At 45.3% G+C, this 138,239-nt stretch overlaps 1 protein-coding gene across 3 annotated transcripts; it reads left to right on the forward strand.

Moving 5' to 3' along the window:
- Nucleotides 1-38,318: 38,318 nt before the first annotated feature.
- On the forward strand, nucleotides 38,319-121,332 carry LOC8052080 (ADP-ribose glycohydrolase ARH3). 3 transcript variants are annotated; one of them, XM_040501615.2, is made up of 11 exons: nucleotides 38,319-38,364; nucleotides 39,903-39,969; nucleotides 64,023-64,082; nucleotides 64,425-64,490; nucleotides 70,346-70,411; nucleotides 77,124-77,329; nucleotides 83,229-83,340; nucleotides 88,118-88,334; nucleotides 91,120-91,292; nucleotides 94,530-94,710; nucleotides 120,761-121,332. In XM_040501615.2, exons 3-11 carry the CDS (start codon nucleotides 64,045-64,047, stop codon nucleotides 120,944-120,946), a joined length of 1,245 nt encoding a protein of 414 aa, XP_040357549.1. In that variant the 5' UTR covers nucleotides 38,319-38,364; nucleotides 39,903-39,969; nucleotides 64,023-64,044; the 3' UTR covers nucleotides 120,947-121,332. The 3 variants fall into 3 exon arrangements, with proteins under 3 accessions (XP_040357549.1, XP_029825085.2, XP_040357548.1); XM_029969225.2 differs by lacking the exon at nucleotides 38,319-38,364 and having other exon boundaries at nucleotides 39,909-39,969; nucleotides 94,530-94,701; XM_040501614.1 differs by lacking the exon at nucleotides 38,319-38,364 and having other exon boundaries at nucleotides 39,909-39,969; nucleotides 64,428-64,490.
- Nucleotides 121,333-138,239: the final 16,907 nt, after the last annotated feature.

Below are 138,239 nucleotides of genomic sequence, written 5' to 3' on the forward strand. Positions count from 1 at the left end.
AAATTGAATAGCAGTGGGTCGCCCCCACGGTGAAAAGCCGAGCCACAATAGGGTTCATGCGTCTAGGTAGACTTGTGCGGCACTCATTACAAGAAATCAAATTACTTGTGATCGATTACTTTTTGGAGTAATTTTATAATAATTGGATAACATACATCAGGAACTAATCACAACACTCATTACTTATGGAAGGATTCAAATTACCTGTAACGATTACGATTTTCCCCTACAGTTTCTAACAGTGCCGCCCTTAGTTTATACAAGATAGCCCTACCGAGAAATCCTCGAACCAAATCTCCGACATACGGGTGGTTTAACGAAGTTGGTGCATTAAGATGATAAATAGCTCATAATTCGGTGATTTTAATTTAATAATGGACTGTACAAAGGACCCCTTCTCGATCCGGCAAAAAAACGCTGTCGTTATGAAAGTTTAAAGTAATCGGAAAAGTAGCAGTTACCTTTTCTTGTAACGACCAATTTCCTTTCGTATCGAGTAATCTAATTGAATATTTTTTAAGCAACAGTGATTGCAATTGTAATCGATTACTTTTTTTTTTAGTAAAGTGTGCAAGTTTGAGTCAGGACATTTCGGTGTAGGAAGTTTTGTTGCGGACTTTTTGGTATATATCCTTTTTAAATCATGGTTATATTTTGATTATCTGCCAACCTGCAGCAAATAGTTTATTATTTACACTAATTATACTTAGAGGCAATAACGACTTTCATCATTGCCTCTACAAAAAAAATATTTGCTATGTTTATTAATTGAAAGACTTAAGAGATTAGACTTTGCTTACTTGTTCCCGCTCGCCACTTTATTGCTAGTATAGGTGGGACTTTTTTATGTTATTGTTTTGCCTTACCTAACCTTAGCGATCCCTGTTATGTCCTTCTATTGCATCAATGTCTATCGCTAGGAGACCACGATGAAGTTTTGCAAATTGTGTCCATTATTGAGTCTTTCATAATGACCGCCTTCACAACTGTATTCATATATCTATCCGCGCACCAAAATGACTTCGCATGTAATATTTTTTTTTTATCAGAAACGCAATTAATTTTATTTTATAAGACACATTTTATATGTCTTATATATTTTTTTTTCACGATGAGCAAAATCAGACAGATCTGCAATCGCTATCGATACATCTTGTATATTTTATGCATCAAGATATTAAAATATACCAAGGTTCGCAATGTCAGCTGAAGGTTCAACTATTCATTTTCCAACGCATATCGTGTTTACACCGAAATGTTCCTGCACCGAAACGTCCATATACTCAAACGTCCGTACACCGAGACTTCCATGCACCGAAAAGTTCGCAATGGAAAGTCTTACACCGAATCGTCCTACCCCGCAACGTCCCACATCGAGATGTCCGGATCCCAGAGTTCATATCGTTGCACTCTGGAAGCTGGGAATTACAAATTGTCACTCAGATACGAAAAAAAAAAAAAAAAAAAAGATTATTCGTAAGCTTTTGGTTTAAATAGATCTTTTTTTTTTTCACTTCGAAGGTTTGTTTATTATTTGCACAATCTACACACCCGTACAAGTCCATTGAGAGCATGTCATTCGATATAGACGCTTTGCAGCAGCTGTGCGTGGACGCCGCCATAACTGACCTTCAGTTTTTGTTTCCTCTTATTCCGTTTATTTCAGTTTATCATTACCATAGCAGTCCAGGTTATTGCCACATTAGATTCAACTGCGTCCTTTTCTAAAGCATCGGCTTTTGTAGAGGATCGTCAACTACCGTTTCAGTTGCTCGGCATTTCGGTAAGACAAGAGAAGGTCAGCAATGGCGGCTGTAATTTGGCGCGTGTGTAAAGCGTCTATATATATATTTTTCTTTTTTTAATTCCCGCGCTCCAGTTTTGTTGGCGGCTGGCACATGATTTGCGCCGGATTTGACCGGGCAGTGTAGCGAATTTCGCCGATCGGTTCTGCGGACTCTCCGTGACGAGACCAACTTTCACTGCGCCTCGGCGACGGCCCGATCGAGCTCAACGGGGTTGGCCAGAGCGGCGAGGAGGACGCCTGGCAGTGCGGTGGCGCTGGCTCACGGGGCAGCAGAACCTGCTATGCTGTTGGCGGGGCCGCGCTCGCCTGGCACCGACCGGCACGGATGTGACCTCCCCTTGGGCCAACTTTCACTCTTGCTCTCAACAAAAACATAAATTAAAAAAAGACGTCGTTTTTTTTCCCCCTTCTTTTCGTTCTTCCCGGCGGAAAGAGGGAAAAGCACGCCGAAAACGACCCAAGAAATCGCAACCGGAAGACTGTCTGTTGACGTGCGCGCGATAGCTCCGAGCTCATTGTTGTTGTGGCCGGGGGTAGGGAGGGATGGACGCGGCGGCGTCGGGCCCTCCAGGGCACGCGCTAACAAGCAGCGCGGCCGACCAGCAGCGACACGCCAGCGCGTGACCCCTCGTCAATGAGAGAGTCCGCAGTTGAGTGAACCCGCCGCGAGCGAGCTTCGGGAGCGCTCGGCGCGACGCGGCTTCGCTGGACCAGCCAAAGGCACCCGCTGGCTACTTGGTCGAGTGCACCAGAGTCACTTCTCTTGTTCAGGCGGATGAAGGGGTCGACGCCTTTCATCGCGCCTTGTCTCATCGGAACTCTTGATGGACCCAAAGTTTGTCCAATCCGAGATTCGGAACCGAATCTCGGGATTGGCCAAATTCAAGTTTTGCACAAGTTCGGCATAAATTCGGCAAGAAATGCTGAGTTGCCAGACTGGTGAACCGAGTTTAATTTTTCTGACAAAAAGGCTTTCCAGATGCTCGGTAGAGAATTAAAATATGACAAATTTATAAATATACTCACCTAGTAATAGCTCAAAAAAGCGTTATTACTATTGGACAATCATTTAAGTTATGTTACAGCGTTTTGTTGCAAAATTACGGTGGCCCTTTCAAAAGACGGTCACGCAGGTAAACGAGTTTAGTTTGTGTTACATAATTTCATCGGAGCCAGTGTAGTCGCACTTTCTCTGTGTCGCGAGCAATGAATCAGACAACCCCGGTCATGAATTACACTAGATCCAACTGGGGCAGGAAATCAAACCCAAAGTGCTTGCATGAAAACAATGTTTCACGGCCGCTATTTCCTGTTGTTTCGTCGATATCAATACCCAGATGGAATCAAAAATCGCGCCACGCAGTGCACTCTGGGAACTAGTTGGCCACTCAGTTTCGGTTTCGACTGAGCAGATTCATCTCGTGCTATCACGCCGCGACCGAACGCGCTGCTTGCGTTTTCGATTATCTGACTTTTTTTACGAATGTACAATACACTCATTCTCGAGCAATACAAAAACGAAGACCGGGGCACTTTCCTTGGTTCCCGAAACACCGGATATTGTGCGTGCGAATGCAAAAGTAGTAAGACGTGGCTTAGTCCCCTCACCCCACGAGTGCATCTTTGAGCTCGTGTCAGTAATCCCGTCTAGTATCAGTGAACTACAAGTGAAATTCGGTCACCTGGAGCATTACACGTATTTTGTTTGCCAAACGTCCGCTTCTTGTTACTTCATTGGGCGAAAAGCAAGCCGCATCCTCACAGGAGTATCAAAGTTGAGCCCAGCGTTAACGCATGAACTTTTAAGGAAACGCAATAAATTCGACCTCACTACTGCACCAAAGTTACTATAATGTCTTCCTCGTGTCATCATATATCTCCCACTCAAGTTTTATGCTGATAGAAGATTAAGTTTTCGCAAACGCTGAGATCGGCTAGCTACAACGGAGGCCCTAACAAGCGTCCCCTACTCCTCGCTAAGCCTTTTTGGACGAGCTTTTACTGACGCCCAAGATCTGTACCTCAACGTTGTGTCTGAAATTATATCGGCATACTCAGGCAGGAAGAAAGCAATCACATAATAAATATTATGGCCATTAGCAACCGTCAAATGCACCTTGAATAATTTCGTTCGTTTTGGCGCACCGCATAGGGGTTCATGCCCGTCCGGCGTACTTCTGGCGAATGGTGCGACATTTTTCACACAAGTGCTCGACTTTTGCTTTCTTAAAACTGTTTGTATGTGCGAATGTGCCTATATGATTGCAGGATAACTTTACGCGCATACGCGATGTTGAATATTAGTGAAATGCAAGTGGGTGGGGCCCTTCGCTTCGTGCAGTGCTGCGGGTCTGTACAGATAAGAGATAAGAGGTGTGTTATAATTGAGCTTTTCAATGGCGCCTCCGAGTTTTACCTCGCGTACACAGGCGTATTAAGAAAACAGTAATTGCAAAAAGTAATATTTCGTCTATGGAGGCACGAAACAAACAAACTTCCTGATCAACAACACTAATGTAAAGGCGCGAGCTCGATGTATGCATACTTATTGGTTGCTACAGCTTGTTAATTCGTACACAAGCAAGATCCCCGAGCTTCGCAGCGTCAAGATTCCCAGCACTGGCTCGCCCACATACCTCGAAACGCTAACAGAAAGGCTCAAGTACAAAAATACAACAAGCATGTATTAAAACAAGCTATACGTCTCGGGCTTGTGCTAAAGCTTCGAGGTCTGGCCGTTTAGGTTAGTTTAGAGACCACAAATGACGCTCTCGGGATTAGAAAACATGAGATAACGGCCGTTAATTGTCCACGCTCTCCGTATAATCTCTTGTCGACGTGTCGATCGAAACCGAAACCATGCCACTCTCCTCCCTGGCCAACTAGTTCCCAGAGTGCAACGCGCGCCGTGTTGCATGCAGGGCTTTATGGAAGTAGTCTATTGCGCCTTGCACAGAACACGACACCAATTTCCTCCTTGATCTTCGGTTCTTTAGATGAAGCATTCAACGGCCATACTCCCAGAAGCGACAAACGCCCAGTACAAAGTAATTTGCTGTGTGAAAGTTCAAACAGCGGGAAGTTAGTCTGCCCCAAGGGGAGCCAAGGGGACACAACACCGAAATGCACTGCCCGGCCATACCCAAAGCGGCCGCGTTGAAGGGAAGACGACAGCAGTGCGGTCGCTTCTTTCGCCACTGGCTGTGACCGCGCTCACAAGGCGCACCCCTCCATCCACTCCACGGCCCCTATTCTAGTATCCCGTACTAGTAACTGACGACGTAGGAAACATCGCCCATCACCCAGAACCTCCATCTCCTGGAAGCGGAAAGGAAAAGAAGCATCTATATGAAGCTACATCATTTCCTTCGTTCTTTAAGTAAGCGAGTAAGGAAACCTTAGATGAAAGGAGCCAATCTAAGTATAAGGCAGGCACGTGGCCAGGATTTTGTTTCGGGGAGGGCCCGCATATGACAAAATGCTGTATGAGGCGGAGGGGGGAAAGGAGGGTCCCAGCAAAATGGAAGATTTCGGGGGGAGGGGGGGGGGGGGGGGGGGGGCGGGCCTTTGGACATCTGTGCTTTGAATGAAGCGTGGCGACCTGTTCAAGGAGCAGCTTCGCACACGACACACGAAACACAGATGTCCCGGTGGCTCCTCACGTAACGTAAGAAATCGTAAGCACACGCCCTTGTGTGAACTGACCCTTACAGTGTTAATGCATAAATAAGTAAATACGTGTATAAAAGCAACGAGAGACCTAAGTATTTCGAGCTGCCTACACGGATTATGTAGTCAACACTCTCAGAACTTCTAACAAACGTACTTTTTGAAGTAATTTGAGAGGCACATAAGATTAAAATAAGCAGAGCACAGAAAACAAGCGAAACACAATTATTGCACTGTAATCCACCTGATTTTAACAGGGAACCGACTGCCGTGTGACGACCAACTGCTGCAGACTGCTCTTCGGTAACTGAGCACCATCCAACACAAAATTTCACCGTAACTGGGTGATTTCAGATAAGATCGACCAAAGGGTGGCTGTTCGACATTTTTAAATCAACTGATGTTTTTATATGCCATTGTCTAGTGTCTGGTATAAACGGATTCACACTTAGTTTTGACTAGAAAAATAATTTGGAGACAGGAAAAATCGTAAGGCATGGAGAGGTGGACAGTCGCAATAACGCGCACTGATGGAGGGGGCGCGTTTGAAAGTGAATCACTAAAACAATAAAATTATGATAATTTTAATACTTTTTAGACACAAACTATGGGTACAGCTTGCTTGTAATATAAAGTATTAATATTTATTTAAAATTTATTAATTTTTCTAAAAATTGCCAAACATGCCTGCTCGAACGACAAATGGCAAACTTTGGAGGTCTGTATCTCATGAAATAATTTAATCATTATTATATAATTTTCAGCTAGTATTCTACTAATATATGGCTATTATTTAAAAAATAAATTAGGTATCTGAGTGATACATTAGTTACGATATATTTAGGCAAACACGGGAAAAAAAATCAAACAAAGAAAAATTCCGATACAAATAAAAAAAAACACCAACATCGATTTTTCTTTTTAAATTTGGGTACCCTGTTATCCTCTATTTCGGCATTAATTTATATTAAAGACATGTTGCATCATTTTATTGATAAAGAAGAAACAACTCCCCAAAGTAGGGTCCTTTTTCAAAGCCTACACCTAGCAGTGTCCTATACAAGAAGTGACTCTGAGTTCCAGTTTCATGAAAATTACAGAAATATTTTATATATTTTTATTCAGATGAGGTCATTGATAAATAGAGCAATCGGTCACACAGTAAAAGGGAGGAGAAACTATATACAGAATATTACATAAGCGTAGAAAATGGTATCATATTAGAGACTAATGATTCGAGAAAAGATAATGCAGTGTGAAGTTTTACATTTACGTATATTTTACATTTAGAATAAAAGAAGTAAATTTACTTCCACGCACAAAAATAAAGATATAATACTAAAATTGTTTAGGTTGGCTATATATTTCCGATTACAAACAATTTCAGGTGAGGGATGCCATTGTGCCTGACTTGAGCAGCTTCGATGCTCGGTGTATGAATGAATCGTGGCAAGCCGATATATTTTATCCTGCTCAAGGATAACATTTTGTGATTTTTTTATTGTGATCAGATACAAATTATTAGCAACCACCAACTAAAACAGTAGGTTGTATACCCCGTGAAGAAAAGTGTAATAAATAAGATGTCCCTGCATTCAAAATGAGCAGTCCTTGGGAAATCAAATTCGGCACCTTACGCTTAGGTTTTCCTCGCTGTACCCATTTAATAAATTTGCTTCCAAGCAGATCCGACTGTCCGTGCTACATATACGCACACATGTACAAATTACTCAAAAAAGGTAGTTAAGTTACTGAGTATCAACGCCAAAAGTAATTGGAGTAGAGTAGAAATTATGCATCTGTAATAGTAATTGAGTAAACCACTAGCTACTGTAAAAAATTAGCGAGTTACTTCGAAGTTACTTCCGAAGTTACTTTTTTATATTTTTGTGGTAGGAAAATAAACAACAGTTTTCATTAATGAAAAACTTTGTGAGCCTATAATAAATGCAGTCATTTTATGGCTTGCGTTTTCACCAAAATAGTTTATTCGCCCGCAGAAGCAATTGACTTTCAAAGTTCTCGTTAGGAGAGTTTTCCCCTTTTCCTCCTAAAGATGGAACGGCAGCGTTAAATTTGAGAAACAGGCTCTGCATGGTCGGGTAAGCGAGTGTCGGCGTTTTAGGTGTCCACGAGGAAACATGTGACGTTTGCCCCGGCTAGAGGGTCTTTTATTACAAATACTCCTCCTTTTTGCTTTTTTTTTTTTTTTAGATAAGTTGAGATTGTTATGTCTGGCCCCTCTTTATTCCCACGACGTTCGGAGAGTAGGCTGAGCGAGTGCACCTGACCGCCAAGGGCTCAAGTCTCGCGCCACGACGATGAGATCATCCTGACGACTGCGCGTTTTGTTGCAAAGCTAGTGCTACGCTACTAAAAAAAAAATGTTTTGGTTTAACAGAAGATGAAACGAAGTATTTTTCGCCGCTGACGCCGGGTTCAACAAAAGGATCTCCCATGACTCGCATTCCTCGCCGGCGACTACGGTATCTTGATTCTTGACGCGCCTGACACGCCTGACAAATAAATCGTTTGCAACAGAGCCCTGGCGTGGAAGGTCGGAAGGCAGCGACGGATTACGTGAACAAGCATCGGCGCTCGTACAGTTGCAGCTGGAAGAGGGAACGTGCTCCCATGAACGGATTATCAGTGTCTACGTTTGTGCGCGGGGGAGTCCGGCTTTGCAAGGGAGTATCCGCTGACGACGAGGCGACCATGGGAACAGGCGCCCATCTGCGAGATCATTCCAGTGGCTCCTTCCGTAGAACCCCCAAACCGCTTGAGGCAGAACTCACTAAAGGGAGACAACTTGAAAACAACAGCATGCCCTCGGGCTGTACCTATCTTTGCTTGCACGGTTGCAGCTGGAGACGCGGCGCCTGCGTGCATTACCGGATTAGGCCAATACCTAATCTTAATTAGGTATTGGCCTAATCCTAGGCCGATACCTAGGCCTAATCAATAATAGGCCTAATCAATAATTATCTTCCTTCGTTCGTGCGCGTCGGTGTTATGTTTTGGCTGCTTGTCGCCAGCTTGAGGTGTTCTGGAATGCCACTTCATCTGCCGGCGCTAGATTTCGAAAGTAGTTAGTAATTTGAGTAGAAGTTACCTGAAAAACGTAGTCAAGTTAAACTACTAATTACCCAAATAAAGTTGTAATTAAAAGTTACCAAGTTACTCGGAAAAGTAGTTAAACTACAGTAGTTTGAGTAGAGTAGTTGAACTACGTCCAAGTCTGCATATACGTCACAGGTCCCTTCTGTTGACGACTTGCTGAACCGCCACACGTGCCAAGACTGAATGCCAGGGTAGGCGCGCACCGTCAGCCACTCTTCTTTTTTCTTTTTTGTTCACGATACCGAACAACCCCATTTTCGTCCAGATACACAAGATGCACGCGTTTCAGTTTCTTTGATAGAACGCTCACCATTGTCCTGGCCGTCTGAATGGCGCTTATTGAACGTTTCAGGTTCTTCAGCGTGGCCTGGTGCTTCACGAGCCCGCCAACTCCGTCAGATGCGTTTTTCCCATGTCCAGATGCAGAAAATAACTACTGGGCTTGTGGGCAATCGTCCTTCGCAAACTCGTGAAGCTGGTAGCGATTCTTGAAATTACTGGGCGGCCCCGTCACTTACGTACGTCACGTACGAGTATACCGAAACGTTGTCTTTAACCCACTTCTTCACATTTTCTAGAGCCAAGCAAGCGTGAGCGGCGTCGTGACACAGGTCCTCACTGATAATGGCAAAGCTGTTTGTAGATTTTCTTGCCGTCACTACACATGTAAATATCGAAACTTGTTTTTTTTTTTCCAGTGGTATGCTAACACTTCGTCAGGAAGCACGCACGATGATCCAGTTTTCAGCAAAGTCAAAATGAAAGACAATGCTCGAGCGTTGCATGGACTATTTCTAATCGTAGATCGCTTTACCTTGCGTTTGCCGGATATGGTTGTGAAATACTCAACTTCCAACCGTCACTTGGATGACTTTTAGGAAAGTCTCAGGTTCCAATATTTTTTTCACAAGGTCGCCGGACTCCCATGTTGCAAGCACAATCTCTTCATCCTCTGGGATATCAAGTTCCTGGAGTGTAAGAGACTGGCCTTTTGGGCAGTGATCACAGTCTCCATGAAGGCACAGTCCTGTTGCTGGGTCGCACAGAAAGGCCGAGTTCATTTCACCAGTGTTGAATGTTCAGCCTGTAACGTTCTCTAGAGCGGCAATACAAAGGTAATAATTGGCGCAGCGCACACAAACGCACACCTCCTGGTGTGGAATACATTGGACCCATCTAGGGCGCAACGAATAAAATTTCGTTAGCCCAACGCCGGAATCAGGATGCTTGTCTTTGTATATACGGAAGGCCTCTCGGATTGAGTGTGTCATGAAGCGCTTTGGCACGAACGTTTCCTCTCCGTTGAGTATGCCATACTCAACTTTGGCGCGAACATTGTAGCTCGTCTTTCGTGAAGTACTCTAGGGAAGCAGACACGTTCTCAGGGCTCACCTTGCACCTCGAGTAAGGATCTGACTCATACCACACGCAATGATTTTCCGTGAGTTTTCAGGATTTACTGATGAGGTAGTATCGGGGAAAATGAAATACGAGCAGAGGAGCGCGTGGCTCGCGGTACAGGCTGCGCCGCCTGGAAGGGAGCCGAGGAGCGAGGGTGCGTGGCCTACTCCGACGTATTCACGCCCCTCCCTCTGCGCTCCCCAAGCTTCAGCAGTGCGCCTCTTATACCCTAGTTACACGGCCGCTTTGAACTGTCGTTGAGTTCAATCACAGTTATCGGCCCCAACTGTGATTGAACTGAACTGAACTGAGATGGTGCTACACGGCTCTCTAGAACCCAGTTGAAGCTAAAACGAAACTAGTTATTGTGCCTCGTGATCACTCTAATTGTTAAAGTAATATACTCGGAGAAACATATTTTATTTACAATAAGTATATCGTACATTATGTTCAATACCTTGTTGCTTCTTAGCGGCGTTTACATCAGTACCCAAGCAGATTCAGGGCTAAGTTGCGCATATTTTATGCTAGGTGGAGCTAGCTACCACCCGCTACGATGGGTGCACCCATTACTATCTATCCATTCACACAGCGGGCCCCGCCGCCATCTTCGCTTGTTTGGTGGCTTGCCGACTAGACGGGATCGTTTTAGCGGCAGCTCGGACGCCTAAATCTGTTCCTTCCCGGATATTTTGCTGCTACGATTCTTTTTAGACGCCTCCCCCTGCATTCCGAAACAGTAAGTGCCTCGGAAACGATGGTCGGCGGCACCGGTCCCGCGGACAGGCGCCATTTTACCTCAGTTGGGGAAGTCCGTTCAGTTGAACTGAGGTAGGGGAGCTCAGTTGAACTCAACTGTCATTAGCGGCTCGATGACAGTTGGCGCCGCCATGTAACTCCGGCCGATCGCGATTGAGTCAACTGTCGTTGACTCAATAGCAGTTGAAAGCGCCCGTGTAACTAGGGTATTAGTGCGCTGAAAGCTATCACCGCTATCTTTGCTGGCTCAGCGCGTGCGGTGCAAAGAAGCTCGCCGCATTCGCCTAGCAGGCAAAGATAGCGGTGACAGCTTTCAGCGCACTGAGAGGCGCACTGCCGAAGCTGGGGGAGCGCCAATCGAGGGGCGTGAACACATCGAAGTAGGCCACGCACCCGCGCCCCTAGGTTCAGTACCAGGCGGCGCAGCTTGTACCGCGAGCCACGCCCACGCGCTCCTCTGTTCGCATTTCATTTTTCCCTGATAGTACATTGAGGCCTGTGGAATCATCTTTTGAACCTCAATCTTCGTCAGTGTTGACGGCAGGAGCGTAAGCAGTTGACAACGTTCCCGGAGAGAGGTGGCGGTTTCAAAGGCCTACCGAAAGTTGTCCACCCACTCAGACCCCGATGGTGCGTCTCTGTCGAATGCAATACGTAGCCTTGAGCGTATATTCTTGACAGCAACCTGCTCCAGTTCTGTCTGCTTTCTTTTTACATAGGCAGGCCTGTCCCGACTTCTTACGGCGCTTGGTTGTCTAAGCGGCGACACATATGTAGGTAGCATGCTGCGATTTAGATCTTCGATTGCTTCTTCGCTTGCACAAACATGTCAGAGCACAGCTCTGAGCTTCGCATCGAGATCTCCTTAGTGATGTACATGAAGCAATGGTAGCACAGGTAGTCCGTCGCACTCACTTTGGTGGAACAGTCAAGTGGAAGAATTTGTTTCAACGAGTGTAGGTTCAACTCGCCAACACTTTGAAAATTCCGCTGCTTTGGTATAGTCTTTTTGTGCTTGCAAAAATAATGTGCACAAAACACTCGTTCGGACCTCCAGGACGTCTTCATAACGTACACATAAATAATAGGAATTAAACCCAAACTGATGGCATATAATTGTCAAGTAAAAAAACTGCTGTAGAGGGTGCACAAGTGACAAGTCCGAGGCTGAGGAGCTCACTCACTCCAAGCGTACATTTGAAAAGAGGTCACAACTGAGGCAGTCAGCAAAGCTTGATCCACGTCAAAGGAAGAAAGAGGAAAGTCTCCAGAAAGAAAATACTTGTCAGCGGCCTTCGAAAAAGACTTTCCGGAATTGCACAGTCGTCCCTATCGACGCGCTGATATGAAAGCACCCTATAGCTTCTACCACGTGGTTCATGACACAGCCTGAGCCACGTCGGCGACCGGTTTGCGAGGGGTTGGCGGTGGGATTACGTTGATGGTCACTCGGATTAGCCCTTGCTGTCCTAGGCTACCTCCTGCAGTGCCTTACCACCGGCTGGTGTCAACAGCGGAAACATACACACTGTCTACGTCTTATCTTGACTACGCGCCTGAAATCCTTCCAGGCGGGCATACTCAATATCAGGAAGCGTAATGAGAAATGCCCGTGGAGTTGAACTATGAGAAAATTCGGAGCCCGCAATTGGCCGCTATTAAGCACATGACAACCCTTTACTACGGTGCGGATACGCCAGGCAAATGTCGATATCGTCGCCGTTGTGTCAGTACGCCGTCGCGCACTGCAGTTCCCCGGTGGGGGAGGGGGAGGGGGGGGGGGGGGTCTTACCACGTTAACATGGCGACAGCGTTTACACTCTATTGTATTTACGCGAGGCTCGAGTATTTGGGAATTCCGCTGTCGGTTGGTGTGCCCCTTTGTGCCTGATATTATCGCCCGTGACACCAGCGAGTGAGATGGCGACAGCCATGACTGCTCAGTAAACAGGCGGCGGCGGCTATATTTTGCTGGTTGAAGCGAACCCCCTTGTCCTTGACAGCGAGCGGGGAAATGCGAAAAAAGATTGTATCGGCCGTTTTGCAAAAACTAGCGACGAATGTCGCCTGCGGTTTCCGGCAACTATTGCGCCATACTCGAGAGCTTAGCGAGGAAATGATTTTTGGTAGCCACAGAACACTATCACGCAGAAAGGGAAGGCTTGAATATGCTTTTGTTCGGGATATTAATCAGGGATATATATATGAGAGAGAGAGAGAGATGGAGGTAGAGGGGAAGAGAGAAGAGCATCTAGTGTCGGAGGAGAATAAAGTAAACGAAGTTCCTAGTGGCCGATGGCTGCATGAACTTTTCTCGGATCACTAGTCTGTAATATGATACCTCTTTGTACACAGCAGTTTCTCCTCAATTTTGGTGTGTGAACGATTTAGATAGTTATCAATGGCCTCATCTGAATAAAAATATATAAAAGATATGTGTTGATTTCATGAAACTGGAATTCAGAGTCACTACTTGTATAGGACACTGCTAAGTGTAGGCTTTGAAAAAGGACCCTACTTTGGGGAGTTGTTTCTTCTTTCACAGTGCAATGATGCAACATGTTTTTAATAGAAATGAATGCCGAAATACAGTATAACAGGCTACCCAAATTTAAAAAAGATCGAAGGTGGTGTTTTTTTTTTGTTTGTTTTTTCTTCTTTTTTTTAAATTTGCATCGGAATTTTTCTTTGCTTGATTTTTTCCCCATGTTTGCCTAAATATATCCCAACTATTGTATCACTCAGATACCTCATTTATTTTTTATAAAATAACCATATATTAGTAGAATACTATGTGCAAAGCATATAATAATGATTAAATTATTTCATGAGATAAAGACCTCCAAAGTTTGCCTTTTGTCGTTCGAGCAGGCATGTTTGGCAATTTTTAGAAAAATAAATAAATTTTAAATAAATATTATCACTTTATATTACGAGCAAGCTGTACTTGTAGTTTGCGTCTAAAAATATTAAAATTCTCCTAATTTTATCGTTTTAGTTATTCACTCTATGCACTCCATCAGTGCGCGTTAATGCAACTGTCCACCTCTTCATGCCTTACAATTTTTCCTGTCCCCAAATATGTTTTTTGGTCAAAACTAAGTTTGGATTCACTCATACCAGACACTAGACAATAAAATATAAAAACATCAGTTGATTTAATATAGTCCAAAAACGTCGTATTGGCAACTTTTCTCAAAAATATTTCGTATAATAAATCGCGTTAGAATTATTTATCAGAGAATGAGTGTGTTCCCAGGTATCTATTAAAAAAATAAGAGGCGCCAATTTTGAATTAGTGTTTTTTGCGAGTAAGTTGATTTACTGACAAAACAGTCAAACTAAATCAGATTTCAAGCTTTTATAGCTGCCATACAAACATTATATTTTCTATTTCTATTACCTTATAAAACACTGCAATAGCAAGCTAGAAAAAAATCAGCCAAATAAAAGGTGTTTTTTTTTTAGAAAATCAACCTCCAATTTGCAAAAATTTTGAAATAGTCCTTGATTTACGAGATTATAGTGCCCTTTCTTTTTTACACACAACATTAAACTTGATGTCAACAGAAAGAGTATACTCTCAGCTTTCTGAAAATACTAAATATGTTACAATATCTCAAATAGGTCATACGGAAGAGCTGGTCAAACTTTGACAAATGTTGTCAAAGGGACACACTTTGACAATATTTAAAATAAAAGTCAAGATAAATAATCACAATAAAATTATTGACCATAAATAATCGCTATTCTGAGAGTGGCCGAAAAAAGTTACATTGCACTACCGAAAAAAGGCAAAAAGTTGAAAGGAGTGAAACATGACACCTCCGACAGGCGAGAGAAAGGTCAGTTTGCGCCTCGGCTGCTTAAAATGTCCAAAACTCGAGAACGAAAAATCCCCCGAACTTGCGGTTTGCACACCCTGTCACAAAAGGGTTTTCCCCAAAACTTATATTTCTTTTTTATCAAAATTAAAATTCGACCCCAAATCTGTGCCTGAGTTGAGATGGAACCGCCCATATATATCTTTGTACGTTATTATTATATTTAATGACTCTGCTGGAGGACACCACAGCACGAGGAAGAAGTTTTAACTAAAACTCATTGGTAGTCAGCCGTCTCGTCTAATCTCTCCTGTTTTCTCTCTACGATTCTTCCCTAAGTTCAGGTTGATTTTTTTTTTTTTTTTCAAGCATGTATTATTGGGGAAAAATGAAATGCGAACAGAGGAGCGCGTGGCTCGCGGTACAGGCTGCGCCGCCTGGAAGTGAACCTAGGGGCGAGGGTGCGTGGCCTACTTAGATGTGTTCACGCCCCTCGATTGGCGCTCCCCCAGCTTCGGCAGTGCTCCTCTCAGTGCGCTGAAAGCTGTCACCGCTATCTTTGCCTGCTCGGCGAGTGCGGCGAGCTTCTTTGCACCGCACGCGCTGAGCCAGCAAAGATAGTGGTGATAGCTTTCAGCGCACGAAGAGGCGCACTGCTGAAGCTTGGAGAGCGCAGAGGGAGAGGCGCGAACACGTCGGAGTAGTCCACGCACCCTCGCTCCTAGGCTCACTTCCAGGCGGCACAGCCTGTACCGCGAGCCACGCGCTCCTCTGTTCGAATTTCATTTTTCCCCGATAGTACCAACACGCTCAACTCATCACCGTTACATATTTATCAACACCCATTAGAATTGGAGAGACTAGGGCGCCTCGATGTCCTTCTGTTTAGGGTGATGTCATTCTTGGCACTACCCTATTCATTCTGACAGCACGTGATCTCACGGAAACTATCGCCGAGAACAAAATGCCACCGTAGAACAATTAACGCAAAGGGCACGTGCAGGGGGACGCTTTTCACGCGCTCCAGAATAAAAACGAAAATCGAGCGGTCGGAACCAAATCATTCGATTTTGTCACCCTATGCCAAGCGCACATGAAGGGACCATAGGACAGACATTTCCAGGCAAAAAAAGCGCGCGAAAATTTTTAATTTATACGCTTGTTCAGCCTTTATTTATATTACTGTCAACTGTTCAATCAAATCATTTTCATCCGTTTGGGGTGATATGCAAGCATATTGCATTGCGATCATCTCCTGATTCTGACCCCTCTTTGTCTCCGCATCCCTGCAAGACGACGACAGATGTTGACTAACCTTGAGTCTTCAGTTTTCCTTTACGCTTTATTTATTATACTTTGCAGTAAACACAATATAAATGCATATAGCTTTAGGCTGACTTTTGTTTAGAAAGTACATTAAAAAAAAAAACAGAAAAACTCGTGATTTCGTTTTTATAATAAGGATTTGCAAAAAAAAAAAAAAAAAAAAGCCCAATTTAGCGCTGTTATCTCAACGCCCATGTCGAATGTAGCAAGGTTCAGTGGAAATCAAGCAGTTAAAATATTTGGCTAAGTACTTCAAGTATGTCTAGCCGTAAACATTGATTCACCGCAGGTTCCAAGAGAAAGCGTAGTTCCTCAAGGATATCGCCGGTTCGCTACTTCGGAGAGAGATTCTGTCGAAGTCGCAAACTTTATCCCTTATCTCAACAACCGGGTCGAATTCTGCAAAGTTCCCGGGCAAACATGTAGTACACCTATTTGAGTACACACTCCAATGGTTGTAGGCCGCATACGTCGAACCCTGCAGGTTCCTAGTGGAGACGCACTTTCTAAAAAAACTGGTAGGTTTCCTCCTTCGGAACGAGACTCTAAGTAGCCGCATTCAGCGCCTCTTATCTCAACAGCCAGGACGAATTTCCTAAAGTTCCCGGGGAACCATGTAGTAAAACCAATTGAGTAGATGGTTAAATAATTTTGAGCCATATAGGTTGCACGCTGCAGGTTCCTGGTGGAGGAGCCCTTTCCCCAAATACTCGAGGGTTCGCTTTTTAGGAACGTGATTCTATCGAAATAGCCACATTCAGTGCTTCTTATCTCAACAGCCAGGGCGTATCTGGCAAAGTTCCCCGGGAATCGTGTAGTCTACGTCATGGGTTAGCTGTTCGAAGAAAAATGAGAGGCCTACGTTGTTTTCTTCGAGTTCCCTGCGGATGCGCAGTTGCTCAAAAAAATGTGTGGTCGGATAGCCCCAGGCAAGATCTAGTCAAGGAGGCCAACTTCATCGCCTCCTATTTCGGCATCCAGGTCGTATCTCGTGAAGTTCCCTAGGAAAACTGTAGTCCACCCCATCAGGTAGGTATTCAACGAAATAATAGACGTTTAGGCTCTTTTCTACAGGTTCCCTACGAAGGCGCAGTTGCCCAAAAAAAGCGCGGTCGGTTTGCCCCAGGCGAGATTTAGTCAGAGAGGGCAAATTCAGCACCTTCTATTTCGGCATCCAGGTTGTATCTCGTAAAGTTCCCCGGAATTCCCGCAGTCCACCTTATGGATAGGCATTCAAAAAAATATTAGATGTCTAGGTTGTTTTCTACGGGTTCCCCACGAGGGCGCAGTTTCACCAAAAAGGCGTGGTCGCTTTGCCCCAGGCGAGATTTAGTCAGGGGCCAAATTCAGCGCATCCTATTTCGGCATCCAGGTCGTATCTCGCAAAGTTCCCCGGGAATATCGTAGTCCACCTCACGAGGTATGGATTTAATAAAATATTAAACGTCTAGGTTGTTTTCTGCGGGTTCCCTGCGAAGGCGCAGTTGAACAAAAACGCACCGTTCAAACCATCGGTAAGAAAACCTGTCGCAGCAGCCTAACTTATCATGGGTTATCTTGACGAAGAGGTGGAACCCTCTTCAAGTACGTATTCAATTTAGCCCGAGTGGTGTACGTCATTTCCTGCAGGATCCCTGCAAAGCCCCATTTTCCCTAAAAAACGCCCCGTTGCGACCATCGAAAAGAGAATCCGTTGAAGCGGTTCATATCAGGGCCGTTCATCGCAGCAACGAGGTCGGATTTGTCTATTTTTTTTTTATCATTTAATAAAATTAGTAAAGTGCATAATTTTGTTTTCCGAACGTTCCATCGAAGACACACTTCGCCAAAACAGGCACAGTTCACTATTTTGGATATAATTTTGTTAAAGTAGCAAACTTCACCACTTCTTATTCTTATAACCGAGTCGCATCTCACGTATTTACTAATAAATCTTCAAATACAGTGACATAAGTGAATATTAATTCACAAGAACGCTAACCCTTTTTTTCGGCCTTCGAGAAAGTAATTAACACTTCTGTCGCCTAACGAAAGCTTGTGACCCTTGCGAGGAGGTTAGAGCTTTTTTGCATCTTGCGTATCTTGCGTGTAATTAAATTTTGTGCCCGACAAGCATTCTAGAACTGAGCAAATTCACCAAATATTGTGATCGCAAAAAAAATTGTTTCCATAAATACAAACGCGAAAATGTAAAGTGGTCTTTCCTGCAACATGATGAATACTGCAGGGAAGATACATATGCAGGGCGGAGATTTAATTAAATTACCTCGCTAAGAACCTCAGATAATTAAGTTATACGTGATATGTTTCAGATTTTCATTAGCACACACTTTCTAGTACATATACCTCAGGGAACTTATGAAAATTCAAAATTTATCTGAGATAAATTTACAAGAATTGGCTAGAGAAACTGAAATTTCCTTAGGGTTTAGTGTGAGAAATTATGTTTTTACCCTTGGAACCCAGAGAAGCAATTCTATGGGATTAACATTTCTCGTGGCCGTATCATGTTCATTGATCTTAATAGTTCCAAGGAAGCTTTGCATTATTCAATTTGGATCAGGTAGATTGTGTTGAAATTTGGACGATTTCCCCCAAATGCCGAGAGATGGCGGAAGTGGTTCTTGTCCCAAATGTTGGGAATGGGTTCGGGGCCTATGATCCGACACTATCTCGGCCACAGTGCATTTACGGAACCCTAGTTATAATAAACGAGGTCTGGATCTGGATCAACATCTGGTATGGCGTTGCTACTTTCACTCGATGCAGTCAGCGAACGACACTGTTAGCGCGAACGCGGCGTCGGCGATTTCCAGCATGGGGGATATACATACCAAACGAATCTAAAAATCAAGAGCGGCGACAAGAACTACGCAGTAACACTGGATCAGTAACTCGCAGTGCATGTACGATCAAAATAAGTTGAAGGCCACGTAATCTATTCCGATTTTAAATAAGTAAGTACCGCTTTATTCTTTCTGCCCTGAGCGAAGCTGCTTGTTCTACGTTCAAAATATCACCCGCGCGCTCGATATCTTTGAGAACAAGTGCTCGATAAAAGCTGCCCGGCAGAGAAAACAATACGAATAGAGGCCTTTCATAGCCCACGGACTTTATTCTCTACGTTTTGAAGGTTTTTATCCGCTCATGCACGACGGGATGATTTTCATATAGTGACAGGACTGGCATATTATCAATATGCAAGCGTCACCGGAATGCTGGCGAGCCTTGAATACACTCAATATTTGTTTCGATTGTAATTTTGCTTCGAGTCGTCGCTTGTTTCTACACATCTGCTGCGGAACACCTGTTTGGGACTGAAATGTAGAGAAGTTAAACATCGTTCACTGATGAAGAAAAATGCGCTAACTAAAGCAATTACACTTTTACAGTGTTAATCAAGGTACATGTTATTCGGTACGACCCAAATAACCAAAGTGTTCCGTGTTATTTTCTGGCGAAGAGACAAACTGCACGCGCGTTTTCCCATAGGAATGCACAGGAGCACCGCAAAAGTAGAGTGGTTGCTGTCTGCTTCAATTTGCGTCACGGAAGTCGCATAGGCACTAGCGCCAGTTGAACCTCTAGCGTATACACTCTAAAAAATGCCCGTGCGTTAATGTCACAACCCAGACTGCGTTTTTTCGTCTAAACATATGTTTTGGCATCGTCATTCGCTGAGCTGCCTCCGTAAGTTGCGGTGATTGGCTCTCCGAGTGTTGTGCGGGAAAGCAGACGCACGGGCTGTTTTTAGAGTGCATTATAATAACTCTATGGATTGGCCCTTATTTATCACGTGGTGCTTGCGCGATTTCGGAAGCTTCCTATGGCCTTTAAAAGTAACTTACTCATCTTTGTTTGAAGTATAACAAAAAAAAAACTAAGATTAATAAGAAACTTTTAGAGCCCGAAGGAAACTCCCGAAAAAGCGCAAGTAGACGCGATCATAGGGTTATTACAATAAACGCTAGAGGCTCAGGTGGCGCTAGTGTGCTGTTGGATTTTGGAGCACAGCTAGCAGTCAGAAATTGACTACCGGTAATGCATTTCTATAGGAAAAAGCGAGTGCATTTTCTCTCTGCGCTCGATTATAAGAGCAAATATCACGAATGATTTGTACGTACTAGGCCCATTGTAACATTTCTCAGTCACGCAGACAAAATAATTGGTCAGTTACAGCATTTTTATTTGAAATTTGTGGCATGAAAAACGGTGTTAAAACCGCTTCGTACGTGTATTTATGTGCACTGTTGGACACTGTTAGCGCGAACACGGCGTCGACGCCTTCCAGCATGGGGGATATACGTGCCAAACGATCGAAGGACATGCGGAAAACCAAGAGAGACGGCAAGAACTAGGCAGTAACACTGGATAAGTAACTCATTGTGCACGCAGACGATCAAAATAAATTGAAAGCCACGTAAAATAGTCATATTTGCAAGAAATAAGTACTGCTTTATTCTTTCTGCTCATGAATGTGTGCGAAGATGCTTGTTCTGGGTTCAAATGATCACCCGCACGCTCCAAATCTTCGCAAATAGGGGGAGCCAGGGAGCAGGTGCCCGATAAAAACTGCCCGGCATAGAAAATAATAAAAAAGACACACCTTTCGTAGCTCATATGCTTTATTTTTTGCGTTCGAATGTTTCTTTAACCGATCGTAAAGGTGCACGACGGAGTCATTTTCATCCAATGACAGGACGGGCATATTAGCAATATATAAGCACCACCGAAATACTAGCAAACCTTGAACACACTCTACATTCCTTTCGATCGTTAGTTTGCTGAGGATCGTCGCTCGTTCTCGAATACCTTCCTTGAAACACATGTTTGGGCCTGAAATAGAGCGAAGTTTAACATCGTTCAGTGGTAAAGAAAAATGCTGTAACTAAAGCAATTACACTTTCACAATACGCTCCGTGCGGGAACTATACGGGGCGCTTTGAAAAACGCGCGCAGCGCCGCCAGCGGAGGAGCTGGCGTTCGACAGTGAGGCGCGTTCAGCAGCCTGCGGCGCCTTTTCTCATGCCAAGCTGTGGCCGCGGAAGCGCGCACGGACGAAACTTTTGCTTTTTGAGCCGATACGTTGAGGGTGACATTGCATTAGTGCTGGGGCAGAAAGGCATTTAGCTGTTCTCCACTTCTTGTATATCGAGTTTGAGTCGTTATTAGGGGTAATTTCTCTAGTTGCGGCCAAAAAAGGAGTTGGAGCGATTTTCAGAAAAGCAAGACGGCCGCCACGATAACTGCTCTGAGTGGGAAATTTATTTCGCTCGTCAATGTAAACGTAGGACTGCTGGAACGATGATATTTGGAGGCGAGTGAGATGTGCACTAAGTTTGTGCACGAAATGTGCCAAGTTTTATTAAGACAGCAGGTGTGAAAGTTATGTTTCTAACGAATAAAGAAATAAAGCTGCACTGGATATCCAATATTGGACCCAAAATGTTGTGTTATTCGCGACTCCAGCAAAACGGTCGCCGCCAAGCGGGAAAACCGGGAACCAGTCGGTCCAGGTCGCTCCGCGCCCCGCCGCGTCTCTGATGGCTTTCGCGGACACGTGCTTTCGGCGCGGGAGCGAGCAATGTAATTTGACGAAGGTCCGAAAATTTCTGAAGTTTGCCTGAGTGTTCATTAGTGTGGTGAAGCCTCAATAGATTGTTTCTTTCCATCACGTGTTTGAAAGCCCGTTTACTCCACAACACACGGTCGCGTGCTTTCAATTTTTTGGATGGGGAGGAATCACGGAAAAACGTTTTGATTTCTCGTCTGTCTCTAATCACATTCAAAGGGACGACTGCTTGGTAACTGATAAATGGTTTCTTTATAAGGATGTAGAAGAGTGGAGTGAGGTCGACGGACGAAGTGTTTCACTGGAGGGAACACCAATGTTGCAGTCAAGTGAATGGGAAGGTTCGATAGCTGCTTTCCTTGAGTTTGGTTGTGCTCGATTAGCATCAAGTTAATTTGAGCCAGTAACGCCGGCCGGTGCGTTGGCTATTCATCTTGGCGGCTTTTCGCCGAAAAAGACCACGTTAAGGGAGTTGGGCTAATTTCGCAATTACTTGATTCAGAAAACCTGCTCGCTGCGTATGATTAATGAGGGAAATTATCTGCTTTCAAAAGGTGGGGGACGCGTCTCGCAAAGTTAGAAGCTGTCACGTCATTAAGATATATCGCGCCTCCAATATTTATATTATAACCCCTGTCGAAGCCAGCAGCAATATACGTCTACATTGCTCAGGTTGACCGGCCACAAAAGATACTCATTTTATCCGTTCAGGATTCGAAGTCAAGTTCAATGCAGAGAGGTCTGAGTGAATCTCCGATGAAGACTCTCCTCAGTTTGTCCGCATTCGTCTCCGTCCTACCGGCTAGAACCGTGTGGCTACGTTTAAGTAGTATCTCTCTGTTTGTCAAATATACTTTTATTCAGCAGTTCACATAATAGTTAGTTAACTAAGTTCATATTTCAACCCGAAGAATATACTAATATCGCTTTAGTGGGACCATATAGTACGTAATATGATACATAATCCGCATATTCGTTAAAATGACTTGTCGATTGTTACTAAAACCTGAATTGAAATACGAGTATCAGCTGCTTAGTGAAGCGCCAGCGAGTTGAAATGCTCCTTGGCTCAAGAAGCGCTTGCTTAATTTTTGTAATTTTCCTGCAGCATGTGTTCTTGACCGAGCACACGACTGGAGCTGTTTCTTGAAACGCGGACAGGCACAAAAGCTCAATTTGCGGACAGATAAGTCGCATGGTCGAGGCATGCGAGTTAGCTAAAAATTACTCTCGGTGGAACAATTTTGTAGCCCTCGCCGCTTTCCTTAGATGATCAAAACTAATTAGAGTCTATTACCGTTTCACCGGAGCCCATAGTTTCGGTTTTGATCGAAGTCTCCGAAACAAAAGTTTGACATAAAAAAAAAAAAAAAACACCGGAAAAACAAAGCTATGCTCGGCAAGTTTATGCGCACCGGCTACACTTAACTGTCTCAGTTCAAATACCCATAAAATTGGGCATTCAACAAAAGAAAATTTGTTAAATTGAATGCGCCACCCATTCAGGCGGCCCGGCCGAGCCGACGCGACCTGGACTCAGCCGCCATGTTTGTTTGGTGGTGGCGCCCCCTATAGGTCGCTGGAGTCGCGAATAGCGGGCTGTGCAAAGTGCAGATTTGGGCACACAGGTGCTTGGACTTGACAGTAACATGACACAGCACTTATTATACCAAAAAGAGGTGGCATAGCGAAACCAGGTGGAAATTTGGTTTGGGCGGCGCAACTCAATGGGAACCGGTTTTGACCATGAAAGGGCTGTCAAGAGAATACCACTGGTCTTGGGAAGTGGAGACTTTACAGGTAGGAAGGGACTAGTGGACTGTACTTCCAATTGAAACAGGTTTACGAAAGGTGGTTCCAAAGCCGAGAAAACAAAGTTGTCGGCCAACACACGGTTTGGCCGTCAAGGGCTTTTGCGGTTCGCTGTTGTGTAATAACCTGTTGTGCGAGGTGCTGATTTTCGGCGCACAGGTACTTTGGCATGACCGTAACTTGACGCAACACTTATTACACCAAAAAGAGTTGGCATAGCGAAACCAGGTGGAAATTTAGTCTGGGCGGCGTAACTAAATGGGAACTGGTTTTGACCGTCAAAGGCTGTCAAGATAATACCACTCATCGTGGGAGGTGCACACTTTACAGGTAGGAAGGGACCAGTGCGACGGTACTTCCAGTTCGAACCACTTTGCGATAGGTGGTTATAAGGCCGAGAAAAAAAATTGCTGTCTACAGAACTCGGGGTGTCAGCGTTTCCACATCCAAAAAGGAGGCTGATCAAGAACGAAAGCACACCACATAAACTTCCATACTCAAACGTCGATTCTCCAGTCATTCCGAGTTTCATTGTTGCTTTCTTTAGATTCATATGTGTCACTTTCTTTCTTTTTTTTTTTTTTTTTTTTTACAGTTCGAATCTTTCTTTGTGAAGTACAGATTATGTGCCACACTTGTCCGGAAATATCATCGACACGTACGATGGGGACAAAACTTCTTTGGAGCGCATTCCTCCAACGAAATTGGCACTGCATACCCGCGAGTGTGGGATGGCATTTCAGTTCGTCCCATCGGCGCTAACACATGTAGGCGTTACTGGTACGAAAACAAGCGCAGAGCGCAAAGTGGCACTGTATAATATGTCAGCCGTACCCACACAGTGGCAGACATGATCGGGAGACCAAATTTTTCGCGTCGTACGGCACGGGTCCATCGTTGTCGCTGTCCCAGAAAACATCGGCGAGGTGAAAAACTGTGAAACGTTGTCCCCACGAGATACGACGCATAACCATTGAAGCACTTAATGACGCAGCACAGGCTGCTGCGTTCATGCTGTGTACCCAGCGCAACCGCACCGCTCCGACTTCAATGCGTACCAACGTACGCAGCGTGGTTTCGGTTTCGTTTTCTCTGGGGTTCTCACTGCCTACCTTCGGTACCGGCCGCGCGGCGGCGCGCAAGTCGCGTCGCACGAAGTGTATACCAATAAAGGTACATACTATCCGGTACAACCGAAATGACAAAAGTTATTCATGTTATTTTCCGGCGAAGAGACATAATTCACGCGCATTGTTCCATAGGAATACACAGGGAGGCTGGAAATGTAGACTGCATGCTGTCTGCTTCAATTTGCAACCGGAAGTCCCGTAGACACTAGCGCCAGCTGAGCCTCTAGCGTTTGTTGTAATACTTTATGGACGTGATAGACCTGTGCGCCTGTCAGGTGACGGCGGCGGCGCCCCAAAGCAGACGAACTTGTGCGGCGGCGGCGACGGCGACGTGGAGAAATGCGCTGAAGCGGCGCCGCACAACGCTCAGCGTGCGGCGGCGGCGTGATTTTGCGGCGGTGGCGCTCGGGCCTACCACGTGACCAGCGGCCGCTCCCGCGGACTCCAACTACAAATTCGTTTTGCGCCATATAGCTCTAATTTTTGTTTTTTTCGTTGTAAATTCGTTTTATAATATTCTTTTTTTTATCTAGACTGTTTAAAAAAAAAAAGTTTTTTTTTTCCTTTGTATGTGTCCTTTAAAGATTAATAAAGCTTGGACTTGGGTTTGGGCTAATTGGTTGTACAATGATAGACGTGCTGCGCTGCGAAGTTCTACAGAACAAACGCGTGACTAAAAATTGAAAGGAAAAGGATGAATTACATTGAGATGAGGAGAAACACAACGAGCACGAATGGGCGCAAACTAAAAACCGTTTATTCTTTTCTTTTTTCTCCTTTTCAATGCATGAATTTCTCCATGCGGGAGTTTGGAAAAGAACGAAAGCCATGAAATAATGATAAATGTCTTCATGAAGATGTGTGGACTTTCGATTTTTCTGGGTTTTTTTTTCCTTTTCTGATAAACGTTCGGTTTTTGTGGTGTGAGAGGGGACCTTGAAGCTGGTGCTGGTGTCCGCCTCGTTATGCTGTGTAGTGTCTCAGCAGTTCAATTTCCTTTTCGTTCAGTGCAATGGATGGATCACTGACGCACGTGCCGTGCTTCCCTGATGCCATGTGGAAGGCTTCTATGATTTCGCGCTTGTTTCTATTTTTCGATCTGTCATGGACAGATCGAATATACGAACAATAATGCCGTTTCAGTTGGCATTTAGAAACAAACTAATTTTTTTGTTAGCTAAAAAAAAGTGTTATAAGGCAGACGAATATTTGTTTTATTTTGTCGTCTGCTATCCGTTCACGTATGTCTGCTGGGCGAGGACGACGCGTAGGGAGGACCTAACATGTTATACAAACAGTCAAATACAAAATGCCCCCCTCCCCCCCCCCCCCCCCCCCCCCCCCTCGAGGGGCATTATTACGGTATTACAAAAAAAAAACGTTTTTTTTTTTATTTCAGAAATAAATTATGCATTGCCAAACGCTGATTTTCCACCCAAATGCAGTGCGAGAGGTCCGAACCCGATGCCAAAGTTTGAGCACTAACCCTTATCTTATTAAAAGTTATGAGTGATTTCCTTACATTATAATTGGGAATCTGACTGCAGACCGAGCTCTCTATTACATGGAGCTCCATGGCGAAAGTTACCGAAGGCGGGCGAAAATGGGTCCCATGTTCCCACTGAAACTTTCGGAAAATCACTTATAACTTTTGCATAAGATAACGGTTAGTGCTGAAACACTGGCATCTGGTTCGGACCTTTAGCGCTATAATATGTCGCAGAATGAGCGTTCCGCGGTGCATAGTTCATTTTTTCAACTAAAAACCAAAAAAAAAAAAACACTTGTTTTTTTTTGTGTGCGTTTTTTTTTTTTTCAGAGACACGTTCAGTTTTTGGGAAAAGAGAACTGTTTTTTTCTTTTTTTTGGCCCGGGTAAGTAAACTCTGCATTGCAGAAAGCTCAAATGCCATGTGAAGGTGATAGTGGTTGGAAAGAACGCGGAAGTCTGAGACAGGACGTTACCTGGATCAAAAGATAATTGAGAAAGACGAAAATTTTCTCTGAGGCGACGTGCACCTAAGCCTAACATCGCCCAAACAAAAAGTAACACTTAGGGCTCCTGTAATATTTTAGTAAAAAATAAATAACTTGTCAGCAAGAATTAAAACAATATTATCTTTCTTCCTGACAAGTGTTTTTCACTCCTATAAATCCCAGAAGCGTTCACACTGTCAGTTCTTGTTTTGTCGATATTTGGCTTAGGTAGACGTCGACTCAAACAAAATTCGTGTTTCTCAATATTTTCTTTTAGACAGGGAAGGTTACGTTTTCAAGTTTTCGCGTCTGTCAATTCTAACCGCTAGCGTCTCATTCTCACTGAGTTTGAGCTTTCTGCGATGCATAGTTTATTTACCCGGGCTGAAAATCACGGGCCTCTTCTCTCGGAAACTTTCTTAGTTTGCTCGCTAGTGGCATTGTTCGAACCTTGGGAGCTACAGGCCTATACTTCTGTTTTATAAGTGGTGCATTCACTAGATTCTGACAAAGTAGCGCCAAGCTCCCAGTATGGTCGCCATTTTGGTTCATGGTGTGAGCAGTTTATCCTTGACTTCTCTATTCTGGTGAGCTGATTGGAAATCGGGGTAACCGGTTCTTTATAAAGCAAGTTCTTGTATCCTGAGATTTTGTTATTCACACACCAGCTTTCCAGAGTCCTGCTGGTGCCACTTTTAAGTTGTGCTTTGTTATGAGTCGACGTCCAGCCTGGTCTCTCGGGTAGCATGGCCATCTCGCTGGCGTCCAACCTTTCTCGCGAACATCGTCCCAGCCAGACAGTCGGGAAACAGATTGGGGAAACTTAACAGGACAGAAAACTAGTTTATTTACATGGGTATATCGTTTAGCATGTTGGCAAAAGGAGCGCGCCGAATGGGCAGCCGAACAGGTCCTTATATAATAAAATCGGGGTTCTGGAGCTGCCGTGCCATTGGTTGGTTAACGCCGCATTCCAAAGTTGGCCTCGACGTCAGCCTCCTCCTCTCGGCCCCGATGTTCGGTCGTTGTTCTTCTCCGAATTGAGGGCGACTAGTAGGCGATTGTCTTGCATGCGGTAGACGCAGACACAACAGACTGCCCATCTGTTCAGGGTGGGATTCTGTCTGGCGTTCCCGTGGAATGCAGACGCCTCCGTGGAATGCAGACGCCGTAGACAGAACACACCGACGGCCACGTCGGTTCTGATGCCCTTGAGCCGAGGCCCGAGAGAAACGCTTCTCCGGTTTCGGTCGAACGTACAAAAAGGGTTCGGATCGCACGCCAACCGTCTCGACGTTCGCTTGGTCGTCGTCCGCACCAGAATGCAAGCTCAATCCTCACAAACACAGGGAGATGGAGACGGGTCATAACAGCTTCTTCCCGTTCCCCTCCCCCGCCTGGAGAGCTTCTTCCGGCTCATGAAAGACCCCGGGGGGGGAAGGGGGGGGGGGGGGGAGGGGGGCAAGTCGGGTCGTTCCCAAGCAGGACCAAACGTTTGGCGGATCCTACGGCGCGTCGAAAAAGTGGCATCACCCCATCGGCCCCGGCAAATCACGACTTCACGTGGACGCACGCGACACCGTAATGAGCCAATGCCTGATAGAATTCGACTTTTTTTCCGACGCGCCATTTTGCAGTCATTGATAATTTGGATGCAGCTGCCTAGGTGTAGGTATGCCGCTCTACTAAAAAGTGGTAACGGCAGGCCACTAGAAATTGCTGAACCGATGGTGCAAGTGCATTCGGCTACAGGGCGAATATATCGAGAAAGTTGTCATATATACCTACCTCTAAGTTGCCGGTATCGGCAGCAAAAAAGCGAGGTTTAAAAAAAACACCCCTCAAGCAAAACTCATAATGCCCTGTGCATTATGTATACAATGAATATTGCATACATTAAATTGCATTTTTTTCCCTCTGTGTGAACGTTGCTCTAGTTACACAATATACTAAACAAACACTTCACACAACAGTAGAATACACGACAAGGTCTTTTCTACCCCTGTGTTATCAATAGAGTGACGTAAATCTGCATACCTATTTTACAGCAGTTTTATCTTTTTAACTCTACATTAAGGCGGAAGACGTGCTGACTTCGCTCAAACTGACGGACGTTGAAAAAGTTAACTACGATGCCGTGATGCGAGCATTCGCGAAAAACTTCCTACTGCGCACGAACGTTATCTACGAACGGGCCAAGTTCCACAGGCATAAACAAGGGGTAAACGAAACTGCTGACGACTTTATCGAGGACTTCTACAAGATGACAGAGACGTGCGACTACAGGAACTAGAAAGAAGAGCTAATAAGAAATAAACTCGTTGTGGGACTCAACAATGTCATGTTGAGTGAAAAACATTAGCTCAATGCAGACCTGACATTATAGAAACCGCCAGCTCCACGGCGAGCAATTCAGAGACAGTGAAGCAGCAGCTAAAGAAACTGCGACCACTAGCGCAGTAAAGCGCGACCTTCGGCGAGGTCCACATTTCTGCGTGGCGCTTGAAAAGCAACAAGAAGCAACCAATTCCCAGCCGTGAACTGTACCAATGAGTTCTCTGTCCATGCAACTGGCGCGGCTCTACTACTCGTTCACAATCACGCGCCAAGTGGCCAGCAGCTGACAACATTGGCAATGGGTATGGCAAGAAAGGACATTTTACGTCACTCTGCCTGCCAGCGAAAAAGAACCACTCGAATACGCAAAGCCATGTTGCAATCGAGGCCCGTATGGAAATCTTATATCTGGGGCATATCTGGTCATATCAAACATTATATGATTATATACGGCCTATATACAGCCTTGTCTGACGTCTATACAGTCTTATCTGGAGTATATACAGCCTTATCTGGCGAATATAAAGTATTATCTGGAATATATACAGCCTAATCTGGCGTATATACAAACTTATCTGGCATATATACAGTCTTATCTGGTGTATATATAGCTTTATCTGGTGTATATACAGCTTTATCTGGCGGCCGGTTTTCAATATATTAAAAAGTTAAAAAAAAGTTTAAAAAATTTCTTTGTTGGCAAACTGTGAATGACTCATTGTTCGCGAGCTAAATATTAGCACAAATAATCCAAAACTTCAGCTTTGGCAAGCTTAAGTTTGAGATTATTTGTGCTAATTTTCACGAGGATTTCAATATAGCTTGATTATTTCAAAATATTGACATTGCGACCGAGTAGACAATTTGCTAAATCCCCCAAGCGCCTCGGCCGGTACTCGAGGAATCATGGGGACGGTTTTTCTTCAACTGCCTAGTGATTGAAAGTTTCGACCAATTCTATGGTTACACAGTTTTGAGTGTAATTCGGAGTTACCCTGAACACGTGTCGTATAGAACCCACGTACCTGTCATACAACTTTTAAAATGTCCCGCCAATGTCAGTACTGCGCATTCCGTCCAATTTTCAACCTGGATGAGCTGCTGACGTGTCGCTTACATTATTATCATTCTCGTACAGCTTCAAAGACGCTGATATTAAGTTAGAAACGCTAAAAATGCTATAAACAGCTCCGCTGAATCCGAGATAAATCCCGGTTTTGGTTGTTGTGATTTCTCGGCTTTTAAGTATGTCCTGTTAAAACAACAATTACGAGAATGATAATATTGTAAGAGATTTTGGCGCCTCAGCCTGGTTGAAGGTTGGACAGAATGCACAGTATCATAAACGCTGCCATTGACGAGAAATTTAAAAGTGATATGACAGGTCCTTGAGCCCCATGGGACGCTTGTTCAGGGTGACTACGATTTACACTCGAAACTACAATGCAATTGGTCAAAACTAGCGATCTCTAGGGAGCTGAAGCTCGAGTGTGGGCCGGGGCACTTGGGAGAATTGTAGACAATAAAAAGATATAAAGTGCTGATTTCAGGCTTGTGTCCTTTAGATATGCCTGGCCAGATCTGGAATTTCCTTACTTAGCCAGATCTGGGATTTCCATACCTGGCCAGGGATATCAGGCTATAGCTGGCAGGTTATATGTGGGCAATTGTTTTTCTATGGCCATATCTGAAATCTTTAGATCTGACAGGACATAAATTTTTTGTAAGGGGGAGGTCTACTCTGCTTGTAGATCCCTAAAGTTGAAGGCGCTGCTGGCAAGTGCAGACTAAATTCCCTTGATAAAATTCACGCTTACAGCCTGGTTCAAGGCCGGTTCAGACACTTGCGTTTGAGTGCGTTTGACTGCGTTGCGTCGAGAACCGAAAGCGAGTCACCGGCACATCTGTGCATCGTATGAAGCGTGGACTCCAATTCAAGGAATCATCATGGCACGCGATATAAGCAGCAGGGATGTCCTGGTTTCTCGCTGCCGCAACGCAGTCAAACGCAGTCAAACGCAACTGTCTGAACCAGGCTTTACAGCTAATCCGCTGCCGCCGAAGCGGAATCGGCCGTGGCAATGCACAGTGGACGCTACGCCCGGCGGCCGAATTCTTGCTGATTCGCCCGCTGATTCGCAAGTGTGAACCAGGCCTACAAGTACCGCCAACCATTGATGTGGAAACGCGCAAGACACGCGCCAAGAGCGGGTGCTCCGCTGTCATTCGGTTCCAAGGGCCGCCCATTTCAGTGCTGCGCCGACAACTGCTTCCAAGGGCCGTTCGAGACACGGGCCTCGTGCACTGGCGCATTTTACGGTACTGACAAGACACACGCAAACACATCGAAGGGCTTTAGTCCATACAGATAAAGAGGGATCGGTGACCGAGTGAGCTAGCGCACACCAGCTCGGAGCACGTGGAGTGAAAGCTCGCGCTGCAGAATCCAGGGATCCCAGGTTCAATCCCAACCCCTGCCCGTTTCGATCTGGATAAGCATCGTTACGTGCGGTACCGGCTAAATACTCCAGGCTAGCGGCTGTACTGCACTGGTTATATTGCTCGTCTACAACTGAGAGACAAGTCGCCAGTTGAGACAGACTAACTTCAGGCAGTATAAACACACACAAACACACAAATGAAGCACGCATGCCAAAGTATCTTTGACAAGATTGCTGTCTCTCGGTGCTTTTGAAGTAAGCACGAGCTATTGTAAGCCTGTCAAACATGCATTGGAGCGCCTGATTCATTTGTTTGAGGCGTGTCGGTGTTGTTTGTTTCTATTAGTAGCCCTCGTTGGACTTCGGCATGAGCATAGCGATCCTGCAACTGCCCAGAGCGGCAGTACAACTGGGAGCTCGCGCTATTACTTCGAAACATGCCCTATTATAATCATCATCGTAAACTTTAATATTCAAAAAGTGAAAGGACCTTGCGGTCCCTGGTCGGTGCCCTTAGTACTGCAGGGCTCGGTTGGCCGCCCAGATCCGGCGGGCTCGCTCAACCAGTCGCTGCTGGTCACCGAGCTTTGTGCCGGATAGGGCCGCCTCCCAGAAGGAAAAGGTGGGGGAAGGAAGGGGGGTGATACCCTCACTGGGGGTGCGGGGGGGGGGGGAGGGAGGGGGGTTGAGGAGAATTATTTTTTTCAGATGGAGTGGTATACACGTTGGTACAACCTGTACCATAGAGCAGTACAACGTGGCCGCAGTCGGTAAAGCCTGGGAAACGTTGCGCCATTCATTGTTGTGGAAATGCTCGAGACACGTGCCGCGCGCCACTTCTGGGAAGAACATGGCGTCTGAAATCTAGCTCAGTGCTCCGCTGTGCCGCCATGATCTTCCCAAGGGCTGCACGTGGCACGTGCCTCTTGCATCGACGCACCTTGCGCTAACTTTTAGAACATGAAGGGGCTTTAGCGGTAGGCAGCGGTAACGATCTTCTAAAGGCCCATAAAAGTTGTGTTTGAGAGCGTTTGTGTGTGCTTGACTGCGTTGCAGCTGCGAAAAACCAGGAGATCCCTGCTACGTATGTCGCCTGCCAAGATACTCTTCCACGCTTCATACGAAGCATAGATGTGCAGGTAACTAACTCGCTTCCGTTTCTTGACGCAGCGCAGTCAAATGCACTAAAACGCAACTGTGTGTATGGGCATTTAAACACCCTATTATGCAAAACATTAGTTCTTAAAGGGGCCCACCAACAATTTTTTTGTCCGGTTTGAAGTTCGCGCTGAAACGGAGCTCCATGAAAGCACCGGTTCAGACACTTGCGTTTGAGTGCGTTTGACTGCGTTGCGTCGAGAACCGAAAGCGAGTCACCGGCACATCTGTGCTTCGTGTGAAGCGTGCAATCCAATTCAAAGAATCATCTTAGCACGCGATATAAGTAGCAGGGATGTCCTGGTTTCTCGCTGCCGCAACGCAGTCAAACGCAGTCAAACGCAACTGTCTGAACCAGGCTTTACTGTTCGTCAGAATCTAGTTTCGGCAGAGCTTGCAGGCATCGATATTTCCCCTGTGTCATCAAGGAGCACGACTGCTTTCACTGATGTAACGCATGAAACCAAAATATTCGTTTGTATGTAGCTATGTTTTTATTTGTTCTCGTAAAAACATGTGCCACAGAGAGGCATGTAGCCCGTACAATAAATGCCGAAGGGGCCCGTATAGGGTGTGATAGTAATAATACAGTGCGATATAATGTGGGACATTGATAATGTACTGTGAGGCATCACGAAGGAGGGGTTTAAAGGGATACTACAACAAAATTTCGGCGCTCATTTTTTGGTCTGTATGTGTTCAAAGGAGCAGTATCATATCGAACATACCAATATCTTGTTAAAAAGGTCTTGAAAATGAATCTCAAAACGAATTAAACGATTAGCAAATAGCACCTGGTGGATGAACGCCTCGCTTGTCTGGGAACCTTGACAGCTAGTGACGGTAAGTGTCTCGCCTCCGGCCACGACGAGAGAAGAGGGGAAGGAGGAACTCCCCTCTTCCCGAGAATGCCTTTTGTGTGTCGCCAGAAGTCGCTATTGTCCCCCTACAAGATTATAGAAGATTAACCCGTCACTCAAAATTCGTACAAAGCGGCCGCTTCGGGGCTGAAACAACTAGGCCATCCTCTCAACGTCAGCCTCGCCGTAGCCAGCCGTAGCTTTGCTCGTCCCGAGACGAACTACGTCACGATTGCGTTGAATGTCACATGGTCTCCGCTGGGCCTTCTCCGAGCGCTTGCCAGAGTGGGCCGCTTATAACGAAAAATACAGCTACCAGGCTGAACACACAAACGTGCGATTGTCATTTGCGGATATTGTGGATCGTATTCAACCTGTTTTTGAACACGACGGGAATATTTCAAATTTCGTTGATGTATCCCTTTAAGTTGATCGCAGGTGTGTGGCAGCTTCGCGACAAAGTTGGGGAACCTCGGGTCGGTCACTAATGGGCACGTTAGTTATTCTTCTTTGCCAACGTTCAAAAAGTGACAACCAACGGAGCCATCAATTGTAATTTTGTTGTGGTTATGTTTAGACAGCGGGAAGTTAGTCAGCCCCGAGGGCGTCTGGTGTCTTCGTTGGAGATGAAAGCCAGTACAGTATACCGCTGCTTGTCTGACGTCTTTAACGTTCATCACGCAATAGGGATACACGACAGCACGCCGGTAAGATGTTCATCCAGATTGAAATGGAGAGAGACGGGAGATTGAATGTACGACCAGTGAGCTTTACAGCGCGAGCTTTCGCTACTCTTGCTACCGATCCCCGAGCAACCGGACATCGCGGTCGAATTTCAGCTCGAGAGAAAAGCAGCAACAATAAGAAAATCTCCTGTTTGAGCCATTTAGTACTTGTTTCGCCATCTTGTTTAACACGTTGGAAATAAAATTAACGGGGTGTTTTTATTTGCACAAATACGCAAATACAACATTATTTCGTTTTCTCGTCTTGGCCTTAAAATTAAGATTAGAGGCACCCCTAGTGCGTACGGCCAAGTGTTTTGTCCCGTTTGTCTTCTAAATAATTGTATTTTCAAAAATGCCTCAAAACGTGCTCAAAACAGTCAAAACGGTAATATTTCTCGATTTTATTAAAAATCTCCAGGCGCACTAAAGGAAAAATCTAAGGGCCGTACAACCTTCATTACGTCTTCATAATTAACCTCCAAAAGAATGAATACTCTTGTGCATTCCTGAAACTCAGGTTTGTGTAGCGAAATTCGCCCATTGAGTGACGAGCGGTTGAATCCCCCTTAATAACAGAATAAACTCGCCTTAGTTTTTTTCCTTTCTAAATAATGGCAGTAGCCAAAAAAAAAAAAAAAAAAAAAAATCGGGAATTATAAGTTTTGCTCATCCGCTCAAGTCAGAGCCAGGACAAGCGGCCACGTGGTTTGGTGCCTATCCTATGCCGCCAAGTGCGCAAAGTTCGAAGTCCGGTTTTCATGTTCCGCCACCAGCTTCAGTTTCAAATAACGTTTTCACGCCTCACTGGTATTCACGAAATCAGGTTTAGAAAAGTTCGGGTGTGATATTTAGACTGCGCGAAGTTGGTCAGGCAATTAAATGAGACGACGAGTGCCCCGGATGTGCTGGAATATTTGCCAGCGCAGTGACGTGTAACAATAGATCAGTAATTGTGATTGCCAGCCCGGGGTGGTCATTAACGTGCATTACGAAGTAGTGATCCTACGAACGCACTTAACGATACTCATCCAGTTCGAAACGGCCAGGGGCAGGCAGGTGGTTGAGGTTCAGAAAAACCTTGAAGTGAGCTGGCAAACTGTCCCCCTACCCCCTTGCCAGGGATGGGCAAAGTACATGCAAATATGTATCGAAATACAAATACAAAATACTTCGTCAAAAATGTATTTAATTACAAATCTAATTACATTTCCTAAAAAGTATTTAAGTACAGGACACAAATACAACCAAATGTATTTGGTCTACTCCAAATACTTTTCCAAATACATTCTTCAAAATTTGCGTCAGCGACTTCAGGCCACCTGCAACGGGTTTCCGCGGGTACCTCATTTTAATTTTGCATCGCACACTCGGGAGTTAGTGTGCGAGGCTCTAGTAACGTAATAGAAATATAATCACAAAAACAAATTTTAATCAGCTTGGACATAATAGGTGAAAGGAATACAGAGCTTTCAGTAGTTTTTTTGTCGATGACATCTTGGTATAGACCAACGAAGAACCGAGACGACCAAGACGCGCAGCACTAGCTAGAGAATTTTGTATTGTTGCAACTAGCACCAGTTACGAAAATCTGGACGACCCGCGCATTTAGAATGTTCCAGGCAAAAATATGGATGGAAATCAGGCCGGAAAGCATCACAAGCTGTCACAGGCACTTATTTAGCCAGTTTGCCTGTGAACGTCGATTTCGTCACTATTCTTGTCCTGGACTAGCACCGTAATCACAAAGTCACTAAACGCTTGTGCTTGATTGAGAGACACTGCTTTCGGTGCAGAAAGTTGTTTTCTTCCTGCTCTGGACAGTGACAATAAATTTGAGGGATGTATTCGCGCCCACAAAATTGTATTTAATTACAATTGTATTTGAAATACCCACGTTTTAGTATTTAAATACACACGTCAAATACATTACCCAATTTGTAATTAAATACAAATGCAAAATACATAAAGTATTTTAAATACGTATTTCAAATACTTGTATTTGAAATACTGCCCATCCCTGCCCCTTGCACGCTGGTAGTAATCCGATCGAACGCCGCCCGAGTGACGCTGGCATATAGTAAGTTTAGTTTGTAAATGATGCAAAATCCTGAAACTGGGAATGAAATTGGAAAGAAAAAGTGTAAGAAGACAGAAAAAAGGGGACAGGACAACGTTTCAAATTCAACTCAGCTGAGTTTGACTGTTTGAGACGTTCTCCTGTCCCCTTTTTTCTTTCTTCTTGCACTATTTCTTGCGAATTTCATTCCCAGTCTCGGGATTTTGCATCATGATCAACATACACCAGCTCGCCTGCACCTTGACCATTTTTTTGTTTGTAATTGCTTTGGAGGTTTATTTTCTGGGGCGGAAGAAACGCCGAGCAAAAAGCACAGAAGCTGACGCAACTTGAGGTCGAGGAGCGTTCTACCATACCAGTGGCGTCGGAAGAGGAAAAACGGGGGGGGGGGGGGGGGGGGGAGCTTCAGTTTCTCCCCCCCCCCCCCACCCTCCCACATATTTCGAACTGTTAAAGAAAACAATACGGGGAAAGAGGGCATGGTCCAGCTTATTTTAATCTGAAATTATTTATGCATATGTATAGCTACTGTCGCTCTTAACTGCATAAAAGATCGCGTAGATGGTCATTGTTAAGGCCGGTTCTCACATGCAGCGAAGCGCTGATGTAACGCTGCTCAAGTGCCGTCAGGTACTTTCGTATGCCATGAGTAACAGTTTCGACGGTGCGATACAAAGCTGGTGAACGCTCCCGTCTGCACGTGCTTAGCACGAGGTCAGCGCTATGCTTGTTGCGCTCCGCTGCATGTGTGAACAGGCCTTTAGAAACTCGTTGTCAGGAGGCACTACTCGTCACATGCTTGGTGGCTCGAAAGTTCAAAGCTATGTCTTTTCGACCTAAATAACTGCGCCATTGGTAAAAAATAATCAATAAATAAACATAACAATAAATGCAAAAATAAGAAGAGAAAAAAAAAAAAAAACTATCAAGAACCCGCCGGAAGTGTTGTATTCTTGCATATTCAGAAGCCCAGAACTATGAAACAAGTTTCTCCTACCGAAATGTGTACAGGTCAAAAGAAACACGTCCCAAGAACGTAAAATAAGAAAAAAAATTTTATGACGCGCTGAACTTGAACAATTTTAGAAATCTTCCCCCATGAGTTAATTTATTCCTCAACGTGAAAAAAACAATAAATACATTATTTTGTATTCTACAGATGGTAATGATATGTACTGTCTCTGGTGTTAATTTAAATGCGATACCCTAAACAATCTAGGCGAAAAAAATTACCAAGTTTAGGGTATAATTGTCCGTAGGTACATGTTTGGATATTTGTTCGAAACTCAGTCTTGAACAACAATAATCATATCTTAAGATGACACTCACCTAGGCTATATATAGATCATTCTTAAAAAGTTTAACATCTCTGCCATAAATAGCTTCGGCTATAGCGCGCTTCAAATATGACACAAACGACAATTGTCAAAAACCCGTCGTCCTTCCTCGCTCCTTCGGGAATCTATTTTTCTAAAACCAAGCATGCCAGATGATTGAAATAAACGGCATTGTCTTTCGCAAGGAATGCGGCACCCCATGTAAAATTGCGAAAAAAAAAAAAAAATTACGAATGTACCCAAATGTACCTCACTGCTTGAATCCAAATGAATCCACCCGCCGGTCTTTCGAAGTTCGACGAACTTCGAACTTTTACCCTAAAAGTGCGAAGGTCGTCGAACTTTTGACTTTTCAGGAATCGAGAGTTCGACAGTTTTCGAATTCTTTAGACGAATAAGTTCGAAAGTTCGAAAATTATCGAACTTCTTAGCGTAGAAAGTCGAAAGTTCGAAAAGCTTCGACCTTTTCAGTGCAAGAAGCACAAGAAGGTCGAAAGTTCGAAAATCATCGAATTTTTCGGTCTATCAAGTTGGAAAGTTCGACAAGCATCGAATTCTGCAGCGTAATAAGGTAGAAAATTCGAAAAGCGTCGAACTTCATAGTTTAATAAATTTCGAAAATTCGACTTCCGTCGAATTTCTCGATATGGAAAGTTCGAAATGCAAAATCTTTCGAACCTTCCGAACCGCTTTATTCGATCATCGAACTTCGAATCGAAAAAAGCTCGCGGCATCCCTGAGCAAAAGCGTGTTATACTCCGCGACAACTTTTCTTGGCAATGCAGTGGAAGGTACGTCCCGCGTCCACGCAGGCTCTCCTCCTCCCCCATTTCCGGGGAGAGGAGGAGAATAGTCACAACAAAAGCAACACCGAAACCGAAACCATAACAGTCTGGAACAAGAGCCGTCAGCTCCCCTCCCCCTTTCCACCCACCCGTAGCTTTATAGTTGTCCCGGTGGCGCTGGTGGCGCCATCCGTATTCGCACCGCGCATTTCTTCCGCGGGTCTGTGCGAGAAGTTGTCGAAGTGTCAGAGGCCAGATTCTCAAAGCGAACTTACGACGAAAAAAATGCGTACGACAAATTTGAGAGAAAATCCGTATTCTCGAAACGAAATTGTCGTAACTTTTGCGCAGGTTACGACAAAATCCTACGACAGCTCCGAAGCTGTCTTACGCACTTTCTACGATCAAATTAACATGGCCGACAACGTCGCTCAGTTGCTCGGTCGCGACGACCCAACGGACATTTATTTTTCTGCCTGCTCTTCTTGTGCGTCCCGACTTCAAGCAGCAAGAAAAAAATGAAGAAGTACTTGAAACCGACCACGACGAACATGAACGCTGGATCCAGACACCCGGAAAAGGCAACAAAGGCGACGATCCCACCGACCAAGCGAGCTCGACAGAATATATAGGCCTAGCAGGCACTCCGACCCGTTCCGGCGCAGCATTGCTCAGACGGTCCTTGGCCAAGACCGTCTGCCCACGACCGGCTGGCTTGCTGAATGGAATATGCCCGCGCGACCCTTGTGGACCCTCCCCGTATGAATAGTTTGATAGCTGAACTAAATTTCAGAGGTCAACCGATTCCCCTTATCATCTCGATCACCTTGTTTTCCGAGGCAACGGTGACGAAAGCTGTCGTCGAAAAGGGACTCCTCGATTCTATCTCCCTGTTTTGTGTGATATAGAGCTCAAATAAACGCCGTATGGATTACCTTCGCAACACGGTATGTACACTTTGTTATCAGTATGCCATTTTTAACTGTCGAGCTGTATCAGTTTGTGGGAGCTACGCGATGCCGGTCCAACCTTTCTTTGCCGAGTGTCACGTCAGTATCGAGTTGCAATCGTAGAAGATCGGTCCCGAAGCGCTTACCGAAACGCAGTCTGAATCCAGCACTTCGATGAAACGCACGCGTCCGCTCAGAGTGTGAACAGGTATTTGCGTGACTCTTGCTGACACTCTCGTAGTTCAAACGTATCTTTTTTAACGTCGGCTCACTCCTGCATTTCCGAGCACGCGAGAAACGCCGCGGCGGTTTGTTTCCTTCTACGTCGCTTTGCAAACGACTGGCACGGGGCTTTTACCAACGATGACAGTCGTGTTGACTTCGTAGCGATCGAGTTTGTAGCAGTCAACGAAGCGTTTAAATCCTGTTAGCGTCGATATACCACTGCACGGACACGAACCCCAGACAACCGGTGGTGGAAAGGTCGCCCGCGTTTATGAGAATCAGCTTGAACACTACACATTTACACACAGACAGGACAGGACATACACGGAGCTGTCTATCAACGAGTGGTTAGCCTGTGTTTGTTATTAAAAATCCACGTGCTCCGAACTATGCCTAGCTCTCTAATTGGTTGTTCGTTTTGCCGAAGACGCCGTTGCCATAGCAACAGCACCGGAAGTCATCGTTTCTCCGTAAGAGGTCGTAACTTTCCTCCTCTCACTTAAGAACGCGTTTGTGAATACCGTTCTCGCCTCATCTTACGATGATCGTAACTTTACGAACTTCGTAGCTAAGTTGTCGTAGGTAAGAGGTTCTTTATGAATCTGGCCTCAGAACTGTCAAGTCGGTCGTGCTTATTCCAGAGAACCGAATCTGTGGAAGATTTTATTGTTTTTGGTAAGCTGCAACATTCTTTTGCAACGTTACGTAGGTGAATAGAGCGGTGGCTTTTCCGTAGATGTGAACATATCAAAATAAGGCCCTCGCGAAAGTTGTAGCGAGTAAAGTTTAACCGTTCAATATCATACCGGGTCGTTGTGTTGCTTGCGTAGCGGTTTCGGTTGTCGCAGTGACGCACTGGATGCGCGTGTGTGCACGCTTATTTGGTTCCGTATATTGATGGTCTTTTAATGTTATCGGTATATATTTATGAATTGGAGAAGCACTTTGTGGAGTTGCGACCTGGCGTTGTCTAAGCAGCCTGAACGCACTTTGGAATTTGCGCGAATTTTCCGTTTTCAGCGTTTCAGCACGTATTTCTCGAGTTTAGGCTATTTCAGATAGTCGTTTCCGTACACAACTGAAAGTTCACAGACCTACTCTTGCGATCGCCTACTCGTAACAAAGGACAAGCGGTTTCGTGCAATTCCGAAACTACTGACCGCTTTGACACGTGCCGTGCGCATGGGGCGTTGCTGCCATAAAGTTATTATAATGTACGCTAGAGGTTCAAGTGACGCTAGTGTGCTGCCGCAAATTGAAGCAGACAGCAACGAGTCGAAAATTGACTTGCTGTAATGCATTTCTGTGGGAAAAAGTGAGTGAGTTTTTCTCCCTGTGCTCAATCATAAGAGCAAATATCCCTAATAATTCGTACGTATTAGGTAGTTTGGAACATTTCTCGTGTCAAGCTGACAAAATAATTGGTCAGTTATGGCGTTTTTCTTTCAAATTCATTACATTAAAAACGGTGCTAAAACAGCTTCGTACGTGTATTTATGTGCACTGTCGGACACTGTTAGCGTGAACACGACGCCGGTGTTTTTCAGCATGAGGGATATACGTGTCAAACGAACGAAGGACATCTGGAAACCGAGAAAGACGGCAAGAACTACGCAGTAACTCTGGATCAATAAATACTAGGGCTGGGTGATTGATCGATTAAGGCTTTAATCGCGATCAAACTTTTTAACCGGTTAATCGGTTTTTTAATCAGTACTCAAAAAGAAGTCCACTGGACGCACGCATGGCTCTATCCTGGACGACCTGCCCAAATTAGGGGTGACTCATGCCCCCCCCCCCCCCCCCCCTCCCCCCTTAAAGAAAACACTGTGGGTGTGTATCCCGTAGTTCTGTCCCGAGTGGTGTTCCGTTCCCAGCCAGGTGCTATGAGCAAGGTTCAATTCTCGTATCGGGAAGCGTCAGGTGTTTGAGGATATACATTACAGTTCTGCTGAGCCCAGATGTTGAGCCAGACGAACAAGCCGGGGCCGCAATTGATGAGGCTTCAGGTGTTCAGGATCTATTACACATCCTGCCCAGGCAAGACAAACAAGCAGAAAAACAAGCTGGGAAGCTGACAACGCCATTGACGCCATGGTTACTTGTTCCAGTATTCGGCCTGAAAGATAGACGAGTTCACACTGGAAAGTTTGGGCTTTACGTAAGCTCCAGCGGTGAAGTTTTTTAACTCGAAGGAAGTCCACTGCATCATCTTCAAAAAGCCGTTTTCATACAGTGGAAGCGTAAGTTCGCTTCAGTATCATTTACGAGCGAAGCACCCATGCACGCCGCTGCAGCAAGGACCATCCGCCAAAACGCAGACAACAATCAACGGCTTCTCCATCGAGGTTTCTTTCTCTGAAAAAAGGAGAAATCATCGCCCACGCCCTGACTTCTAGACTTCCTGTGGGAGAATGTGGACAAACTTTGTCTTCGGAGCTGGAACAAAAATTTGTGAGCCTTTGGATCGTTGAACTACATATGTATCCTCAATTCTAAATATCCTTTGCGCCATGTAACAGAGAGTAAAATAAGTCTTCAAAGGCAAGAGGAGTTGTTGCATTCTTCTTAATATATTATTTATAAAAATGAATGCAACCTATTAATCAATTAATTAATCGATTAAAGGGTGGCGATTAATCGGGTTAAAATTTTTAATCGACGCCCAGCCCTAGTAAATACCCGTGCATGTACGATCAAAATAAATTGAAGGCCACATAACATATTCGGATTTTAAATAAGTAGGTACCGCTTTATTCTTTCTGCTTTGTGCGAAGTTGTACGTTCAAAATATCACCCGCACGCTCGAAATCTTTGAGAACGAGTGCCCGATAAACGCTGCCCGGCGGAGTAAACAATACGAAGAGTCGCCTTTCATACCGCCCATACTTATTCTTTACGTTTTGAGTGTTTTTATCCGCTCATGCACGACGGGGTTGTTTTCATATAATGGCAGGACTGGCATATTATCAATATATAAGCGTCAGCGGAATGCTGGCGAACCCTGAACACACTCTATATTCTTTTCGATTGTAATTTTGCTTTGAATCATTGCTTGTTTTTACATACCCGCTGCAGAACACACGTTTGGGTCTGAAATGTAGTGAAGTTAAACATCGCTCGCTGATGAAGAAAAATGCACTAACTAAAGCAATTACACTTTTAGAATGTTAATCAAGGTGCATACTACTCGGTACGACCCAAACAACCAAAGTGTTCAGTGTTATTTTCCGGTGAAAAGACAAAATGCACGCGCGTTTTCCCATAGGAATGCACAGGAGCACCGCAAAAGGAGACTGTTTGCTGTCTGCTTCAATTTGCGTCACGGAAGTCGCATAGACACTAGCGCCAGTTGAACCTCTAACGTACATTACAATAACTCTATGGTTGCTGCTACCGGTATCAGAGGGCCCGCCGGAGTTCTTCTGTGTGCATTCATAGTGCAAAGGAATTCGAACAACAGAGTGCACGCTGGTGCTGTATAAAATGCGGCTGAACCCTTTTAATCGGGCGGCGGGGTGCATGTTGTCCAAGTCTATATCACATGAGCGAATCGACGTTTTAGCGAATAACGGGGGCGTGTGTTAACCCCCCCCCGCGCTGCGCTTATGCTGCTCCGCAGTGGCAGTCTGCGGCGGCTCATTACAGAAATGTTTACCCACTTGGCCCACCCGTAAACGCCTTCTCGCTAAAGTGTCATTCGGTGAAACGTCGGCGTTCGCTAAAACGTAATTCGACCAAGTGAGTGTCTCGCGTCTAGCCAAAGCTCTTATTTTAACAATAAAATAATTTCCAATCTAAAAAAATAAAACTAAATAATTTAGGTCAAGTTTTTTAACAGTTCTAAATTCGGAATTAATGGAGCATGGCAAAAAATGTTGTATCTCTGCAAAGCAAAAATATTTATTTACTCGTGCTTTGCACAAGTAAATGTGTAATTGAGGGTTTGTTGCACGTCACATGTGTAACCGAAAAGTTACAATCCGTGTGCCAGCTCTGTCTCTTTGCAACCCGGTACTTGCACTCTGTCTGCCCTATGGATTGAAAGGAAAGGAATAACAAGACTTTATTCTTCCCTCGACTTGTGACCTCCGCTTCCCTATGTTTATTTTTTATGTCACTGCCTTTAAAGCCTAGCAAATCGGCATCGCCTTGGGCAACTGCAGTCTGAGGGTGGTGTTGTAGTACAGTGTACTAGAATACGGGGTATTGTTGGGGCCTGAGCAGCTCAGGTGAAGCACGTGGTATTGTGGAATCACCACAGATGGCACTGGCGCATCACTAGTAGGGTTGCTTGTGTGTGCCACGATAGGCGCATTGCAAACTGTTGTGAATGCCTGATGTACAATTTGCCAAACTCGGTGGGCCGCGGCGACTTTCTATCATCTTGACGACTGCAGTGCTATGATTGCTGTCTACACATGCAGCCTCACGGGCTCCCATTGCCGAGCTGTACCGGTCCCAACACTACCCTGTATTCTGGTACAGTGTAACTGCAGAGTACTTGGAGACTGCGGAACCTCCTGCTCGAAGTTGGTAGTACTGCTCCATCGAGAGTATTGCGACTGTTGCATTTTCTTTGCCCCTGGCTACATCGGCGCCACCCTCGCCTTTTTGGTAAAGCCCCTTCACGCATTTGTGTTTGCAAGTAGTGTCAAATGTGCCACTGCACAAGGCGAATGCCTCGTGCGGCTCTTGGAAGCGAATGGCAGCGGAGCACTTGCTCGTGACACGTCTTGCACATTCCCACAACAGTGTCTGGCTATACTTGTAAGAAATGACAAGCGTGAATTTTATCCAGGGGCTTTACCTTTTGGTGCACAATGCCTCTTTTGAACTGGCAGCATCCCTGTGGAAGCACAAAGATATGAGAATTGTTGTGCTGATAACGTGTAAGCTACGGTGCCAGTAGATTATTGTAGGATGGTGCCCATTCTAAACGAAAATAGGAGGAAACGACTTAGTGGAAGCTTTCAGTACAATCGAAACTCCTCCGGTTTCATGATTAGTTAAAGCCAGTGGCATAGCCAGGAAATGTTTTCATGGGTTGGTTTTTTTTGCTCACACCGTTCAAAATGCAAAAAAGGAAAATAAATTGCACGAACACAATTTTAGTTACTGTTCCTGTTTTTTAGAAGACAAAATTCAACCTTTTCTTGCCACATCTCGTTGGTTGAATCTTTAAAAAGGGAAACTTTAATGGTGAACAACAAAAACACGCAATCATAAAATATAATAATGGGCTTTGAACAAAAAAGTCCAGACAGGCCGACAAAATATTATGGTGCGTACACTTCTTTGTGGAATACTCGGGTATCCAATGACTAAAAAAATGAAAGCCGTTTACAACTCCCTGTAACGCCGAATTAGAGCGCAGCTCTTGAGGAGGAGGAGGGAAGGGTACTGAGGAGAGGGTATACTCCTTACTTCCTCATCCTGCCTGCTACTCCTCCCTCCGAGCGGTGTCGCCGTCTCCTCATGGGGGTCACGTGACCCCTGTGAGGTCACGTGACGATGACGTCACCAGTGACATCACTGCTGACGTCATAGTGGCGTCATCAGTGACGATGCCGATGACGTCATCAGTGACGTCACTGATGACATCATCAGTGGTGATGACGATGAGCATGCCGATGACATCATCAGTGACGATGCCAATGACGTCATCAGTGACGATGCCGATTATGTCATCAGTGACGATGGTGATGCCGAAGATGTCATCAGTGACGTCACGCGTCCCATAATGCACCGCGCGGTTACGCCGACGCCACTCAAGCCGGAAACGGGCGCCTAAAAGCTGCGCTCTAAAACTACAGAAGAGTGCCAGAGAATAGTGAAGTTTAGAATATATTAAACATAAAAACTGCAATGCACACCGGAGCAATGAGCAAGTGAAGCGTCACGCTCATTGTTCCTGCGCGGATTGCATTTTTCAGAAATGGTCATGCTTTGGGCTCTTTCCGTTCTTCGATGTTATTTTACGAGAAAGCGGCAGAAGAAATGACCAGTTTCTATCATTTTGTGGGGTCTAAATATTTAGTGGAAGCCACCGTCAATCGATAGAAAGAAGCAAGAGGACACTTTCGGGGCTGACTTGGATATTCTGGTGAATGTTAGAAACGCAACCCCTAGCGAGCGCTCCTGGGATGTTGAAGATCTCAGGTATGACTTAAGTCTTTCGAGTCTCGAGAACGAACATTCTGTTTCAGCGGTGCTAACGGGCATGGTGGCCAGGATTTGCAGCAGGCAGTTTACATTAGGATACCCTCCGGGCAAAGGCAAGTTGCCTGTACTGTAAGACTCGCTAAGCGGTGCGGTCCTTCCACATCTGTGTCCAAACCAGAACTTCCCCAGGCAGTTATTTAACGAAACGAATGCTACGCACAGGCTGGAGATATGCTCGAAGTCGAGGCTTGCGACATAAGAGACCGAAGTCATTGGCCACATCACTCTTGCCTAGGGAGGACGATGCTGCAAGACGTGAATGTGCAGACTCTGTTGGAGACCTTGATGACACATTGAAGTTGTAGGTCAATAATCATTATTGAAAAAAAGCATCAAGCGGCAGCTTCAATATTGAACTTGTTACTTTCACGACTCGCGTGCTGAATGGAAGGCTGTAAACATTACCCACTGCAGTGATTAAAGAAGTCTACTAGGTATGCTTTGAAACCAAGTAACAGTGAGCATTCCAAAGTTGCTTCCACAGTGCATATGCTGCCACTTTTCTCTGTCTCTTCATACCTGCGAGGTCTCCCGTATTACTTGGGAGACTCCTGAATTTTGACCAATTTGTATGGTTGAACGATTAACAGGAAAATCTTCCGGAAAACACTAATTCCCCTCCCCCCTTCCTCACACTTGAGGGTATTTTTGCCGTCGCAACAAACGGCTGCAATGATGGCGAGGCCCAGCCGCATCTCGCTAGCATTAGCAGTGGAATATAAATGTAATAAATTTGTCTTTATGTAAATTTGTTGTCAATATTTATTTTTAAAAAATCGTCCTTCCCTTTGCACCTTTCCCTCGATTCTCTGGATTTTGCTTCTCCTAACTTTGCAAACATGCATTTTTTCAAACGTTTATTTATTAAAAAACTTATAAAAAGAAAAAAAAAAAAATTTTAACAGTCTGGTTGGGACATGCGTGTCAAAAAATTAATTTTATGCAAAAAAAAAAAATATATATATAATTAGAGCAATATTGATGGTGCGAGACGAGATTTATAGCGAGTTAGTTTCACGGCACGCGTGCCCCCTTGCAGCGTGGAGCGGGTTCGTTTCAGCTGCCACTCCACAAGTGGTTGCACTCTTCATTCGAGTTAGTTTCAGCGCTGGCACCCCACGGATGCATGCACTCGCTGCACCGAGAAAGTCGGGGGTGTGCCGAAATGCAATTCCGTCATTACTCGCTCCGACAAAAAGCGGGAGCAGACGACAAGGGTCCGTTTGCTACGATGTGTCGCGGAACCGAAAGGAAAAAAAAAGTAGATTTTCTGATAGAAATTGCGTCCTGCAGGCAATGCAATTAAACGCGAGCTTGAATTGTGAGCGTCTGCTATTTCATGGAGGAAGCAATTGACAAACCAAGCTTTATTTGCAGGTTTTAAGCCGCTCTGTTGCCGTACAGACGCTGAAATATACCATGTAAAGAAATGCTCAGAACAAACGCATCAGCGCCCCTGAGATGTTCATCACCATCCATGTGCGAGTGAAAAATTGAACATTTGACGACAAAACTCCCCCAGCAGAAACCTGTGACTGCCCAATAAGCATCAGAGAAAACTAAACATAATGACTTTACCCGAGGCTTTGGCAACGTCATGATGTTTAACATTTATCTACGTCAGCTGTCTTGACTTGTCGTATTTTATTTGAGAAAGCTCTCGTTCTCGACGCTCTCACCAAGGCTAAAATCTGATCCAACTGTAACGACGATTTAAGTCAAAAGTCCCACGAAAAGTTTTGTTGGATACTGCAACAGACTAGTTTTAAGCTCTACCCTTTCAGTGGTTCATGCAAAATACCATGCTCAAACGGATCAAGCTTCTGCTTGGACAGCATCATCAGTTTTTTCCAGTGTAAGTGGTTATAAAGAGATCGCAACCAGCTGCTTTGTAGACAGCTGGTTGCGGAAATTTACGCCGTCTGTAACTATCTCTATGACAGCCGAGTTGCTTGAAGTCATCGCAAATAAAATCTACAGATTGCAGCGACCAACTTTAGTAGATAAACGTTGGTAGCGACTGCACTCTTGCATTCCCACCCATCACTCTGAACAGAAAGGCGCTATAGACCATTCCATTTAGCGCTCTCTGGGTGGCACCATTTTGTTCGACCGCAGCGCCCTCTCCACACATCTGGGAAGTTCGGCGGGGTAAAACGAGAGAGAGGGCACGCGCCCGACTCCGCTAGCAGACGACAAACCGGGAGGTTGCCGTTCTCCATCTTTGGGCTGTATCGGCGGGCTCTACCGAACATCGAATTCTCGCTCGTGGCTGCCGTTATGAAGTGGTTTGCGTTCTTAGAATAGTTTTGGCTACTCCAAAATTAACCTATAGCTCTCTGTTGTTCTATTTTGCTAAATGATCAACTAGCATATCTTTTTTCCATTACTTAAATAGCAGTTGAGTCAGCCGGCAGTACTACCCTCAACTACTGCTTGTATTGCGGCAGGAGAGCACGTTTTATTTATTATTTCAGACTTCCACTCATGGTTGCTAAAGGCCTACACCAGTACAAACTTTTGTATAGTAAAAAAGGTACAGCAACCGGATTATCTTTTCGCCAAAGAGACCGGCCAATCTGACATAGTTTTCCCTATTTTTGTTTTTTATTTGCACGCAGGTAACAGCGCAATTGGACCCTGTGAGTCTTTTTATCTAGCATAGTATTACACAATAACTGGCATACCAAAATCCGTGCATCTGCGCTTGAAAGTTCCAAAATGACGCGATTTTAAACAGAGTTTGCACGCCAGCCGGACGCTAGCTACAGCCCACTCGGAGGAGCGGACGACACGCGGGGTGAGAGGGGGGTGCATTTTTTTTTCCTCTTTTACCCTCTCTGCTATGACCCTAATGGAACGGTCTATAGTTTTGGTTAAAGGTTGGTACCTTGTCTACAACATAGATGGTGGCAGCATCAGTCTTCTGCACTCAGTTTATTTGGCGTGTTCGCTTCAGTCCAGTTCTCCGTGTAACGCTCTGACGTCAAAGACTTCGCACTCAGAATTAAAAAAAAAAAATCTCACCATCAGTATTGCTCTAAAAAAAATTTTTTTTTTGCATCAAATTAATTTTTTTACATACATGTCCCAAACCAGACTGTTTAAAAAAAATATTTTTTTCTTCTCAGTCTTTTTTTTAAGGGGGCTGTTTTTTCTTTTACATTTTGGTTGGTGTACTACAAAAAATTAAGGAGTGCAGGCTAGTAAACTCTCAAAAAGTAGAAAAACAAAACGGAAACAAGAGAAAAAAAAAACGCTGAGCTGTTTGTCATTTTGTTGTCCTGTTTTCATTGTAGGGTTTGCTGCCCTGAAATTGTCGTCGAGTCCTTCAGACTCAAAGGGTATACACGAACTCATCTCTGTTACGTCACGCCGCGGTGGTGGCACGTCGGACGCACTTCCGGTCCGGGGCTGTGGGCGGAAGTGCCCATGTGAGACATGTATTCCTGCGTTGTTTTGAAAGGAACCAGAAAAAAACCTGCCTTCTCGTCAAAATGCTGCGACTGGGGCTATACCAAAAGTGTCGAGAAAGATTTGAAGGTCAGTTTTTATGCGCTCGGTTCGACCGAGAACGCGGATATGTGCCATGGAAAAGGAAATCCAGATGCCGTCGGACCACGATTGCTTGGGCGGGAAGCATTTTGGTTTGAATTCACGGATACTTATGGTCATCAAATTTATTTGTTTTGTTCCAAAATGAGCGCCGCAAAAATCGTCAAGTTTTACGGACCACCTGCGGACTATGTTCAGTGCGTCGTCAAGTTCAAACGGCCGCCTGATCGTTCGAACTGTCGTCTGCTCTTTCAAACGTTTCTGCTTGCCGTCTGCTCTTTGAGAGGACACCGGCCCGTAGACCAAACGTGGGCCCGGTACTTGCGATAAGAAGTAAGTGCAGGCCTCAAAAGACTTAAGTTTGAAGGTTGGTAAGCAGGCTGGGACGTAAACAGTAAATACAAGGACATGTTGATCATTGTTACCAGAGGCCATCACCGACTTGTTATGCCTGATTCACTTGGTTAGATTCTGCTTGCGATTTTCAGTGTCGACGTCGACACCTCAGCTACAGTTCGCGCTTTTGCAGTCTGAGCGACGTCGCTACTGAAAATTGCGAGCAAAATCTCATCATGTGAATCAGGCTTTAACGTACATTCTGCAGCGTCCACGCGGAATGAATCGCCGCATGTCAGATGATTCACGCGAAGTTTTGCGGTGTAACGAGCCTCGGTAATTTCGCTGACGCCGCTCAAGTAGTCAGATATCGTTAGGAGGACGTAGAATCAACAATTTCAACGTCAAAAAGAGTGCGGGGACTCACACCGACGCCGACAACATCGCATTTACATGGTTTGTTTATGGGCGACGGAGAGCTTCTTGCCCACACCCCCATCGCGATGCGCGGCGCCGGTGGCGTCCGCTAGGGGCGCTTCGGGCGCTCCGGTTTGTTTGTAAACATGAGTTGGTGTATAGGGACTTTAGTCAAGCCGCCTGCATTCTCTGAGGCAAGGCCAGCGTCCTCTGAGGTTGGGATTTCGCGGCTTTTGCGACGTCGGGAATTGCGCCATTCGCACCTGCGAGCTTGAAGAAAGGCTTCGGTTACACGGCTGCGTTCGGTGAGAGCTCTTCGGAGAGTTGGAGCCGGACGTGCTTTTTCACGCAGTCCACGGACAGTGTCGTCATCTTCGTTTTGCTTTGGAATGTTATGGGTCCGGCCCATCGCCGTAGTGGGTCGTGGAACAGAAAGTGAAACTCGTAATTTTTATTGCCTTGACAAAATAATGAAACACACGCAAACTGACACCGGAAAGGAGAAAAGGGGAAAGAGAAACATTGACATTTTGAGGGAGTGTTTCAACCTTTGAACAGCCCCCCCTGGCTACGCCTCTGGTCAAAGCGATGCCAAACATTTATTTTAAGGAGCGTCACCGCATGGTAGAATAAAATATTAACGTTATACTGTTTTGCAGGTTCAGAAAAGCAGTACAAGCTCCTGCAAAGCCACCCACCCTTTCCACTGAGCAGAGCGAACAGTGGAGAGGAGACGAGTCCCTCCTCTGTACCATTTTCTCTGCTATGGTGGAAAGAGTGGAGGGCTTTCCAGGAGGAGCTTTTTATGCTTTCCTGAGCCTGCAACGGGGTATAATGCCTCTTCCTATCAACTGGCGCTACCAACATCGGAAGGCCCACTATCGGACAGTAATTATTCTCTCAGCCGGCCACTTGAAACAACAGCGTAAAGGCAGTAAGTACCATCTGTGGCGACACAGAAATAAAAAATTTGTCGTGGTAAGCAAAAAAAATTGACTGGTTCCTTGCTTTATCACTTCCCGCACCTACTGCCTGAGGAGCAGTACGTATTGTTCGGTTGCAGCTTCGTTGCTTGTGTTTCTTCTGACCATGTCTGCACTGTTAGAGGTATTGCCAACACCAATTATCGAGTGAGGAATTGGTATTTGACAAATGGGCTCTGTCCCTTTTTTAAATGTTTGCTGTTGATTGTGCAGTATAAGCAAAAGGTTAGGAAAACCTTCTATGCTTGGGCCGTGTGTCTGCCGGGCTAGGTTGGGCCTAGAGATTTCAGTTCCATGCAGTGCTTTAGTTCTTTCTCTATTACTTTTATAGTAGTCTATAAACGTGTGACGAATAATTGCCCATTCTAAGTTTTTTTCATTGTGGCTAAAACCACGACCAACTCTATAATGGGCGACCAGCTCACCTTCTCCTGCCCCAGCGCGCCACTTTTTGTTTTGCTTGTTTAGTTCTTTTTAGTTCGCCTAGTTCCCGACGCTCCCGCTGGCGCTGCTTAGAATCTCCACTTTCCCCACTGCTTAGTACGCTTGGGAAGCCTGGGGAGGCTAGTACAGGCTGTCTTTTGGCACGAGCACGCGTGGACGCGTGGTTTTTCTGGCTGTAAAATAGCTCAACGTAAATGGTAAAGTGGACCTCAACGACGGGCTGTGATGGTCTTCTGCTGTGTGCCGCTGTGCAAGTCGAGCACGCGGACTTCGACGGGGGTCGCTTTCCACGGGTTCCCGGTGACGGAGATCCGGAACGACTGGCTGAAGAAAATCTCTTGCCAAGCAGAAGGCGAATCAGTTACCCACCACACTGTGTAGCATAAAGAGAAAATTGGTTCTCTTCATGTTCATAACACAAAATAGGTCGCGGTGCATATAAGTTTACAGCGTCATGCATCCTTTACAGGCCGTGTTGCCAATGTTGGTTGCTGTATATAACCTTCCTCAATTTGAGCGTTTAGTTAAATATGCAGTGATGCTGATACACCTATGTACCGGATCAGCCGTCATTCATCGGAAGGACTGATGCTCACGTGTTAATGTTGCGAGCTCGCGAATTTCAGGTGACGCGGAACTTGCCTGACAGGGTGTATATTTTAATTATGAGCATGTTAGACGTCGTTTGTTTATCTGATACTGTTTACTGTATTCGTTACTGTTTCCGATTTAGTGCGTCACTAATAAAGAAGTTAGTTGCCTGTGTCCTAGTGAAAATGACAGAATAATAGTAAATATACAGCTTGTCTCTGTTTCTCCTATTTTAACCATTTTTATGAGTCTGCCTATTTTAATAGTCTATTTTAAACATTTTTAAGCTTTTGCCTTTCCTACAGCATTATTTCAGGAGATTGAGTTCACGTTTTTTTCATGTATCCAATAGTATGGTAATTACTGGCCTGGAAAAAAAAATTTATGAGTGGAGAAGAGCCATACCCTAAAACCGAAACTGATATCTTTTTATTGAAATTTTGAGTATTTCTGGGTGTCCATTCTTTACAAAATGTATCAAACGGAAGCAGGTCATATTAAGTGAGAAAAAACACTACGTCTGGCTGCGCTATAGGACTGGAAGCTATACTGATAAGCAAACACTCCCATTGCTCTACGTTGGCTTCACATAACTTAGCTCTTCTCAAAGGGGGAAAAAATAAATAACTTAATTAATAGACCGGCAATAGAAAGCGCTGTCGCTTTGCTCTGTTTACAGAACATGTCAAGAAAGCTATAGGGTTGTCGACAGAAAAGGTTACAATCAAACTCGTGGGTTTTATCTACACAACCGCCGCCCGTCGCGTATGACCGCGCGCGCATTTGGAGATGATACGCGGCGGCGCCTGGCGGATTTCGCTGTCCCCAGCCGTGGTCACGTGGTATTTCCCGGTACACGCGCTCCCATAGAGAGGGGAGAGCTGACCCGGTCGCCCTTTATAGAGTTGGTCGTGGCTAAAACGCAGCTATCAATCAAAATGTAGTCTAAAGAAATGCATTTGACGATTTTTCCCTTAAATAATCGGGATAGAAACCGCCGCTAATTTTTCTCACTAATGAGCACCTAAAATTCTTGTAGATGATTGAGCGTGTTGTTGTCGAATATATGATAACGAAAGAGGGACATGGAAGAAAGACAGACAATACAGGAAAATAAATGTAGTTGTCAGAATTTGTGTACCTCCTATAGACGTTTGCAAATATCGCCCTCTGCGCGCTGCCATCTTTGTCTGCTGGGCTGTGGAACGCCTACTGAGCATGCGCTGTTGCTCTGCTGTGCGCTATATTAGACCCTGCGCATCGGTTCACAGCTCAGTGACTCAGCATTATTCACTCGGGTGATAAGCGATGCAAAGGTCTATAGGCAACCTCAGCTTATTCTTACTTTTGCTGATATTACACTTTGTATACCAAAACTTGCGAAGGTAACAGTCGTTTAAATAATGCATGACCTAGCAACAAATCTGAGCAATTGAAAATTATGAAATGGTGCTGGAAGCGAAATCATCTGAAATTAATAAAACTTGACACGGCACAAATGGAAGTGATGTGATTGCTGTGCCAAAGTGCTTACTGTGTAACATCCTGCTATGTTTCACCAGAAAGTAAGGAATTTCGCGCTCCTCGTACACAGTTTTTTTCTTGGATCGCGAGTGACTTCCTTCTTGCTCCATGATGTGGCTGCCCTGACAGAAAAGTTGTAGAGACGAGGAAACGGACGTACTGCTGCCCCTTTTGAGTTGAGGAATGCTTAGCCTGGCGAGTATTTTTATTTATTTATACCTACATTGCTCAGTGGGCGTTATTGTAAGGGGGGGGGGGGGGGCATAAAAGAATACACAATACAGCAACATCTTTGATAGAGCCCTGAGCAGATAACAGTTTGATCATCTGCATCTGCATACTATCCGCACCTGAACCACATCTGCAATGTTCTTAAATTATTGTATCCGATCCGCGCACGCAGACTTTCTGTCTGCATCTGAACCGCATGTGGCCTGCAATCCGCGAATTAATTTTGCATCATAAAATAAAGCATTAGTAATAAAAAGATGCACCTGCATGGTATCCTATAATCAGTCTGCTTATTTTTGTACAAACAACTTTTCGTGTCGGAATATGGTGAAATACATTTGATCGTATTCTGTTCTATCATATTTATTTTATAAGCGATCATCCTTCTAGAGAAGCTTTGCATCGCTGGGAAGATGATCGCAGTTATGAGATCGTCTTGGGAGTCCGTGACACTGTCTGCAAGATGCACTCAAAAGGAAAGAAATTGTCATTCTTTTCTTTTTGCTTTGTAAAATCTACTTTAAGCAGAAGCATATTTTCTAAACATAAAAATGAACAAAGAACTTTGCGTCATTTTATTTAGGCCAAACAATATGAAGTGGGAGAGGAATGGCGGTCACTCGCCGCAGAAAAGTACACAAAGGAGGAGTTCCCCTCGTCTGCCTGAATATTACGATGTTAAAACTATCGTACTTCGAGCTCCACCATAAGAAGCTGCCTATGCCCAAGGACATCCACAAATCCATGTTGTCAGGAAAAACAAATTATTTCATATTGTAGTGCAACGGTGGCCTAGTTGCGGCTCGCGAGCTGCATGCGGCTCTTCGCATGTTAAAGTGTGGCTCGCGGATCCTCCCCCCCCCCCCTTTCCCTTTCCTCGATCCCGGTCACACAAGCACTTCCCCAAAAAGAGAAATGGAACACGTTTTAGATCGAAAGACAGCTTGTGGCTTGGTAGTTGTGCACTACTGCTACCGTACATACAGTTGGACTACTTTTAACTAGGATAGACTGAAAGTGGTTAGAGTTTTGTTTATTCCTCTAAACAAAAGTTTGCCCCCCCCCCCCCCAGCAGCTCTTGGAAGTTTCGTGGTTTTGTTTGTGGCTCTTTGGCCGGGTTAACCTGGCCACCCCTGTTTTAGAGTAACTCGGTGGAAAGGTCTGCTTCACACGTGGTGGACCCGGGTGAAATCCTCAATTTGGGCGTACAATTTTTTTTTTTGTCCAACATTTTGCAGTATTACACATTTCTTTTTTACAATTATCACTGGAAGAAAAAACAAAACAAATTGGGAATGAAGCGTTGCTGAACTAAATGGTATGGGCGAGTGGAACAAACATTATGGTATGGGCGAATGGAACAAACATAACTGAAAAGCAATTGCATGGCAAACAATACCCACGTTGTCTGCTACGCTCGGGGAAAATAAAAAAGCGGGGTTGGGTAGAGTCGCATGACTTCCGACACTCTCCTCCTCTATAGTAATCCGACCTCCATGCATAGGTTTCGGTTTCGAGCAGTTGCATTTCTTGGCTTTATTAAAAATATATGTGACTGTAGCAAAATAATAATTGGGTAGTCCTCTGACACCATACTAAATCGCATGGCAAAAAATGAAAAATTTTTTTTTTTAAGGGTGTTAGTGTCCTTTTAAGTCAGCAAAGGGTGTGCCTCGTTAAGTGATGACACGCAAAGTCAATGCGTTCCAAGGCAGAACTAGCCCTCTTACTAAGGACTTTCTCCAGTGTGGTTCACCCAAGGAAGAGCCAGTCGTCTTGTGGAAGGACATTTGCTTAGGTTGGTTGAGAGGCAAGTTTCGGAGCAGATCACGGGCCCTGTTGTGGAACATGACATAGTATGCTTCTCTGGGCGTGTGTTCCACGGCGAGCAGTACCAGAGACTACACAGGTCTGACTGCACAGCAGTAAGGCTACCGAACAGTGTGTGTGCGAAGATTCAGCACATTGTCTCAGTGAGTTGCAACGACATAAAGAAAGTCTTCATAGTGTCTAGGTTCTGTTTCTTCTCATTTGGCACCACTCACGCGAAAAAAGTTGAAAAGTGGTCATCCAAGAAGGTTATTGAGATTGATGCCAATGCTGTCGGGTGCCTCTGGCTTGAATGTAAAAGAGATTAATTTTTTTGCTACCTTGTTAACAGGCTCGCGCCGCGAGCTCGGCCGCTCGGCCGCTGTCCAGAACGATGAGCGGGATTCATCAAAATTTTTGGCTGACCATTTACTTTTGGATCTTGGAATCGACCACGAACGTGCGGCAGAACCCGAGAGGAACGAGTAGATACCCGTTTTTCGGGTGTGCGGACCGCTTTTCGTGAGTTATCACCGTTTCCCGAAGCGAAGCAGGCCCCCCCCTGGGCCTAACGCACCACCCAGAGCCAGCGTAGCGCCGGCCGCCGCCGACTCGGCCAGATGGATTCCATTCACTTGGGCGAAAGGGACGTCCATCCCCGTTGGACCGGCGACATGAGGGTCGTCGAAGTTGAAGGTGAGCCTATTACGCCGGAGGACTTTCACGCCAGCAGCCGAGACTGGATAGACATCCATGTCAAGAAGCAGCGACGGGCGGACGTGCTAGGCCTAACTGCCAGTTTCCCGCCAAAACACATTTTTGATAGAAAAACGGGGAACGGGCCTCGAGAACGTTCCAGAAGCAAGTGGCCGAGGGCGCCGAGGCTCCCGGAGGACGACATAAAGGTCGTTATCCGCCCAAGAGATGGCCTGGACACCTCGAGGCAGAACGAAGTCAAAATTCAACGGGGAATATTGATGGCGGCGAAGATCTCCACCGAGGAGGCGAGCGGGGACGTCTTCCGCGTGAACAAGGACCAGAACATCGTGGTGGTGAGCACACCAGTACTCAAAAACGCTCAGAGGTACAGGGGGATTGTGGAAATCTTGCTGGACGGCAAGAGGTTCGGGGTGGCAGCGTACACGACGCCACCAGAAAATACCGCCAAGGGGGTCATCCACGGAATACCGGAGGAGGACACGGAAGAAGACATCAACGGCAACCTGATTGGAGCCAGGAATCCCTCGATCCTCCAGGCGCGGCGCATGGGACACTCCGGCTCCGTGGTCATCGTGTTCGAGGGGAAGAACGTCCCGTACTTTGTCCGGTATGGGGCCACCGAGAAGAAATGCTTCCTGCATAAAAAAAAAGATAGAGTGCTGCGGGCAGTGCGGTCGCGTCGGACACCGCACTGACGTATGTCCGAGGCCGGAGGAGAGAAAATGCAAAGGCTGCTGGACGCTGAACCCACCGGCGGAACATGCGTGCACGCCGGCGTGCGGGGTATGCGGCAACGCGCACCCCACGGGCGACCAAAAGTGCAAAAAGAAGTTCAAGACGCCGTACATCGTACTGCAGAGAAGCTGGGAAAAGAAACGGAACAAGCAGGGCCTCCTGAAGCAGGGAGAGGAGAACTTTCCCAAGTTGCTAGGGGACGCCTCCCGCTCGCGATCGAGGAGCCGTGCCGAGGGACGGAGATCCAGGTCGACATCGAGGACAGGCGGACGACGGCAGTCGGGATCCAGAAGCGGCGGAGAACGCCACGTGAGGTGGGCGGAGATGGTCTCCCGTAAGGCTCCACAGAACAAGAGGGGTAACGCGTTCGCAGAAACGAGCCAGGCGAACGAGCTGGCAGAGATTAAGGCTTTGCTGAAGCAGGCCTTAGAAGAGAATAAGGCGCTCCGCGAGGAGCTAAACAGGCTTAAAGAGGGGACGCGTGAAAGAGTAGAGGTTGTGCACGCAACGCAGGAGACGATCTCCGCGGAGTCTGACGGTGGTGAGTTGGCGTCACCGCCACTGAAGCGGAGGGCGCGGGTCACGGCGCGACCGAGAGGAGAGGCACGCGAGGCAAAACCCGTTAGCGGGGACCAAGAGACCTTCGTGACGAAAAACATGTTGGAGAGCGCGATCACAGGATGCATGGAGAGGATGCTGACCGAGTTGCAGAGCCGCGCCTCGAGACTGGCACAAGGCACGCCAAACCCGTTCGACGCCTGGGCGCACTACACCAGAGTCACGGGGAACATCACACGACCAGAGACTGAGGCTATGATCAACGAAGATGGATCGGAGCCGTAGGAAGTACGTCATCTGGCAGTGGAACTGCCGCGGGTACGGAAAAAAGAGGGGCAATCTGCAGCAGTACATCAATCACAAGGAAGAGGGGGATCGCCCGGACGTCGTGGCCCTACAAGAACCAAAAAGACTAGCAAAATTATCTGGCTACAAGTCATACGGGAAGGACGCGCAAGACAAGACACTGGTCACGACGATGGTGAAGAGGAACATCCCGGTCATAGAGCACGAAACCGGGGTATCCACGGTTGATCACGTCCTGATCGAAATCATATCGCACGAAAAGAAAGACAGGCGCAGCATCTTCGTCTTGAACGTTTACAGCAGCCCCTCGAAGAGGCACAGATTCGCCTCCCTTTTCAAGGCGACCACGAACATCGCAAAAGGGCAGACACTTCTTGTCGCGGGGGACTTCAACGCCCCACACCCGAATTGGGGGTATCAAGTTGAAAGAATCAAAGGGAGGAACCTGTGGAACGACTCGCACGAGTACGGCCTCTCTCTCATCACCGATCCAGACCAACCGACGCGGCGGGGTAACCACAGAAATCAAGACACGACCCCAGATCTTACTTTTGTAAAAGGCACCGAAGACGCTCTGTGGTCCAACACGTGGGAAGATCTCGGGAGCGACCATTTCGTCATCTGCATCACGACTGCAGCGGGACCGGCAAAGCCAAAAGGCAAGCGGTGCAAGATCACGGAATGGGACGCGTTCAGGGAAATACTCAAGGAATACGGAACCGAAGACATTGTAAATATCGAAGAGTGGTCGGAAAGCCTTTGAGCGGCAGCCGAACGGGCGACCAAGGTCGTTCCCGAAGAGGCGAACGTGACGGTGGCGGACAGCCGACTGCTACACCTCTGGGAGGCAAAGGCGAAGCTGGAGCAGAGACTGCAAACCCAGAAGGGAAACAGGAGCCTGCGCAGAAGAATAGCTCTACTCAGCAGGACCATAGAGGCGCACGCTAACCAAGTCACGTCGCAGCAGTGGCAGGACACGTGCGACGGCTTCGACGGGCAGCCGAACGTGCCTAGGACGTGCAACATCTTGCGCCACCTGCTCGACCCGGAGGGTAACAAGACTGCGCAGAGAAACAAGTTGTGCGAAATCATCAGGAGGCACGAAGGGGGAGAGGCGGACTTGATAGAAGACGTCCGGAAGCGATACATCGGCGACTACCCGAGAAGACAGCTAACAACCTATCGTGGAGAGGCGAACGCCCTCCTCGACGAAGACATCACAGAATACGAAGTCGCGGACGTCATACGCGGCCTCAAGACCAAGTCGGCCCCCGGTCCCGATGGCGTCACAAACAAGATGCTTCGAAATCTGGACACGGAGGCGGTCGCAGCAGTAACGCGATTAATGAACAGGTGCTGGCAGAACGGGAAAATACCCAGGCAGTGGAAGGCGGCGAAAGTGGTCATGATCCCCAAGCCGGGGAAGAGGCCCCAGCTCGATGCGCTGCGCCCCATCTCCCTCACCTCGTGCGTCGGAAAACTGATGGAGCACGTTATCCTAAACAGACTGAACAACTACATGGAACGAAAACAACTCTTCCCGCACACCATGATCGGATTTCGACCACAGCTATCAACGCAAGACATCATGCTCCGGCTCAAGCATCAGATCATAGACGGTGAGCAGAGCTCGCGCCTAGACACGAGAGCGATACTAGGGCTTGACATTACCAAGGCCTTTGATAACGTCAAGCACGACGCCGTTCTCGAGAACCTGGAAATGCTCGGAGTGGGCGCTCGCACGCACGATTACATTCAGGATTTTCTCAGCGACAGAACGGCGCAAATCTCGATCGGAGGCGCCACGTCAGACGACATCATGCTAGGAGGAAGAGGTACGCCCCAGGGCTCGGTCCTTTCACCGTACCTCTTCAACGTCGCCATGATCGGACTTCCAGAGAAGCTAGAAGCGATCGGCGGATTACACCACAGCATTTACGCCGACAATATCACGCTCTGGGTGACCGGCGGCAGCGACGGTTTCATACAAGACACGCTGCAAGAAGCGATTCGGGCGGTGGAAAGTTACGTCGAGCCAAGGGGCCTTGCCTGCTCCCCGCAGAAGTCCGAACTCCTCCTCCTCAAGCCGGTCCGTGCCCGCCAGCTGCCGTCGGACATCGAGCTGTACGCCCAGGGTAACAGAATCCCCACGGTCAGGAGCATACGAGTCCTAGGCCTCAGGATACAAGCCGACGGAAACAACTCCGAAACGATAGCGTCGCTAAAAGCAACTGCGTACCAAATTACGCGCCTCATCTCCCGAATCGCCGGTAGAAACTATGGCATGAAGGAGAAGAACCTCGTGCGCCTAGTATGCACTTTCGTCGTCAGTAGACTGGCGTACGTCCTCCCTTTCCTAAGACTCGGCCTCACGGAAACGAACAAGCTCAACTGTCTCATCAGAAAGTCATACAAGAGAGCACTCGGCATCCCGGACACCACCTCGAACGAGAAGCTCGCGGATTTAGGTCTGCACAACACGGTAGAGGAGATCATAGAAGCTCAGCGTGTTTCGCAGCTAGAGAGGCTGACGAAGAGTGCCACGGGCCGCCACATCTTGGCCAGCCTTGGAATCCGCTACGAGAGGCAAACGGGGGAGAAGGCCGACGTCCCTAGGCGGGTCAGGGAAGCCCTCGTCATACCAAACATCCCAAAGCACATGCACCCGACGCATCATGCGGAACGCAGAGCGGCGCGAGTCAAGGCGCTCCAGAAACGGCTAAGCATCGCGGAGGGCGTCCACTATACGGACGCTGCTAGAGCCGGCGGGGGTGCCATGGTCGCAACAGCGGTCAACCAACAGGGAGAAGTGATCTCGAGCTGCAGTATCAAAACGTCCGAACCGGAAGTCGCGGAGGAGGTGGCCATCGCCCTCGCGATTCGAGTCCGGGGGGCACGCATCGTCGTCAGCGACTCGCAGCAAGCCATCCGGCAGTTCGCCAAAGGAAGAATTTCTACAGCCGCGCTCAAGGTCCTGGGCGACCCCGAGAAGACGTTAACGAGAGTACAGCTCATCTGGACACCGGCGCACTCGTCGCTCCCCGGCAACGAGAAGGCACACGGCGCGGCCCGAGAACTCGCTCACCGGGCCGGGGAGCCGCTGGACTCTTCTCTGGCCTTTTTTTCGGGGAGTGACAGGCTGGTCAAATTCGGGGACATTCTCGATCACTACACTGGCGAGAGGTTACGCTATCCACCCGCGCACCCCTCGCTGGACAAGAGGACGTCGGTGGCATGGCACCGCCTCCAGACGGGCTCCTTCCCGAGCCCCTCCCTACTCAATAAATGGTACCCCGACAAGTACAAGCCAAACTGCAAGCTCTGCGGCGGCCACGCGAACCTCCGACACATGGTGTGGGAATGCAGCAGGATCGACCGCAAGTCTCACCCCCTACTGGAGAAGATCGACAACCAGGAGAGCTGGGAAACCCTACTCCTCTGCTCCGACCCCTCGGTGCAGAACCAACTAGTCCAGCTGGCCGAAGACGCCGCCAAAACCCAGAAGGTTCAGGCCGCCGTAACCCAGAGGGTTCAGGCCGCCGTCTGAGGGGTGGCTAGCGGGGCGACCCTAGGGGTCTCCCGTTCAGTCATTAACCCATGCTTGGGCAAATAAATATTGTTTACTACTACTACTACTACTACCTTGTTAACAGTTTTAGATCTTAGGGGGTACTCACCTGGTACCGTCATGTCCGCTCTTTTTCATAGATCGCGCTGAAGTTTGGCCGGACAAAGAAAAAAAACGCAAGAGGGGTGGGGACGGAGCGACAGACAACCAGTCTAACCAATCCTCGCCGTTTGGGCTGTGACGTCTTGAAACGCGGTGGTGTGAACAGGGTAGGAAAGGTGTGGGGGTGGGGGGGGGGGGGGGGGCTTTTTCGCAATCATCTTCCGGCGACCTTGAGACTTTCCGAAGGCAGGGAGGATCGGGGAGGCTAGTCGGGGCTTTTTTTTTGAGGGAACGAAGAAGCGGCTATCCCCCTCTTTTGCGTGAGCCGTGTCGACTCTTTACGGTAAAGCGGAAAAGAAGGCCCTGGGAAGGTGCTAGTTAGTGGTGCCACTGGTGTGGCTAGTGATGCCAACTTTATAGATTTGTCTCAACGTAATTGTTGATTTTTTTTTTTTTACTCTTTCTGTTATTTAAAGACTGGTCTGCAGATATAAGAAGCCGGCGGAAAAAGGTATTCGCTTCGCTTTGGACAATGCCATGTGCGGTTTAGTGAGATAACTGAATTTTACGACATAGACTATCGTGCCAATGGCTTTTGTGGCCTGGTGTTTAGGAGGTGGCAAGCAAGCAGTTAAATGTAGCAAAACAGAGCCCTTCTGGCTAACAGGTCGCACAAACTCGCAGAGCACAGTTGCTTTTCATTATTCTCGAAAGATGACTATATAGCTCTAAACGCTCCAAAGCAATCACATACATAGTTTATTGTGCCATGATCATGTTACACAAGCTTGCGAACACACTTATTGTCTCTTAGTTAAAAGCAGAATGCTCCGCCCTTGCGCTGAGGGCCCAGCCACCTGACACGGGGGATTCGCGTTGTGGGTTTTTGACATTTGGTGCTTTCGTGCACCACCCAACCTGCAGTGGGACACTTTTCTACTTTGTCCTTGATATTTCAGCTTGTCTATGTGGTTAATGAAAAAGTAATAACAAAAAGAGATGGCATTTATTTTTCAAGGGGAACTGTAACTGTAGCACTTTTTTGGGAGGGTAACGGTATCTAGTTTTAATAGTTATTGTCAGAACATCCAATACCCAATTTACTTTTTAGCAGTTACTTACACGAGACTGGTGTTATGTGAGGTTAGCAAATTGTTCTCTTCAAATGTTGTGTGGAATTCTGTGCTAATTTACCACTTGTTTGTCAGTTTGCTTTGTTTTTCTGTTCTGTTTACATGTTCCTTGTAGGATACAATGTGCATAATTTTTTGCACAGGTTAAATGCAACAGCCAGTAATTGTTTCCTTGACTGTAAAGCTTGGAATAAGGAATCTGCATGTAATATTCTGTATGAAAATTCCTGCTAATAGTTTGCCTTGATATATAATTTTGTTTTTGGAGGGGGGGAGGGGTGAGGGGAGGGGCAGAGGGGTGGGGGGGATTGGGAGTTAGACATTTTTCTACTTTCAGACCCAATGATGACATAGGAGGGGTATTGACTTAAGGGGAGACACTGCCCAGAAAAAAAAATTTCTGCAAAAAAAGTTGATTTTGAAAAATGATATCTTTACATCCACCAACATCTAGAGAGAATTCCCAAAAAGTTTCTTTAATTTTCACTGTATAGTTAATTTTTTATAAATTATTTTCTGTCCACCAAAGCTATAGAAAAGGTAGGGTTTGGAGCACTTTGAACACATTTTTCTCCGTTTCACTTTTTGGTATAGATTCCATTTTAGTCAATCTATCGTTTGATAATGGCAAAACAGAAAAAGCTCATTTTCCCCTCTTCCTGACTGAAATTTAATAAGGAGTGCGGCTATGGAACTTTTTTGTCACTTTACGGATGTCTGTTGTAAAAAATGTTGACATTTTGTCGAAGACACAGAAGACCAAAAAGTTTACCAATTTTGCAGAAGAGAAAATTTATAAAAATGAATTACTTTTTAGAAAAAACGTTTCATAGCCGCACCCTCTAGGCATTCGGCTACATATCTAGCAAATAAAAATCTTGAATATCGCAATAGTTTTCTGACGATAGATTAACTAAACAATGTAGGCGTGTTACTGATAGAAGCTACTCTTATTTCCTTCTCGTTTAACCGACATACCTGAAATTTTGCTATACACCCTCTAGCATGACCACCAGCCTACCCTGTAAATTTCATTAATTTTAAGACAAGGGTTCAAAAGTTGACCCCCCTAGGGGGTGTGCCCCCTTAAATAAAATAAGCACGGTTTCTTCTTTAGTCAGTAGGATTTGAAAGATCAGTAAGCAACAAGATCATGTAGGTATGTGTGTTCAGGTTTTGCTCCTGTTTTATCTTCTAACAAAAGTAGTTTGTATACCTGTACTTCGTTTGTGTGATTGGCTTGGAATAAAGTTGTTTTAATCCCATTCAATGGTGGAAGATGAGCCCTTGCAATATAGTTTTATTCACAGACAACTCGATATTCAGAATAACTATGTTTTCTATTTGAGATACGTTGAAATGATATTGCGTTTCTTTTGGGTTCCTCTGGCAGTATTCAGCTGCAACGAGTTGTCATTGCATTCACAATAAGTGCAAACTATTCTAACTGAATTTTTTTGTCCCATGTAGTAATATAATAATTCATTTCAGGAGGAGTGTACAACATCCAAGCATGGCTTCAACATCCAAGGGTACTAAACCTAAGGACAAGTTAGTAGCTCTCTTTTTATGTTCTGTGATGTGGAATTTGCATGGAAAGCTCTCAGGTGCTCCTGTTACAGGAACAGCCACACGGAATTCTTGTGTTTTGTTTTGTACAGCGGAGCTGTTAAGGGCTAGTTTCCCAGGACCGTGTCCCCTGCAAAGAAATGTCAACACAAAACTATGGTTGCCGCCGTCGCTCATAGATGGCGGTAGCTGTCCAGAGTGTTGTGTTTACCGGTTGTTCACTTGCCGCTGTCGCTCATAGATCGTGGCAACATTAGGGAGTTTTAAACTATTCTTCTAACTGAATTTTTTTGTCCCACGTAGTAAGATAATAATTCATTTCAGGAGGAGTGTACAACATCCAAGTGGAGGCATGGCTTCAACATCCAAGGGTACTAAACCTAAGGACAAGTTAGTAGCTCTCTTTTTATATGTTCTGTGATGTGGAATTTGCACGGAAAGCTCTCAGGTGCTCCTGTTACAGGAACAGCCACACGGAATGCTTGTGTTTTGTTTTGTACAGCGGAGCTCTTAAGGGCTAGTTTCCTAGGACCGTGTCCCCTGCAAAAAAATGTCGACACAAAACTCTAGTTGCGGCCGTCGCTCATAGATGGCGGTAGCTGTCCAGAGTGTTGTGTTTGCCAGTTGTCCGCTTGCTGCTGTCGGTCATAGATCGCGGCAACATTAGGGAGTTTTAGTATACCGTGTTTTCCCGTCTGCTACGAAGAAACCGCCACTGCGCCTGCGTGCCGATGGCCTTGGCTGTAGAGTTCCGGGTAGCGGAGGGGCTTAGTGGAGGGGAAACACGGTCTACTAAAACTCGCTATTTCTTCGGGGGAAGAAGAGCGGGAACGGAATGAGAAGCAAAGTGCGCAGCAGCGCGAATAGTTTCATAATCGCCGCGAGGATGCTATCGCCTAAAGTTACACTGCGTCGAGCGCTTCAGATTCTCTAGCGAAAGAAGAGCCTTGTCTTTAGAATTTTCCTTGTATTTTGTGCTACTTCTACCTATCACGTTCTGAAAAGTCAGCCCAGACGTTGAAGAGAAAAATGAAGTAGTCGAATACACAAGAGTTGTAAGTTCAGCGCGTGTGCTTGTCTTCCTGAGTGTCTGGTGTGAGATTGGTTTTCCCTGCGCTGTCGCCGAGATTGGGGGATCGGTGGCCGAGTGGGCTGAAGCGCACACCCAGCTCGACGCGCGTGGAGCGAAAGCTCGCGCTGCAGAACCCAGGGATCCTGGGTTCGAGCCCCACCCCTGCCCATTTCGATCTGGATGAGCATCGTACCGGCGTGCGGTCGTGTATCACTACTGCGTGGTGCACGTTAAAGACCCCAGGCTAGCGGTTGTACTGCACTGGCTAAATTGCTCATCTACAGCTGGGAGACTCGTCGCCCCTGTGAGGCAGACCAAGTTCTAGGCTGTATAAACATACACACAACCCCCCCCCCCAATTCGCAGAGATTGGTTTTCTCTGCGCTGTCGACTGGAAAGCCACCGTTGAGAACAGAAGCTACAGCTTTGCTGCTCTTCCTTCTTCACCAAAGTCGAAAGGCTGAAAGTTTTTTTAAAATAAATATCTACATAATATTGTAAATGACTTAACTTTTTCAAATACTATCTACGGAAATGTGTACATTTAAAACCCTAATTTTTTGGGGGAATATATTTCATATTGAGTTATTTGAACAATTTTAGTGGGATTCTGTACTCTATGTTTGGCAACCACAGTTGTAAAGAAAATTTGCGTAAACATTTTTTCCGCAATAAATGGCAAGCAATGTTTGAAAGGGTTAATTATTGCAATGATGCATTTTTCGCGACTTGAATAGTAATATCACGCAAAAATAGATCTCACAAATATGTCTCTTTATGCTAACAAATACAACCATCCAGGTACATTTAAAATAATGAATCTTTAAATATTTAAAGGGGTGCTGAAATGAAAATTAAAATATACCTTTTTGCATTTAGAAATAAGTTAAACATGATCAATGATGATGGAAATAATCCCTGGAGAAGGGGAACAAGAGGGACAAGGGACAAACATAAATCTCCAAACACAGCTAGGTGACTGGTGAGCGACCGAAAAAATCCGCCTGGTCCGGGTATCGAACCCGGGACCTCTCCATTACAAGTGGAGCGCTCTACCAACTGAGCTAACCAGGGGTTAGACGTCAGTAGAGCGAACGGGTTTTATCAGCTGCCACCAGTCTAACACCAACAAGTGTGAAGCTTGCAATTTAATGTTATAATTATAATGCAATTAAATGCAAAGGGGCAAGCGAGCTGGACAATAATGATGGAAATAATCCCTGGAGAAGGGGAACAAGAGGGACAAGGGACAAACATAAATCTCCAAACACAGCTAGGTGACTGATGAGCGACCGAAAAAATCCGCCTGGTTCGGGTATCGAACCCGGGACCTCTCCATTACAAGTGGAGCGCTCTACCAACTGAGCTAACCAGGGGTTAGACGTCAGTAGAGCAAACGGGTTTTATCAGCTGCCACCAGTCTAACACCAACAAGGGTGAAGCTTGCAATTTAATGTTATAATTATAATGCAATTAAATGCAAAGGGGCAAGCGAGCTGGACAATAATGATGGAAATAATCCCTGGAGAAGGGGAACAAGAGGGACAAGGGACAAACATAAATCTCCAAACACAGCTAGGTGACTGGTGAGCGACCGAAAAAATCCGCCTGGTCCGGGTATCGAACCCGGGACCTCTCCATTACAAGTAAAGCGCTCTACCAACTGAGCTAACCAGGGGTTAGCTCGCTTGCCCCTTTGCATTTAATTGCATTATAATTATAACATTAAATTGCAAGCTTCACCCTTGTTGGTGTTAGACTGGTGGCAGCTGATAAAACCCGTTTGCTCTACTGACGTCTAACCCCTGGTTAGCTCAGTTGGTAGAGCGCTCCACTTGTAATGGAGAGGTCCCGGGTTCGATACCCGGACCAGGCGGATTTTTTTCGGTCACTCACCAGTCACCTAGCTGTGTTTGAACATTTATGTTTGTCCCTTGTTCCTCTTGTTCCCCTTCTCCAGGGATTATTTCCATCATTATTGTCCAGCTCGCTTGCCCCTTTGCATTTAATTGTATTATAATTATGATCAATGAAATCTGCTAATGACAGTCGCACATTATATTTTGAACAGATAGCAATATTTTTCATTACAAACGACCGATTCGAGAGAGCGCTCCAAGAGCAGCCATCGGAGAGTGTTATGCCTTTCGGGAGATTCGAAGCCTCCAGCAAGCTTGTGACGTCGTGTTTGCCTTATGGGCAAGGCTACAGGAAGGCTGGCGTGGATGTGAGCTTCACCACTTGGGCCAACATCAACGCATTACAACCTAGCCGTTCGAAATGCCCCATTGCTGGCTCAGCAATGCCAGCGGAGGTGAAAAAGGGACTTGCCTCCGCTTATGTGCGTTTGAAGCTCAGTGCCCTCCTTCCGTTGGAGCGGTGATGATTTTATAGGAAGGGGGGCGTAACGACATTCGAAGTAGCTTTGGGAACGTCCACAAGGTGCAGTCTGTTAAAATAAAGGGGTACAAAAGATTGGCTTCTTTGTGATGTGGCTGGAACATGGTTGACATTTAGACAATAAAATAGGCATTAGTTTTGTTGTAGTACCCCTTTAATTCATGGCTTACAACAGTCCTTGATCAGGCACCAGCCCCAAATGCCGCCACGTGTAGCTGCGAACTTTGGCAGTATCTGTGACCACATCCTGGAGATTATTCACAGGACCACTGTTACAGTGCAGTGTGGCATTTGTACAGAACCAAAGCCGAGAGTTCCCTCTCAGACGATTATTCGGCACGGTTCCAGAACCACGGGCAGACACTGACAGTGTGCCGGCGTGCAGTAGCTGCTGCTCTTGAGCAATGTTCGAGCTTGGACTGGCGACGTCGCAACCCTACCCGCCTAAAGCACTATATAGCTCCTTCGGAGCAGAGTAGCCCAATCTAAAACGCCGTCTCGGCGACTAGCGGCGAACGCCCAGGGGTTCCAACTCCGGCCACAAATACATGGGGAACGTGAGAAAATCGCTGCTTCCTGATTATTTTGGGGATGTACGGAACGACCTGTTTTTGACATAATAAGTAGGGTGACCATATTCCTCAAGGTAGACAACGGGACATCCCAGCGGAGGGTGGGGGCTAAAGATTGAGATTGGGGGAAAATTTTAATGAAATAACTGCTCTCATTTCAAAACGTTACCATATTGCGCTAAGCCCTAAAGTCTAGGGAACAGTCACACTGCTTCGCGTCCTTCGTTGGTGTGGGAGTATTTTTCCGACGACTGAAGTTTCCTAAGCAGGACTTTATCCTACAAGACTCGGTTGTAAAAGTCTGCTCAGTTATATAGACAAAAAAAAAAAAAAAGAATCATGTCTTGAAAACGGGACATGATTCTTTATTGGGACAAAAAGACAGGACGGCAGGAACGGATCTCAAAAACGGGACTGTCCCGGCCAAAACGGGACGTCTGGTCGCCCTAATAATAAGGGAATAGTTTACAATAATTTGCGCTAAGTTGTGCGCCATGAAATAACTTCATTTTTTTCTTTTTTTAAATTGCCTGAGCAGCATTATGCAGCAGACGACACGGCGACGTCACATTGTTCACGTGACCCGCTCCGGCCAATCCATAAAGTCCATCTCCGCTAGGTAAAGCAGTCGTCTGCTTCAAACGCCATTGCTTTGAAAATTGCCTTCGCAAAATTTGCACACGCATCCAATATTATTAAAACTTTGATCAAGTGTTTAGTGCTTTACCAACTTCACGACAGACTAGTTTCGAAAAGTGTGAACTTGGCGTTTATTTTTTAATCAGCTGTGTTGAGTCAATCTCCATGTATTCTCCCATAGGGTGGGCCGCCTCCTGGAACCTTGAGTACAACGTGACTCGCACCGTGCTGCTCTGTCGGCTATGTTGTCGGTGAAACACGCGGATCAAAGGATTGCACTACTCTGCTCCGTAGGAGCTATATAGTGCTCTATACCCGCCTGCCACCATTCAACAATTTACATGTGTGAAAGGCACGATGGCAGGTCAGCAGCGTTGGAGTGTGTCGGAGTCCACTTTATTGATTGCCTCCTTTTTTACACATAAAAAATAGCATTCAATATCTTCCAGTCAAATCTCGTTCTGTGGCCATAGCGGAGCGCCATAGAGAGGCCCTGGTTGTTGTGCAGCAGGGTCTTGTGCGGCGACTCTATGGCACTCCAAAGTACGCCAGAGCTTTCTAGTAGATGGGTGATGGTGCAACGAGGGCTTTCATGGCGTGCTGAGTTATGATGCCAAAGCCAATCGATGAAGCATCTGCCCAGACGGAAAAGGGAAGGGAGGCAGAGGAGTTGGGTGTGTGGGAGCGTGGCCTAGACGGTCTGAATGAAACAAAGCCAGCGGACATCTACAGAATCTTCTAGATTAAGGGCGTCAAAAAGAGGTGAAAGTATCGAGATCCATATAGTGAGATATAGAAGGCGAGGTGACCTGCAACTCTAGAGATGGCGAGCAGGTTGTGGACCATCGAGGGAAGCAAGGGAATGAGGGATGACCGCAAGACGGGCAGGTGTGTGCGTGACTATTGCACGCCTGTCTGTGCAGAACTCCAAAATGTCCAGATGTTGTATGGGCATGGAGACTGGTGCCTTTTTCGTTAATGTGGAAGAATGCGCAACAATGCAAGTCGCATGCGAGGCAAGGACCTCCGGATCCGGGTGTGCAGAGAGAGAATTGCCATTGTGTGCCCGGGTCCAGTGGTTTCAGTCACAAGCCTCGTGAGTGTAGTGAGCAGTTGCATGTTGAAAAGGGCAGGATGAATGCCAAAGAGCAGCTGCGTGGAATGGTAATATTGCTTACTGAGGCAGATTCGTCATTTGTCTTGTTTGCGGGTGTAGCGAAATGAAGGCCTCGCTCAAGTCTAGCTTTGCAAGGTACGCATGCTCTGGCAAGGGTTTCACACAGAGAGCCTGAGGGAACGACCAGGGTGAGAACTTGGGAGCAGAAAGCGCCGCAGTCCGTCATGAGCAGTCGAGGATAAAGCGGGATTCTGAGCTGGACTTGGGAACCAAAAACAGGGCTAAGGTCGGGGCCATGGCAGACCTGTATGATGCCAGCGCGAAGCATGTCTTGCTGCATCAATGACAGGGCAGCAACAGATTGTGATTGCATTAGCAATAAGTGCAAACTAGTTTTCTTAACGAATTTCTGTGTCCCACATACTAAGATATTAACTCATTTCAGGAGAGGTGTACCACATCAAGGCAAAGACATGGCTTCAACATCCAAGGGTACTCAACCTAAGGACAAGTGAGTAGCTCCTATTGAAGAAGTTCTGTAGTGTGCAATTTGCACGGAAAGCTCTCGGGCACTCCTGTTACAAGAGCACCTCAATGCCCTGGAGTGCCTAGGCATTGAGGCGTGCATTGATCACTTTCTGTCTTTTTGTCGCCGACGTTCCAGAATATCGGGCGACAAAAAAAAACAACATGAAAACCCGACCAAACCAGACGCTCTGCATCAGATGTGAATGTTGCGGAACGTTGATCCAACAATCCAGTGACCAATCGAGGGTGTCGAACCGAACGCGAACCGAAAACCGGAAAAAAAAAACGTTATTTTTGACCGAACCGGAACGAAACCCTAACCGAAATCTAACATGCTATGTTGAACCCGAAATGAAACCGTAATTTTATATGGCAGTCACCGGTTTGTTGGAAAACGTTTCGGCGTAATAAAATGTGAGCCGCACACATATTTTCGGGTGGTGGTGCGAAGTCAAACATTTGTGACGGTGACGTCGGCACTGCAGCGTTGACTGAACAAATGAGTGATGTGAAAACGTCAGTCACAACGAAACAAATAAATAAATTTTGCGTCTGTGTGAAGCAGAACTTGGCGTCTGCCGTGTCGGCGCGGGGGCGTTTACTTCACTATTCCCCTTATGATGGACCGCAGCAAACGCTATGAGCGACAAGAGTCAATCCAATGTAGTGCGAGTGTTGCGTGGCCTTTGAAAGATAGAGAGAAAACTGGAGAGATGAGACCAGACAATTGACTACCAACGAGTTTTAGTGGAAATTTCTTCCTTATGTTGTCGCATCCTCCAGCAAAAACATTTTTAACATAAAAATAAAAGTACACCGAAACTTTTTTTAGAAGAGAAAAATATTTCATCCACATTATCCCATTCCAGCTCATGCTGCCCATATGTTGGGCGGGCCACAGCGGAGAAATCATTCTCTGAATGGTTTAGACAAATAGACGGTGCACTGACACAATCTTCGATGTGCCCGATCCTTGACGGCGTAGTCCAAAATAAAATCCCCCCCCCCCCCCCCCCCCCAAAAAAAAAAAAAAAAAAAATGTTAAAAATGTTTTTGCTGGAGGACGCCGCAGCGTAAGGGGGAAGTAGTTTTCACTAAAACTGTAGTTTTCACTAAAACTCGTTGGTAGTCAGCCATCTTGTCTCATCTCTCCTGTTTTCTCTCTATGTTTAGGCTTTTTTCCAAGTGTGTACCAACACGCTCAACTCATCACCGTTACTTCGAAAGAAGCGCAGCGATGTTCAGGTTGTACAGTCAGATGAAACATTCGCAGTGCTGGATTGGCTGTAATGGCTCGTAGCGTCCGCTGTAGTCTGTCATAAGGTGAAACGGGAGTGTACCTTACTATGGCAAGAGGCTAAAAAGCTTTCTCGATGTAGAACCAAGTTTTTCTCTGCGCTTTGGAGGGGGTGGTGCAAAGTTGGGAGGGCAATGTCAATGTCACGAAAACTTGGTCACGGAAGTGACGTCACACAGATAACACCTGCGCTGACCGAATTGCATCACCGTGCTACCCAAGGACATTCGCCCCCTGACGGCGCGCCGTCTGTTGCCGAGATACGTACAGTGCGCACGCACCTTTCTTATCTGCTGGTTTGCTCGCTTCAATGCGACGCACTCTTGTCTGATTAAAACGGTAATAAACATTGCTCCGGCAGCCGTGATTCCGCGATCTTCCCTCATCGCTCTGGACAGCGGCCAAGCTCGCGTGCTCTGCGGCACAGGCAGTTCACGCGACTCTCTCGCGCAACTCGGCGAAGCGTTAAAACCAATCGCACGCAACTTTGCGTATGCACCTCGGAGATGGCGGCACGGGGGCTGCACATTTGCCTCTACTGGACTCCGAGCCAGGGGCATTCTCTTCTTGTGCACCCGACATCGTCATGCAGCAGAGGCCCGTGGTCGTTTCTTCAGCTGTGGCCGTAGTTCTAAGGGAATTTGTGCAGCATGTAAACCTATGCTCCGACCAATTTTTTTCTTGCCGCTAAGCAATACTTCATCAGAAAACAAAAAGCAAATATAAAAAAAATAGACGGCTGTCAGTGTGTGTGTGTTGGTTTGTTTTGCGGAGGCAAGAGCTGGAGCCGGCACTGGAGAGGCAAAGTGACAGGGACTGCGATGCTGGGGCACTTGTCATGCTGGGGCGCTTGTCGCTGGGACTAGGGATGTCGCGAACCACCCTAAGTTCGATTTCGAAAGGTTTCGATATTTGCAAAGCGAACTGAGGTTCGATTTCGAAAAATTTCGATATTTTCGTACCGACCGAGATTCGAATTAGAAAAATTCGCAACTTTCGATTACAGTGGAGTTCCGAATTCGAAAAGTTCGAAGCTCTCACGGTTTCTAAAATTTCGGGTTCGAATATTTCGAATATTTTTTTACTTCAGGTTCGATAAATTCAAAGATTTCGAAATTCTTTGGAAATAAAATTCGAAAACTTCCAACGCTTCAAACTTTTATACACATGAAGTTCGAACAATTTGAAGATTTCGAATTTCTTTCTGCATAAAGTTCGAGAAGTTCGGATGTTTCGATTCTCTTTTAACGCTAAATTTATCTATCTGAAGATGCGACACCGGTTCGCACAAGCCCCTGTTCGAGTCTGTCAGAGAGTGCATTGAACGAAACGGTGTTCTACTGTTCCAAGCCTCTTGTGGCATTTCCGTTGATCATTTTTTGGAACTTTTGGCATTTTACCTAGAGAGCATGTTTGTCCCTTTTGAGGGGGAGATGTATATGCAGAAAAGGGGAATATGCATCGGGTCTTCTGTTGCGCCGATACTGTCCAATATTTTTTTAAGTGTGTGCAGAAGAAAGATAGCCGAGAGGTTGGGCGACGCGAACCGGTGTCGCATCTTCAGATATGTGGACGACTTTCTTGTCCTCGGCAGACCCGCTGACGCACCGAGCTGCGGGGTTGAAGAAGTGCTTGACATATTTGGGTCATGCGGGGATGGGTTGTCGTTCACGCATGAAGAGCCAGTGAACGGGCATATACAGTTCTTGGACCTTAGGCTAAGTCTTGAAGAAATTCACATATGCTGGACATATGAGCCACGCTCTAAGAAGGGCATACTTCCGTTCAGCTCGGCCCATTCGAAACTTGTAAAAAGAGGAATTGCATCTAGTTGTCTCGAGGCGTCACTAAGAAGATCATGTGCACACACCGCTCAAGCGAGCTTCACGAGACAGGCTGCGAGGTTGCAAAAAGCGGGCTACCCGCAGACAGTTCTGGTGGATGTAGCGGACACCCTAATAATAAAGTTTAAAGGTACACGGAGGCAGCCCCGTGAAAGAGCAGCAGTGAGGCCGGTGGTAATCCCCTATGTACACTCACTAACCCATAATCTTAAAAAGGTTGCTGATAGGTACGATGTGCCTATTGTGTTCTCCGCACCAAACAAACTATCGAGACTGTGTCGCAGAATCAACAATCCCCGTGAGTCCGCAGATCCTTGCAATACGAAGCACCGCAACAGGTGCACGGAATGTGCCACGGGCGTCATATACGAAATCCCCATGTCATGCGGATCATCGTACATTGGCCAAACGGGCAGATGCTTTAATGATCGCGCCCGCAAACATGCTGCGGCTACACGGGCTACCCCGTCGGGACACCTCGCCACGCACTGCACCCGTTGCTCCTGCACACCGTCATTTAGTGACACAAGGTTTTTGGCCAGATATGCCGATCGGATATCGAGGGAGCCGCACGAGGCCTTCGAAATAAAAGAAAAAAGGCAAGGACTGCATTAGTGACACGTCTGTGTCACTATCGGCAAAAGAGCACACTTTTCTACGAAGGGGGCTACACCGGACGTAGTATGACTGTGTAGTAGTATGACTGTGTTGTTTGCCATGAGTATATAAGAGAGTGTTTTTTTCATAAACGCTAGTTGCGAGTGCGCCTTGTTCACGTCTCCTTTCTTGTATCTTGTCCTTGTGTATTTTCGGCGCCCTAAAAGCTATCATGAACCAACTAGCCCAGATTGCCATTCTAATGGTCGATAGGGTTGTGACGTCACAGCCACTTGACTTCGCGCGGGAATTTCAAACAACCCACAACGCTCATGTGAAATGTGACGTCACGCGTGTAATGAAGGTGGTTAAAGACACACGAATTAATGGTCGCCGCATGTTCCAAATGATCCCACTTCATAAACTAATTCATTTGCCTTAAAGAAAAATATGAAGAATTTACGCAGGATCGCACCCACGACCCTTCGGTTGCGAGCCAGACATGCTACCGACTAGGCAACGCAGGGCTTGGGAATGGCACTGCGATCCTGCCGTCATTGGAGTGCCTCGATGTCTGTCTGTGTCAGGGTAAAGGCATTATGGCATCGAGTGTTGTCTGCGCGTGCCGAGCAAGCACATAAATATACCTTGCGGGGTAAATTGGCACCAAAGCACTGGCAAAAGCTCCTCGATCGCACCGGGAGTGTTGTATCATAAGAACTAGGTCGTTGTGTGACTCAAGAGCATGAGAAGCGATTGAGAAGGCCATGCGAACGGGGCCCGATAACTCTATCGCGTTCAACTCTTAAGGCCCGTTCACACTCTTGCAACCGATTACGACCGAGAGAGACCAGACCGGTTTTTAAGCCTCTTGCGACCTCTTAGAACCGAATGCGCGGCAGCGGAGCTGGTCCTAAGAGATCGCAAGAGGCTTAAAAACCGGTCTGGTCTCTCTCGGTCGTACTCGGTTGCAGAGTGTGAACGGGCCTTTAAAGGCGAAGATTAATCGTCCTCCCAGTTTTTTTTTCTTCACAAACATTTTCAGTTTTGTAAAGTGCAAAATTTCAGTTCGATTTATTGCATGGAAAAACTATGTGATGTTAACTTGCTTTACGACTGTAATTATAATTTATTTTCAGTTACATGTTATATTGTATTTCTATGATTTTGACGAAGTGAATAGAAAAGTACCTGTAAAAAGTAACTTCACTTAGTTACAAGTTACTGGAAAATGTACCTAAGATACAGATACAGATACTGAGAAATGAAAGTACCTAGGTTTGTACCTCAGGTACAACAAAAGTACCTAGATCCCGATTTACAGTTACTTGTACCTAGGTACTTTACAACCCTGGTTATAAAGTATCAAATTGGTCAGTTATATTACGGTACAGAACATAGTCATCAGCGAACATACAGGTTAGAGATAAAATGTTGTCTACTAAATCGTTAATATGAATTGGAAACAATAATGAGCCCATTGCTGAACCTTGCAGTACACCAGAATCCACAGAGGTGAAAGGGGAATTATTATTAATATTGACGAACTGTAAATAATTACTGTAAAATACTGGGAAAATGCCCACCCCACTTTTACTGAAACTGGGTTAGACTAGACATGGGCGCTTGTCCGGTCAGATCGGGTGCTTAACGTATAGTTTGCAGAATTCCCAAGTTTGGGAAATGTTAATAGTGCGTGCTTGAACGAAGTCGGCACTTCGGCTGTATATTAGGATACTTACAAAGGCAACTATCCAATCAAATACACAAGATTTAGAAAAAGGGAAAGAAAGGTATATTCTTAGTTTGACGTGAGCGCATTGGTGAAGTTAAATGAAAACAAAGAATAAACATAGGGACGGACAGAACAGCTGTCCCTCCGTATGTTTACTCTCTGTTTTTAATTAAAGGTATTCATAGGCCTGATTTCAATTCGGAATGCTTTGCTCCCAAATCAGATATGAACACAATTGACACGGCCATTTATCTCCATTACAATTGGTGACCACTTCCGCTGTCCATTTTTGACTAGAAAGTATTGGCATGTTTGGTTGAGTGGCAGAACTATGCAAAAATGAAAATACTGAAGTTTATTTTTTTAGATTAATTAGAATAATAAACATATTTTAATCTTATTTACGGGGAGAAACCGGTTAAAGGCTGAAGGGCTCTGGGCAAGTCTATTTCCATTAAAATGTTGGTTATCAGCAAAATGGAACTTTTTGACGAGATGTGCCAAATGCTACCTTCTGTGACTAAGGTGTGGGGCACATGATAGGGAATTTCAGTTGTATGGGAGTGTTTTGTATCCTGTAATTGGCATGTTCAAATTTGAACATAGTGTATCTACCAATGTAGTTCTACTAAAAATAACTTGAATTTACTAATGGGTACATGTCCAATTTAAAATGGTAGGTGCAGACAATATTTGCAGTCGTCCTGGCCCCTGCTTCCAGGTTGTCTCTCCATTGATAACCCGAGTGCGCATATTGTCCGCATTTAGCGTCCAAGATATGGCTGTCTCAGTTAGGAAATCAGTTATTTTGGTAGAACCACATCAGTATCTACATTGGTGACCCAGGTGCAACCTGGGAGCAATGGCCAGAGTGGACACCAGCATTGTGACTGGGTCATGAATGTAGAAACAGGGCCACCACTATGGCTGTCGGCAGTGGCATAGCCAGTAGGAAGGCACAGTATTTCAGACCCCGTTCCCGAAAAACCCAGGCCAATCCTATATTATACACCTGCATTTTGACATCCTACCTTCCTCTGCACCCCATGTCATAGACATCCAAGCCACCTCAACCCCCCCCCCCCCAAAAAAAAATTCTAGTTACGTTACATGGTTATTGGCCGCACCGCCACAACAGGTGTTTGTTGTTTACGAAATATGACTTGACCTCCAGAAGCTTTGCTTGTTAAAAAGAGAGCATTGTTGTCGTTTGTCATTCTAGAACCAATACATCGATCGGCATGCGAGCGAAATATCAAGGATGCATGGTCGGCGCTTTAATTGGCGACTGTCTTGGATCTCCGTTTGAACGTCTGCCACGTCGACATGTCCTTCCGACGTCCTATCTTCCATATTTTCTTCGGCGAGTTTTGAATGAGTCTGTGGAACAAGATGAATATGCAGGGCGCAGATTCACTGAAATCCCAGGTATTTTGCTCCTCGTTTTTGTGTGTCTGATTTTATTAAATATATTTTATGGTGTAGCTGCTGAGTTGAAATGCACTTTGCTCAAATGATTGCGTGCCCTGGTCTAAGGTGTAAATACGGATGGGTCATGCTTTCTGCTCAGTGACGCCTTCCTTTTCAGCTTGTTCAGAACAAGGGAGTTATGTGAACACCACCTAAACATTGCAAAGAGTCTCCTGAAGAAGCACGCCGTCAGAAATGGAGCAAATACAACGAAGCAGCTTTATGTCATCAGCAAATAGCAATATTTAGAAGATCTTAACACAAAGTGAAGCATCACTTAAAAGAAATAAAAATAAAAGTAGACAGATCGTTTCCGTGGCGTACTCCGGAAGACTGTGAATAAGGATCAGATAAAGTACCTGAAACACAAACACAATTTGTTTAACATGAAAGGAAACTTTGGAACCAACCCCAAACTCTATAGACCTTTTCATCTCAGTAGTTTACTGACCAGTGGCTAGGGGGCACTGACGCTGTTGTCGCCATTCGGTGACTTCAATTTGGTTGGTTTCGGTTTCAGCATGCATGCAGCTGCATTAGTGTTTTTGTCGTTTTTGCTCAATTTTGTGACACAAATGTGTCCCTTGTAGAATACAACCTATGAAACTGGTACTTTGGCACTTTGAGAACCACAAAGTAATTTCAAGGCTAAATCACACTTTTTTCTTTTTAAGAAATCTTATGATGCATTTGGTCATGTTGATAGTCTATTTTGGCCAGGTTCAGTCGGAAACGACTGAACTGACGCACTGAGAATATTGCCATCGTCTACAGCTGTACCCGATGACACCAGTTTCAAAAGAAAGTTAACTGACGAAGACCCATGATGCATAGTGAAAAAACAGGTCGAAAACCTGATTATAACAGTGTACTGAATCGCAAAGAACAGATAAACTCGTAAGTTTACTGCTTACTGTTTGGTTTTCACAGACACTAACTTTTTGTCAACTTTGCAGACTGGAAAAATGTTCTGTAATAATGCAGGAAATCTAAACAAAAAGTGATATGTATTGGCTCGTTTTCTTGAAGAAAATTTGTGCTAAACAAATTTTTGAGAGTCCATTCTAGGCCAAGTAGGAAATTAATTTATTGGCCCTGCCAAAGTACTCATTAACAGAATTTCAGAATATTGACCTTGGTAAATAAACTATTTATTATGCAGACATTTTGTTGCAACATACAGTGATGTCTCATTGATATGGATACCTCCGTTCCTCAAAAAAATCTTGCAATATGTGAGTTGTCCATATTTACGAGACAAAAATGCATGTATTTTCCCAGTTTGTCCCTGAAGATGGCGTCCATATAGCGAGGTATCCATTATAATGGGGTCCATATTAACGAGACATGACTGTACATGGGATATAAGATTAGTGACAGGCCCAACCAGTGAAAGCTGACATTTTTCTTCTATAAAATCTTCCGAATTAAATTAAAGGGCGCCAGAGAGGTGACTTCCGGCAAGTATGGTTGAAGTCAAATACCAGACATCACTTTACGAATCTGTGTAGACAGATCTTTATTCATTTGAACAGAATCGTATGAGCTTTGTACATTTTGGGCGTTGCCAGCCACTGAAAGTAGATCCTTACCCGGCATCAGCAACACTGCACTTCTTTTCTTCTTTTTGGTATCACATATCGCAGACTCGGAGACTCTCAAGCTGTTTTGAACAGTTTTTTAAGAAAAGACATAGGTCTTTTCCCTAAAAATGCGCTTTTGTGAAAACGAATTTTGAAATCTCCAGGTATTTTTCTTTTTTTATGATTGACCATGTTTTTAATCTTCCAGATCAATATTTGTGCCATAATATCAATTTATAATATCTATGTGGGTTAAATTTGCATTGAAGTTGATTCTAAGTTTCCAACATATATATATAATGTTTTCTCAAAATACAAATTTCAGACTCCTTGTGAATTTGGGGTAGGGATATCTAACCATTTAAAGCAGATAGAAATGCACGGTGTTTTGCAACATGGAGAAAAATATGTGATTCTAACAATGTTGAGAGCAAATTTTTTAATTTAAGTCTTGAGAAATTTTTTAAAGTTTAAAGAATTAGTTGGTTTATTAGTTGACGGCCACGCATTTAACACTGAACTTCGATGTGTTGTCCGAACACTATTAATGGTTCACTCTCGGAAGTACTTCCAACATCGTATTCATTATACTTTGTATTATCTTGCCAAGTGTTAAACAATTTTTTCTTGGGAATTTTTTTTTTATTCCTGCAAACAAAGGCAGGAGAGTTTTAGTTATCTGAAAGACTAATTTACTGATTGTCGAAATAACCAGATATTTGAGGTTTTATTGAATTTGCTAAAAAAATCCAAATTAAACTTTAAAGACTAGTGTTCCCCCTTAAAGGGCAACTCCAGTTCAATTTCATAACGAAGAAAACAATTCAGTTCTCTTGAGTACCGCATTAATAGACCACACACCAGATATTTCAATCTACTTCCGCCTAAAAGTGGATGAAACTGGCAAACAAATTTTGAAGTGCTCGAAATTACCAAAATCTGCTAATCCTAGCCGGTGAGGTGCGGCATAGCCAGCAGCGCAGTCAATACCACCGTGTAGACGCAGCCTGCCTTGCACCATCTTTGTTGTACTTGGGACGCTCAGGGGGATTCGTTTGCATGTTTTGCACTTTTTCAAGCGAAGCCTAAAGGCGGCGCTAGCAGCGCACTTATCGTTGGCTGCAAGATTAGCATAACTTGCATGCATTCGTGTTCTTCTATGCAAGCATGTGTCACTTCCAATAGCGCCCGTCGCGTGCAAGAGCCAGTTTGCGACGTTGAGCACGGCACACTTCTGCAAACCCGTTGACATATTTACGTGGGCTTTACAGAACTTCACTTACTACTAATGTTTTCAAAACAAGCCCATGGGAAAACTCCTTTTTTTGCGCTAGAACACAGGCTGTGGCCACGTAGTGCAGGCGTCGTCGGGTGTAGCAGACTACTGATCGTAGCGGACAACACTTTCGTCCTTGCACCGAGCTGCACCCCGCCGCCTGGTACGTGACGTCGTGATTTGTACCACGTGATTGGAGCTGTTAGATCATGGAGATAATGATACGGGAGCAATGTTGCCTGCCGCTGGCAAGGTTTGGTTTCGGTTTTGGTAAGCTTTAAATAAAGATAACGCAAAAGGATATTGTACTTTTATTTAAAGAGGTTATGTAGAACCGTTATTACTACCTCGGGATATATAATCAACCCTTAACTAAAATTTCTTGGAATTGACCAGAGTTGCTCTTTAACCCAAGGAGCTCCAACCTTTGTGTTGAAATAAAGGATTAGATATCTTAAGAAACTCGCTAAAGCACTTGAATGAAGACATAAGGGACCAAGCCCAATATATATGTGGTTTCTCTAAGTTCATAAATAAACCCGTCAAGCAAAGGTTTCTATCGTAAAAACAATGAAAAATGTCTAACCTATTTTATTGTAATATCGTGAACAAACAAATTGCCTGATGTTGATATTACCTTTGTTCCTAGCATCAGATAAAATGCAATTTAAACATTCTTTACAAATCTTCTCCATGATTTCTCCTACATAATCAAAAGAAACCGTTTTTTATTTGCTGTGAAGGCAAAGAACAATGCTTTCAGGCAACACTTATAGTGGCTTCATGCGCCAATTATTTTTGCTGCCTTAATTAAGATACTAAATGTGTGATCATAAATATTCCTTGTGCTTTTTATTGCAAATGTTTCATCACTATAACTGAGCAAACTCGAGTTGTCATAAGTACCGTATTTACACGATTGTAGGTCGACTCGATTGTAAAAATCGACCCCCCCACATCGCACATACGCAAAAAAAAATTTTTTTTTTTATGATTTGCATTTTATTGCAAACACGTGAGAACGGCAAAGTAACTGTTTCGAAAGCCGAGCCTCCAACACGCGATCGAACGGCAAAGTATCCGTTTCCAAAGCCGAGCCTCCAACACGCGATCGATGCCTTCTGGCGTGCTTTGGCTGTGCATGCACGTGCGAGGTGCATGAGATGGCTAGGCGTTATCGAAACTAGGAAGTTCACGCTGGAGGCGGGACAACTGAAACTGCTTACTGTTGTTCTCACTTCGTCCGCGACTGGACTACTGCTAGTCTGCACTGGTGATGTCAGTCCCGTCGCCATCACTGCTATATTCTCGAAGCACGTCGTCGGCGTCGTCCAATGAAATCTCGCTCTTCGCAAATGACAGGATCAACCGCATCTTCCGCGCTCGCTCGGCGATCGCGTCGGACGTCACGGGTAGGGACTGATTGCGCACGTTTGCGGCCTACCGTTGCTAGCCTGACCTCCAACTCCGGAAGGCACCCCCACTTATCCAGACTTTGGCCTGCGGAAGCCTCTTCGTTTGCCGGCACAGTGCGCCACTGAAGGCTCCTCTGGAGCATCACCCGCTCCGACGGGTTGAACTTGCGTCCAACAGCACAGTTATTGGTTGCTTCTGAGTGAAGAATGGCCATAAACAAGCACCGAAAACCTAAAGTGCCTGGATCACGCGTTTCAATACAAATGAACATAGTTAGCGCACCAGCATGATCTCGTACTTGATCAAATGATGTGCGACCGTGAGTCGTGCGAGAAACTGTGAAGAGAAGCCGCGGGGTGAGCGAGCCGAGCGAGCCGTGAGGCTGTTCAGGCTGTTCCAGCGGCCTCTGGAGTGGCTCTTACGAGAAGTGCCGTCACCCCCCGGGAGTCGGGCGCTCCGTCCTCTGTTCGCCGCCGTGTATTCGGGTTAATTTACGAATCGCTACTAATAATACTCGTTTGCGCAAATAAAAAAATAATTAATTTGTAAAATGAGCGCACAAAACAGTGTAACCCTAGGGGTACAGCCGGCTGAACTCGTAACAAGCCAAGGGCTGTGTTCCAAATCTTACCCAAATGGATCCGAGTTACTCCGGCAGGTCGTATCACGTGACAGCACAGATTGAAAAACTCTGGACGCGAATAGGTTTTAAAACGCCAAGGGTACAAAACTCTTACCCTGGAGTAAGATCGAGTAAATTTTGGAACATGGCCGAGGTGTCCATGATATCGCGATTCTTTCGTTTTTGCCGGCGGTGAATGCTTTGGTTTGATTATAAGTCGACCCCCCCACTTCAGACTTTCAAAAATCGAAAAAAGGGTCAACCTACATTTGTGTAAATTCGGTAGTTGGCCTTTAAACCCTCGCGTAAAGCATTGGGCGACACTTTACAAAATAGGGCAAGAAGCGCGACGAAAATAAAATAACGCATTTGCCATGGTGCAGAGGGGAAAGTGGAGCGACGAGTTGTAGCCTCCTTACTATGGTCGCGTCGCGTGATTCCAAGATGGCAGCGCCCACGCAACGAAGGGTGAAAAGGTCTGTAGCTTCGGCCAAATGCCCAAATCAAGCTGACAAAAAAAAAGAGAAATATTTTTTACAGTAATGATTTTTATGTTGCCTCTGTGTCACTCTTATGCACCGACTAGAAGAAGGTTCCTACCATTCAAAAACCACCTTGCTATTATATCAAACATTAAATACTCTGAAGCTCAAGAAATCTAAGCTGTTTCACGTGCGGAACTCGTCCTTTAGGTCTCTAAAGTAACCAACAAACCCCCCCCCCCCCCCCCTTTTTTTTTTATTCAAGGCCTTAAAGCTTGCAGCATTCAAAATTAAAGAGATTCCTGCATTTCTGGTTACCAATCCATACGAGCCAACACCACACTGGTTTGTCCCTTCTCTAAGAGCCATTCTGCAAACTGTTTGCGTGAAGCAGGCAGTGCTTAAAAACTTGGATGATAAAATATTGAATTTGTATAACAAGTAGAACTCTTAGAGCCATCTTTCATTTTAATTTCAGGACATCCCTTTGGTGGACATTACATGTACACTGACGACACTGCAATGACACATGCCCTTGCTGAGTCATTGATAAAAAACAATGGTTTTAATCCACGTCATGTTGCCGAAAGGTGAGACTTGCTTGTTGAACAACCTTAAAAGGTTGGGCTCTGAAAAGGTTCAGGATGTATGGTGAGCACTCTATGTCATTTTCATGGTTGGTGAGCCTGTGAAAATCCCCTGTGAAATCGGTGATGATGCTGCGATTTTCAGTTTAGAGTCCTGGCCATCTTTTTCTGATTGGAATGAAGATTGGTATTATATATTCAATTGTGTAAGGTGTCATACGTAACTTTCGTTGTAAAGTGAGCCTAAAAAAATTTGAAGAGTTAATGTGCTTCTAAGTTTTTTTTTTTAGGTTTTACTTTTTCTTTTAGTAACGCTGTAAATGTTTTACTTTTCAGTGTTTCTTTTTTTTTTTTGGTCTTTACAGATTTGTTTTAAAAAAAAAAGCCATGAAAGCTAAACTAATGCAGTTTATGCAGATGAGTTATACGACCAGGCATGCATAATATAGGGGTCTAATAGATTGATCTCACCTGGAGTTGCGCGACACCATTTCTCCCGCGGTGCATTTAGCTACCTGTAGTTCTCTGCAGTTTTCTGGCTGTGCCAATGCGTGTTGTATGCCCGGCGTTTGAAAATTTTGGGTTAGCACGGGACTTTTAATTGGGTGTTTATGCACGGTTTCAACCGGGTGGCTTCACCTGTTGTGTGCCAGGGTGCTACAATCACAGCACCAGGCAAAAAGGCATCAAATGTTATGTCTTTCCAAAAGAAAAGGAAAGGAGTTTCCGACAAGGGTGGACAAGTAAGGTAAACAGAGCCGGACAGAGCGCCAGGAAAAAGTGTTTTTCGGTTTGCTTCATAATTTATATCGACCCTATTGCACAATAGCTAAAGAGTGCAAGATTACAGTAGGGCGTGCCAAAGTGTATCATACATTGGATCTCCCTTCTTCGTAATGGCCCATCTCAATCGGAACCTCCGCTCTACTTTGCGGTGGCTGTTTTTAATGCACTTTTTGCTTGATGTATTTTAGTAAGGACGGGGAGGGCAAATGGAACAGACTGAAAATTAATGGGCATTTTCCTATGGGGGAGTCAAAGGAAGCGGCATTTGTCAACGTAGCAGCCAGAAAAGTGCATCAACTGAGAACATATAAACTGGATCCGACTATTGCCAAACCAACTCTGAAGTCTGTAGAAAGCAGGAGGTGGTTACTCCTGAATGGTTACGAGCTCAGTACAGTGAAACCTCGTTATAACAAAATGGGATATAACAAACTAATGGATATAACAAAGCAATCATAATTCCCCTTGCTTGCTAATAGGGAAGAAATGGACATTGGCTATAACAAACTAATGGTTATAACGAAATAATTACGATCGCTCCTTCAACTTTGTTATAACGAGGTTTTACTGTATTTTGAGACTGAGATTGATTGTTGCAGAGGGTTGTTTTGCTCTTCTGCCCATTCATTATCCACATTAATTGAAGACAAAATTCTTGGATTAAATACATTTCTCCTCGATTGAACTTGTTTCTCGACCTCATTATTAATTAGCCACGCTGTTCTGCTTTTTTTAGTTTATATTTAAGCAGAACTGGAAGGTGTTTATTAGAGGTTTGTTTGTTTTACCACAAATTATCTTAAAGGGACCATGAAATGACCTTTTTACTTTTTCCAGATAACTTTTACATTAAACCGTCAATGTTCACGGAATGCCGAACAGGCATCCGTTTTCGTCTCTGTTTATTAACTTCTACACAAAAAATTATTGAAATATCGACTTTTTCATTCTCTCCAACTGACCGCAAAACAAGCCGTGACGTAGGCCGTTTCCGGAACCGGAAGTTCTCTCGGCAGTAGGAGAATGGGAGTGTTAGCGGCAACGAGTTGGGGTGCGCCGCTAGGTTTTACTGCGCTGATGTCACCGACGTATTTCCTGAATCGGCGCCTCTCATCGCCGTATCGCAGCTGAGCGAAATTCAATGAGATATGTTGCGCTACAGCGACAGCATGAGACTAGTCCCATACGCCGGTATGCCTGTTGGGAAGTGCAGCGAGTCTTCCGGTGAAGACTCCAGAAGTCAACCACCCTGTCATTGTTGGCAGAAGGGCCGGCCCATGTCAGTCGTTTGCAAAGCGACGTAGATGGCATTTTTCGCGGCCTCAAAGATGCAGGGGCGAGCCGACGTTAAAAAAGATACGTTTGAACTACGAGTGTCAGCAAGAGCTGCGTAAATACCTGTTTACACTCGTAGCGGACGCGCGCGCTTGATGGAAGTGCTGTATTCGCGCTGTTGGTAAGCGCTTCGGGACCGATCTTTTACGATTGCAACTCGATACTGACGCGACACTCGGCAAAGAAAGGTTGGACCGGAACTGTTGTAGCTCGACAGTGACGTGCAGTCTGTCAGAATAAAAATGGCATACCAATAACAAAGTGTACATACCGTGTTACGAAGGTAATCCATACGGCGTTTATTTCAGCTCTATATCACACAAAACAAGAAGATAGAATCGACGAGAGTCCCTTTTCGACGAGTGTTCGTCAACACTGCCTCGGAAAACAAGGGGAAGAGATTGACCTCACCTCTTAATCTAGAATTGAGGTCAGTGATCAAACGATAATACGGGAAGGGTCCACAAGGGTCGCGCGGGCATATTCCATTTAGCACGCCAGCCGGTCGTAGGCAGACGGTCTTGCGACGAAGCAACGCAGCGCCGAGTCGGAATGCCTGTTAGGCCTATATTCTGAGCAGCTCGCTTCGTCGGAGTCGGTGGATCCAGCGTTCTTGTTCGTCGTGGTCTGTTTTAAGTACTGTTTTCTTGCTGCTTGAAGTCGGCACGCGCGGGAAGAACACATAGAAAAATAAACATTCAGTCAGTCAGAGTTTTGAGAGGAAGGAAAACAAAGAAAATAAACGTTCGTCGGTCGCTGCCACCCAAGTAACTGTCGGCCCTGCCCTACTGCGCACGCGCAGTAGTTGCTTCGTTTACCACGATAGATGGCGCTTGGCTCTCAGCATTATCAAATTTGGCAATTTTCGCCACACATCTCTAATTATGCTACAAAATGTGGATCTGAATATTATTTAACAAAACTTTTAGGAAACATTCGCCGGCTATTTATTGTTTACGATCGCGGTGCTGGTGAGGTAGGCTCTTACCCAATAGGCGACCTGGATTTGGCTGACGTGCTCCATTTCCGCGGATGCATCGTAGTGAACAGGCGAAGGAAGGAAGGCGCAAAAGAGTCCAGTTTTCTTTTAAAAGTTCTATAGCAAATAATTTTTTTTGGCTCCCTATTTTTGTGTTTTTGTGTTTCTTTTCACACCTTTTACGATGTGCGGTGGATGAAACTCGATTTTAAAATCATTTCATGGTCCCTTTAAGCTTTCATTTATCACAAAATATTGACTTTTTGGGAATGTTGAGCTTCATAATTTAAATAGCACTAGTCTACAAATTTAGTAAAGTAGCCTTTTCACAGACAGCAGAATGAGAGCTAGAGCCTTTCATGATATAAATTAGTTTTGTCGGAAAAAAGTTGGTTAATTAAATACACTTGCCCAGAGAAAGTCTTCAGCTGGAAGCTAGATATACAGAGTGTTACATTTCACCGAATATTGACCAAAATTTTTTGTGTAAAGCATTGCACAGAAATCGGATCAGTATTGCATTAGTTACTGTGAGGGGACCTATTTATTGAGGTACCGTATTTACTCGAGTAATAGCCGCACTGTTTATGAAGAAAACCTGAGTGTTCGCTTTTCCGCGGAGCATGCGGCTTGCCAATCACTGCGATCGGCAGCATGATTCCAGCGGTCTACAGGACAGAGATAACATCTTCGCGTGAAGATACCATCTGTGAAGGTTGCATTTGTATGGAGAATCGTGTTCACGATCTAGTTATTCGCTATGTTATTTATGCGCAATGCGATGATTGGTTGTATATGTGTTCTGCGGGAAAGCAGACGCAAGGGCCTTGCATGAATAGTGCGGCTATTACTCGAGTAAATACGGTACATAGTGTGTAGGATAATTCAGTTTTAGTTTGTTTTGCATAATAAATGTTTTATTTAATAGAAATAGTCATGTTATTCCAATTAGAAACTTGCTGGGCATCATCGAAATTCACAAAGTCACTTTCAGAAGGATGTGGAATGCATATGCTTTGTTGTTCTGGGTCCCAAAAACACATCCAAATTCTATGCACCCATGCAGTTTTTCAGTTTTATTTCGTCCACATTTGCACCGCCAGCATTGTGTCTGTTGCACAAGCAGTGGGTAACCTCTGCACAACACAATGCTTCCTGTGTGCTACAAGTATTAATCAAATTTACAAATTTAGTGGTTTTCAATGGTGCTAATTGGAACCTATTATTTTTGCTAATAAAAGATTTAATTATGCAAAACTAGTTAAAACTTAATTAGTGTAAGCACTATGTACCTCACGACATTGGCCCCTTGGTAGTGACTGATATGGCATTGACCAGTTTGTTGTGAGATGCGTGTATATCTCAGGAAAAATTCAGCCAATGTTTGGTCAGACACCCAGTATACCAATTGTCTGAATGCTTCGCATTCTTATCAGAAAAGTGAGCTCTCTCTCGAGGGCGGCGAGCTGCCGCAGTACTGTTGGAATATTACTAATGACCACAAAGAAGTTTTCTAGGCCTTTCCTGCATCTGTCCATTCGTCTGTGTGGTGCTTTTTCACCGAGCATGATTAACTTGAGTCCGGGCTCATTTCGCCTGACCATAGAATGTGTTCCAAAGCGGGTTTTACCTTACTCTTTGCAGTTCTGTGGCAAGATTCTTCTCATTTGTTCTTTGCAGTTTCACAGAAGAGTTCTTTGGAAACGAGGACTGTCGAGGAGAGTATGGTCCAAAAGTCAGAGTTGTGTTCTCGCAGCTCAGGAAAACTCGCTTCAGAGATGTGTGGGAACCAGCAAAGTCTCAGTTTGATGGAACCGGGTCATATGGCAACGGGGCTGCCATGCGCGTGGCACCTGTGGCCCTCTTCTATCGGTTGGATGAACCAAAAGCAATCAAGGTAGGATTTCCTCACCTGTGACACATTGATTCAAAACCAACTCGTTCAATTGTATTTTTTTTTTTTGTGTGTGTGTGTGTGTGTTTTGTGCTGTTAAGGTTTACAAGCTTAGAAATAATCAAAAACCAACTAGCCCAAACCCAAGCTTTATTAAACTGAATGAATGACGTGCAAAAAAACAAAAATGGTTTTTTTAGGTGTTTTGTTACAGACTACGTATCTCCAAATACAGTAATGCGGTTGCTGCGCCAAACTGCGCCAAAGGGCTTACACTTCTACATCCTACTACATTTAGCCCAAATGTAAAGAACTTGCACCAACGTAGTGCCAAAATTTTATTTCACTTTATTAATAGTGAAAATATAATGACTTGGGCACCGCTACACGTCCAGATCGTTATGGTAGGCTTGCGCATTTTCAGTACTTATGGTTTTAGCCGCAAGTGATGTACCGTAAAATTGGGAGCAAGCTCCCCCAGCCATGCAAAAGCCCTCCCTCCCAACTTCACGGCTAATTTCACATTTCCGCGTCGTTCCGGGAAAACGCCCCACCTCCCTGCTCCGCGCCCTTATCACATGCTGCGCCCGGAGAGCACTGTCCTGCCTCATTCAGTCCAAGAACCCAATCCAATCCTGCTTTGCAGCCTGATCACCACGCGCCATTTGTCATTTTGTTTTGGCAGTGTCGGTCGGCTATGCATGTCTACATAGTGGCAAAGAAAATTGAGGTCATCTAGTGGCCTCAAAATACAGGAAAGTCAAGCTTTGACGAAAGCTAAGTAACGGCGCGCCAGTATTCAGTGAATACGTGGACAATGTGCTGTTTTTCTGGAGCTCGAAAGAAGTGCAGGACGTGCCGGTAGCAACCAGCTTCTCTGAAGAGGCTGTCAAAATAGCCAACAGTATGCAGTTGGGAAACTTGGTAGCTTCTAACTCAAACTGACTCTAAGGATGGTTTTGAAAGTGATTAACATAGCAGTAACAAATCTTTGGCCTACTAAAGTTCATGTGCCCAGAGATAAATAAAATTTTAAATCCATGTGCACTGCACTTTTTGTTTTTTCCTGGCGGGAAAATTTGATAGTCGCCATCTTGAATTTCGGTGTCATTCCGAATAGCGCCCCCTCCCACTTTGCTGGTAATTTGAACTTGCGTGGATGGGGGCGCTTGCTTGGAATTTTACGGTACCATGCTGTTTGATCTCTCTGTCAGTGTCGAACACTGACAGTATTCTGAATTTTTGCAATATCGTATGTTCTTAGTCTGCTCTTGCATGTAAGTTAGCTTTGTTGAGTGCGCCTCTCACCGCCTCTTGTGTGCTGAAGTCAAGCGGCAACTGCGAAGTAAGCATTGCAATTTTGCTTATCCTGTTTCGCTGCAGTGCATCCGATTGCTAAAGGGAAAGCATTCCCTCAGAGCGGGACGTTAAAAACGCAAGCATAGGGTATATTAAAAAAAGGAATTTCGTGAATGTTATGCAACAGCTCTTAGTTGCAGTAACAATTTCTGAATTAAACTGGGGCTATTTTTTATGATAAACTGCGGTATTCTGGCAATGTCTTATTAAAATTCAGGACTTAGCGAGGGTACTCGCAATAAAATTTATATGAACTGCGCTGTAGGTTTTTTATTTGAACTCCGTTGTTTAGTTGTCACCTTCATATTTGTTTTATTTGTTCGAGGTACAGTCAATAGAATAAATTAAAACTAAATTAGGTGAAGCAATAGAAGGAAGCTTGGAAATAACCTTAATGACTTTGGTATTGTTTTAAGAATGCATACTTATCATTAACATGCTGATCTCCGTTATTATGATGTTCTACATATAACATGTAATTGATTTTCATAAATCAATGACTTTTTTTTTTTAAAATCTGAATTAAGAATTTTTGTTTTATTACAACTTTTAGAACTTGAATGAAACATTGATTTGTGTGCTCAATATTATTCTAACATTATTTAAGTGGTATATACTATTTGGTTTACATTTTATTTCATACCTTAAATGACCATTCACAACAGTCCATACTGTCCTTCATCAATCAGCATCTTGTTGCCATGCCTAGTGCTTCTATGTGCAACTGAACAGCTAGTTCTGTGTTTGAGGAAATTAATCCTGCCATTGCACAGAAGTGTGAAGGCAAAGCATGCACATTTTTGAGTTTGATAGGCAAACATACGAATATTCTCAGTGGTATGAATAAAAATGGTGTGGCGTGTGCTCCAAAAGGTGCTACAAAGTTATTAGGGTTAATCACGTCACTGCAAATGCAATGGCATTGCTTAGACTTCTGCAAAGACTATATTCCGCCGATTGAACTGCAACAAACCTTATAGGAGGAAACTAAGCATCAAATGTCCGTACATTTTTATTCGATAGCAGATTGAGCCTGCCTTGCTTCCTTAGCCCTAGCAAATGTCACGCTCTTTCTTCTAGTCTCTCTTAAGCGTGTCGAGCACATCACACTCGGCGTGTCGCTGCTTCTGTTCAACTACCTCCTCTTCAGTCTGCTCCTTCCTCTTGCAAGCCATTGTAAAGATTCCAGTACATCCAGTGCGTGCCTCATTTCGCAACCTGCACATGCGCACGATAAAGCGAAAAGAGTAACACATATACTTCACTCTCTCGCAACCTGCGCATGCACGCAGTAAGGACAGGAGGACGGCGTGTGTACAGCACTATGCGCATGCGTTTCAGTGTGATGACCGGATTTTTTTCAGGGTATTTCAGGGTAGGCTATAACTGAGTGTATTAACCTTTGTTCATATTTTACTTTTAAACTAAGGTGGCACAAGACCAGGCGAAACTGACTCACGCCCACAGGTGGGGCTACAATGGTGCAGTGCTGATTTGCCTCGCAATTCAGCTGGCGCTTACCCTGGATCCACGAGAGTCTCTCGACGTGGAGGAGTTTCTGGAGGTCTTGACAAAGAAGATGGAAAAAGTTGAGGAGGATCGGTGAGTTACAGCCGTTGTTCAAGCACGATTCTAACAATCGAATGTGTATCTTACCTGTCCAGTTATAGGTTTCCTCATTGTTTCAGAATAAGGAGTTTAAATGACTTAAACTTTGCTAACATTTGCATTACAAGTTTTGATTTTTAAATTTTCAACAAGAAACTGTTACTTTAGTTACTGTTCTTTAAATGCCTTGCCACCAGAAGCAGTTCCAATATCACATGTTTTCTTTCTACACCCTAGTATTGTGGTGCGTGGTATTCTCGAGGCTCAACGATTTTCAACACCGGGTTGCGCAGAATGTATTGAATTCAAATTGAGCAAAAAAGGCGGGCAATATTCTGAATATTCCAATCAAAAGGAGCTGAGGATCTCCGCCTGAACTGTAAGGATGAATTCTTGGAAGCCCAGAAGGGGCATTTTGAAAATTCTTCAGCCAGAAAGACGGAACATTGAGGAAGTGATTGATAACATGAGAAAAAAAGTTTAGGTAGCGTTTGCTGATTTGATGGAAGCAACAAGCGACATCACATACCAAGTTGTGAACAGCCCGAGGAAACTGGCGTGTAGACGCTTGTTGCCACATAAGCAGATACTTGGTATTCATTGGAATTTTCTACTACAGATGTGTTGTGTGCAAGTGCTACTACAGTTATGATCGATTCTTTATAAGAAACTGGGATAATGTTTTTTGTTTATTAAAAGACATCATTTACATGATTTATTGTTTTTGCATAACGTTGTCAATGAGGCAGTTTATTCATAACTCCTTTTAAGCACTGTTGCTCTCGTGCCTTCTTTCGATCCAGTCTTTTCAAATGCCCTTTTAATGCAAAAGCATTAACTGTCTCATGGAGCGAGCCAACTTCATGAGTTTGAAGCGCGAAAACGGCATCTTAAATTCTTTCTCCAAGTGTAGCCAGTTCCCAGCTATGAAACCACGCGAAAAGCCTAGACAAGGCACCTAGTTTCCCTGATCCCAAAAGAGCAAAGTAAAGCTGATGAATTTTCGGCTTCGGGGACCGAAGTCGGAAATTCATCATTCATTGTCGACGCTCGTCAGCCAATGGGGCATTGGCTGACGAGCGTCGACAAGGCTCCCATTGGCCGCTGCCCGTAAGTTTCAACGATCGCTCACCCGATGGCACTGCGTGTCAGCGAGGCTGCGGCTCCACCATTCCACGCCCAAGGTCAGCGCGCCGTACGCCGCAGACGAAAGAAGGGAGCGAAGAGTGGCATGCGTGTTTATCCATTAGTTTTGTTTCATATGTCACCAACTACAAGAATGCAACTCGACCAGCTAGGCCAATCTGTAGTGCAACATATAAATAAACTAACGCTTTTAACCGTTTTTAGCTTTGGGAAATTTCTGACCCTCAACTGCTTAATTGTTTTCAAAATTACATTTGTTGCCTTCAAAATCAAGTTTCTAGCCACAAATAAAATGGAAGAAATAAAAAAAAAAAAAAAAATTCAGTGTGTCATTTATTAGCAGGGCCTCAAACTAAGCCATGAGCGAGCCTGGTTCTTCCAAAATGGTTGAGTGCGTGAACCGGGGAAAGCAGACGACTTATATTTGTCCTGAACGGTTTGGGGATGGCTCCACATTGAAGAGCTAGGCTCGTCCAAAACTGTTAAAGGGGTTCAGGCACTTAAGACGGCCCACAAAAATTGTTTTTTTAACATATTTCACTGAAATTTACTATAGAGGAGCAAGCAGGTGGTAAAAGTATACAGTAAAAAAAAAAAAAAAAATTTAGGAATAAATTTATTTTGTTAAAAAAGAAACAGAAAGCGGGAACCTGTTCTGGGCGGATGTAGACGATATATAGGTAGGGATAAGTGCTGTCGACAGATTATGTGCGCCGCTTTAAGAGACGGCTGGACAATTCAGATTATGATGGTAGACGATCTGGCAAAAGAAGCCGAATCAGCCGGTGCTTTCATGACGTGGAGTATGCCACCTGTCGGCAGCACTTCCCACTATGCGTGTATCGTGTTCGTAGTGGCGACTTTTTTTACAAGGCAAGTTCATTTTTTGATTTTTTTTACTGTAAACTTCCACTACTTACTTACACCTCTGTAGTAAATTGCAGCACGAAACGTTGAGAAGCCGATTTTTGTGGGCAGTCAAAAGTGCCTTAAAGGGAAGCGAAGAGGTCCTTGAATTTGAACAAACAGTAAATGTTGTAATGTAGACACCTTAAAAATTATGTATCTTAAAATCCAACCTACAAAATTATTTTCTGCAAGGTAGGAAAATCCTCCTTGCCACCCTTCACATTTCTCCCTCTCCCACTCTATACGGAAGGGGGACTCCCTTTGTTACTGCATCTTGGGACCGCATAAGCCGGGAGCTTATCCGGGCTCATCCAGCCCTAACAGAGTCCCTCTCTGTCAAAATAGCAGTGGCAGAGGGGAAAACGAGGGGGGTGGTGAGGAGGACTTTTGTACCTTGCAGAAAATCTTTTTGTAAAGAAGACGTCATCAGCGGCGTCGGATGACCCTTGCTTGCTACTAAGCTGGCTCAGGGATGCTGTCAATGACATCACTACGCTCTGGACAAATAACAGGTGGCAGAGGATCTCCCCATGCCCGGCGGCAATCACTACACATATTTTTTAAAATAAATAGGGTTTACGTTCACTTCTGCCCAAGATAAGTGCGGTAACTGAATTCACAGGACAAAGAGCTATGCGGAGCGCATGTTTGTCTGCCTCTTTTGCAGGGGTTGTGGTGACATCAGAACACCGAGCTCCGATTGGCTCCGATTTAAAGATAGTGGTTCAGTCAGAGCCAATCAGAGCTCGGCATTCTAACGTAATTACAACCCCTGGAGAAGGAGCAGACGAACTTGCGCTCAGCATAGAAGTCCACTCCTAACTCAGATTTCTTGGAAAGTGCTTCAGCTTCCCTTTAAAAGCATTAGTTTACATGCTGTAGATACTTCGTGTGACAAACACTTTGTTGAGGAATCGTGCCACTAGTGTGTGTATAATTATGACCTTGCTTGTCTCTCTTGTTTTTTTTTTTTTGTTTTTTTTGCTTATTTTGTAAGTGTTTTTTTATTATTATTTTTTATGACAGTGTACCACTTTTTGGGCTTAGTGCTATTTATGGACACATCAAAATAAAGGTTATTAGTATTATTTTACAGTATATTACTGCAATGCATTTTCAGTTCCAAGGCTTTAGTATTTGTATATGTTGCAAATGCAAAAGTTTATTCTCTCCCAGGTTCTACTGTGACAAGTTGCAGACCATCAAGGAGATGCTTTTGAATCCACATCGTGACTTTACACCAGAAGAAGTTGCCGACAGGCTAGGGAATGAAATCACTGCCGATCGTTCAGTCCCAGCTGCACTGTACTGCTTTCTGAGGGGAGGAAAGCCATTGAAAAGTTATCCAGTAAGTTTGGTATGACTCACATTTTACATCATATTGAGGACGATTTCCATTAGTCTTTTCGAGGGTGCTCCGGAATCAACTTTTTTGGGGCGCACATCTGCCAGTGGGCGCTCGTCGTTTTTAAAGCAGCGCCGCTCCGCCGATATCTGCTGAATCCCCTGGAAGCCAGTCTCTGGAAGCACGTGGCCAACCCCCGGACATTTGCCATAGGGCCAATGGAGTTGACTTTTGTACAGTAGTGCCGAATTCCTTGGCGTGGTGGGTGGCTCTCATTACTTGAACAAGTCGACATATTGTCGCGAATGACAAATGATGAGGCGACAAACAACTTAAGGAAACTAAACGTTTAATGGGGCGAACTTGTGCCCAAATCAAAAGAGAAGTAGGTTAGCGCCGCAGGCGTCGATGTCGGTGAAACAGCAGGATAGAGCGCTGGGGCAAAACTGACTGCGGATCGCCACGCGGAGCCCCTTATGTACATGCGTTGGCTTCTGGAACAATCCACGTAGAAGGTTCGGTGACTAGAACATTCGGACCTCGAACAAGCAACAGGGTTGTCGAATTTACCAGAACATTAAACTGAAAGAATAAATAAAAGATGCATACCTCCCAGGAATCGAACCCTGGGCCTCTGGGCGAAAGTCAAGTGCAGTAACCACTGTGCCATGCATGCGCTCGCTTGCCGACGTGTGTAGCAATATTTTATATTTGGTAGATTACAAAATCACATTAACAACTAATCATACTATTCATAAAATACATGGCTGACTTTTCAAAAACGGCTTTATTATAACACGTTTGGAACATAGTAGCCTACTTTCTAGCAGTTTCTATGCCAAGCCATAAAAAATCCAACATGGCGCCCTTTTATTTTTGTAGGGTGGTTCTCGGACGATCGCTTCGGGGTTGTGCTGGAGCGAGGCTCCTGAGCAGCATTCCCGGTCCCAGTAGGGACTTCTAGCACACCGTGTTCCACGTACCACACTATCGGAGCCATTGAAGCACGCTTTTAAGCGCACTCCCTGCGGTCACGGTACCACACCGGGCACATGTTTCAAAAGCATGCTTCAAAAGCTCCGATAGTGCGGCACGCGGAACATGGCAACGGTGTGCTAAAAGTCCCTAATGTAGTATATGCCTACGATGTGCGATTGTGCTTTCAGCTGTATAAGGTGCATAGTCATGTGCATTCGTTGTTCCTCTGTTTCGAGATGTCCAGCCATTTAATAAGGAATCGAGAGATGCAACCGAAATATTTCGAGGCACATTTATTGCACATTAGTCATGCACAAACAAATTAGTATTTACTCGCACAATGAACGCACTCGCGTAATGAACGCGCCCCCCAAGTCGGCTCTCAAAATTTCGACTTTTTTTTCACTCGCGTAATAAACGCACCCCCAACTCCGAGTCAAAATTTTGACCCCCTCCCCCCACGCGCGCGAAATGAACGCACTTTTCTATCCTGGTGCAGCGAGGTCGCGAATGCGTGGGCAGCGTGGGCGAACAAAACGCCTTGCAAAAGTTGTTAAAAAAATTCGCTAAAATCTAACGGAAGCAAGAAAAAAAAAAAAAAACATGGAGAGGAGCTTTTTTTTTTGCACAGCGCAGTCTGGACTTTGGGTTCGCGCGCCGCCGCGCGCATGGAGGTAAGAAAGAGAAGCGGTGAAGCGCTCTAAGCGAACGAAACAGCTTGCAAAAAACGGCAAAAAAACAAAAAAACAAAAAAAACACCAGGGAACTAAGAGAAAACAAAAACAACGAGAAGCTTTTTTTTTTTAGACAGCTCAGTTTGGTTGCGGGGGGTCGCGCGCCGCGCGCCAGGAGGTAAGAAAGAGGAGCGGAGAAGCCCTCTAAACAAACAAAACAACTTGCAAAACGCGGCCCAAAAAAAAAAAAAAAAAACGGAACTGAGAAAAAAAAAAAAAAAGCAAAAGAGGAGCTTTTTTTTTTTTTTTTTTTTTTTTTTTTTTTTTTTGCGCAGCGCAGTTTGGTTATTGGGGGTCGTGGGTCGCGCGCAAGGAGATAAGAAAGATAAGCGAGAGGCCTCGCCTAAGCAAACAAAACAGCTTGGGAAAGGTGGCACACAAAAAAAACCCCAAGGAATTAGAAGGAAAAAAAAAAGGATTTTTTTTTTATTGCACAGCTTAGTTTGGTTAAGGGGTCCGGCGCCGCGGGCAAAGAGGTAAGAAGTTACTTCGATTTTTCATGATAAAAGGTCGGTTCATTATGGGTTCATTTCATTATGGGTTCATTATGCGAGTAAAACGTAGGCATTTACTTCGCGTAATGAACGCACCCCCCAACTTTGCATCGATTTTTCGGAAAAAAAAGTGTGTTCATTCTGCGAGTAAATATGGCAAGTACAGCACTGCACTTGCATAAGTGCAAAAATAAAACATTGTCAAAATCACTTCGTTACCCTCGCCCACAAGCTCCATTTATGATCGCCAGCACCTCTCTGTCATCTGTGCACAATCTCATCACTTCATTATTACATGCGGCGTCGCACACCTTTTTGGGAATAGGCTAGTACTTGCCTTTCTGTGGCACCGCGGCTCTCCTGAACCCAAAGAAATATTACAATTACCACTAACATATATCTACAAATGTCACATTGTTCCACATAATTACGCATTCAACATGCCAAGCTGGATCAGCTGTTCACTGAAAGTAAATAAGTTCACGTATTTGAGAAATAATTCACTTCACATAGCATCCAGCAATAATTAGCTTCATTTTTACACATTCAAAGCTTCTCATGCAAATAAGATGGAAAGGTGGTGGAATAAAGCTTCGGAAATGTTGGCACTCATGAGGCTGTAGAACTGGTTGGGAACCACGAAGTGTCCGAAGCTTTTATGGGCGTCGGCAGGATTTTTCTTGGTGGGGGCAAAACTTTCGCACCTGTCATTCTTTTTTTTGTAATTGGAAAAGGGAAGGAGGGGGGGGCAGGGGGGGCAGGCGGCAGGCGGCAGTGTCACATGGTAAAAAAATATTCCTGCAATCTACGGAAATGTGTTAGCTAAAATAAATGTAAAGGGTGTATATTAATGCGTCCCAACCAAAACATTCCCGCGACAATTTTGCAACATATTATACATATAAAATTTTAAAACAGATGTTGGCATAAACATTCTTAAGTTCGCAGATCTAATTGCTTATGTACCATACTTACTCGAATCTAACGCGCCTTCGATTGTAACACGCACCCATCTTTTGAGGTCCAAAGGAAAAAAAAAAAAACGCGATGACCTTGATTGTTACGCGCACCATATTTGTAGGTTGGATACAGAAATTAAACTTTTTCTCACTTGGAACAACGAAGGTTTATTCCAAATGCTTCGATCTTGCGATAAAATGAACGGCCCTGTCTCTCGCCGGCAAGGTCGTCATCACGACGCCGGTCCGGGGCTGCGCCCGTGGGGCGGTATGCATCACTCGTCATCGCTGTCGGACGACTCCTTATCGCTGTCAACGGCCCAAAGCATTTCTTCTTCGGTGCCGTCCATAGCGTTAGAAATTCCGCACTTCTTGAAGGCCTCGATAGCCATGGAAGACGGGATCGTGCACCACGCATCTTTCGCCCATCTGGCGAAGTTCTGCAGTGTTGCAAGTTTCTGGAACACTAAACGCACGTAAGGCAACCCGATTTCCATCGCTGTCCGTGCAGAGTATCACTGTTCTTTTGAATCCAGCATCATGGTGAACTTCATGATGCTGGATTGTCTTTGCAGTGGGAACTTCCATGCCGATACGAATGCAAGAAACGCACGACTGTGCTAAGCGCTGGCTACGCTCTAAGCTTCTCGGCGCGTAATGGAGCGGCCATTTTGAAATGTCGATGGCGATATGGTAGCGCAGTTTTGGGTCGCACTCGATTCTAGCGCGCATGAGATTTTTGGACCCATTTCCCCGGGAAAAAGGTGCACATTAGATTCGAGTAAATGCGGTAAAAGGCCCCCCGCAAGTATTGTGACAACTCTTGATTTAATTCCCACAGCTCGGACGCAAAACTCTCGTGAATGGTGAATCGGACAAACATATCAGGACCAATGGGTTATCGCTGACGAAGGAATCACGGGTCATTTCTTATTTATCTGATTCTGCAACACGGCATCAAAATAAGAACTGAAAATATATCCTCAAACGCTCATCCATATACTTTCAGAACACGAGGAAATATGCAAGAAGGCAAGCAAGCTTGTATACGATGTTTCGAGTCTTAATAAAATACAGTTCAAAGATCCTATCGACGAACTACACTTCTTCTATGACATTTGAGTTTCCCCAATGAACAGTTGTTTTTTTGTTTTTTTCATAATACTCAAAATATGAAGAGAGAAAAAGCTAGCTATCACCAAAATGAGTGTGCGAGCTTAGAGGCAATATCTCCGAGAAAACATACCATTTCACTTTCGAAAACGCGAAGTCGTAAAAGCTGTAGATTTATAAAAAGAGATACAAACTGAGAAATACCCACACCCCAAATACAAGTCCACGAATGCAAGTCCCCAATTATGTTTTATTTCCGGATATAAACACTGATCAACGCCTACATACTGCGACTAGATTGATAAGAACTAAAATTTAACCCAGGCTTTACCTGGCATCTCTAACGTTTAGGGTGAGGTTTTAGAAAATAAATGTTGCTATTTATTTACATATTTTTCTTCGATATGTTTCTCCTTCGTCACCTCAACTTAAAACTGCAGTTAGGGTCATTTACATAAATGAATGGCGCTCTGTTTTATAACAATTTAAAAAAAAAATATGTTAGAGTGCTGTCTGTATTTATATCTGGTCCTTGAAGAAGGGCGTCCGCCCGAAACGTTGTGTATTCCTTCCTGTTCACATTCTTTTTTTAGTGTAGCACAATCGTATATCTTTTGCGATTTCGTGTTCAAATTTTAGTTGGTTTGGGGGTGGCAACTGCCCCTTATGCAACCCCCTGCCGACACCTATGGAAGCTTCCTTCCTCCCTGAGAAAACGTCCAAATGCTCGTTTCATGTCGCAGCATCTGTAATTACAATGGTCATGATATTAAAAATTTTAAACTTGTTTAAATAGTCAGGACACAAAACAAAACATCTATCTATAGATAGCTAATGACGAAGAATGCCGTTGTCACGCCTGGAATCAGAAATAAATTACACTTCAAATTAAAATATAGGGAGCCGAATTCTGTCTTTTTATTTTCCTCAGTCTGTTTTAGGACCGACCGAGACCATTTTCAAGATTAAACCTTATTGTTACACTTTAAATATGCAGTTGTATATAAATAGAAGTGGGGCCAAGTATGTACCATTAACTTCGTTAAACCCATAGTCTTTTGGTACCGTATTTGCACGAATATAACGCGACCACGAATATAATGCAAGGGCAGGTTTTGATGTCATCAAAAAGAAAAAAAAAAAATTATTACTATTATAACGCGAACCGAGGCCGCGTCAATTTCTCGCACTCGGGGCCATAGCAGATGTGAAAAGTCAATGGAAATAGAAGAAATATCAGTTTATGTTTTGACTGCGCTCATCCTCACTGCTCAGGTCCTTCAGTTTACAATCCACTTGGCGACTACGCAATAAGCAGCAGCACGGCACCTGCTTGTCTGGTAGTTCCTTTTTCTTCCGTGCGAGCTTCTTTGAGCTCCTCGGCAGCCCACAATCCAAACAAGGCACGAAGCAGAAGCACCATCACACAAACACCAGATCACACTGGAGCAGAAACTAAACAATGCGCAGGCAGAAAAAAAGACTGCTGATTCCGATACACGATCACACTTCTTGTTCTGGTCCCTCTCCATAAACAAATGCCTCCATCACACTTCTTGTTCTGGTCCCTCTCCATAAACAAATGCCTCGTGTTGCATGATTCCGTAAACGCGGTTGGTGGTCTTGGCCAGTCTTAGCTTGGCTTGTGTTCACTTGACTTGGTCCGGCTTGGCTTGGCTCGAATTGGCCAGTGCCCGCATTCCCACATGGCGCGCGTGCGCGCTGAGTTTCTGCGGCGTGTGCGCGTTGTACAAACACAAAAGCGATAAAAATGTTTTTTTTTTTTTAATGTTTTCTATTCGCTCCTTTACGTAGCCCAGTAGCTAATAAATTCCCTTCTACACCCCCACTTCTTTTCCCGCCGGATATTTTGCATTGAACTGGAGGGATGGCTTTCTCCAGACTCGCGCGCCTCGCGGCTGAACTCGATTCCAAATGCTCGATTCCAAATGTAACGTGAGGTGCGTTTTGGAGCACGTAATTTCGAAAAAAAACTCGCGTTATATTCGTGCAAATACGGTAATTTACTTCATGCGGAAGATTAGAAAGCATTTCTTTTTACTGCGAGAACAAGCCTGCCTCTAATACGGTCAACCCGTAAACTTACAGCTATGGGCAGCAAAAGTTCAATGGTAAATTCGCTCAGAGAAAACTGAGTATGGGAAGTACAAACTAACCTGTCATTTTGCTGAAAAAAAAACAAAAAAAAAAAACACTTGTAGCTCTTGGCATTTGCGCTGCTTGTGCACAATTTGGACATGGCCACGTCAAATGTATCCCTCAACAGTCTCTGCAAGTTTGCACCAAAAATATTTATCAAGTTTGACAGGCGTACGGAACGCCGAAGAGCGGAACCATGCTTGCACGACACTCTGGTAAACAAAACCACGCGCCCATGTGCAGCCGCACAGCGATATTGCCGTGTGCTGCCATTACGAAGTTTCAAATTTGGGAGAGGGGAGCAGTGGCGCCAAGGGCCGAGACCCAGGGCGCTGGTGAGTCAAGTGAGTTGACTGCTTATGCAACCTCCGCCCAGTCGGTTTAGAGTTTCGGTTGCAGACCGAAGAAAAACAAACAAATTTTAATATAAAAAAATAATTACATTTTATTTTCATGACGCGGTGAAGACGTTTTGTTAAAATTATTGTTAGCAAACAAAGTTCCATATTTGTATTTTTGTATTAATGAGTGCCCTTCACCACCGAAGTGCTGCTACCGGTGGTGATGCCAATGTCAACGCCGCGAAACTGACTGTGACCGGGGGCTGACGTGACTTCCTGGTGCGCATCGCGATCGCGGTTCTGTGACCCATCGACTACTCGGAAATGTTATGTGTGCACGAATTGGTCTGAACCAACGTCGGAACGTTTCACTGTTTATTTTTGTTAACATGACTTTTTTGGGCAAGCGGGAAACGCGCTGGTCCTCCGGACAGCACAGACTTGTCGAACGCCCTCAAATCCCCGGCATGTAGGTGGCGCCACCACTTAGTGGCGAGCACACATCTCCCCCTTTCAGTCATAGCCATAATGGCACGTTGGTTCCAAGTTCTTTCCAGATTGAGAGGTTGTTCCGGACCTTGACTGTTGTAGTGATGCTGGCTGGTTGGCCTGGCAGTCAGGGATTTTGGGCGAACAGGGCAAACTGCCGAGAGAGATGAGGTCCTCCTCAATGTTGCATCGTCGATGATCGATGACGAGAAACTTGGCATTGCAGCGGATTATGCCCTGGTCAGTGCCAATCCAGTAGGAACGAGGTGTTTCCGCTTTGTTGAGCACTGTCCCTGCACGCTTCAGATCGGTAATCCACACCCTCTGGGACGGCTGGAACTCTGGTCGATCCCTTACGGCATGTCGCCTGTCGTAGTTGATCGTAGTCGTAGTTGAATGAGGGCTTGCTCAAAGTCGGTGACTTTCTCTGGAGGCGCGAGCTGTCCTGTCCCTGCAGTGGTTGACGAGACAAGGCATCAGCAACAACCAGGTCCCTGCCGGGCACGTGTTGCAGGCGGTAGTCGTAGCGCATCATCCTGAGACGCAGCCGTTGTAGCCTTGGCATAAGATCATCCACTGGCTTCCGTGTGAAGACGGGGATGAGTGGCTTGTGGTCAGTTTCAGTGTGGAACCTTAGACCGATGATAGTCCTTGAACTTCTCACATGCCCACGTAACGCCAAGGGCCTCTTTCTTTATCTGAGAATATCCCCTCTCTAACTCTGTCAGAGTTTTCGATGCATATGCGACGGCTCGCAGGCTTTTGTCCTCTAGGCGCGGCATCAGGACCGCTCCCAGGCCAAAACTTGAGGCATCAGCAGACAGGATTGTCTCCTTTGTTGGACAGTAGAGTGCGAGCACTGGTTGTGATGTAAGGCAATTCTTTACATCTTCAAAAGCATGTTGTTGCATGCTGCCCCAGCTGAATGGAACATCCTTGTGAAGCAGATCTCTCAGGGGTCCTGTCTTGACCGCCAGGTTCGGTATGAACCGCGCGATGAAATTCACCATTCCTAGGAACCTTCCGAGTTCTGCGACGTTTGTTGGAGGTGGCATGTCTACGATGGTCGCTATCTTCTCCTTGTCTGGGGTGATGCCGTCTTTGTTGATCACATGTCCCAGAAACTTGACTGTTTCCCGGGCGAACACACACTTTTCACGGTTAAGCGTGATCCCTTTTTCCTTCAGTCTGCCTAAGACTTCATGCAGGCGACTGTTGTGCTCTTTCTTGGTCTTGGCCCACACCAGAATATCATCGATATGACACGCCACACCGTCAAGTCCTTCCAAGAGTTGATGAGTCATTCTTTGAAAATGCACAGGAGATGCCGAAAGGGAGGCGGTTAAGGGGAGATGCGAGTCGAAAAAATGTTGTTTCTGCCGAAATTTTCATTTTTCGATTTTATTAGTTTTATAAATCCGCGTATCTTCTAGTTTCATAAACAAAAAAAATTATTCAGAAATTCGGTCTAGAAGTTATAAAAAAATGTATTTGAGCCCTGCCGTGTCAAAACAAATTGCACATGTTGGCGCGTGCTAGCCGTTTTCAAACCCGCGCCCCTTCGAACATCGGCAACGGCCGCCTTTGCAGCCTTTGCAGTTGCTTCGATAAAGATAATCGAGTCTTCTTCTTTCTGGTGACTCCTCCCTTAGTTTCGTAATCAAGCTAGAAATAATGAAAAAAAGCAATTTCCACCTGCTTATGACGCTTCCAGTTGACTTTTAAAAAGCCACGTGATGCGAATGCGGAGCCGCCATTCGCCGCCGCCCGGACCTGTCGTGCAGTGAAGCCCGCGCATCATTTGGTGCCGCGTCGCGTCGCCATTTTCTCGAACAATGGCCATCTCTTCTGTTCGCTCTTCGAGGGTTCCCGGGTTCCCATTATGAGTGGTGTTGCAAAGCGCGACTTTCGGAGCCGCAAGAGTACGACTATGCATGCCTTCAAGGGGAAACGCTAACAGTAGTGAAAGAACGCAAAAAGCACGGCCGCCCCATTGCGCCAGCAGAATGGCGACGCGCTTTCGAGCATCGAAAGCAGCGGCCAGTCAAGCTCGTCTGATTTCGCCACTGACGCTTCTAACTTTGTTAGTGCGTCGGAAAAGAAGCTGCTAACGTTTCAAGATGATACAGCAAGGAGTGGACGCGGTGCATGCGCTGTAATCTGCGAAGTTGGAATTCTTACGCAACTCGTAAGCGGCGCGGTGTGCGGGGCGTGTGGGACTTCCGAACTTGCTGTTGTGGAGGCCGTGGACAAGCGCAAGGGTCTCGCTTCCCTTCTTGAGCTGAAGTGCATGAACGATGGATGCCCTGCGGACGTTGTTTCTGCTGCATACTCGTCACATTGTGCCGCCGCCGCCTCCGCCGCCAGCCGCGAAGATCGTGGCCCAGATCAACACGAGGGAAGTGCCTGCGACAGTTTCGCTATCAACATCAAAGCTGTGCGTGCTGCGCGCACGATTGGCGTCGGACATGACCAACTCTCAAGGTTTTGTGCCATTCTTGTATTGCCCAAAGCACTTCATCACAAGACCTTCCACGGCATATCAAAGAAAGTGCATATCGCGGCCACTAAAGCAGTTTCAGACAACCTTGTAGAAGCAAGGCGGGTAACTGCGCTTGAGGCGGGTCAGACCGACGTCGCTGTGATGTTCGATGGCACTTGGCAAAAGCGTGGACACAAGAGCTACAACGGAGTGGGCACTGCCATTTCTATCGACACAGGCCTCTGTCTGGACTTTGAGGTGCTGTCCAACTACTGTCACGGCTGTAGCAGACATCAGATTCTGGATGAGCAAGATGAGGAAGTGTGGCAAGCATTCCATGGTCCAGTGTGTGAAAAGAATGAACTGTTCATCTCATGCAATGGAAACTGAGGCAGCCCTCCGAATCTGGAAAAGCACGCAATCGTGCGACAGGCAGCTGCACTACACCACATTCCTTAGTGACTACGACAGTAAAGCGTACACTGCAGTGTCTGAAGCAGAGGTGTATGGCTCCACAATGGTGACGAAGGAGGACTGCACCAATCACGTTGCAAAACGACTTGGTACTGCGCTGAGGAAGCTCAAGGTGCCACTACCACGTGGTGAAAAGCTGGGTGACAAGATCATTCAGAAGCTGCAGACCTATTATCAGGTGGCAATAACCAACAACAGAGGGAGCATCCGTGGAATGTACTGCGCAATATGGGCTTCCTACCTGCATTCATGCTCAGCCAATGATGCTAGCAGTCACAAGTTCTGCCCCGACGTGGAAGAGTCGAGGTGTAAACACAAGAGAGCGCAGGCTTTACAAGAGCCAGCACCAAACCACACCCCACTCTTGACTAAGGCTCAAGGAAAAGCAGTGCTGGCTATTTACAAACGCCTTACAGACGCCAAGCTCCTCGCTCGCTGCCTGCGGGGAAAGACCCAGAACGCTGCAGAGTCATTGAACAGTAAGATATGGATGCTGTGCTCAAAGACTCGGTTTGCGTCCCGGACTGCAGTGGAGACAGCCACCGCCATCGCAGTGTTGTGGTACTACCGGGGCCACTCCAGCTTTGAGCAAGTGCTGGAGGAGTTGGGAGTTCTCCCTTCAAAGCAGCTAGTCAGGCTGAGTGACACGTGCGACCAGAGGAGGGTCAGAAAGATGACCAGCAAGCTAACCGCTGAGGCTAGGTCACACCGACGCAGCCAGGTGAAGTGCGCCCGTGGTGAGGACTCCAGCCCCAGGGGACGCGAGGGTCCTACGCAGCTGGGGAGTTCTAGTTTGGAGGTCCAGACAATGACATTTGGAACTACGTTGCCACCAAGTTTTGTAATATTTGAGTGAGAATTTAGGTGTATCACATAAAACTAAACTTTCAATTCAGTTTTTCTCTAATTGGTATTTTTGTCTGTTTTCATAGTTCGTGCACACAATTTTTGCCACTTGCAGTTACTGTATTACAACGAAATTTTGCACAGATGCTCCTGATGGGTCATAGAGTGGGCAAATCTTGCTAGTTGTCCGATTGGTATCTTAGAATTTTTATAAAAAATATAAAACGAAAAGTGAAACGCAATGACTCAAAATTTTATAATTTTTTTTTCTCGAGGCACAAGCTTTTCTTTTTTTTATCTAGATTTGCACATTCTACAGTTCACAAGGAACCAAGCAGGCTATTCCGAGATGAGGTCTTATATATGGTATAGAAAAAATTGTGTGCACAAAAAAGACATTTTATATGGATGATAAAAGCATAGCTATTTCACTAAGGTAGTTATCAGAAAACTGATTGCATATATGGCAAGAGGACCTCAACATGCACTATCTGTGTAAATTGCAACCTTCTAACTTCAATATTATAAAAAAAATTGTCCCGAGGAGCATCTCCCCTAAACTTGAACCGACCAAATGGAGTGATGAAGGTGGTGAGCAGTGTTGACTCGGGGTGAAGTTTCACTTGATAAAAGCCAGAGTAAGCATTTAAACGGGAGAGGTACTTAGCTTGTCCCAAAGTAGCCAGAATTGGCTCCACACTTCCCACGTAGCACGAGAACGTTCTGAGAACATTCCGGGAGTGTTCAAAATAACATAGACGACATTCCTGGAATGTTGAAGATTTACGTAAGAACATTCTATCAACGTTGTCAGAATGTGGTGCAGGCACTTATCGCTACATTCGGGGAATGTCTTTAAAGGGATATTTTTAGAACGTTCCGAGAACGACATAGAACATTACCAGGTCATTCAATCAACATTGAAACATCCCAACAAAGTTCTAAGAACGTTCTCAGTACATCCAAAGAACTTCTGCAACATTCTCTGAATGTTGCAAATTTACGTAAGAGCATTCTATCGACGTTGTCAGAATGTGGCGCAGGCACTTATCGCTACATTCGGGGAATGTTTTCTAAGGGATATTTTTAGACCGTTCTGAGCACGACAGAACATTTAATCACCATTCTAACAAGGTTTTAAGAACGTTCCCAAGATAACTGCAACATTCTCTGAGGAATGTTTACACAGATTCCTCAATTATGGCTTGCTTAGCTTACAGCCCCACTGAGCCGTACTACATATATTAATATAATAAATCTCCTCACAGAGCGATCAATATTTTTAATTGGAATATATTTTTTCCAGGCCTAGCACAATCTAGCCGCTTTTCCAGCGCATTAGCCAGAGCCTGTACTATAGACCGTTCCATTAGGGTCATAGCAGAGAGGGTAAAAGAGAAAAAAATGCACTCCCCCTCTCACCCCGCATGACGTCCGCCCCGCCGAGTGGGCTGTAGGTAGCGTCCGGCTGGCGTGCAAACTCTGTTTAAAATCGCGTCATTTTGGAACTTCCAAGCGCGGATGCGCAGATTTTGGTATGCCAGTTGTTGTGTAATATTATGCTAGATAAAAGGACTCACGGGGTCCAATTGCGCTGTTACCTGCGTGCAAATAAAAAAAAAAAATTATTGGGAAAACTGTGTCTGATTGGCCGGTCTCTTTGGCGAAAAGTAAATCCGGTGGCTGTACCTTTTTTACTATACACAAGTTCGTACTGGTGTAGGCCTTTAGCGACCGTGAGTGGAAGTCTGAAATAATAAATAAAACGTGCTCTCCTGCCACAATACAAGCAGTAGTTGAGGGTAGTACTGCCGGCTGACTCAACTGCTATTTAAGTAACGGAAAAAAGATATGCTAGTTGATCATTTAGCAAAATAGAACGACAGAGAGCTATAGGCTGATTTTGGAGTCGCCACAACTATTCTAAGAACGCAAACACTTCACAACGGCAGCCACGAGCGAGAGTTCGATGTTCGTTAGAGCCCGCCGATACAGCCCAAAGATGGAGAACGGCAACGTCCCGGTTTGTCGTCTACTAGCGGAGTCGGGCGCGTGCCCTCTCTCTCGTTTTACCCCGCCGAACCCGCTGAACTTCCCGAATGTGTGGAGAGGGCGCTGCGGTCGCACAAAATGGTGCCGCCGAGAGAGCGCTAAATGGAATGGTGCATAACGGCAGTTTACTCCTACTTATCAAAACGTGCTGCATACATAACCCATTACTCACTCCGAGCATAAGAACAGATACCTACGGCATCCCACACTCAAGCGGGACATACCTTCTTCAAGGTGATGAATCCGAGATGCTAAAAATGGGTCTATTCAAAACTGCCCCTCTACCTACGCTGTGAGTGCCAAGCTCATTATCAAATTTTGAAAACCATTGCTTTTCCTCTACACCTTATCTCACATTCCTCGGTAGACTCGTATAAGATAAAACTCATCCCTTATGCTAAGTTTCCAAAACCTCCACTTAATTTGCATATTTTTGGCACAATGTGGCATATAGTGGATGGTGTTTCAAAACACAGGTTGCTTGAAAGCTGCGTAAAGTTGGCTTCACCTGCGAAAATTCTAGGAATGTTTGCAAGCGAATGTTCCAAGAATGTTGCACATATGAATGTTCAAAAGGGAACGTTCCGAGAACATTGTGCATACGAATGTTCGCCAACAAACGTTTCTAGAATGTTGAGCAGCTTACCTTGTAAGGAATGTTCGCATACGAACGTTCCTAGAACGTTCCGAATGGTGTTTTAACGTTCCTTCAACATTCAGAACACCCAGGGAATGTTCGCACGACATTGGATACTACGTGGGTTGGAATCGGGTGATACTCTCTCTGCACACTCTTGTTCAACATGGTGTAGTCCACACAGATGTGTATGTCACCACCACACTTTGAATCGGACGATACTCTCTCTGCACACTCTTGTTCAACTTGGTGTAGTCCACACAGATGCGTATGTCACCATCCTTTTTCGGTACTGCCACGATTGGCGAGCACCAATCTGTTGGCTCACTGACAGTGGTGATCACTCCTTCGTTTGCACCCTTTCGGAGTTGACGCTCCACAGCTTCAACAGGGGAACTGGGATGCATCGCGGTGATGTGACTGCCACGGGCTCTACCGGCGACTTCAGCTTGATTTTGCAAGTGTAGGGGGCTTCTCCTCTCAAACCTTGGAACACCTCTGGGAACTCGTTGATTGGGTTGAGACATGGCTCTGCTCCGGCTCTACTCACTCGGCACAGGATACCAAAGCGTTCGATGAGGTCCAAGCCCAGAAGAGGCTTGTCCAGGTCCTTCGTGACGTAGAGGCTGGCCACGGTACTTTTCCCATTGTATACTACTGTTGCTTGAGTCACCCCCACGGTGTCCAGCCGCTGCTTCGCTTTTCCGAGAAGGAGCATGTCGGGTTTCTGGAGTGTTGTCCCCTTGTCCAGCCTTGCCAGTACACTTGTTAAAATCACGGTAACGTCCGCTCCTGTGTCTAGGCGGAACTCGACGTTTTGACCGCCCACGACGACGTTGACTTACCACGGCTTTTTCTTGTGCCCAGTGTTGACCGTTCCTGCGAAAAAGAAGTCTGCATCCGTCGACGTGCCTTCATTCAGCTTGGTGACTTGACGGAGTCGCTTGGCTTTACAGACTATGCAAAATGGCCTTGCTTTCCACACTTGTTGCATCGAGCTTTGGCTGCAGGACATTACTGCCTTGGGTGCTTGACTGCATTCCCACACCAAAAACATGACTGGGTTGCGTGTGACTCATCCACCGAAGGCTTTTGTGGACACTTCGGGTGAAACTCTTAGCCCTTTGTTGTGGCGCCTGTAGCCTGTCCACATGTGCTGTCTCAGCAGGCGCTGTCTCGGTAGAGTGCTTGAGAGTTTCTTGTTGCCGGCCAACAGTTTCCGTTTGCTTCGTTAGCAACACCGCTCGCTCCAAAGTGAGCTTGCTTTCCATCTGTAGCTTAGTGGACAGTCTTTTGTCTCTCACACCGACGGCAATGCGATCCCTGAGGAGCTCATCCTTGAGGTTGCCGTAGTCGCACGTCTCCACCAGCGCGTACAGCGCCGTGATGAAATCCGCTGCTGCTTCTCCCTCACGCTGCGAGCGGCTATTGAGCACTGCGCTGGTACACAACATTCTTTTTCACAATGAAAAAGTTTTCGAATGCCGCGACAACATCGGGATATGATTCCGTCTCGTCCGCAGGGATGGGGAGGGAGGCGAAAATCTCCTCTGCCTTGGGTCCCATGAGGTAAACGAACGAGTTTACCTGCTCGGCTTGGGTCTTCCCTTGTAGGCCTGAGGCGGTGCCGAAACGCTCCCATCGTCTCTTCCAGTTCGTCCAGTGCTCAGGTACGAACGTGAACGGCTCCGGTGCTGAAAGGTGGTATGGCGGTGGTGGCTGCGGCGGCGGTTGAGAGGCTTGTGAAGATGCGTTCATTGTTCCGACCAGTAGGCCTAACGGTGATCCGTTGAGTTGACAGCGAGTGGCAACGCCGAACGTTCTATGCTTGTGTGCGTGCCGAGCGTCTTGCCTAGCGGCGCATGAAGCTGAACTTAGCTCGAGAGAGAGTCTCTGACACCATGTTATGTATGCACGAATTGGTCTGAACCAACGTCGGAACGTTTCACCGTTTATTTGTTAACATGACTCTTTTGGGCAAGCGGGAAATGCGCTGGTCCTCCGGGCAGCACAGACTTGTCGAACGCCCTCAAATCCCCGGCACGTAGGTGGCGCCACCAGTTAGTGGCGAGCACACAACAGGAAACATAGTGGCGGAGACTGACGTGGGGGGGATCGGTGGCCGAGTGGGCTGAAGCGCACACCCAGCTCGACGCGCGTGGAGCGAAAGCTCGCGCTGCAGAACCCAGGGATCCTGGGTTCGAGCCCCACCCCTGCCCGTTTCGATCTGGATGAGCATCGTACCGGCGTGCGGTCGTGTATCACTACTGCGTGGTGCACGTTAAAGACCCCAGGCTAGCGGTTGTACTTCACTGGCTAAATTGCTCATCTACAGCGTGTGACTCGTCGCAACTTTAAATGGCAGACCAACTACACGCTGTATAAATATCCCCACAACCCCAATTATTATTAGACTGACGTTGGCACGGTCAGTGGAAGTGCATCTCGCATATAGAGTATCATCTCTATGACCCTAACACACTTTGAACATATTTGGGGGGTGCGTTCATTACGCAGGTTAAAATATTTGCATTTACACACTTCGTGCAAATGTCATATTAGGTGCCAATGTGACACGGCAAGGTACTGTGGCATGTCTCCACTGATGGAAGCGCACCCATGGCTGGTCGGGGGCGTGCTACAGTCACCATGCTTTATAAATTGCAGACCTTTTTAGGGCGCTTTCGGCGTGCTTTTGCCGAAGGAAAAACACTCTTTGAAGCTCACCCAGCACAAAGCAACGCGACCGTTCTGAGGCCTAACCACTTCCACGATTTCACTCCAAAAGCAGACCACAGACGACGGCGTGTTTGTTGACATCAATGGATCCGATAGGCGAAGAATGTCCGGGGCTGGGCGATTCCCCGACCCAAGCTTCGTCAAGTGTGCGCGCCACTCAGTTTCAGAGTTGACGACTTCCGCAACTACGCACTTGCAGCCATTAGAAGACGACGACGTCGCTGTGCTTAGACGTTTTTTTTTTGTCGGTGTAGCTTTTTGCTTTTCTTTATTATCCTCGATATCTTGAGGTCTGTGGGGACGTCCCTACATCTTCACACGGAGGAGAGCGCATCTGAGTCAGTAGTTGAACGCCCTTCCATCTACGCTAGGCGAAGGAATCGTTGAGATCACTGGTTTACCGGCACGATCACCGCGATGATCCAAGCTTCCACCGGGATCCCAAACTGCCGGCTTATGGCAGTGAAATCGCTTGCTGTGAGCAGCCCACATTTATGATTCTGCATTCGTCATCGGCGTGCTATGCATTGCAATCCCACCGGTGTTTTTTTTATCTGAACTACAAGCTCGAGGAAATGATGCCACCGACGAAAGACGTGTCTGGAAGCGCTCCCTTGAAAGATGTCTGTGGCTCGTGTGCCGTGCCTTTCTATGTGAAGCAGCAATATCTTGTTTCCTCAGCTGGCTGTAGCCAGAAGTTTCACTGCAAGTGTCTGAATATTGGTCTCGAGTAGTACAACGTATATATCGAAACTGGGTCAAGTACCGTCAAGTGCACAGGCTGCACCCGGCGACATATAGTATATCTTTGAAAGCTGCTGGCGCATATGATATTCAACCATTGTCACATCGGATTCCACCGTCGATGAAAATGGGAATGCCATAAATGGTGAGTCACCTGAAGCGCTAAAGAGCCTGCTAATTCCTGCAGGCATCGCTCATGTCTTGCAAAATTTGACTAGCAAGCTAGATATGACAGCGGAAGCCAAGTGCCTTCGAGCAGAAAACAGAACCCTTCACTCGTAAGTGCTTCAGCTGCGGAAGATCGTTGTCGACAGAATTCCGTTACCTCCGCCAGCAACATACTTTGCTGCTGTCACCGCGCAGGCCTAGACTTTTCAGGCACTTCATGCGCAACCACGACTGCCCCTGTGCGAGGAACTTGGAGCTTCTTCGAGCGTCAGATTTCAGAAGCAGCAGAACCTTTCGTCATCTCATAGAGGCACCGTGAGCGATAAAAACAATGATCTACCGCTAGGAGATCCTGGATAATGTGTGGTAAATGAGTTGAAATCAACAAATGAGGTGGACGATGACGGCTTCTCCCTGGTAAAGCATTGCCGACAAGTTAAGCCATTGCCGGGCCAGTGCGTTGTATAGGATTATTTGTGTCCAGACTGGGACCCAAGCACGTCTGTGGCTGATATTGAATCCCTGGTTGAGCCTTTTCTGGAAGGAAAAATGATTGTGTGCTCTAAAACTGATAACTCGATTTCGGTCATACACGTCATTCCACCTAGCTTGTGACGAAGTAGCGTTTTCAGCGCTAAACAAACCAGATGTATGGCCGGAGGGAAGGATCTTCCACCAGTTCTTTTTATAGACTTGACAGCACATGTGTTGAAGGGGTAGAAACAGCAGTGCAGGTGAATGGCACCAACGCTTTGTGTTTATTATCAAAATGTGAGGGGCCTGCGAACTAAGGCAGACGAGTCAAACCTGGTAACAACTAGGCTCAATGTTATTTGTCTCACTGAAACATGGTTATGTAATGGTATACCAGACTAAAATTATTTTACAGCCAACTACAAAGTGTATTGCAAGGATAGGGACTACCAATTACTGGTCAGAACGTTGGCATCGGCGTACTAATTGCTGCTGAGGCATCTCTCTCGACACACTGCCATTTCGATCTTGAAACATATTCAAGTGTGTATGGATAGAAATCAAAGCAATTGATGGCTTCAGCTACCTAGATGGAAGTTACTTTCCTCCCGTTTAATCAGGTTATCTTTGCTGAGCATCTTGAGGCACCTAGAAAACATATCGATTTCAGCAGGTACAGAGCCCAGACAACACATCGTATCCCAGGGATGTCCCAAAAACCTCCCGACTTCGCAAACTCCAACTTTAATATCCCTAGGACCTCCGTGGGACATCCGTTAGTGAATGATCCTGAAAACTTCCCACTGGGATGTCCCACGGAAATCGGTCACCGGATGAACTGGGGATGTTAAAGGGTCAAAAAGTTTTAGCAATTTTTTTTTTTTTTTTTTTTTACATTAGGGTCCACGCAGGTTTTTCTGTGTTGACGTCCGAAATTTAAAATATTATGGTAAAGGTGGACAGCGAGCGGTCTGTCGGATAACGGTACAACGCCCCAAGTATATGCACATGCGACCCCGCGTTCGACGGTCCGACACGGAGGGTGCCTTCGTGTTGGACACGGGGACAAGCACTATGAAGAACTTTTTTTCTTGTTCCGTAATGGGGCCAGTTTCGTTTTTCTCACATAAAATGATAAGTTCGGCTTGACATCTCTTGAATACAATGCACAAGCACATACACTTGGAGTTTCCTCTAAAAATTAGCTTAGTTTCAGTTTCGGTACTGCAAATGTTTTAAGAAACGAAAACGTTAGACATTAGTATTAGTCCGTTCCTTAAACTATGCACTACTGTAAAAAAGTGTGGTGGGAGGTAGCGAAAATTAATTAACGTGTACATACTAAGTTTTATTATTACTGAACCAAGCATGTATAACTACTGTTCAACCGAAGTCAGTTGGAGTCTGGCCACATTGGTCATGCTCCGGCAGCTTTCGCGCCAAAAAATGGAAACCGGTCCTCGCTTTCAACTCCTAGCTATTTTCTCCGCTCCGATTGTTCTGGTCTTTGAATGAAAAAACCAAACACGGACTTGCGATTGCGATTGTATGGCAGGAAGATTAAAATTGTATGGCAATTTTAATCTTCCTGGTGTAGATTGGTCAGTTGGAGATTTTAAAGGGTAACTGACAAGCAAAAAGTGTTTTTTTAAACAGCCTAATTGGGACAAGCATGTTTAAAAACAATTTTTCCACGAAAAAAAAAAATTGTGGAAAAAGAAGGCTCATCCCTCCATGCGGAGACGATGCAGCCACGGTTCCAAGGCAGCAAAAATGCTTGCGACTTTGTGTTTGTTTATCTCGTTGACACTTGCTTTTTGAGCGTTTGCAGCCTCGATAATCGCGCATTCGTCATTTTTTAGGCTGAAGTCCAAGGTATTACTGATGCGCATTGTTTTTATGGTGGTGTCCGAAGGATACGGTTTTTCAAATTTCCACCTGAGTGAAATGGATTGGTTTCTGCCAGTATCCTTGATTGCTTACTTTGTCTATATAATCTTGAAATCATATCTCACTGTTTTATTATCGAGATTAAAATATCATATATAATTGTAGCATAAGAATCTTGCTATATTTGTACTGGAGTGTTCAGGTGGTTGTCCCATATGTGCTCCTGTGTAGTGTAGCCTTTTTCTCTTCAGCCCTGGGATGCTCATTTCGAAAAACAAAAATTACAAATCAAGTTTTAGTCTATAAAACAGAAAATCCCGTCTGTTCATTGCCACAAAAAGACTAGAAAGAAATGCTGACAGCAATGTCCAAGCACCTGTCCTGCTACAGGTTGCAGTGTCTTTGTCGTTCTGTCATCGTCAGGGGCCCGCCATCGCCGGTCGCTCCCAGAGATAGGTCATTTTTCCGTGGTGGAGGCACAGCGACTGTGCACGGATTGCTTCGATCCTCCTTCATCAACCAGTGGAATTTGCCATTGATGGGAGTGTATGGCGATAACCAGGGTGTCTACCAACCAGGAATTCTCAGGGATTTTGAATAGCCTGGAAAATCTCGGGGAAACCTCAGGGAATTTGTGCTTCTACAGGGCATTTTTTTAATTTTTTATTTTTTTTATTTTTTAAAAGTGTTAAATGGATTCTCACAGTCCAAAATTCTTCAGATATCAAGGGAATCAGCGAAACGTACAGTCGAGCCCACTTATATCACACCCGTGTATTTCGAATTATTGTTTATATGAAACAGTCCAAACATCCCCTAGAAAATCACATTGTTTTTCAGTATCGAACGCCCATAAATCCCATGGCGGCCGGGGGACACTCGATGTAGCCAATGTAGCCAACTAAGAGGAAGCAAGGCCATCCTTCGCTTTTCCCGGGGTCGGATTGCGCCAGCGGGGGGCACACAGCTCGGGTTGCGGGTCTGGCAGACCGCCGAGCCAGCATACGCGCCAAGGGGATACGCAGCGAAAAAGCAATTGTATAAAAAATAAAAAAAAGCAACCAATAAAAACAAAAAACTGGAGGATGTCTAAAGCAAGGGAAAGGGCACCGCGCGCGTAGGGAAGGCAGGCATCCCCCCCTTCACCCCCCCCCCCCCCCCCTGAGGTCATATGACCTCAGGGGGGGGAGGGGGGTGTTGTGTACTCGCCACTGACTGGTGGCGCCGCCGCCTGTATGCCGGGAATTTGAGGGCGTTCGACAAGTCTTGCTGCCCAGGGGACCACCGGGTTCCCGCCTAGCCAAAAGTCATGTTAACAAATAAACAGTAAAACGTTCATCGTTGGCTCCGACCAATTCGTGCGTACATAATATGGTGTCAGAAGCTAAGTTCAGCTTCACGCACCGCTAGGCAAAACGCTCGGCAGGCACACGAGCATCGAACGTTCGGCGTTGCCACTCGCTGTCAACTCAACGGATCACCGTTAGGCCTACAGGTCGGAACAATGAACGCGTCTTCACAAGCCTCTCAACCGCCGCCGCAGCCACCACCGCCATACCACCTTTCAGCACCGGAGCCGTTCACGTTCGTACCTGAGCACTGGACGACCTGGAAGAGACGATGGGAGCGTTTCCGCACCGCCTCGGGCCTACAAGGGAAGACCCAAGCCGAGCAGGTAAACTCGTTCGTTTACCTCATGGGACCCAAGGCAGAGGAGATTTTCGCCTCCCTCCCCATCCCTGCGGACAAGACGGAATCCTATCCCGATGTTGTCGCGGCATTCGAGAACTTTTTCATTGTGAAAAAGAACGTCGTGTACGAGCGCGCAGTGTTCAATAGCCGCTCACAGCGTGAGGGAGAAGCAGCAGCGGATTTCATCACGGCGCTGTACGCGCTGGTAGAGACGTGCGACTACGGCAATCTCAAGGATGAGCTTCTCAGGGATCGCATCGTCGTCGGTGTGAGAGACAAAAGACTGTCCACTAAGCTACAGATGGAAAGCGAGCTCACTTTAGAGCGAGCGGTGTTGCTAACGAAGCAAACGGAAACTGTTGGCCGGCAACAAGAAACCCTCAAGCATTCTACCGAGACAGCGCCCGCTGAGACAGCACATGTGGACAGGCTGCAGGCCCCACAACAGAGGGCTAAGAAGTTTCACCCAAAATGTCCACAAAAGCCTTCGGTGGATCAGCCACACGCAACCCAGTCATGTTTTTGGTGTGGGAATGCAGTCAAGCACCCGAGGCAGCAATGTCCTGCAGCCAAAGCTCGATGCAACAAGTGCGGAAAGCAAGGCCATTTTGCATCAGTCTGTAAAGCCAAGCGACTCCGGCAAGTCGCCAAGCTGAATGAAAGCGCGTCGACGGAGGCAGACTTTTTTTTCGCAGGAACGGTCAACACTGGGCAGAAGAAAAAGCCGTGGAAAGTCAACGTCGTCGTAGGCGGTCACAACGTCGAGTTCCGCCTAGACACAGGAGCGGACGTTACCGTGATTCCAACAGGTTTACTGGCAAAGCTGGACAAGGGGATAACACTCCAGAAACCCGACATGCTCCTTCTTGGACCAGCGAAGCAGCGACTGGACATCGTGGGGGTGATGCAAGCAACAGTAGTATACAATGGGAAAAGTACCGTGGCGAACCTCTACGTCACAAAGGACCTGGACGAGCCTCTTCTGGGCTTGGACCTCATTGAACGCTTTGGTATCCTGTGCCGAGTGAATAGAGCCGGAGCAGAGCCATGTCTCGACCCAATCAACGAGTTCCCAGAGGTGTTCCAAGGTTTGGGAGAAGCCCCCTACACTTGCAAAATCAAGCTGAAGTCGCCGGTAGAGCCTGTGGCAGTCACATCACCGCGACGCATCCCAGTTCCACTCTTGAAAGCTGTGGAGCGTCAACTCCGAAAGATGGAAAACGAAGGAGTGATCACCACTGTCAGTGAGCCAACAGATTGGTGCTCGCCAATCGTGGTAGTACCGAAAAAGGATGGTGACATACGCATCTGTGTGGACTACACCATGTTGAACAAGAGTGTGCAGAGAGAGTACCATCCGATTCCAAGTGTGGAGCCAATTCTGGCTACTTTGGGACAAGCTAAGTACTTCTCCTGTTTGGATGCTTACTCTGGCTTTTATCAAGTGAAACTGCACCCCGAGTCAACACTGCTCACCACCTTCATCACTCCATTTGGTTGGTTCAAGTTTAACCGCCTCCCTTTCGGCATCTCCTGTGCTCCTGAGCATTTTCAAAGAATGACTCATCAACTCTTGGAAGGACTTGACGGTGTGGCGTGTCATATCGATGATATTCTGGTGTGGGCCAAGACCAGGGAAGAGCACGACAGTCGCCTGCGTGAAGTCTTAGGCAGACTGAAGAAAAAAGGGATCACGCTTAACCGTGAAAAGTGCGTGTTCGCCCAGGAAACAGTCAAGTTTCTGGGACATGTGATCAACAAAGACGGTGTCACCCCAGACAAGGAAAAGATAGCGACCATCGTAGACATGCCACCTCCAACAAACGTCACAGAACTCAAGAGGTTCTTAGGAATGGTGAATTTCATCGCACGGTTCATACCGAACCTGGCGGTCAAGACAGGGCCCCTGAGAGATCTGCTTCACAAGGATGTTCCATTCAGCTGGGGCAGCACGCAGCAACATGCTTTTGAAGATGTAAAGAATTGCCTTACATCACAACCAGTGCTCGCACTCTACTGTCCAACAAAGGAGACAATCGTGTCTGCTGATGCCTCAAGTTTTGGCCTGGGAGCGGTCCTGATGCAGCGCCAAGAGGACAAAAGCCTGCGAGCCGTCGCATATGCATCGAAAACTCTGACAGAGGCAGAGAGGGGATATTCTCAGATAGAGAAAGAGGCCCTTGGCGTTACGTGGGCATGTGAGAAGTTCAAGGACTATCTCATCGGTCTAAGGTTCCACATTGAAACTGACCATAAGCCACTCATTCCCCTCTTCACACGGAAGCCAGTGGATGATCTTACGCCAAGGCTACAACGGCTGTGTCTCAGGATGATGCGCTATGACTACAGCATGCAACATGTGCCCGGCAGGGACTTGGTAATTGCTGATGCCTTGTCTCGTCAACCACTGCAGGGACAGGACAGCTCGCGCCTCGCAGAGGAAGTCGCCGACTTTGAGCAAGCCCTCATTCGGCATGTGAGTGTCCCAGACGTATGTCTGCAGAGCCTTGCAGATGCACAAGACCAAGACTCTGTTTGCAGAGCTCTGAAGAACTATGTTCAAACAACTTGGCCGAAGACGAAAAAACAAGTGCACCAGGAGTGCTTGCCTTACTGGCAGTTCAAGAACGAACTTACGTTGCATGAGGGAATCCTAATGAGAGGGCAACGATACCTGATACCTGTTCCACTGAGATCCTCAGTGCTAAGTTCTCTCCATGATGGTCACGAAGGCATCATCAAGTGCACAAGACGAGCCCAGCAATCCTGTTGGTGGCCTGGTCTATCAAAAGACATTGCTGACACTGTGGAGAAATGTGTCAGTTGTATGAAGCAGAGGCAACCTCGGAACCAGTCACTCATGCCAACTCCCTTCCCTGACCGACCGTGGCAAAGAGTAGCCATGGACCTTTTTTATGCTAATGGGAAGTCCTACCTGGTTGTGACGGACTACTACTCCCGCTACATCGAGATCGCATTGCTTGAAAATCAAAGACCAGAGACCGTCATTTTGAAGTCGAAGTCAATCTTCGCAAGGCATGGGATCCCCGAGACAGTTGTGACGGACAATGGACCACAGTTTCGCTCTGAATTTCTGTGCTTCGCAAGAAAATGGGGTTTCAAGCATGTCACCTCAAGTCCCAAACATGCCCAGAGCAATGGCTGTGCAGAGGCCGCAGTCAAGATTGCGAAGACTAAACTGACAAAGTCATCTGATCCCTACAGAGCACTCTTGGCGTACCGAGCAACACCTTTAGAGAACGGCTTCAGCCCTGCCGAATTGTTGTTTGGCCGGAGACTGCGGACACATGTGCCAATATCAGCGGAGCTGTTGAGGCCTTCTGTTCCAGATCATCATCAAGTCGAAGACTTTGAGCACAAGGCTCGAAAACGCCAAGCGATCAACTACGACAGGCGACATGCTGTAAGGGATCGACCAGAATTCCAGCCGTCCCAGAGGGTGTGGATCACCGATCTGAAGCGTGCAGGGACAGTGCTCAACAAAGCGGAAACACCTCGTTCCTACTGGATTGGCACTGACCAGGGCATAATTCGCCGCAATGCCAAGTTCCTCGTCATCGATCGTCGACGATGCAACATTGAGGAGGACCTCATCTCTCTCGGCAGCTTGCCCTGTTCGCCCGAGCTCCCTGACTGCCCAGCCAGCCAGCCAGCATCACTCCAACAGTCAAGGTCCGGACCAACCTCTCGATCTGGAAGGCCCTTGCGACCACCGTGCCGTTATGGCTATGACTGAAAGGGGGAGATGTTGTGTACTCGCCACTGACTGGTGGCGCCGCCGCCTGTATGCCGGGAATTTGAGGGCGTTCGACAAGTCTTGCTGCCCGGGGGACCACCGGGTTCCCGCCTAGCCAAAAGTCATGTTAACAAATAAACAGTAAAACGTTCATCGTTGGCTCCGACCAATTCGTGCGTACATAACAGGGGGGGGGGGGGGGGTCACGTAAACCTCCATTTTACCTTTTTTATATTTTATTCGCTATGAATTTTATTAACCACTCCATTCTGTTTTCTTTTTGAATCTAATAAAAGTTACTCGTTAATTACCATAAAATCTGTATTATGTCATATTTTTATTTTATAACATGCTTCTTCATCTGGCGCCATGGTGTCAGCCCATCTTGACCTAAAACAAAGTTCTGTGTCACTCAGGGAATTTCACAAAAGTACTTTAAGAAAACCTGGAAAACTATCAGGGAAAACCTGGAAAACTCGGGGAATTTGAAAATGTCCAACTTGGTAGACACCCTGATAACACCCACACGGCTATTGTAACTGAAATCAAAAACGGATTGTTCAAATGGTCGAGTCAAGCTAGCGCATGCGTGCAGTGAGGACGTTTTGGAAGCACTCTTGCTGCACCTCTCGCTATGCCTTTGCGTCAATCTTAGCTGGTTTCACTGGTGCGCATGAAGCTTGACAGCTTAGTGCCGGTGTGCTAAAAGCCGCAGCTAACGCGGGGGAGTATCTGGGTTAACTTGGCGTATGGGCCTGGAAATTTTTCTCATTACTATTATAGGTTGAACTTTCGTGATGATGGTAGGTCGACCTCTCATGTGCTCTTGCTCTTTTCAGACTTCCAACGGCTTCCTGCGGTCCTTGTACTTTGCTATTTCTCTGGGTGGTGACACTGACACCATTGGCACCATGACTGGTAGCATTGCTGGTGCCTATTATGGTATCTTCAGAATACCCAGGTCCATGCAGAAGTACTGCCAAGGTGAAAGGCACGCGACACATCTGGCAAGCAGCCTGGTTTAATGCCCTTGCAAGTTATCTTGCAGAAACATTCCTGAACAAAGTGATGTTCATTTTTTGAGCAGTGTCTCATGCTCGTCCATCACGTTCACGCTGTTCTTTTCATTTTGTAGGCGTAATTGAAGATCATTTTCTCTAAGCTGCACCAAAGGTTGGCAAGTAAAACTCCAAAGCAACTTTTTATTTTTAATGTATGGCTGAAGAACTAGTCTCTTCTGTGATCTTGTATTGTTTTATAATGCCCAGATATGTCAATGGCATTACACATTCTAAATATTTTTTATATAAATATTTTACTATGCTGGTAAAATTCTTTAATTTACAATCTTGGTTTTATATTATAAAACTTTTATATAGCTGTGTGTTTAATAAAGTGATTTTAAATTTTGCTTTGCTTGTTTCTGTGTGTTGGGTCTGCTTGATTTGAAGCACTGGATAAATTTCATTGCTTATTCGAGTATGGCAGCCAGTTGATCACGTCACTCGCGCGACGGACGACACCGCGATTGTCGCTTTGGCTGACCACTTGACTCCTACTTGGGAGGCAGTCTCAAGCCGGTATAATGGAAACCATTTCGAAACAAACTATGTGCCGAGAAACGGAGGAGATGAGGGTGTGTGGAGAGGTCGGAATGCCGAGCTCAGATTCTTATGATTCGTGGGTAGACCTGCACTCGTCGAATGCGGAATTCAAACGCCGGATGTCTGCGTTCCGCATTTTAATGCGTTCGGCGAGTGCAGTGGAGACAATGGCTGCTAGCTTTAGGTCTACGAGGTGTCACTGATGTAATTTTGTCTACCATTTTTTTTTTGATGTAAGCTGTCTGGCGTGTGCTGAAGGCGAGCATTCCAAGGACTTTCATGACCCCTCAAATGCGTAGAGCACAGAAGTCTTACCATGCTGACATCTCTACAGGTTGCGATGTAATCCTTCAAATCGGTAAATTTGTTTGAAAAAAAACAAGCTAACAACCAGGGACGATCAAAACACATGCAAATATGTATCGAAATACAAATACAAAATACTTCACCAAAAATGTATTTCCAAATATAATTACATTTCCAAAACAGCATTTAAGTACAAGATACAAGTATAACCAAATGTATTTGGTCTCCTCGAAATACTTTTCCAAATACATTAATTTTGCATCGCACACTCGGGAGTTATGTGCGAGGCTCTAGTAATGTAATAAAAATATAATAAAAAAAATGTAATCAGCTTGGACGTAATAGGTGAAAGAAGTACAGAGCTTCAAGCAGCTTTTTTTGTCAATTACATTTTGGTATAGACCAACGAAGAACCGAGACGACCAAGACGCGCAGCACTAGCTAGAGAAATTTTTATTGTTGCAACTCGCACCAATTACGAAAATCTGGACGACCCGCGCCTTTAGAATGTTCCAGGGAAAAATATGGATGGAAATCGGGCTGGAAGGCATCGCAAGTTGTCACAGGCACTTATTTAGCCAGTCTGCCTGTGAACGTCACTAAACGCTTGTGCTTGATTGAGAGACTGCATTCGGTGCAGAAGGTAGTTTTCTTCCTGCTCTGGACTGTGACAATAATTTTGAGGGATGTATTTTCGCCCACAAAATTGTATTTAACCCATTAACCACCAAGTTATTTTCGAAAAAAAAATGTACAAACTTTCCCAATTTTTTTTATTTGGACACATTTTTCCTTATGTCGTTTTTGTTTTGCAAATACATCACTCGATTGGTATTAACAAAACATATTTTGAAAGAAAAAGTTGCTTTTTATGAAAGCTTTCCCTCAGTGCATGTAAGAGTAACAGAATAACATTTGCTGAAATGCGCAGTATTTATTTGAAAATACGCACCGTAGCAAAAGATCAAGTGCCTAGCCTAGACGTTTCTCTGTACTAGAGCTAACAAATACATCTCAACCTGCGGTTTGCCAACGATTCCTTGCAAAATTATTAGTGCAAGGAACACCATCATCTTCGCGGCCCCGCGCTGCGAAATGCGGGACCGCGTAGCGGTTTTGTTCCTGTCACAATCGGGTCGACAAGGTCCCAATAAAAAAAAAAAAAAAACCTCAATCAGCCGAGAATGTCTTTTTCGTCAGTGAGTTGCCGCAGAATCCCAGGCACTGCACAAAACGGAAACCTCGAAGGCGCGGGTGGCGGGTTTTCAGTGTTTACGTGTTGCCACACTCGAACAAAACCCCGCGCGTCGTCTTCTTCGTCACTGTGGTCGTCGTCTGAGTCCGCTTCGTATTCAAAATCCATGTCCGACTTACTTTCAGAGACAAATTCGATGTCTTCATCGTTGCTACTGTTCGAACTGCCGCAAGAGAGCCCGTTTCCGAGGGCCGTCACTGGCATCATTCAAGCGTGCTGCCGCTTCTGATCACTGTTGCATGGCTAGATACGCACCAAAGACCAAAACACGCTATATTTGCGCGACCTCTCCTGCTCTCCAGTGTTGAAAATTGAAACTAAAGCCGATGGACGAACCTGTCTCGTGCTTGGCAGTGAAAGCAAACCATCATTTTGGCTGGACGAGTGTGACTCGTCATCGGCGATATTGGTACAACCTTCCATGACGAGTACAGCTCGGGCTGGGTGGCTAAAGGGTTAATTACAATTGTATTTGAAATACCCATGTTTTAGTATTTAAATACACACGTCAAATACATTACCCAATTTGTAATTAAATACAAATGCAAAATACACAGTATTTGAAATACGTATTTCAAATGCTTGTATTTGAAATACACCCCACCCCTGCTAACAAAATTGCGGATTGACATGTGAAAACAGCCTCCAACTTGAGCTCGGCATTCTGACGTCTCCGCGCGCTCCACATCTCATCCTCTCCCTCACCTTCTCGGCGCACACAGATAAGCCAATTTTTCTTTTTTATGTTTATTAATAAAACTTCCGTCCGTCGTCGAGCGGATCAATTTTAGGGTTTGAATGACCAGTGAATGTCACTTGCTGAAATATATAGATGAATGTTTTAGAGCAAGTTGATTTTCTTATTTTATATAGGCGTGAACACAACATCGCGGACTCTTTGTTCGAACGTAGTTGTGTCTGGCATTAAATTTTGCCGCTTAGATCGGTACCTCAACACCTTTTCCGTGCTTCCTAATAGATTGAATATTGGCCTTTTAACCTACAAGAGAAAAAAAATCTGCCATCGCCTGTTTTTGCACGTCTCGCTCTGTACAGCAACGCATAAGAAAAAAAAAAATTAATGTCATTGGTTGTTTTTACGTATTTCAACGGCCAAGTTTTATTTTCAAACCTACTTCCACGGCTTCGTCTACTGCCGAGTGAATCTGCTTTGACTTGACGGTTTTGTACTCTAACCCTAGATGCCGTCGATTTCATGCACCTGCACAACTTTTGAGTATAAAAAATGAAGCAAGTGTGCAGGCAAGCTCACCGATTGATGTTAGAGTTCACCGACAATCCGCTCTCCCTATTGGCTCGCAGCGATCACACAGGCAAAAATTTCCCGCGCTTTCACAAAAGGTTCCAGTCTTCGCGGCGAGAGTATTGGCGTGGTATCGGCAGTCGTTTTTGCAACTTTTCGAGGTTTGAAAGGGAAACAGATGGCAGGGTGCTGACCTTTCGGGTATAATCGCTGGCATGAGGCTGGAAAGCAGCTTTTTCGTATCGCGGAGGCGTGTATACAGAGGAGTGCAACTTCCTATACCGCCCATGGAACGCGAACTGGTAAACCCTTGGAGTACGCAGTGCCATTTGAATCGCCTGGTATGTAAAAATTGGAAGGTGATCACTGATATCTGATGAAATATGACGCCGGCAGAGAGTACGGAAAGTTCGTGGTTTGTAATAAACAAGTCAAGAAGAGAATCTCTTGTACTAGTTACTCTTGTAAGGTTCTTGATGACATTAGAAAAACCAAAGAATTGAAACTGAGTTGTAAACACAAATTGCAAGCTACTATCAGTAAACAAATCAATATGTTAAAGTCACCAGCGATGTAAGATCCATAGTTATGATCATTTACGAATCCACAGAGCTCTTCAAAACATCGAATGAAAGGCGCAATGGCAACATTTGGGGGACGATAAACTACGGAAAATATAGTATCATTAACAAGAACCGTCAAAAATTCATACCATTCGGTGGTTATTGAAAGCTGGTTTAATATTTCGTACCTTATATACTTCTTCAGTAACATAGCGACACCACCGCCTCTTTTTCCCAGCTCTATCAACGCTGATATGATTGTAGTCGGGCAAAATAAAATAATCTGCACTGCTTGTATACCACGTCTCGGAAAACATGATAACACTTAAGTGTGGTCCGAATCGATGAGACAGATGATGCAACTCATCATGCTTGTTTTATTGACCTAGTATTCATATGAAGAAACGCATCTGATAAGGAATGCTTTTCTTTCAGAAAATCATGCAAGTCAAGGGGCGCAAAAAAGTTCTCCAACATAAAAAAAGGAAAAAAAAAAACAAAAAAAACTTATTTCTGTTTACGCAATCTTCGAAAGGTCGTCTTCACTGGTTATCGAAATGACGTCGCTAGTCTCATTTTTTCGCATGGAAATTCTGCTCTGGGACACCGAGGCAAATTTCCATCCCTTTTCCTTCTTGCAGCGGATCGCTTTGCTCAGCAAGATTTGTTTTTGAGACATAAATGTTCGTTTATATAAACTGGCACAGAAGTCTCAAAACCAAGGTCAGCGCTCGTAAGCCTTCGTTTTTTCGTCTTTGTCAAGACTTCATCTCTGACACTACGTCGCACAAACTTTAGAATCACATTTTGTATCCCTTGGATTTTCGAAGGTAATACGATGCACAAGATCAGTGTCAGCGGGGCACACCTGAACCCCTGCGCAACCAGCGAGCTTAGCGACTAGAATCTCAAGGTCTTCGTTTGGGTTCTGTGGGAGTCTCTTGATTTCCAGATTATTTGTTCGACTGTATTTTTTTGAGGTCAAGAAACTCCTTTTTTTACCGTACAAAGCTCGTCAGCAAGCCGCTTGTTTTCAACTTTTAAAGCATCCTGTTCAGCTCTCAATTCTTTAATTTCTTTGACGGCGGCAGCAAGGTCCTTTTTGCAATCCTCAAAATTTTTATTTATAAAGTTCATAGACCGATTTACGCCCTCCAGTTCTGTGCCTAATTTTGTGTTTATGATATTAATTTCATGGCTTAGTTTAGTGTTCATATCATCCAGTTTAGTAGAAACCTCGGCTACGATCTTTACCACTTCATTTACGGTTGAAGGTTGCTTTTCTGCCATGCTAAATACAGGCAACACAAACAAACAAACAACAGCTGGGCGATGCAGACAACCACAACATAATAAATTCAGAAACCAATCGCTGTACCCACCTGTAAGTACAGAAGGTAGAAGATGAGATTTAGGTCGAAGCACACGTGTCTGGATCGCCCGCTGTAATAAGGTAGACCACACCGAGCACTTTCTTATATAGGCTCAAGTCCCGGAAAGACCGACGTCACCGGAAATGCGGCGCAGACTCGCACTCAAGAGTGCAGAAGCCACAGATGTAAAACGGGCAGATAGGGCCACGGTGTTTGCTTGAAAAAAGGCGCCGTGATGACTTGCAGCTTGAAGGAAGCGTTGCGGCACAGCCGATAACTTTCACCGATCGCTGTTGCAACATCCAGATTCTGCAAGTACAGAAGGTAGAAGATGAGACTTGGGTCAAAGCACACGTGTCTGGATCGCCCGCTGTAATGCTTGATCAGTCGGCTCAGTGTTCCTATACTGATATTGAACTCATTGAGAGCTTGTGTGAGCAGTCTTGCATGGACGTTTATCAAGCTGTCCTAACCACCCGGTGCATAATTTTTTAATGTGTCCCTGAAACGAGGGTCGAGGTGGCTTGCAGCGCAGAAAGCTACGTCTCTACAAACTGCACCCAGATGCTTGCTTAAGTGGAGTTCATTACAAAGGATGAGAGTTGCCACGAAGCAGTCTGGATCTGTGCCGTGTTATATGTCTCTTCCAGCATGTTCTTTAGAAATCGAAGCTGTGGCAATACCTGGCCCAACGTAGGGGAATCCATACTAAAGGGAGACGGGTGACCTTTTCAAGCGGTCGCGGCACATTGACCATGACATACAGTAAAACCGGTTGTTCAGGTCCAAGGTGGTGTTTGCTTCAGACTTCAAAGTACTCCTTCCCTGCGCTTCGTTGTTCACATATTCGTTCCAGCGTGTTAGGAGGTCTTGGACCAACTGATGTAGTGGTGAGCTGTAACGCTGCTGCATCTCTGCCAGCGTTTTGCGAGCTTTTGCAGTGTGCCGGAAGTGGCCACAAATGTCTCTAGCAGTCCTGAGAGTTTTGTCGGCCTCGTTGCCAAATTTGGTTAGTCCTGCCTTCAGAACCAAGTTAAGCCAGTGCTCTAAGTGAGGAACGTGCTTGAAGCAGTTGTCTCGAAAGGCCTTTACTATTTTCGGGGCATTGTCTGTAGTCGCTGTACCCACCTGCAGCTCCAGTGGATTGGGCCACTCTGCATATTTTAGCTTTTCAGCGATGTTTTGTGCTGTGTGGGCTTGACCAAATACGGACATGTAAAGGGCGGCCTTGGATCTCTCCAGTGTTCTTGTTTGGGTATTGCGTCGTATCCAGTGAGCAGAAACTGACATATGTAGTGTTTGACTTGTCGGCTGGTTCATATGTCCGTGGTCAAGTCAACCTTGACTCCCACACACTGTTTCAGCCTCTCATTCAGCACTCCTTTGATGGAATACTCGAGGGCTGGAATTGCAGTGGATGCAATGTAATTCCTTCCTGGAATAATCCATTTAGGGACACAAAACCTCATGAAGTCCACAAATGCTTGCTCATCTACGATACTGAATTGCTTCATGCCCGTTGCAATGAATTCCACCAGTCTTCGGTTATAGACCACGGCTGCTTGGTTCCTGGCAGGGGTGAAGTGCTCCCATATAGGGGATTTCTTCTGTGCCTTCACTTGTGGAGAATTGTCGGTTTCTGTTGATTCCTTATTTATGCTTGGGGTGAAACCATGCCTTGCTGTCTGTGCTGGCAAGGGACATCCGCCACTGCTTAGTACTTGAGGCAGAGCTGGTATCTGTTGAATGGAAATTTGAAGCAAGTATTCAAGTTGGTGATTATATGTATCACTTAAACAAATAAAGATTATTAATTAAGACCAGTGTTTAGCATTTACTATTTTGCATGGGAACTCCATAGTTGATGATTATGTTTTAGGTGCCAGTCTAGCCGGATGTTTGAAAACGAAATGAACAAGAAGGTGACCATTATGGTGTGCTCGCATGATGGAGTATCTCTCCGAGGAGAGCATTGAGTTTTGAGGTGTGCGTCGCGTCACAAATGTTCGCTAATCCTCCGAGCTCGCAGGGAGCCAAGGATAATCTGTGACCAACAAAGAATATCCAATGTCCGGTCAAAGTGGCTGGACCCCTCCCTTTTGGGAAAGTATTACATTCAACGCATTGAACTGTGGGGTGCCTTCCATTTTTTTTTAATGAGCACACGAATGTTTTAAACACGTTAACGAAGCGAAAACCTCCGCTGAGCAAACTAACGCGAATATGTTTTGCAAAGGTCAAATTTTCTAAACCTCCTCCTCTTTTCACGGCTTTTCCTCCTTGCAGCTCTATGACATATGTACTCGTCATGTCGTAATTAACACCCGAAACTGGTGCAAAAAAGAAAAAAAGAAAAAAAAAGAAAAAAAAATTAAGTTGAGGGAACAGACGCAGAAGGAAACCTCTCAAACTCGGCTAACTGGTTTATTTCTCAAGCATCCCATATATACCCACACAGCCACTCTCAACCAAATTTAGCGGAAATTTTCCCGCCAAATTTAGCAGAAAGTTTTTACTCTATATTTAGCGGGTCGATAGGGTCAAGACGTCATAGCCACGTGTGGCATCATATGACACGTGACGCTACCGACTAGACCACACACACGCTTGCACGACTTCTTGCCTTTTAAAAGCATGCAAACAATACCGGAAACGGTAGTGTTTCTTGCTCCTTGTCATGGCGGCCAGAAGTGGCCCTTCACCAGTGAAAGACGACCTCCCCACCCCGGGAGCGGCCGGCGATGGCCGTGCCCTGGATTACGGCAGAACGACAAAATGGAGTTTGAGTAGATCGTTCCGATGACCCCGACGATAACGATACCCGATACTCCACCGGCGCCTTTGCGCGTCCATCATATTGTATCATATTGTATCGTTGTCGGAGGTATCGGAACAATATACTAAAACTCTAAGTACATTGCGACCTGCGGCCGGACAGTGCCTTGGACGTTGCTGTCGCTATTTCTGCCCCATAAACAAGGTTTTTTTTTTTTTTTTTTTTTTTTTTTGTGGCAAACGAGCGGACAGTCGACTTCCTGCTTTATACACTTTATATAGCTTTATTTGTATTTTTTATGTGTGAGCCTCACCGGGCCGAAGTGAAAAATGTTACGCTAAGCTGGGAGCGCGTAGACGACCACTTGAACGCTACACGATCGCACCGCGAGTATAAATTTCACAAGATACTTACGCTACAAATATGCATGATATTTAAATCTTGATAATACAGCCGGAAGATACGATTTCAAGATGAGAGAGACAACGTAAGAGGTCATTAATGCTGGCACAAACCTCGAGGCCAGTTTTCTGTTTTAATAAAGACTGCTTTCTCCTCCTAGCACAAACCAACTCACTTCACTCAAGTGGAAACCTCAAAATTCGTATCCTTCGGACAGCACTACAAACAGTGCCACTGCCTACGCGGTTTATAGTGGTGTCATGCGCGTTAATTATTAGAATATCCAGTTCGACTCGACACATTCAAGTATTATTTTTTTTCCTCGATCCTCTGTTGAATGGAACAAATTTCCTGAGTCCTTATCTAAACCAGGCTCTGCTGACTGCTTTATTGATGTAATCACTGCTTTTTTTTTCCTATGTAAAATGTGTTTTTGTTATAAGCGTAAACATGTGTCCTTATTGCATTGGCATATAATTGTTTAATATCTTAATCATGTTGCCATTCATTTGTTGAAATAGTTAATTTATGTTATGCTATGCCTCTCCTACCGTCCCTTATTGAACCAGATATATTATTAAATAAAATATAAAAATAAAATAAAAAGGGTACGCACCAGTAAAAGCCTGAATTTGAGCACGGAAAATAACACATGTGCGATAGTTCAGGCCGTAAACGCGCGAAAAGCACCAGTGACGACCTGGTAAACAAACACGACACGAAAACGCGGCGTCCCCAACGTCCTTCGTATAACTGGCAATTTATTCCCCCCCCCCCCCCTTCCCCAAATTTTTTTTTCTATTTTTTTCCAATTATTTTATTTGTAGGAATTTTTTGAAGTATTCGCATAAACACCCGGTATGTCAAATATGGGCGTGTGCCGAAACAGTACACAGTACATTTCAAAGCGAATATGGAAGTTTGTTAAATCGGATCGTAAAGCGTCATTAGAAATTCCGCCCCTTATGGTAGACGGTTCGTTAACTACCGACGGACGGGCTAAATCTTCGTGCTTTAATCATTACTTCCAATCTATTCTTTCTCTGAATTTAAATGCGAAGCCTTCGCATGCAAATGATGGTAGTTTTGAACAAATGCCAGAGATGTGATAGGTCACAATGGAATTCTTAATTTACGAAATAACATTAAAGTTGAAAAGGCGATCGGACCCGACGGTATCCCGAACCATGTTCTCAAATCATGTGCTGACATAATTAGTTGTTATCTTTTCATTGTTTTTACCCGGTCATTGCAGTGGGGTTCATTGCCTCACGACTTGAAACATGCGAATGTTGTACCAGTATATAAATTTGGAGCCAAGAGCGATATTGAGAAATACAGGTCAATATCGCTAACGAGTGTTTTCATGCGAGATAATGGAGCAGATTATTTATAGTAATTTGATCTCGCACTTGAATACTAATTCTTTTTTTACTCCCTCGCAACGCGGTTTTCGAGCCGGGTTCTCTTGCGACACCCAATTGACTGAATTTATCCACCACTTAGCTCAATCGGTGGATAGTAGAAGGCAAGTCGATTGCATTTTTTTTTTTGGACTTCCGAAAAGCCTTCGATACGATACCGCACTGCTTTATTTAAAAAAAATAAAAAAATAAAAAATAGGAGTCTAAATATCAGACATGTACAAATTACTCAAAAAAGGTAATTAAGTTAAGTTACTGAGTATCGACGCCAAAAGTAATTGGAGTAGAGTATAAATTACGCATTTGTAATAGTAATTGAGTAAACTACTAACTACTCTAAAAAGTAGCGAGTTACTTTCAAGTTACTTTCGAAGTTACTTTTTTTAAATATTTTTGTGGTGGCGAAATGAACAGCAGTTTTGATCAATGAAAAACCCTGCGAGCCTAAAATAAATGCAGTCTATTTATAGCTTGCGTTTTCGCCAAAATAGTTTATTCGCTCGCAGGGGCAATTGACTTTCAAAGTTTTTGATAGGAGAGTTTTCCCCTTTTCCTTTTAAAGACGTCCCCAGCCAAGCTAAATAGACGTTTCACCGTGGCACTGAATGGAGCGGCAGCGTTGAATTTGAGAAACAGGCTTTGCAGGGTCGAGTAAGCGAGTGTCGGCATCTTAGGTGTCCATGACGAAACATGTGAGGTTCGCCTCGGGTAGAGGGTCTTTTATAACAAACTTTCCTGCTTTTTTATTTTTTCTTCGTCAAGTTGAGATTGTTATGACTGGCCCCTCTTTATTCCGACGTCGTTCTGAGAGTACGCTGAGCGAGTGCACCAGACCGTCAAGGGTTCAAGTCTCGCGCCACGACGATGAGATCATCCGGACGACTGCGCGTCCCGTTGTAGTGCTAGTGCTACGCTACTGAAAAAAGAAATGTTTTGGTCTAACAGAAGATGAACCGAAGTATACTTCGCCGCTGACGCCGGGTCCAACAAAAGGATCTCCCAAGCGTAACTCGCAATCCTCGCCGGCGACTACAATATTCTGACGCGTCTGACACGCCTGACAAGTAAATCGTTTTTAACAAAGAGGAGGTCTCCCTGGCGTGGATGGTCGGAAGGACACGAAGGATTACGTGAACAAGCATCGTCGCTCGTATACAGTTGCAGCTGGAAGCGGGAACGTGCTTCCATGAACGGATTATCCGTGCCAGGGTTTGTGCGCGGGGGAGTCCGGCTTTGCAAAGGCGTATGCGCTGACGACAAGGCGACCATGGGAACAGGCGCCCAGCTGCGAGGTCATTCCAGTGGCGCCTCCCGTGGAACCTACCGCTTGAGTCAGAACTCATTAAAGACAGACAACAACTCTCGGGGTGTCCCCGTCTTTCACGGTTGCAGCTGGAAACGCGGCGCCTGCGTGCATTACCGGATTAGGTCAATACCCGGCCATGGCTTGTTAAGCATCTCTTCCTGCATTCGTGCGTGGGGTGTTATGTTTTGGCTGCTCGTCGCCACCTTGACCCAAGGACGCCTTCCCGAACAAGGGGGCCCCATGTTAGGGAATGCCTCTTCATCATGCCGGCGTCTTATTCATTTCTTAGCTCAAACTTTCGTGATGGGCAAAATTAGCACTATATAATTTCGAAAGTAGTTAGTAATTTGAGTAGAAGTTACCTGAAAAAAGTAGTTAAATTAAACTACTAATTACCCAAATCAAATTGTAATTGAAAGTTACCAAGTTACCCAAAAAAGTAGTTAAACTACAGTAGTTTGAGTAGAGTAGTTGAACTACGTCCAAGTCTGCTAAATATTGATGGGAACGCGTACTATTGGATTGCTAACTATCTTTGAGCGATCGTAAACAATGTGTAGTTGTAAATGGGGTAAGCCTCCACCAGTTGATGTAACTTCCGCAGTACCACAGGCCACTTTTATTTTTAATTTTTGTAAATGACATAACCCAGGGAATTGCCTCGCAAATAAGACTGTACGCTGACTACTGCATTTTGTGCCGTGAAATTAATTCAGACTCTGATGTATCGGCTCTTCAAAGCGATTTAGACAGAATTTGTTTGTGGTGTTCAAAATGGAAAATGACTTTGAGCCTCCCAAAGTGTCATGTAAGGTTCACAAGAAAACGTAACGTTCTCCAGTCAACGTACACTTTACACGGAGATACTTTACTCGTTAAAAAAATCTAAATATCTGGGGCTACTTTTTTTTTTTATGATTTGAGATGGCTTTCACATGTGAACTACGTAACAGGAAAAGCTAGTAGAACGCTGGGTTTTCTAAGGAGGAACTTTTCGCGCGCTCCACCATCCCTCAAACAGACTCCTTTTTTCTCTTGTGTGATGCTTATTCTCAGATATGCTTTTTTTCTCTTGCGTGATGCTTATTCTCAGATATGCTTGCGTTGTATGGGATCAATCTCAACAGTGTCTCATTGATAAAATTGAAAGAATTCAAAACCGTGCCGCTAGATTCGTGACAAATAATTACAACTTTCGTAGCAGTGTCTCCGCAATAAAAAAGGATTTACAATTGAAATCGTTTGCTGTTAGGCGTAACTATTTGCGCCTAAAATTTTTTTACAGTATTTTCTATGGTTTATCTAAAATTGAAAGATCACATTACCTGTTAGAATCATTTTATGTATCGCTCAGAGTAGATCATGACCAAAAAGTTCGGGAGTACACGTCAAAGTCTGATTTGTTTAGTAACTTTCTTCCCACGAACGATAAAAGAATGGAACAGCTTGCCAAGAGAGATTGTTGCCTTGCAAAGTCCAGATTCGTTTTTTTTTTTTTTTGGAACTGCAGCATTGTCTTTGAACAATATATTTGAGTGTAAATATATTATCAACGCAGTTGTGTTTCTTTCCATGCAGACTAAGGTTGTTTCTTTTCTATGTATGTTTATATGCGTGTGAGAGTTTGTATATTTCTTTGCGTACTTATATGTGTTGATGACCTATGGTGTGTTACAAATTAATTTTTTGGTATTGTGACTCCCCCTACTGTAATGCCCTTCGGGGCGCTGTAGGAAATAAATAAAAAAAAAAAGAAACATTATTTGCCAAGCAAACTGCGGGCGGCAGATCATCTGGAGTCTGATCTTGGAGAAAAAGGTCGGCGTGGAAGATACGTTTTTTAACGCTGTAACTTTGATGGAGACCAAATAAGGCAACATGCTCTTAATAAATGAGCACGAGCATTTGAGAGAAAGTTATTTCTTTGAATTAAAAAAAATTAGGACTTTTTCTAATTGCATTTTGACGTGAATAAACTTTTATTTTTGAGACAAATTCGGAAAATCTCAAGTTTCTATTCTACATGCCAGAGACATTTTATTTTTAATGGAACCGTTTAGGAAGATGTGATCAAACGTTCAATGTTGTGACTTTGAAGGGTTTACGAGGTATCGGCTCACACCTTTCAGATCAAAACATCAAAATGACCAAACTTGTGACTTTTTTTTTTGCGCGTAATTAGCTTTTTAAATTTGTGTAACATTTGTATCAATAACTGCCGTGATTTACTGCATTTGTGCAATACTTCGGCTCTGTGCTTTTTGTAGTTTGCATCTTATCAGCCGTCAAACTTGAGAAAAATCAAAAAGAAAAAAGCCCATCAAAAATGGGTTTGCCGTCTTGACGCAGTCATGATTTGTTTTCTTCTCAAAATATTTCTTTTCCTGCAGAAACTTTGTCGATTACACTCCCTCCGCAGATTTGGGAGTGGCATATATACAGAAAAATGTCGACCGGACCAGCGTGCATGATATTACGCGAACAGACTTGCTTGCTACACTCGGCGGATGCTACGAGCCATCCGGGGCAACCCATGCAAGGCCTTGTGAGTTTCCCGCGACCTTCGAGCGGAGCGTTCGGAAAGCCTAGTCACGTGCTGCTTTCACAGCTGGATTGGCTTGAATGGCTCCTAGCCTTCGCTGCGGAGTGGGTTGCGCAACCTTGGAAACAAGCCAGGTAGCTTCCTGTGTTGCCGCTTGCACTTTTTCCGGACGTTGTTTCCGATAGTAACATCGTTTCTGACGGTGGTTCGAAGTGCTAGTTCAGCGTGGAGAACGACGTTTCTACGTCCACTTGGGTGCCACGGTCGAGTTATCATCTAGAAACAAGAAGGTAAGGATCGGGGTGCTTACGTGCGCTGCCCTGTGCTTGACGCACGCGATGTATGTGTATACCTGGCGCGTTAACTAAAAGCACCGTGAAATTGTTGAGATAAAGTGTTTATTGGAGCCGAGTGCTTATATTCCGAGCTAAGGGCTCTAACATGCTGAACCAAACTTTTCCGAGTACTCAATGTCCCTTAGATTGAAACTGTTGCCAAATTCGTTTCGCAGTATCTTTCTCAGTCATAGGTTTCGCGAACGAAAAGCCGGAGCCACGCGGGAGGGAGTCCCAATTTTCTTCTGTCCCTGTTTTCAGCTGTGTCAATTAGTAGTACATCATTCGGGGTCGAAGGTTTCGAATTTTTGTAAACTTCCAGTTCGAAAAATTCGAAGTTTGCGAATTTCTACGAGGTACAGGTAAAAAAAAAAAGATAATATATTTGTAATTTCACGGACGATGACCGAATTCCAGAGTTGCGAATAAAGTTTTCACAGGTTAATCTAGAAAAAGTGCGAAATGCGTGACAAATTTCACTAAAAACGTTGCCCATTTCTTTTATATCGGTAAGACGTCCTCCTGAGTACTATGGTACCTTGGGTACTACCACTACTACTCGTTATTTATGGTAACTCATGAAGCGTTGAACTGTTTGAACGGTTCATTGAAAAGCCTTGAGGCAGTCTGGTGAACATCATTCCTGCAAGTGAGCAGCAATCCGGTCGAACCCTAAATCCGATACTGGCACAAAACAACAAAATAGTTATACAAGACGACGCATGCTCATAAAAACGCCCAATCTTCCCGATATTTTTTTTTTAAAGTTTCTGTGGGCTTTTATTTCCGGTAAAATGGCCCGCAGGAAGGAGAAAACCGGCACAGCCCCCGACACAGCTCAAGGTCGAGGTGCACGCAACCAGATTAAACTCGGGGCCACGGTCCTTCGAATATACAGCTGATCCGGTCTCGACCGGTTGTGCGTCAGACTCACCACGTAGACGGTTTCTCACGCTTCTCTTCGATGAATAGAGATGCTGGTCACTCTAAAATGCAGCTTGCTCCATTATCAAATAATTATGGAGCAAGCTCCGATCCATTCGCTTTCGCGCGCCGGTGTAGCTCTATGTGCGCGCCTTTCCCCGACATAGCCGTTTACACGAGTCAGCAGCTTACCAGAGGAAATTAATAATAATAATAATAATAATAATAATACTAATAATAATAATAATTGATTTGAGAAAGATGAGCATATCCATGCACGGCACAGCGCAGGTTCGTCAAAGCCTTCTAGGGCTTGTAGTACAAAACCAAGGTTGCAGAGATATCAAAATAAGTACCAACTACAGGCATAAAAAAAATATGAAGAAAAAAAAACTTGTCGAGTTCACCAGTCTTACAGCAGTTACTTCAACGATTTTTGAAATATACCCGTCGTGTTCAGAAACAGGCTCAATATGATCCACAATATCCGTAAATGACAATTGCACGTTTGTATTTTGAGCCTGGTGGCTGCATTTTTCGTTATAAACGGCCCATTCTGACAAGCGCTTGGAGAAGAGCCAGCGGAGAGCATGTGACACCCAACGCAATCGTGACGTAGTTCGTCTCGGGACGAGTAAAGCTACGGCGAGCCTGACGTCGAGAGGATAGCCTATAGTCGGTTACAAGTCAAGAAGGTAGGAGAAGCTCCTCCCATAAGCGTGATGCGCCCGTTTCAAATCTCTCCGCAGTCGAAAGAAGAGTTCACTGAAAACGCTCCTTGTTCCGCTTCAATGGATTCCAACTTGTCTCCGATCCCACTTTTTAAGAAAGCGACCTTTGTATTCATTGGAGGGGGAACCGAGCCCCTGAAAACAGCCTTTGTATCCATCGGAGGGGGAAGCTAATCCCCGAAAGTCGTATTTGTTTCCATCGGAGGGGGGAAACTCTAATCTCCCTCTCGTGGCTTCCACAATGCTAAGTCAAAGTCGAAAGATAAAGCAAATATGTACAGAAAGGCAAGACCCTCCTCGCGCGTTGGCCGCGTCGTCACGGAAACGATGGGACGCTATTGGATGCGGAGGTGGCGGAGGGATATATGATTCCCTTTGAGGGGCATTTGCCGCTACCTTAGCCACCGAAGCGGCTGCTTTTGTACGAATTTTGAGTGGCAGGTTAATCTTCTATAATCTTGTAGAGGGACAATAGCGACTTCTGGGACAAACAAAAGAGAGTCCCCTTGAGTGGGCGGTCCCTCCCTCCCCTCGTCTCCTGTGCTGGCCGTAGAGCTGTCGGGATGACGTCATCTTCAAAGCATGTATAGTTCTAGGTGAGACAGACTACCTGTCGAGGTTGCTAAACGGGCATTACAAATGAGGCTTTAGCAACATCCACTAGATGTTTTTTGCTAATCATTTAATTTGTTTTAAAATTTTTTTTCGTCTCTTTTTTAACAAAATTTGGTGTGCCCGACGTGATACTGTTCCTTTGAATACGTATAGACCAAAAAATAAGCGCCGAAATTTCGTTGTAGTTTCCTTTAAATTCCCACAACAAAAAAAAAAAAAAAGAAGAACGTAAAAGTATAATTAAATATAGAAAACAAATCAAGGCATGTCAGTTTTCGCTATATCGAAAATGCACATTGTAGGCCAGTTCCAGGTGAAGTCTGAGGCTCTCACGTATAACAAAAAGAAAAAAAATTACAAAATTGCAGACACAAAAAAGAAAGTACAGAGTAGTATTTGGCACTATCACTTTTGATATATATAAACATCTGTTTGGAGACACCATATGTAGTATCATTATAATCACAACACGAAAATAAATTACTTAAAAAATAACTGCAATTAAACACAAAATTATCTATAAGCGTTTAGACTTTAGAGGGACCCATCGGTGAATGGCAGATGGCGATGTGCTTATCTCAGCTTCTTTCTGAAAGTTTAGTCAGGGAAACCAGAAGTTAGGGAATTAAAAAAAAAAGAGAAAGAAAGACGTTTGCAATTCTCTGTAGTGCCGAATTATAGCGCAGCTCATGAGGAGGAGGAGAAGGGGAGGGTATGCCCCTCCTCCCCCTTCGTAGCCTCCCCTCCTCTCTTCCTCCCCTCCCATATAGCGGGAAATTTTCACTAAATTTTGCGGAAAAATGTTTTGCTAAATTTAGCGGAAATTTTCCCGCTAAATTTTGCGGGACAATTTTTTAGTTAAATTTAGGGGGGAAATTTACCCATAATACAAATCGCG

This window comes from Ixodes scapularis, unplaced genomic scaffold (genome assembly GCF_016920785.2).
Source record: "Ixodes scapularis isolate PalLabHiFi unplaced genomic scaffold, ASM1692078v2 PGA_scaffold9__187_contigs__length_104089568, whole genome shotgun sequence".
NCBI lineage: Eukaryota > Metazoa > Arthropoda > Arachnida > Ixodida > Ixodidae > Ixodes > Ixodes scapularis.

Coding starts and splice junctions, on each gene's coding strand:
- LOC8052080 (XM_040501615.2), top strand. CDS start 64,045: ATGGCTTCAACATCCAAGGGTACTAAACCTAAGGACAA. Junction 64,083..64,424: donor GGTACTAAACCTAAGGACAA/GTTAGTAGCTCT, acceptor AATTCATTTCAG/GAGGAGTGTACAACATCCAA. Junction 77,330..83,228: donor CAGATTCACTGAAATCCCAG/GTATTTTGCTCC, acceptor TTTTAATTTCAG/GACATCCCTTTGGTGGACAT.